The sequence below is a fragment of the Arachis hypogaea genome, chromosome 2 (genome assembly GCF_003086295.3).
Source record: "Arachis hypogaea cultivar Tifrunner chromosome 2, arahy.Tifrunner.gnm2.J5K5, whole genome shotgun sequence".
Lineage (NCBI taxonomy): Eukaryota > Viridiplantae > Streptophyta > Magnoliopsida > Fabales > Fabaceae > Arachis > Arachis hypogaea.
Window position 1 is genome coordinate 8,312,678 of NC_092037.1, and position 132,515 is coordinate 8,445,192.

Below are 132,515 nucleotides of genomic sequence, written 5' to 3' on the forward strand. Positions count from 1 at the left end.
TAATGTGTATGTCGGATTTTAATGTGTATGTCAGATTACGTTAAATTGTATTTGGATTGTGTTACATTATGTTAAATTTTGTTGAATGTTTAATGGATTATACTACCACGTCTTTGCGAATGAGAAGGATTTAAAATTTATTTAAATCTTTTATTTTATGTAAGAATGAGAAAAATGTAAGACTTAAGTTTTGTATTTAGGTTTTGGAGAAAAAAAAAACTCATATGGTAACAGAATTATTATGGAATCTGAAAACATAAAGAAAAGAAAAAATGAATAAATTAAGAAAGGAAAACAAAATCCTTGAATGTAATACATAATCCAAATATTAACGTAATCAAAATAAGGGTGAGTTATAGATTGAGTATAATTTTAAATGGGTCCTAAAAAATTTTGAATCATACATTTTCGTTGCTAAATTTTTTTTATTATATTGAGGTCTTATGGTTTTATAGTGGCTAAAAGAAGGGGGTTGAATTTTAGCCTCTTTTTCACTTAATAACACTTGCTGGTATTTGAAACAACTTTTGGAGACTTTTTGGTTTTTGTCTCGTACCCAGCCACGAGATTTTTTTTTATCTCGTAACCCGACACGAGATATTTTTCAGTTTGATCTCCTGTGCAGCAGAAACAGAAATGGAGTAGAAGAGAGAGAATTACACCAAGATATATTCTAGTTCAGCTGCTAAGTGCAATGCAGCCTACATCTAGTCTTCATCACAACAATGATGGAATTTCACTATAATCATCTTTGATTACATACACCAATTCTCCCTAGGAACTATCCTTCCTATCCAGGACAAGTCCAGAATCTAAACCCAAAACTGAACTTGACTTGGTCACAGCTGCCAAGCTTTCAACTGCTAAGTACTAACCCAACTTGCAAGGGAATTCCCACAGAATCATGAAACACAACACAGATGTACAAATGACCTCTAAGGACATCTATGAATTTTTCTTTTAATTTTGCACTCTCTGCCTTTTTTCGCTCTATGGCTTTTTCATACAAACCTCACAGTTTGCCTTTTTCTATGAGACTCAAGACAGACAAAATTAAACAGAAAAATACAAAATGAAGAACATTGAAGGATAAAAACTTCTGTTAGCTTGGGTAGCTATGTGAATACTGTGCCTTGCACTCTCACTCCTTGCTTCAAGTCCTGACTGTTCTCCCTTATTTATAAAAGGGGAAGCCTCCACGGTTGAAACCAAAAACCAAGCTAAACTTCTTCTTCTTCAAGCAAACTGGTTCGGCCAGAGAGAGAGAAGAGATAACTGAATGCAATAACCAACATGCAATTACCTTTGAGTCTTCCTTGGTCACCAATCTTCATCAATCAGAGCCTTTTATCTTGCTTTGCACTCCAAGATGGATCCCTAGCCCTTGATGAGTTATGATGATGACAGCTTCATCTACCCTAACTTCTGTCTTCTCCATCACGTAGCTACTGTAGCTACCTTCTGTGGTAGTTAAGCAAAGTCAGAAACAAGCCATACCTCCAAGGATCTTTTCCTTGCTGACCGAGATCTTCTCTTCTATTTTTGGTATGAAGAGCTTGAGGTTACTTCACCAAATTTTACCATTCTTGGTGAAGATCTCAGCCACAATATACTTTTTGTTTTCTTTTTCTTACCATCATTACAATGGTCTTGTTGCTTGTTTCTTCTTTCTTTCGGTAGCTAGGCTTAGCTTCCATTCTTTCTCTGTGAGGTAACCGAAGGAGTAGAAGAAGTGATGAGAGAAAAGAGAGAAAAATCAAAGCTATGAGTAATGAGTGTTATCACAAATGAATTAATTAAGATCAACTCCCCATGCTTTGTGTAGTAGCGTGTAAGCCACATTAAAGCCATCAAATCACTTTTCTCTTTCTCTTTATGTTTTCAAGATCTGCATTAACTTCACATAATAAAATTTGAATTCCACCACAAGATAAAGAAAGAAATCCGTTGGAAGCATGCAGCCATGAATCAATGAATTGGGTTTCATTACTTTAAAAGAGTAACTTAACCATAGTGCCCCAATTCCATTTTTTTCGGACAAAGCCTTTTGATTTTGCATTAAAATTTTATTTTGGACTTGTTTGTACTTATTTTGGCCCAATTAACATAATCATAATTCAGCCACTTAATATATCAAAAGTGCACAAAGCTGAAAATATTTTCTTAACATAATTGGGCCTGTTTACCAACATATATATGACCTGCACAACAAAATTATCAATTAATACATATTAATTAAAATTAAATTGACAATTTTATAATTTTAATTAAATTAATAATGTTTGTTCATCATCAAATTAAATTAGAATTTTTCAAACTCATCAAGGTCCCTGAACTTTATAAAAGTAAGATATATAGGTCTTTCTGTCACATTTTTGAGGACCTATTCGTCGAAATGAAAATAACAGAATTAACTAAAATAGAAATTTATATGTCTTATTTTTGTAAAGTTTAAAAATTTCGACGTAATAAAATTTTTTGAGAAATGAATGATGTAACATTTCTTAAAAATCTATTTGAGTATATACTTTAGATTTGTAGTAGAGAGAATATTGTAAAAACTAGAGAAGAGAGAAAAAGAGAAAAAAAAATTATAAGAGACTTCTTTCTCTAACGATTATTATGTTGAAATTAAATTCTTTTCAAAGGCATAAAAAAGATGCCTCGTGGAACACTTGAAGTTATTCTGATCAGTGACAAAGGCATAGACAACAATGATTTTCTGAGTAAGAAATATAAAGGCATCTTTTCTTCAAGATTTTGTGCTCATATCTTGTATATTGTTGGTGGCAACATTTGACATGTTTTATGAATTTGGATATTGTTACGGACTCACATGGTCCAACCCGGTTACCCGACAGGTCGGGAGTTTCGCCTCTGACCCAAGATCCGAGCCACCAGGATAAGGAAGCCCAATGGGTCGGCCCCCCGTGCCCGACCTAAGGACCGCGCGACTTGCCATTACGCGGCTTAAGTCACCAACCAGCAAAACCGGTCAGGTCGATATCCTTAGGGCAACACCCGAAGTTTCGAGTCGGAAACCGGAACGATCAGCTCCTCCCACATGGATTAGGACAGCTCATAGAAGCTTCTTGGTCAATAGGCTAGGTTATTTATGGGCCCGCCCAGCATAGTATATAAGGGGAGAGCTGACCTCTCCCCCAAGGTACGTCACATTTTACCTAATTTGGCTATCACCTCGTACGGAGACTGACTTGATCGTCGGAGTGTCCTTGCAGGTGGCCACTCCCCTCTCGTCCTCTTCTCCTTCGGTATCATCAACTCTCAGCTCGCATCTCCACGCTCGGTCCAGGTCTACCCAGGGTCTCGCCCACTCACCCTTCCATCACCACCCGACCCGACGAGCACCCGAGGTCTCAAGGTAACAAATATATGGCGCCGTCTGTGGGAATCCAGGAGCAAACATGGAGCGACTCCCCATGTCGGAGGAGCTTCACGAAGGATGAGGGGCCCGCCTAAGTAGGGCAGGTTCGACGGCTCGGGCCGCTGAACACCTGCGGTCCTCTGTTCAGCCAAGCCAACCAATCTACACTAAGACTCCCGAAAGACGTCCCTTCGGAGAAACGGGAGCCGATAGCGCCAAGATCATGCAGGAACTCAGACACATAGTGAAAAACCTCGAAAGGAAGCTGGCAGCGAGGAGCCGATCCCACGGAGACGTCAGCCAATTCCGAGGCGTCGCTAGCCGATCCCGCACCCGCACTCGCTCCACCTCCCGAAGACATGAGAGCTGAGAAAGGAGCCCAACAAGACGCGAAGATGAAGCACACACACAAGTGACCTTTCGACCTACCCAAGGTGGGTCCGAGAGCCACGGGGAGTCTCGAAAAGGGAAAGCCAAGAAACGGCTGGAACCCGTCATCATGGGGGCAACCCCTTTCCACCCCTCGATCCTCGAGGTCCGGTTTCTGAGGAATTTTGACAAGCCAACAGACACGACGTACAATGGGACTAAGGACCCCGAAGAGCACCTCACAGCCTTTGAGGCACGAATGAATTTGGAAGGGGTAGGCAACGCAGTTAGGTGCCGAGCATTTCCCGTAACACTGGCCGGTCCAGCAATCCGATGGTTTAACGCACTCTCACAAGGGTCCATCACGACCTTCACGGACATTTTCCAAAGCTTCCTAGCTCGGTTCACAACATGCATAGCCAAGGCCAAACACCCGATTAACTTGCTAGGGGTCGCCCAAAAGCCTGGGGAACCGACCAGAAAGTTTCTGGACAGGTTCAACGATGAATGCTTGGAAATCGACGGCCTCATGAACTCAGTTGCTAGTCTTTGCCTAACAAACGACCTGCTAAACAAGGACTTTAGAAAGCACCTCACAACTAAGCCTGTATGGACCATGCAAGAAATTCAAAGCGTGGCCAAGGAATACATCAATGATGAGGAAGTAAGTCAGGTTGTAGCAGCCAATAAACAGCAGCTCCCGAACCCACCAGCTCGGCAGACTCCCCAGGTCGACAGATATAAGGAAACTCCTAGGGATGGAACAGCAGCCAAGCAACACAAACAACCCCCACGGGTGGGGAGGTTCACAAACTACACGCCACTCACGGCGCCCATAGTGGAAGTCTATCAGCAAATTGCAGACAAAGAAATCCTATCCAAACCCAGACCATTGAAAGAGAGAACAGGAGGCAACAAAAGCCTCTACTGTGATTATCACAAGGGTTTTGGTCACAAGACCCAAGACTATTTCGACCTCAAAGATGCTTTAGAATAGGCTATCCGGGAAAGGAAGTTGAGTGAGTTCCCCCGACTTATCCGAGAACCAAGGAGACGGGAACGGGAGCGCTCAGAAGAAGATCATAGCTGGGTGGTCAAGGCAAGACAAGAGCCTATAGGGAACACCGACAACCCCCCAACTTTTGTGGTTAACGTTGTGGTCGGGCGCGATACCCCCCCCCCAAAAATCCAAGTCAGCAGCAAAGAAGGATACCCGGATCCTCTCTATCTCGATAGGAGGTCCCACCGCCTCGAGCGGAAGACCCCCCATGATATCCTTCGGTCCAAAAGATCAGTGGTTTCACGACCACCCTAAAACCCCCCATAGTAATCACGGCAATGGTTGGGACCAGGTTGGTCAGGCAAATCCTCGTCGATACTGGGGCCGACTCCAATATCATATTCAGGAACGTGTTTGACGCCATGGGACTCAGGGAGTCTGACCTCAAGAGTCACCAGAACGGGGTCATGGGGCTAGGCGATAACTATATAAATCCCGATGGAACGATCTCTCTCCCAATCTGCCTTGGAGCCGGTGACGCTAGGAGGTCGGTTATGGCAGACTTCGTAGTCCTTAGAGACTCCACAGCCTACAACATCATTCTAGGAAAAAAATCATCAACGAATTTTTAGCCGTGATATGTAGCAAATTCCTAACAATGAAATTCGTGACGGACAGAGGAACTGTTGGCTCCATTAAGGGAGACTTAGAAGCGGCAGTCGCCTGCGACAACGCCAGTCTCTCCCTAAGGAAAGAGTCTAAGAAAGCAGCCAGTGTGTTCTTGGCAGACCTGGATGTAAGGATGGAAGACAAGCCAAAACCAGAACCAGAAGGGGACATGGAGAAGTTCCAAATAGGGAAGTCGGTAAAGCAATTTACCTTCATAAACAAAAATCTGCCCCATGAACTCAAGGGCCCCCTCATGGAGGTCGTAAGGGCAAACGGCGACCACTTCACATGGACGCCATCAGACATGCCGGGATTGGATCCCGAAGTCATGTCTCACCGACTAGCCGTCAAAACAGACGCAAAGCCAGTAGCACAACGCCGAAGAAAGATGTCCCAAGAAAGGGCCAATGAGATCGCCAAACAAACAGCCAGGCTACTGGAAGCCAGGTTCATCAAAGAGCTCGAGTACTCGACGTGGCTATCCAACGTCGTCCTGGTCAAAAAAGTTAGCGAAAGATGGAGGATGCGTGTCGACTATTCCGACCTAAACAAAGCATGTCCTAAAGACTCTTTCCCCCTCCCCAACATCGACACCTTGGTAGACTCGGCGGCAGGGTATTGTTTCATCAGCTTCATGGATGCGTATTCCGGCTATAACCAGATCCTGAAGCACCAAGCCGATGAGGACAAAACGACATTCATAACGCCAGGAGGCACTTATTGCTACAAGGTAATGCCGTTTGGATTGAAGAACGCAGGGGCCACCTACCAAATACTAATGAGCAAAGTCTTCTATGACCTCATCGGCAAAACAGTAGAGGTTTACGTCGATGACATTTTGGTAAAAACAGCAGAACCAAGCAGCCTCATAGGCGACCTCCAACCTGTCTTTAAAGCACTAAGAAAATTCAAGATGAGGCTCAATCCACTCAAGTGTGTGTTTGCCATGGAGGTCGGGAAATTCCTAGGCTTCATGATAACGCAACGGGGGGTAGAGGCTAACCCAGACAAGTGCGAAGCCGTCCTCAAGATGACAAGCCCAGGGTGCATCAAAGATATGCAGCGACTCACCGGGAAGCTCACAGCTCTATCCTGGTTTCTCGGAGTCTCGGCAGAAAAGGCCCCCCGTTCTTCAACCTAATGAAGAAAGGAATCGCCTTCGAGTGGACCCCGGCATGCGAAGAAGCATTCAACCATTTCAAAAAAATACTCTCAGAACCACCTGTGCTCAGCAAACCCAGAGAAGGAGAACCTCTAAACCTATACCTGGCAGTGACCACACAGGCCATGGCGGCAGTTCTTGTCCGAGAAGAAGATAAGACTCAACACCTAATATACTTCATCAGCAAGGTACTCCAAGGGGCGGAGTTGAAATACACCAAGCTGGAAAAATTGGCTTATGCCCTACTAACCTCGTCGAGAAGACTCAAACAATACTTCCAAGGGCATGTGATCATCATAAGAACCGATCAGGCCATTCGACAAGTCCTCCAGAAACCCAACCTCGCAGGGAGAATGATGGCATGGGCAATAGAGCTGTCCCAATATGACTTGCAATATGAGCCCAGGCAGGCAATCAAAGCCCAGGCAATGGCAGACTTCCTAGTAGAAATCACAGGAGAAACACCCGACATACCGAACACATGGTGGAAACTCCACGTCGACGGAGCTTCCAACCAAGCGTTCGGAGGGGCTGGGATCATTCACGAGAACTCAGCAGGGGTAGCTTACAAGCAGTCGATCAGATTCGCACAAATTTCAAATCATGAAATGATGGACATTTAATGCCCAGCACAGAAGCCAAGGAGACAGCGTAAAGAGGGAGACGAGGCAACCACGCGTGGGGAACACGAATGATATCAGCGAGCTCTCGAGAAGAGGAATACGTCCCAAATCGGTGAGTAAGTCAAACGCACCCAGCCACGAGTTTCAAACCTCAAGACTGGCGCGTTGGGGGCACTGTTACGGACTCACATGGCCCAACACAGTTACCCGAAGGGTTGGGAGCCCCGCTTCCGACCCAAGACCCGAGCCACAAGGATAAGGAAGCCTGACGGGTTGGCGCCCCGTACCCGACCCAAGGACCGCGCGACTTGCCATTACGCGGCTTAAGTCATGACCAGCAAAACCGGTCGGGCCGATATCCTCGGGGCAATTCCTGAAGCCCCGACCCAGAAATCAAAACGACCAGCTCCTCTCACGTGGATTAGGACAGCTCATAGAAGCTTCTTGGCCAATGGGCTAGGTCATTTATGGGCCCACGCAGCATAGTATATAAGGGGAGAGGTCAGCTCTCCCCCCAAGGTACGTGACATTTTACCTAATTTGGCTATCACATCGTACAGACACTGACTTGATCATCGGAGTATCCTTGCAGGTGGCCACCCCCCCTCTCGTCCTCTTCTCCTCCGGCATCATCAACTCTCAGTTCGCATCTCCACGCCCGGTCCAGGTCTACCCGGGGTCTCGTCCACTCACCCTTCCATCACCACCCGACCCGACAAGCACCCGAGGTTTCAAGGTAACGAACAGATATAATTTCATCAATATATCACTCAATATATCACTCAATTAGTTTTCTGATCAATGATTTTTTAAAGTAGATGACTATATTTTCTTTTATAAAAAATATCTGAATGTTATCATATAAAATTCGATTATTTCGACTCAAGAAAATAAATAGATCAAGACTTGTTTTGAGGGGTAATAGATGGGTATACAAGATCAATATTCGTTTTGATGGTTCTATCGACCGTTATAAAGCACGGTTGGTCGCTCAAGGATGCACGCAAGAGTATTATATTGATTATGAAGAAGTTTTTGCTCCTATTGCTCGTCTCACATCTGTTCATGCTCTCCTTATCATTGCTGCGGTCAGAAAATGGTCTCTTAGTCAGATGGATGTGAAGAATGCATTTCTTAATGAGAATTTGAAAAAGAAGGTCTATATGAAACTACTTCCAAGATATCTTTGTCCTTCCAGCAAGGTCTGTCTCCTTCGCAAGGCATTTTATGGTCTTAAGCAAGCTCTTTGTGAATGGTTTGACAAGTTCAGCACCACTATATGTAATCTCGATTTCACTTGCAGCCTTCATGAGAATGTCCTCTTTATTCGTAAAAGTGAACATGAAGTTGTTCTTCTTCTTTTTTTATTTTTTTAAACAAATTATTAAACCAATAAATATTAAAAAAAAGATATAATTTCACAAATATTTCAACAAATTTAAAATTTCTAAAATCATAAAAAATTATAATTTCTAAATTCACAAACACTAAAGTATTTATAATTTTAAATATCTAATAAATATAATCATCAATCAAATTTTTTAAAATAAAATAATAAAACTAACATTGTATAAATTAAAATAAATATTGTCTAAAATATATATTAAACATTGTCCAAGTTTCTAATCATTAGTCAATCAAACATAGTCCAAATTATAACTTAAAGTAAAATGAACAAACATTCCAAATACAAGTACAAAAGTAACGTTTCAAATTCAATTATCATCTTAAAGCCTAAAGTCAGGCATGCCTGGTCCGCTAAAACCCATCAAAACTCGTGGATTAGGCGGGCTTTTTTTTATAGCGGTCTCAAATTTCTAGTCTAACCCGCCTATTTTGACAAGTTACGTCAGTTAACCTAACAGATTTCGGCCTGTTTGTCACCCGTAGCCATAGCTGCTATTGCATGTTTATGCATGACTAACATATGACATATGAGTTCCATATCAATCCAGTGAAAGGAGAAGAAATGTGGAAAAAGTCTTAGTATTCCACTTCTTACCCCTTGCAAGACCAAAATTCTGTGAAAGAATGCACATAAGGCCCATATTGAAGGCAGCCAAAAGAGAAAGTCCACAAATTTAAAACTAAGATACAATATGAAAAATTCACATGTGGTGATATTAGTCACACTACATAAAGCGTAAAATTGCAAAAAGACTAAGGATAGAGGAGACAGCAACTGGTGGAGACCAAGCTAGTGTTCAACAAAAGAATGAAAATTAAATGGTGATCAAGTTGCTGATCAAGCTAGTGATGGTGCCCCTCAGGGTGAATATGTTGCTACTCAAATTAGAGATGATGTTGCTCAAGTTAGAGATGTTGATGCTCAAACTGAAATTGTTGCTGCCCAATATGTTATTGCTCAAGGTGTTGCTGAAGTCATTTGTATTATTAAGCAATTATAATTTGGTCATTTATATCTGAATTTATTATAGGTGTTGAGTATTATATTATTGATTATTATTAATATGGAAATTTTTAGTATTGTTATTTATTCTAATTCTAATTATTATGATTGATAAACCTTACACAATACTACAAGACAATTGTCAAAGTGGGAGATAACAAAGTGAAATAAATTTCTAATTGTCAGCCTATTTGTTGATGTTGTAAGTTTACCAAAGCCAAATTCTGCCTCTCGAGTTCACCTATGCCAAATGTTGTTGCTGCAAGCCTGGTTTTAAGGGAGACAATTGAAAAAACAAGTGCATGAATATTTGAAAAGATAGAAACCTTGCTAAAATTTGTTCCAATACTTGGTTTAAGACATAAAGAAAACTTGATGATGTGATGATAAATATAATTGTTAGTTTGCTAGTAGAAAACACTTGGTGCCATTATTTTTGCTTTGCCTTATGTTGAAGGTGCAGCAAGGTGATGCAAAAATAACAATTAGATGAGAGAGCAGAGAGAAGAAGATGAGAAATAGAAATGAATTCAATTGAAATAATCATCAAAATCACACTTTACACTAACAGTCACACTTGTTTTATATAGTGGCTGTTACAACAAAATGTGCATAATTAAAAATTATCTAACCTACTACTTAGCAGTAATTTACGCAACTAAATTAGCTTTTACTACTTATCAGTAATTTACGCAACTAAATTAGCTCAATTTGCTTAACTACCTAATTTACTATACTGCATAATAGGAATGTCTATTTTCTAGCTATCAATTAATTTTTTCACTAGATAACACCCTCCTTCAAGTTAGGAGTGTGAAAATTTACCAATCCTAACTTGCCATACAATATATGAAATGTAGCTGGGGCTAATGGCTTCGTTAAAATGTCTGCGACCTGGTTAGTTGTGGAGATTGGCAGCAAATGAATGAGACCCTCTATGAACGTATCTTGAACGAGATGGCAATCAGCCTCAATGTGTTTAGTTCTCTCGTGAAAGACGGTTGGAGGTGATATGAATGGCTGATTGACTATCACAATAGGTGCTGATAAGCCTGGTAAGAGTCATTCCAAGGTCCTTCAAAAGAAAGCTTATCCAAATGGCCTCCTTGGTGGCAACAGCAAAAGCGCGATATTCAGCCTCAGCTAAGCTACATGCCACAGTAACTTGCTTCTTACTTTTCCAAGAGACTAAAGCACTGCCGACATAAAAGCAATAAGCAGAAATAGATCGTCTTGAATCTGGGCATGCAGCCCAGTCAGAGTCAGTAAACCCAATAACACAAAGGTTCATCAACAGGGAAAAATATGCCTGTGGCAGGAGAGCCCTTGATGTATCTTAATACTCTGTGAGCTGCAGTGAGATGAGCATTAGTCGGATGATCCAAATATTGACTTAGTTGCTAATTGCAAAGCTAATGTTTGGCCGTGTATTAGCCAAATAGAGTAATTTGCCAATCAGCGTTCAAAATTCACCAGAGTCAGTCAGTGGGGTGCCATCATCCTTGCTTAGCTTGTTCCTATAATCCATAGGAGTCATGGATGGTTTACAATTCTCAAAACCTGCATCCCGAAGCAAATCTAAAGCATACTTTCTTTGATAAAGCATGATACCTTTCTTGGACTGAGCCATTTTCATACCAATGAAAAACTTCAAGTCCTCTATGTCCTTTATCTTGAACTGATCATCCAAGGTAGCTTTAATAGCATTGATCTCATTTAGATCATTACCAGCTAAGACTAAATCGTCAATACCAAGACTACAGTAAAACCAAAAACAGATCTCTTGCTAAACAAACTATAATCTGACCTGGACTGCACATAACCAACTTCAATCAAAACTGACTTCAACTTTGTATGCCACTGTTTGCTTGCCTGTTTGAGACCATATAAAGACTTCTCAAGCTTACAAACTTGGCCAGGTTTCACATCTAATCCTGGTGGTGGTCGCATGTACACCTCCTCATCCAAATCACCATGTAAAAATATCACATTAACATCAATTTGTTTGAGATACCAACTCTTGGCAGCAGCCATAGCCAGTACAATTCTCAAGCTAGTCAGCTTCATCACTGGACTGAAAGTGTCATGATAGTCAATACCAGGGACTTGAGTAAACCCTTTTGCTACCAAACGGGCCTTGTGCCTCTCTATTGTTCCGTCAGGATGGTATTTGACCTTGAACACCCACTTACACCCAATTGTCTTCTTGTCATATGGAAGGGAAGTGAGCTTCCAAGTTTGGCTCTGCTCAAGTGCGGTAAGTTCATCTTTGATGGCTTTAATCCAGCAAGATTGATTTACGGCGTCACTATAGTGCTTGGGTTCAATATTTGAGGAGATAGCCAAAGAAAATGCAGTATGAGATGCAGAAAATTTTTCATATGACAAATAGTTAGATATTGGATACCTTTCATAGTGTGAAGTTGGAGACTATTCAGTGGTGGTGTTTAAATATTGATAGTCGGTTAAGTGAGACGGAAGCTTTCTGATTCTTCAGGATTTTCTTTGCACATGGTGTTGTTGATGTTGTTACACAGTGTGTGGTGTGGGAGATTGTGTTACATTGTGATTTTTGGAAGGTGGTGTTATTGTGTGTTGATCATGTAGAATATGTGTTGGTTGTATTTCATGTTCATTTTGTGGTGAGATAGTGTTGTGTATCTCGGGTGTGTGTGTGAATTTAGGATCAATGCAACTTATGGTGAATATATATCATAGGTAAAAGGATCAATGCATGAATGAGGAGAGTGAGTTGTTTGATTATTATTATTGTTGGGTGCATTACTGAACGAAAAATAAGGAAAATGAGTTTCATAAAAGGAAGCATTCCTTGAAGTGAATATTTCCCTGGACTTTAAATCAATGAGGAGGTATCCTTTAATACCCTCCCTGTATCCTAGAAACACACACTTTCTGGATCTGGAGTCCAACTTTTATCGATTAGCATGAAGAGTATTTGCATATGCTAAGCATCCGAATACCTTTAAGTGTGAAATGGTCGGCAGTGTGTCATATAAAAGTTGATAAGGGGATAAATTTTTAAGAAAATGTGATGACAATCTATTCAAGATGTGAACAGCATGGCCAACGGCAAAATGCCAAAAAAAATTTGGGTACATTTGATTGAAATAGAATTGCTCTTATAATGGCAAGTATGTGTTAATGTTTTCTCTCAACAATACCATTTTGTTGAGGAGTTTCAACACATCACTTTTGGTGCAAAATTCTAGTTTCATGAAAGAAAGATTGCATTAAAAAATCTGTCCCATTATCTGTTCTTATACACTGAACTTGTTTGCCAAACTGAGTTTTAGTAAAATTCACAAACAATTTGACAAAATGAGCTGTCAGACTTATGCTTTATGAAGAAAATCCAGGTAGATCTGGATTTATCATCTACAACAATTAAAAAATACTTGTGACCACTAATATATGGAATAGACAAAAGGCTCCAAATATCCATATGAATCTATTCAAAAGGAGCTATTGAAATATTATTGCTATTCGAAAAAAGTAATTTTCTTTGCTTAGCCATGTGACATGAATCACAGGGCTCTACATCAGTGTTACAACTAATGAAATCAATTTTTTTCATTTCTTTTAATTTGTATAAAGAAATGTGGCCTAATCTATAGTGCCATAGGTGTGTGTTGAAAATGTTGAGAATAGACGCAATTGTGCAGACCTTTATTGTATCATGTGTAGCTTCACATTTCATTGCCCCTCCCTTCAAGGTATAAAGAACACCACAGACATTAACTGCTCCAATCATCTTCTTCGATTGTAAATGCTGTATCTCACATTTATCATCAGTAAAACTCATTTTACATTGCAAATGATTTGTGGCTTTGGATACTGAAATCAACTTGAAATCAAATGAGAGGAGGTATAATGTGTTTGTGAGATAGAGTTCATTTGAAAATTTGATAGTCCCTGCTATGTTGCTAATGGTTTGGGCACCATTAGGCAACTGAATGATGACGGAAGCTATCTTAAAATGAGTTTGAAAATCGTCAAGAGAGTAAGATGCATAAGTTGTAGCCCCTGTATCTAACACCCAAGAACCATATTTTGATGCATAAATATTTAAGGCCAATATATTGGATTTGAAATACATGATGTGCACTAAGCTACCTGGAAGAGGAGCTTGTTGTATGGCAGTGAGTGGGTTTACATTATTGATCTGCTCTATATCTTGCTTACTGATCAAAGCCAACAAGGCTGATTTTTGCTCGTGAGTAAAGTCAAAGTTCAAAGTTTCATTTCCTTCCATACAACGAGAGTCAACTGAGTGTTCAATAAGACTTCTCTCAGTACCATTTTGGGCTAAATTCACTGCACCTGCTTGTCTAGCACTATATTTTTGTTTCAAATGGAGAGGCAAACTATGTTTTTTGTAACACACATCAACGGTGTAACCACTTTTTTCACAGTAAAAATATTGCATTCTGCCTCACCCGGTTTGTCCCCTTCTACCAGCTTGGAATCTACCACCTCTACCCTTCCCTCTCCCTCTGCTTTGCGAGGCTTTAGCAGTGTTTGAGAAATTGGTAGAGTAGGTAAGAATTTTTTGTTCAGAATTAACTTCCAAGACTTGGCTCTGCCTTTCTTGCTGAGTTAAGAGGGAGAAAAATGTCTTCACTTGAGGTAGGGTTCCATTAACATTATTTGAGATCTAACATTTGCATATTGGACATTCAATTCCCTAAGAAATCTTGTCACATGGTCTTTTGATATGAACTTTCTCATTTTGCCTAGTCCGCATTTGCATCGGTTTCCACACTCGCATGAAGGTATTGGTCTAAGATTGTTCAGTTCTTCCCACAACGCCTTTAATTTTGTGAAATATTGAGTTACATTCGTTTTTTCATATCTAGCTACATACAATTCTTCCTGAACCTCGATTATACGAAATTTATCCCCTTGATAATACCTATACTTCAGGTCATCCCATAGATCATAGGCAATGTTGTTGCAAATTACACTTTGAGAAATTTCAGAGCATAAAGAAAGATTTATCCAAGCCAAAACATAAGTATTGCATCTATCCCACAAAGCAAATAAAGGATCGGCTCTTTAAGGTTTTTCTAAACTTCCATCGATAAACCCTATCTTATTTTTAGATTTCAATGCTAATATCATAGCCTTACTCCAATTATTATAGTTCTTTTCATCAAGAATTATGGAGGTAAGAGAAATACCAGGGTTTTCGGATTGGTGAAGGTAGTAGGAGCTTGACGGATCCTGACTCGGATTGCCATTGTTCTTGTTGAGGTGAGCTTGAATCGACGAGATCTGACTTAAAAAAGTTGTGATTCCTTGAGGATCCAAGCTTTGGAGAGAACTTGCTCGATTTGGATCTGGATTTCCACTGGAATTGGAAGATTGTTGGTGGGGATTCATCATTGAGTTTCGAATCTCGCACTATGGTAGGTTTAAATTCTTGAGCTTTTCTCTTTCTCAATCTCTGCTTTAACTGCAATCACCTCCTTGGTTCCACGCTCACCACACCATGTTGAAGGTGCAGCAAGGTGATGCAAAAAAAAAAAAAAACAATTAGATGAGGGAGCATATAAAAGAAGATGAGAAATGAAAATGAATTCAATTGAAATAATCATCAAAATTACATTTTACACTAACAGTCACACTTGTCTTATATAGTGGCTGTTACAATAAAATTTGCATAATTGAAAATTATCTAATCTACTACTTAGCAGTAATTTATGCAACTAAATTAACTTCTACTACTTATCAATAATTTACGTAACTAAATTAGTTCAATTTGCCTAACTATCTAATTTACTATAATGCATAATAGAAATGTCTATTTTCTATTTTCCCACTAGATAATACCTTGTGATACATTATGACTCAACTTATATTTTATAATTACTTTTGTATGTTGGTGTGGTCCTAACTCTTAATGCTAAATGGCCTAACTTATATTTTGCTCTTGCATTATGTTGTTGTACAATAGATACTATTTTATATTTTTGCACAAACAATACTAATGTAATAGTTATTATCAAGGTTGCAAGAATAGGACCGGTCAATGCACCGATAGAGTGACTGGAATAGAAAGAAAAGAAAGGAAAGAAAAGAAATTAAGTGGATTTTTATTTTGTTTAGATGTGTTTGGATAGAAGAAAAATAAAAAGAAAAGAAATATTACAAAAAGATAATTTTACCCTTATATTATAAAAGATATTTAAAAAAAAGTAAAACAGTAATATTGGAAGTAGAGAAAAAATTAGTTTTCTCTCCATTTTTTTTCTAATGTTGAAGAGAAAAAAAATTGATAGGCATCCCTTTTTCTTTCTCTTTCATTTCTTTCCTCAACCAAACAATAGAAAATCATCATTTTTTTTCTATATTCTTTCTTCTCTTTTCTTTTTTTCTATTTTCCTTTCAAACAAACAGTCAATTTCAAAGATCATTTAAAATATTACCTTTAACTTTTTTTTTACATGTTTTATCTGTTAACTTTGGGAGCTTACTTAGGCTTAGAGGGTGAATGTTAAAATACTCCTATATTGTTTGGAATTTTGAAACTCTTTTAGATTATTAATATTATAATATATATTGGCACAGTATTTTAGAAGGCATTACATTAATGAAGCTTTTAATGCATATTGATAAAATCATTAAGTAATTAATGTATTATTTTTATAAAACTACAAACAAATATTTATATTTAAATTATAAATACTTAATTACATATTTAAATATTTATTATACTATAACAAATATTAAAGAGTACAATAAAATAATTATTTATTAATATTTTTTTTATCAAACTCGTTAATATTTTTATTATACTTTCAACATATATAATATTTTATTCTTCTATTTTATATCATATTTTTATTATACTATAAAAATTATTAATAAGTACAATAAAATATATTAGTAAGTACTATAAAAAATATTATCGAGTAATTATTTTAGTATACTCATTAAAATTTTTTATAGTAACATTTAAATATGGTATAAAAAGGAGGAATAAAAATAAATATAGTATAAAATGAAGGAATAAATATGGTATAGTAATATTTTTTATTTGTTTTGAAAATTAAAAAATTATTTTAATTCATTTAGATACTTTTTGCATTATAGTAGTCTTTTATAATTAAATTTAACTTTTGAATTTTTAATATTAGTAAATAAAATTGATTATAAAAATTATAAAATTTAAATCCAAAAAATTATTTTTAAAATGAAATTTATTTTTATTTTAAAATTTTAACACATTAATAATTTAATATATCTAAATGTATAAGTCTCATATTTTTTAATATTTAAATGTATAAGCCTCATATTTCTCAGAAATACTGTTAATAGAATGTTTATACTTATGGATATCTAAAAAATAATTGATACATACAAAAATATTGTTTAAATTTATCTCATAAAACTTGTCTTATATACTACTTTTTTTTTTCATCCATAGCATCATGATTTTAAAAATTAATTATATTATAACATACTATTTAATTAGGATATATATAAATATATATTAGGAATAAAATTAATATTTTTTAAAGTGTTATTTCAAATTAATTTGTCAAAAGATACTTCGAAAAAAAAGAGATATTAAAAACAAATTTAGATGCCTTTAGGTATTGCATAATTTTTTTAATATTTTATTAAAAATATTTATTTTAGGTTATTAATTGAATGTAATTTTATTCCTTATTGTTAAAACAAAATTTAAAAATAATTTTAAGTAAGTAGTCACAAATTAAGAAGTAGAATAGTGTTACATTGTCACCAAAAAGAATAGTGTTACGTTATGGTCAGAATTCGTAACTAGAGTTAGTTGCTTCTAATGTTTAATCCATAGATTTCTAAAATTACATTCAACTAATAACCTAAAATAAACATTTTCAATAAAATCTTTAAAAAAATTATGCAGTACCTCAATGCATCTAAATTTATTTTTAATATCTGTTTTTTCTTTTGAAGTATCTTTTGACAAATTAATTTGAAATAACACTTTAAAAAATATTAATTTTATTTCTTATATATATCCTAATTAAATAATATGTTATAATATAGTTAATTTTTAAAATCATGATGCTATAGATAAAATATATATATATATATATATATATATAAAAGACAAGTTTTATGAGATAAATTATAATATCAAATAAATAATTAAAATAAATAAAAATAAAAGTTATTAATTAATTAAAATTTATAAACGAATTTAATAATTTTAATAACTTATATACCAATAGAATATGTTAAATTTCTAATAGTAAGTCATTTAAAAAACTCAATAATAATTATAATTGTCATTTTATTGAAAATATATTTTAGAGGATATAATTAATGTGTTTGTACTTTGTAGTTTTACAAAAAAAAATATTAATTACTTGATGATCTTATTAATGTACATTAAAAGCTATAGTAATAAAATATTCTTTCAAATATTGCACCAACGTATATTCAGGGATGGATCCAGAAATGATATTATGGGGGGTCAAAAACATATATAATATTAAAAATTATGTAAAAAAATTATATAATATAAGATGTATTACAAAAATATAACGACAGAGAATATATTTTAAAGTAAAAAAGACATGTGTATACTTTTTATTAACAAAGTGGTCGAATCTTCATATCATAAAATTCACCAATAATAGAATTTGTGTCAATTTTTTCAGTAATTTTCTTTTCAATATAACTAAGAGACAATTAGCAAAAAATCATCTTTTATTTTGTTTCTAAGTTATTTTTCACAATATTCATAATTGAAAAAGATCTCTTAATTATAGCAGTTGAAACAGAGAAAATTAATACCAAATGAATAAAAAAAAACGGCCACAAGAAGAAAAAGAATTCACTTTAATTATGAGATTTGAAAATTTTTATTTAATTAAAAAGTATTAGTAATAATATCTTTTTCAGATTTTTTTAATATTGTTACTTACTTTGTAGATATTAAAAATTATTAATATTTAAATTAGACTGAATTTTTATTTATACTAGACAAAATAATAAATAATTTTTTAAAAAAAATTAAGTTATACATAATAACTTATTACTATTAACAAAAGTTGGGGGCCGAGGCCGCCACTCGCCCCCCTTGTATCCGTCCCTGCGTATATTATAGTATTAATAATATAAAGGAGTTTCAAAACTCCAAACTACACAGGAGTAGGAATCGGGTCCGGCTTAGAGCCCATTTGGGAAGTAGCAGAAACTACTTTTTCTGACTTTTGAATTATGAAAAGTCACAGTAAGCGTATTTGGCATTATTTTAAAAAGAACTTTTAATTTTCTAGAAATTTAATTCATAACTTTTTGAAAAAGTAGAAATACATGACTTTTTCGATAAGTCATTCTATCATTTCCGTAAAAGCAAATGATCTCAAAACAAAAAAAATCTATTTTCACTATTGGCTCTGTAAAAAATACTGGAAACACTGGCCTCCCACTACTATTTTCACCCAAGATTTTATCTGTTAGAAGCATTGGCCTTCCACCATCATTTTCACGTAATGATTTATCTGCTAAAAATATTCATCCTCTACCACCATTTTAAAACAATGTTTGATCTGAATCACCTATTGCATATATTCCTTCCTGCAACAAAATATACATTGACACACATTTTACATTTATTTTTTATTTATATCTACCATATCATACACAATAAAACAACAAACACTAACTACACAATAATTTCTTTAGCATTGCCATCAAGATTAGTGTGAATTAAAATTTTATTACTATTTACCGCATACAAGAACACCGGTATGGGTGAAGATGAAGTAGAAAAACAGTTTCTACCTACAAAATGGAACTAATAAGAGAGCAAATAAAGAATTAATTATCTAAACAATTATAATCTTAGTGATTAGATTATAGAAAATCAACATTTAATATTGAAAAGTATTTGTTATCATTGTTGTTTTAATATCCATTTTTTGTGAAAAAAATTATTTTTTTGAGTTATTTATCCAAACACTACAACTTTAAAATAAGTACTTCTATAACTAAGAGCTTGTTTGGGTGAGTTTCTAAGAATTTTTTTTTTTTGTTAGTTGTCTTTTTTTAAAAGATTTTATGAAAAAGTAAAAGTAATTTTATGTTTAGATATCTTATGCAAAAAGATCTTTTTATCTATCAATTATATTTTGGTATAACAATATAAAAGTACTTTTTGTTTATTTATTACATGAAAAATATTTTTTTTAATGAAAAAAGATCTTTTAAAAAAAAGATATAAATGACAGCTTCTCAAAAAAGGTCTTTTTTTTAATTTTTTTAGTGCTTTTACTTTTACTACTAGAAATTTGCTAAACACGTTAAAAAAAATTTCATTGAAAAAGATCTTTTTTTATCAAAATAATGGCGACCAAACAAGCACTAAAAATCAAAATACAAAATAACTTATTTATAAACTGGTATTAATAAAAGTCCTTATACTTTAAGTTCTTTTTCTAAAAGAGCTTATTTAAGTTGTTTATCCAAACTAGACCTTAGTTTAGTAAAACTTTTACTTTTCAAAAATAGCTTATAAAAACTAATTTTTAAAATATGACTTTTTAAAAGTTGTAACATTTATGTTTGATAAAAAAAATTAAAAATAATTTTTAATAAATACAAATAACAACAATTACCTTTGACAAAATAGTTTTTAAAATTTAAAAATATTATAATAGACATAAATATAAGTATTAAATTTAAAAATTAGTTGGCGTGTATTGTTTAAGTCATTTACAATATATATTCTATAAAAATAACTAATTTAGTGGCTGATTTTTATATACATTTAACATCATTAAAGTTTAAAAACCGCCAATCATCTAAAGAGAAAAGAGAATAAGAATTTTTTTTCACTTACATAACTTAAGAGGCTTTCTTCATGTGATTCATGAAAGCCTGCATCAAGAAGAATACCCTAATAACACGTGCTATTATATTAATATGATAGATATATAATATGAAAGTAAAAAAAAAAAAAAAGAAAATTTATCACATTTTTTCGATCTTACCTTATAAACTCCTCCAAATCCTCCCTTTGCCAATAAGGTTTTTGTTCGGGTTATCTAAAATCGGATATTCGGGTTCAGATTGAAGATCCAAACGCTTGAAGGATAGAGGTTTTTAAATTATTTTTGTTTGGAATCAGCTGTCCGAATTGTGTGTTTTAAGAAATGAGAGGTAGTATTTGTAAAGACATTTCGATACTAAAGTTAGCAAAGGGTTGAGTAGAGTATTAAAATTTGAATTTACTAAGAAATGAATTAATAACCACCGTTGAAGTAGTTTCACTTCTGATGATAGATAACCGTCCCTTTATTTTAGAGTTGTTGACATCTCCCTTCTAAAAATAGGGAAGAAATTCAGGACGATAGTTATTTCTTTATATAAGTATGAGCTGCCTATTTTAGCTGGTTCCGATCTCTTTGTAGAGATCCGAAGTCGAATAAGTAATGAAGGTCAACCTTTAAAATTGGGCCTTTTAACTAAATTTGAACCTAACTTATATTTTAGAACAGAGTATAAACAGTTCTCAAATAAAAAGTTATTTGTAGACACTTTAAGTACGTTCAAATCAAATTGCAAATTTGCAATCCTTCTAAAGTGGTACTTTCATGATCAACTAGACCAATATGTTTAAATCATTTAAAAACAAAGAAAATTTCAAATTTATTGAACATTTAAGATAATTTTTTTCTTCTTTCAATTTTATAGATACTTAAAATTTTCTCTAAGAATAGTTTTAAGTCTCTTTCTTGCTCTTCTTCTTCTTAGCAAATAGCAAAAACAAGTGAAGAGTATCACCACAACAATAGGAACAATAATTAAAATAATTGTTCGTGATTGACTTTTCTTATTTTCTGCATACTTTTCTTATTTTCTTTAATTACTTTTAAACTCAATTCAGAAAATGTTTAATAATAATATATACAAAAGTAATGTATAATATTATTCATATTTTTAATATATATTTTATATTTTAATATATTATATATATATATATATATAATTTATTTAGAGACTAATTTTATATATTATACACTACCTAATTTAACATGATTAGATTTAATTAAAAGTAATGATTTACTTCTATTATTTGAATCAACATATATATGATATTAGTAAAAACTATAATACGATATAAAATTTATTTTGTTTTTTAGTTTTATGTCAAATCATGTCTTACACACTAACAAGTGTTTAATACTGCAGGTTAACTTAAATTAAAGTCTTTTAACACTAACTATGCATCAAAATCTAATCATCTTAATAAAATAAAATAAAACCTTCGAGTTCATGAGATGAATTCCACACTTAATACTCCGAATAAACAAAGTAAGTCAATAATGAAGTTTCTAATAAAAACAAATCAAATTAATTAGCAAGGCCGGCAATCAAACCAAATTAAAGCATGTACACACTCTTGTCTTGACCAATTCAAGAAAACAAATTGAGCGTAAAATAGTCTAAAATTATTTTATTTTATATTTTTAATTATTATTATCTTAATTGTTGTTGAAATAATTAAATAATATTAAACATAATAAATATAAAATTATGAATATTATATATATATTAAATTATATATCCATATGCCAATGATATTTAAGAGGTCGCGGGTTCAAGTCTCCAGTTAAAAAAAATTATATATCCATATTGAATTAAAAATTTAATTTTAATATATTATCAAATAAAATAAATTTATGTGTATAGATCTAATTATATAATATCAGTAAAAATTATTATTTTTTATATTAATCGTATAAATGATTATTAAAAAAATAAATGTGATTGGATAATTATATAAAATATTTAATAATTCACCAAAATTGAATTCTTAAGTTAAATAAAAAAAGTTTAGTTTATCAAAAATACTATTTATACATTAAAATAGCCACTAAAATAAGTCATTATATATTTATGTATAAATATATGTGATGTTTAATTTATTTTTAACCGAAAATGTTTAATAATCAAAATAAATTAGCAAAAAACAACCAAAACTTATCTTATTTAGTAATACGAGTTTGAAATTTGAATACTTAACCATGCACTGGTGGTACCATACAAACTTCAGCACCTATCAGTCTTTGTTTGGCCGTGAAATTTTGAAGCACGCAATATATGAAGAGATATAGTTAGGACCCTGTGCGTTTGTTGATGCAAAATTCTTGAAGCTAAAGATGATGATCATGAATAGGTTGAAGAAGGAGGCCATTCTTGGGTGTTGATCAAGTCTTCGAGATCAATCAATCATTTGAAGCCGCTGTTATTTCACTTTACCGATTTTTTTTTCTTATTTATGTTTATATTAGTATAAGATAATTAGATAAATAGTAAAATTATGTGAATTTTATGTTGTCTTTTATTTATTATCTAACTGTGTCTAATTTATTTTTTATAATAAATTTTAAATATTTAAAAATGATTTATTTTTATTATTTTTAAATTAAATACCATTTTTTAGATATCATAGTAATCATCTTAAAATTAAGAAGTGGATATATATTAAGATTTAAAATTTGATGCGTTAATAGAATAATATTTTATGTAATTATTAAATTATATTATTTTTTTAAATAATTATTTATACAATTAATATAAAAAATAATTATTTTTGCGATATTCATTGCAAAAAGCGTTAGTTTTACCAACAGTATTACCAACGGCTAAGTTGGCACTGGTTATTCTCGGCAAATATTTGCAATGACCCCGAAGTATTGGTAAAATAAAAATATTGTGGATACTCAAAGTTGTTGGTAAATTAATGTGTGGACAAAATAGTAAAATTTATTTTACCAACGACGTCACTGTCGGTCAAATCAAGTGGCGTAAAAAAATTAAAAAATTCGCATATTAATTGGTTTAGTTGAATATGTAACATTACATGATTTGATAACAATGTATTAAAATTAAATTTGTGTATTAATTAATTTAGTTAAATATGTTAAAAAAATTATATATAATTGTTTTTATATAAAATTGTTAGTTTAAAATTATTAGATAATTTAATATGTTTGACTAAATTATTATTTAATAATTTTTAATTATTAACTTAAAAAAAAAGTACATACGAATCTTCATGATAAGTTAAATTATCTTATATCTTATACATTAAAAGTATTTTATTATTGTCAAAAGTATTACTTTTGATAAGATAAAATTTAAATTTAAAATAAGATAAAATCACAATTTTGTTCATTTATCTCTAAATACAATTTTTGTGAGTAAGGATTATTTTTTGCTGAATGCGAATAGCACCTTGGTACTATTTAGAGGAAGAAAAGTTTTTATCGATAATTAAAGGTTTTCAGGTATTTTGTATCTAATTTATATTGTTTGGATAAAAGTCACCAAAAATTTTAGAATTTACTTTATTACTTCTGGTCCATTATGAATACATTGTAATCCTTTCTTCTCATCAATGATCAGTGTTCAAAGTGTGAAAAACGAAAACAGTAAGAATAAAGGACGCCGGAAAGAGCCGCAAGGCAAATAGAAAATCATCCTGGGAAGCAAAGAAAAGCCGGAAATCGGCTAGCGGAATCAGCGGATCGCCCAAGAAGGAAGGCCACGGCGGAAAGTTCACGTGAATCGGCAACCAAGGATACTCACAATGATCCCAACTTCGACGATCCGACACTACCTTATGATCGAACATACTTATGTTCAATTTAGGGAAATACTTATGATCGGACATACTTATATTCAGTTTAAGAGTTGTTAGATGAAAATTTAGTAAATCATTTAAATTATTTAACAAAACTTTATGTAAAGTTGATTTGACTTAAATTTTTTACCAATTTTATAATATGAAAATCAGAGTTTCAATTTTTATTTTCAAAAAGTTAAAAAAATTTAAAAATTAAAATCGAACCTACCAATTTGTATTGTATTTAAATAAAAAAAAAATCGTGTATTAAAATCAAATCTTCCAGTTTCATACTCCTCTTCACCCCTCAACAAATCTGACCATATAATTTACTTAAAAACAATTTATAACACTGTATTAAGAAAACACACCAATCATTCCAATAATACATAACACACCATTTTTATCTGTATAAAAAAAAAATTAGCCAACTGTTGGAACTTCTTATCAGTTTTTCTTTTTTTTTTTTTAGTTTTCCCTGTGCTCATGATTTTGTAAAAAAAAAAAAGAAAAAAATAATAATAACAACAAAATGTTATTTTGTACTTTTTCCTATTTCAAAAACCATGAGAAAGAAAACTATGAATGAAAACATAGAACATAAGAAATGAAGAAAGAAACCAAAAATGTAAGAGAGATAGTTAAAAGCACAATGTCATCAAATAACCACACCAGAAAGAAACAGAGTGATAAAAGTTTATCAAATTGATCCAACACATTATATTCTGTTACAAGAGTAATTAAGAAAAATAAATCCCTCCTTCACTCTAAAAATCCCTGGCTGATTCATTCCATCCACCATAACTCTCCTCCTGTCCACCGTATTCGTCCCGGCCAGCACCACCTCTCTACAGAAGATAATGGTTTCTATATGAATAAAGCATCTTGCATCAAAGCATGATGAAAAGTATTAGAAAATGCAGATTCGAGAATTACCTCAGCAGTAAAAGTAAGAGCAACCTTGATCTCTCCACAGTATTCTTTGTCCTTCACAACATTATAAGAAGTCTCTGGATGGCTACCCTCATCAAATACTGCATCAAGAGTAATCCTGCAGATGCATATATATACACACAAACACTTAGAATATGACAAGTGCAAATGCCGCATTTTGTATACCTTTTGCATCATCAACGTCTAAACTCTTAAATCATGGTATATATTTGAAATCAAAAGAAAGAAAAAATCTATTGATTTCAAGAAAATAATGAAAAATTTGATTGTGCAAGGTATCCATAGCTTGCTCTCGGAGCAAACAAAAGATTTACTCTCTCTAATCAATTTATGCCATATACGCTAAGATGACTTTGTTATAAATATCCACTAATAACTTGTCATTCAACTAATAAATCAGCACAAGAGTTATAATTTGCTCCGAAAACATATAAGAATTTTTCCTAGTAGTGGTAAACCTTTGGCCACAAAGTACACATTGTAAGGGATCAAACAATTGACCGTTAAGAGACATCTGTTTTGATCCCTCAAAATGTGTGATTTGTGATCAGAAATTTACCCTTGTGGAATCAATAACAGCTGCAGCCTGCCACCTCTAGATATAAATTGCCGAAAAGAAAATTGCTATGTTTTATTGGTCCATCTGAGTTTAGATGTCAGACTTAAAGATATATGAATGGAAAACCAATTGACCATTGACATTTGAATGGAAAATCAAAATCTGTTCAAGTCAAAGAAGAATTCAAACTCACGTTGCCTCGCCAAGAAAATCATCTTGACTAAAATTGTCTTTGTCCATGATCTTCAGATTAAGCTCACAAGAACTGTCAGAAACAGTGAAAAGAAAGCTTTCATTCCATTGTGGGTTGGATCCAGCACCTGCAGATTCATAATAACAGTAATCAAATTCACCATAGAGAAAATGTTAAAGTATCAAACATCATCAAATTTGCTAGAGAAGAAAAAAAAAAGAAAAGAAAAATGCACCTTCTGCCACAGTGCTTTTGTGCTCCTGAGAACGGTACGAGAGAATCACATAAGGATCAATGTTCGCTGCTCATTGAGACATAAAATCAAACATTAATAGAGCATGATCATAACCAATCTGAATAATTACCATTTTCTTCATATAAAACCAGAAAAAATAAATAAATACAAAGCCCCATGAATCAGATCAAAGAAAGGATCAATTAAATTGATTCTTTTAACTTGATAATTAACAATATCTAGATCCAATCATCATAACATGAACTTTCTCTACTTTGATCTGATATATTCAAAATCAACAAAGATATGATGAACATCAAAACCTGAGAATCAAGAACTCTTTTAACAAATGCTATCATGTTTCCATGAAAATGGTGGAAATCATTTGAAAGAAACAAATTGAATTTCATCAAACATCATATGTTCATAATAATAATAATAATAATTAACATCATAGCAATTACCGAGGAAATCACTGCCATCAAGGCCTTTGGCACTGACCAAAACAACTTCAAGTGTACCACGAGGCATGTTTTTTGGTCTCTTTGGAAATAGAGTTTTCTGGAATGAACACACACCACTTCAAAGAACACGGATTCTTATAAGAACAAAATCATTTGACTTGGAATACTTAACTTCCATTTATGTACAAACTTTTTAAAGCTGAAGTAAATGCAAGACGTCACTGCACCAGAAAAATCTGAATTAATATAGAATTTAATTTTGATGTTGTCATAGTAAAGTTATATATATATATATATATATATATATATATATATATATATATATATATAATGACATATCAGTATAAATAATTACTTTTTATATTGATGGCATAAATAGTCATTCAAAATAATGGATGTAATTGCACAACGGTATAAAATGTTTTATAAATAATTACTTTTTATATTGATGGCATAAATAGTCATTCAAAATAATGGATGTAATTGCACAACGGTATAAAATGTTTTAGTTTTAGATTTTACATTATTAGTGTATCACAATTAAATTTATTAATATATAGTATCAAAGGAACATCTTATGTGCAATAAGTTAAACTTTGGTGCATGGTGGTCTAAGATAATCCAACGATGTAGATCTGATAAATTTTGTTCATGTTAAATTATGTGAAGCCGCAAGATCTGTTATCTTCGGAGAATGTTTAACTTGGTATATGTTAGCATTGTCATAGTATGAATTGTATTCATTAGAGTTGCATTTTGCTTGGTTTTTTTCTTTTTTTTGTGGTTTCAATAGAATTACTCATATGGAATCCATTAATTACAAGAACTTACTAGAGTAAGTATGCGGGTTTTCTTTTATTTTTTTGAACAAACAATTAATGTATTTTATTGAAAAATCACCTTTCACATTTTTTTTATAAATTTTATAAAATAATAATTTTTTAGTTTTTTATTTGAAAATTCTTAAATAAATTAGTTTCTGATTGAATCAATTTTTTAGAACTTATCCAATTTTTTATAAATAAATTAGGTGGTAAAATTTCCATTATGTTTAGAAAATTATAAATAAATGCACTCTAAATCAACTTGACCACTTGAATTCAAAATCTCTTATTAGACAATCAAAACACTATTTTTTGCACTAATCCATCATGCATTATTAGTATTTTAATTAAAAGATATTTTTACTAACAAAAAAAAAATACTTTAGGTTCATGTATTGTACACTGCCTTTTTAAATTATGCAGATAAATTTTTTTCTTAAAAAAAAGGCAAGCGAGTGGGTGGGGAAATTGGTGTTGTTAATCATACTTGGTACATGTTAAAGTACAACTTTTACTTTTAAGATTTTTTTTTGCCTTGACTTTTAAGACTTATATATAGATTAAATATCTAAGTAAAATAAGATTGGGCCTACGGAAAAAATAATCTAAACCTAACAAAAAAGTTTTGTTAAAAGGACAAGGCACCTTCCCACGACACTCTTGTAAAGGTTACATGCTTTGATTAGATCATGCAGCATGTGCTTTCTCAACAGCCCCATATGCAATGATTCCAGGAGTGAATATAGGAAGGTGGATTTATTGAAATACAATAAAAATGATAGATGTAACCGATATAATTATCGTCTATAGTAACTTATCAAGAATGCATCGTCCCAATATTATTTCTTATTTAATCACGTCAATTGTCTGATTTTTTGTTATATAATTTCTAAAATTTGATTTGATAAAACTTTTTTAAAGAGGTATTTGTGTTTTTTAAAAGTTTAAACTCTTTATTTTGCGTTTGGTAACTCAAAAAAATTATATATTTATGCTTGCGATTTTTAAAAGATTGAGATATTTTTAAAAATACTTAAAATAAAACTTTTTAAAGTTAGCGTGTACTTTTCAAAATTTAAAAGTCTAATATAACCACGTATTTATACACAGATATATAACAACAGATTTGGTATTTAATTTGTTGTGTGCACATAACATCTTTATTATTATTATTTTTACTAAATTTCATTACATTGAGGTAAGTGGAAGTAGATATAAGTAAACAAGAGATGTGTAAATATTTGAGTATTTAACTATAGATTTGGAGACAATGGCAAGATGGAACACCTTTCAACACATTGGATCCAAATCTGAAAGAAAGTTATGATGAGGTGGAAGTCATGAAATGCATTCAAACTGGTTTATTATGTGTTCAAGAGAATATAAATGATAGACCCTCAATGGTGACAGTTATTTCATATCTTAATAATCTTTCACTTGAATTACCATCTCCACATGAACCAGCATTCTTCACTCTTGGTAGATTCATGGATCCTAAAGTCACAAATGAATCAAGTTCTAACCAATCTGCCAAGAGTTCCACATTATTTTCAGTGAATGAAATGTCAATAAGTAAATTTCATCCTCGGTAGCTAGTAACTAAGCTAATTTCTCTTCTATATAATTATTTATTTATTAATGTATTTTCAGTGTCTGAATACATATTTATTTTGCTTAATTTCTAGGAACTTTGACTTGAGTGCAAGTTTTTGGGTACATATATATGCAACTATCCATAATAATATGATATAATCTTATATGTTATTAATATAATTCAGTGTGGTTCCTTGGTACTTCAAATAAATCAGAAAAAAAAACTAATTGAATTTATTTTGATATAATTTAGTTCTAATTGTGGTTATTTGAAGGAAAATTTCCTTTTTCCTTATTGGTTCAAACCCCATTCAAAGTGAGAAATAAAAAAAATATAAAAAATATAAATGAATTTATATTTCATTATTTTACAAATAAGTGAATAACTATTAATTAATAAATTTACTTTTGTTGATTCCAAACAAAAATTAAATTCTTAAATTAATTATTATAATTCTAAAATATAAAGACATTAATTATTTTAGGAAAAAAATCAGCAACATTTATTTCTTATGAAAATAAAATCATGTGGTTTATTATTTCCCATTTTTTCATAATAGAATAAGATCCTATTTGCATAAAATGTTATCATCCAACAAAACAAAATTCATGCTGGTTTAAAGTCTAAGTCACAAAACATGGGGAACATTTTTCTTAATCAATTCAAAATAATTGTCTTGGTAATAGACAATTCAAGATTGAGGGTAAGAAATTCATCTATTAGATTCTAATTCGCCGCAACATCAATTTCCAACTACTCAAGCAAGGTGATTAGCTATCTCCAACTCAGAATCCAATCCTGAGATAAACATGTTGAATCAAATCATTAGTTGCATGGCATTGTGAATCTTAAATGTACTTTGTTTCTAAATGCCACTTCATATGGTTGATGAACTTATAAGTTGCTAAGAAATTTACTCTGATCAATAGTCTAACGAATTCAGATTCGATGAAGGTTTCCTTGGTAGTGACAGAGCAGCTTTCTGCTCGAATCCGGCAACATTTCTTTCTCTGACTTGACTCTCAATCCTTCTAACTGATTTATCAGCCTGCAAAGAGTAAAAGACATAAGAAATATCATATAATCATGATTACGGACACTAAATTTATGAACTATAGCAAAAAATGTTACTAGAAGAAATTTTCACAATGGCCAAACTTACTAGATTGTAGATGCCAACACCATGAGTTTGAGCGAAATTCACATAGCGCATTAGTTCGAAATAGGTAGCAAAGTGCTGCCCTGTAGCAGAACAGTAATAGAACTGCAAAAATCAATGAATAAATAAAATCAAAAGAGTTGCTGAATACATAGATCAATGAAAGAATAGTTGCTGAGATCATTCAAAAAAGTGAGAAAATTGCAACTCCTTTCAATCATGATCACTAATATTACTCATTTGGTGAATTCCCATCTGATCAAATGAAAACAAAATTTTCAATTGAAAAAGAATGCAATAAAAGATTTAGCATATAAACAAAACCAATCACAGAGTTTGCATAAACATAATGAAGTCAATTGAATCAACTCTGCCATATTATCTTAATTGTGCTTGCTACAATTTAATCATTTCACTGAAGAAACCTGAGAGTATGGTGATATTTTTTTGACGTACCAAAATCTTGGAACCATCTTTCTTCACGTAGGTTTCTAAAGTCCATCCGACCGGAATTAGATCTGCTTCACCCTGAGATGCCATATGTGTAGCAGACCTTATCCCGGAGACAAGCTTGAAACACTCCCTTCTTCCTTCTACTTTGCTCAAAAAAGTTTCTGGTGTCAAAGATATATTAGTCATGGGAAATAGTTTTAAAAAGCTAAGATTGTAACAACAAAAGATGACTCAGTTGCATTTGGTCCCATTCTCTGCACTTGCAATTGTCAAACAGATGCATGACCGTTACATGTTTTTTCCCCAAATTTCAGCCTGTAAATCATATGTTTTTTCCCAGGTATGAACTAATGCCAACTCAGGATGATAAAGATTACCAAATTATGTCAAATTACCATTTCTATACACAATTCATCACAAATAACCCATCTAACAGGCATAAGTGAAACCTAGATACTCGTGTATAGCTGGTAACAAGGAAAAATCAGAAGGTAGAAAAAGCCAGTGAGCTCAATTTTTTTTAATAGCAAGCAAAGATAAAAATATAGAAGTAGCAAAATGTTAAGGATATAGGTAGAATCATTCATGCTCCTTTACCCAGCCACATAAGCTTTTGAAGGAAAAATTGTTTTATGATATGGTATTAGAGTCGTTTTGTACTTGTAGCATTATTCAGTTATCTGCGGGTGTTTAATATTGCAAACTTCAAACATTGCTTAGGGATATCATAAAGACGGCCTTTATAGGAACTTAGACCACCTTCCTCCTATGAACTAGCATTTGAAAGAGTTAAGTCCACTTCATTCTAAAATAATTTCAAAATCAAATCAACTAAAATTAGTTGGATTTGGAAGAAGGAAAAAAAATTGCTGCAACAGCATTGCCTGATTGCCATTATTATCAAGTATCATATATGTAGAGAAAATTAACACCCGGAAGGTTGCTAACTGACTATACAATTTGAAAGGATACAGCATAAGATGCAACAAACCATTTAGAAAATGAAATACACAATGTAGGATGGCAAATCCATTTATATCTGATTATAAGAAAGATGGTGGGCGAAGTTCAAATATAGCATGAAAAATAAAATATACAAGGTTGCCAAAGATGCAAATTTTCTTTGGTAGCTAGTTTGGATCAAACTGAATCATCAGATTCATCAGAGTCACTCCTGTCAGGCTCTCCAGCATTTGTGTTTGTTTCCGGAACATCATTTTTAGGTGCAGGTGTTTGTGCAGGTTTTTTCCTGACACCTCGAGCATTCTCATCCCCTTCATCTTGCTCAGCTGCTTCCACATGTGAATCTCAGTCAAGGAAATGATTAGAGCTTCTTTATATACAGAAATCAGCAAACATTAGGGCAATTGAATTAGTAATCATTGTATTTTTACAGTGATAAACAAACATGGTGCATATAATGACTGTGTAAACAAACCTGATCTGAATATGTAACAATTTATTCCAAGTGACAAACAAGATTTCATTGTGTGATGTAATTAACAATCATATATACCCCCGTTAATAACAAAGAAATTGTGATAAGAATAGGCCAAAAGGCTTGAGCAATGACATGGATCACAGCAAGTAACCAACCATCCATCATCCATTTTAAAGTGGAATAATAAATTTGCATGTGTTCTCTAAAGTCCTATGTGAGCAAAACAAGACAGATGTAAGGATATCAAGATTGTCAGCTGTTCCTCTTGCCATAATTTTGAGAAGATCTTTCTCAACACGGGAGACAAGCTCAGGCTGAAAAGAAATATGATAAACATCACACATACATGTTTACGGGAGAGAGATATTTTGAGAATACATGGGCAAAAAGTGGAGAGAATACATTGAGATCAGGTTCTCGGCGAAATCTACGCTTGCGGGCATCTCTCATGGGAGGGGTGAGGCCATGTCTGTACTCAATTACATCAGGAGCTGCGTCACCAGATTCCCTCACCATAATCATCTGTTTATTGGATTCATTAAGCTAAAGCAGTTAGTCAAATGAATATAATAAAGAAATAGTAAAACTATTAAGAATTATTACAACATTGAAGAATAATAAGGATGGAAAGAATAAATGACCTGCCCAATATCTGCAGTCTTAATCAAAGAGTTATCATCATAAGTTTTGTAGGATTCAACGACACAAGGAAGGTCCAACAGAGATGCAGGAAAATGTTCATTCCCAATTACAAAGGTGCCACTTCTACCATCCTCGGAAAATGACAGATCTAATGACTTGTCTTCAGAAGATGAAGAAGCATCATTGCCTTCATTTAAAAGACGCTCTATCCGCTCCGCAATACTAGGAGGAACTCTAAGTATGAATTGCTCCTCCATAACTTAACAACAGGATTAGATTAGGTCAAATTACAATTCAATTTCAATTGAGTAAATGCAAATAATTGTCTTCAATTTGATTTTAGAAGAAACTCTAAAAATGGAAAAGTTACGGCAGAACCAAACATACCTGGATCTGAATATCTGATGATGAGACCTGAAAGAGAAAGAAGAACAAGATGTGAATTGTGAATTTTAAGATAGAAAGAATTTCAAACAAAACAATAGTACTGGAAATAGGCATGTAAGTGGCCTATGGTATATGCACCTATGGCGAAGGCCGAGTCCCGGTAAAATGAGTACAATTACATATGAATCCCCACCAAACCCTACTATTCTCCAATTTATTTCTTTTTCCTTCTTAACTGAGTTCCTCTCTAGTACTTAACTATGTTTGGTAGGTAAAATTGAAATAAAAATTAATCTTGCTCTATGTTGAATTAAGATGTCTGCTGTTTAGGGTAAATGCATGTACATAACTACATATATAGCATTCTTATACACATACATATATGAATGAACATGAGCATATACGTATATATCATGATGAGTCTGTCACTCACCGTCTTTTCTCTTCAAACAATAAGCAAAATGTAAACAAAATCCAAGCACACTGAAAAGCTTGCTTGTAAGTAGTAACTTTACAGAAAGGAAAAAAAGTTAGACATATTATTTCCCTTCAGGATATTTTCCTAAGAATCATGAAAAAATATGTCTAGAAATGAAGATTTCCATGATTGGTAGACATCAACATTTCCAGGAATAACAAACAATTTTGAAAAATATCCCTAACAATTTTAACTAACAACGTAAAATTAAACAAACAATTTAAACTTACAACACCACCAACAATAGCAGAGCAACAAGCAACAATACCAGAGCTCAATTTCAGAACCAATTTCAATAATTTTGACGCCAATCACAAATAAAAAAAAAAACACTAACTATCATAAGTTTGTCAAGTTTCACATTAGTACATATCAAGCAACTGAAAATTTTTAAAACCGAAACCATTGCTGTCCGAAGCAAAACAAAAAAAGATAAATTAAAAAGCAACAGAAAAAGGAGGAGGGAGATCAGAAGACCGACCTGGAGCGAACAAGGAGCGCGACCACGGAAGGAGGGCAACCAGCTGATGGACGAGATTGGATGAACAGAGATGGTCGATGGCGATAGAGGCACTATGAACGGAGCGACGGTGACGGAGGCACAACGAACGGTGGCGACAGCGGTTACTCTCCGGTGGAGATGAACAGCGAACAGAGAGAGAGAGAGGTGCGATCAGCGAATGTAAATAAATAACCCTCGGTGTTTATTTGGGTTTTTTTTTGGGGACTTTATTGGGTTTGGTAATACTGTATTTTAATTAATAATATATTTGTGGATATCAAAATATTTAACGTATGAATAATTTTTTTATAATAATACTATATAATTAGTAAATATTATTATTTTTGGCCAACAGTTAATTATTAATAATTTATATCTATATTTATAAGCACATAATGAAGTATATAATTTATATTATTAAAATTTTACATACATAAATTAATAAAGGTTACATTAATATTTTTTAAAATTTATACATATAAATTAATAAAATTTATTTATAAAAGACAATTTAGTGGTTGTATAGGTCAAATGGCTAAAAATATTAAAAATTACTAACCTTAAGAATTTCTCAATTTTTTATAAGAAAAATACTGAGAGTTATAAGAATTTATTATTTTTATCATCACTTAGTTTTCAATTTTTTTAGTTTAATTTTTTTAGTATAATAATTTACAATATATTTTATTCCATACTTTTAAATATTGATAATAAAAAATAATAAATTCTAATAACTCTCTAGTATTTCTCTTTTTAAATATTGTGAAAAACAAAATTGACCTAGTTAAATTGACAAAATTAAAAAATTAAAAAGTCTCTAATCTCAATTACGATTTAAGTTATATCGAATATAATAAAATAATATATTTATATAAAAAAATATATTTAAAAAAATTTGTGTTTCATTAATTTAAAATAATCACTACAAAATCGAATTTGATCGATTTACAAAATTTTTTAAATTTTTCTAATTTTTAATTAATTTATTAACAATTATTTTTTATTCTAAATCGGACTGATCTAATGATGAGTTATCTATTAATCGAATCATTCACTTTATATTTTAGAATTATGATAAACTTTGGGCTACATAGTATAAATAAATAAAAAAATACAAATATAAATATATAAATATATAAAAATTTAATTTTAATGCACTATTAATATAAATAAATTTTATATTTGCGTTTAATTAAATAGTGTTACGTTAGTAAAAATAATTTATTTTTATATTAATTATGTAAATAATTATTTTAAAAAATAAATGTGATAATTATAAAATTATACACTATTTATGCATTAAAATTAAACTCTAAATATACAAAAAAAAATTATATTAACAAACGTCATAATAAATATAGTTGCTATGAAATTTTGAAAGTATTTGACAACACAAATCTTTGAAAACAAATACAAAAAACTATAACAAAATACCTACTTAACTTTAAAAATTATCTTTAAAATTAGAATAAATGTCCTTTCAGTCCTTAACCATTTGTCCGGTAGGCTTTGCACCCTCTAACAAATATAAAAATCCAAATTAATCCCTATCTACTTTGATATATGTGCGTTCCAGTTTCTACAATCGATTTCGAACAGGTCACTTGCTGATGTGTTAGTAATTTGTTTACGTGAGTTTCTCTCCTTCATAATTGAGACAAATCGCCCCATGAACTTTTGTTGAAACGTTACATTTCATAAAGAGGCGTTATCATTTTGGGTGTTCATAGTTGTTTAGGATTTTTTCTTTATTCTTCATTGTCTTCGTTGCGTGTAGAGTGAAGATAAGGACTTTTCTCTTGAAGAAGAATATGACTACGAAAGTCAAAGACTCTTCTTCATGAATCGTGGAGGAAAGCAGTGAAGATGGGAAGATTTTGTGCTGGAGTCCGACTTTGAGTTCCACTGGGAGTATAAAAAAAAAGGCAAAACAAGACAAGAAAATATTTATAGCACCCAGATGTCATTGTGGCACATATATTATTTGAATCTAATATTGCAGAAAATTCGAACAAGTTTTTTTTATTACTTTTATTTTAAGGTAAAATATTTTTCAATTTTAGTTTTGTTTCAAAATTCGTTGTCATTACTATGGAGTGTTATTTGTTGCAGACTGTAACTCCACATTGCAAATACTTCTTGCCTTGATGAATATGTTGGGTCATATATACATAAAGCTGATGCCAATCAGAATGGAGTGATTGAAAGTTTTAGGAAGATGGAGGAAAGATTGGAAGCATTGGAAGTAATGATGGCGAAGCAGGAAATTGAAAAAATATTTAGAGACAACACTAAATACAGAATCTTAACCACCTTTTTAATTGGAATTGCAGTTATACTTATAATTTCATCAATTTTCAGTGGATTAATTGAGAAAAATGTGAATTTAATTTAGTATGCAAAGTTATGTAAATAGAAAATAACTACTTAATGTATTATGGTTGAAATTCATGACTTTGCTGTGCGGGGGTTTTGGCAGAATTGGGTTCGACTCCCGTTATACGCGATGTGGCGAATCAGACTGATTCAACGGAGATATGCCTGCATTAAGATTTAAAACTTGTCGTCTACTTTCAGGAAATGTTCGGAAGAGAGAACTTACAATAATACAACGCCGCATTCTCCGAAGATTGAGGAACAAGAAGAGATCTATTAAGAGAAAGATTTATCCAAGAGAAAATCTTAACAGTTACATCCAATCACAAACTACATGAAAGTTGCCCCTTATTCATGGGGATTTACCCATCACAGAGATGCACAGAGGGTATGAAGACAACTCATGTTATGGTTATTTACTCTAATTTAGTGATACTTAATTTATTTCATTTCATGTAATTAGTAGAATTTAAAATAGTGTATTGAGATATTATCATATTGTATTATTATGTAATTGTGAAACAAGTGTCTATGAAGATAACAATGTAAATATTCAAATATGTGACACATTTAGAATTGCACTCCAAACTATGAGAGTTTCATAAAAATTGAAACCAATATATAAACCGATTCATTGATTCACAAACCACAGCATGAGTATTTCACAAAAAGCTGACTCTAAAATATGAACAGCTCCAGAGTTTCACTTATAAGACTATGTGTGTTTTTGTAACTTGATACTAAAATAAATACAAAAAAAATGACAGTATCTCTAAATCAACCTTGAGTATTATGTAGACTTTAAATCAGAACTTAATCATAACATTAAAATTAACCAAAATAATTAAGATAGAGTCTCCCCTAAACCAAAATTTTGCATTTTCTAAATAGTAAAATATCCATATAGCAGGTTCTTTCACTGTTTTTTTTTTTTTTGTGGAGGCTTGGTTCCTAGAGTTAGAATGAGCTTGAAGAGTATTGATGAGATCTCAGTGCTAGCTGCTGTCAGAGTTTCATTGGAGATTGCATGAAGAGAGGTTCTTTGCAAGTCTTGTCCTTCTGGTTGGACTTGGACATTGTGAGTAGGTTTGTTGGGTTGGAGGACTTGGGAGCCTTCTGACACTCTGTTTGGACCTAAACCTTAGAATTGTAGAAGGGGGCTGAGCCTTTAGAGTCTGAGTTATGGCCTGATTCATTGGAGCAGTTTGATCAATTTCTGAAACCTGGTAAAACAATAAATCACATATGAACTTCAAAACTGTATCTTTTGTGTTAAAAAAAAAAGCTAAGAATCATGGTGTGTCTATTTACCTCTGCAGTTGGGACAATTTGTAAAATGTTTATCTCATTTGACTCTACATAAGGTCTTTTTGGCATTTTTTTCTTGTTTTTCCTAACCTTATCCTATATCACAGAAACATATTTTACAGCCACATATGTTTACAAAGATTAACTCATTGTGAATACTCAAAGACAACCCAAAATTTACACAACTTATAAATTATTGATCTAAAAAAAAACTTATAAGATAGTCCATATTAATAGATTCAGGTTCAGACAAATACATCCTTTAAGTCCTTTTTAAATCTCGCCATACTCAAAAATTGCATTCCAAGTTCAAACTGAACCTCTCCATATTCATTTTCTTTATTGAAATCAAGTCGTGCATGTTCTTGCCTTGGTTTGCCTTTTTCTCTATACTCCTAGTGGAACTTAGAGTCGGACTCCTGCACAAATTCTTCCCAGCTTCACTGCCTTCCTCTACGGTTTGTGAAGAAGAGTTTCTGACTTCCGTAGCCATATTCTTCTTAAAGAGAAAAGCCTTTATCTTCACTCTACACACAACGAAGACAATGAAGAGTAAAGTAAAAATTCTAAACAATTATGAACACCAGATGATAACGCCTCTTTATGAAACGCAACGTTTCGACAAAGATCCAGGAGGCGATTTGTCTCAATTATTAAAGAGAGAAACCCACGTGGACAAGTTATTGACACATCAGCAAGTAGGGGTGAAGCTTCTTAGGTTGTAGGGGAGGCAGTGCCCTCCCCCAAAAAAAAATTTGTTTACAAGAATAATAAAAAATCAAATAGTGCCCCCTAAAAAAAAGTAGGCCTCCCCCTTTTGGAAAATATATGTTGTCCATAACTCCATTTAAAAAATAGTTTAAAAAGTAGTGTGTTATTTGGGTTATGAATAGTGGGTCATATAATTAGTTAAAAAAAAGCCTCAATCCATATTAAAAGTGAAGAATCTGAAAAGGCAATAACAAGAAGTCAACAAATCACTTCTTTCATTCTTTCCTCTTCTTTCAATTAGAAAACAAAACATCACTCTATATTTTCATTATCATTACAACTTAGAAGATAGCAAGTAGTATTTGGTCTTCCATTATCATCTTTTATTCTTTTTTTTTGTAAGTTATTTATTTTATTTGTTTTTATGAATAATTTATATATTTATTTATTTATTTATTTATCTAGTTTATAATATTGTAATAATAATTTAGGTTTTTGAAAAAAATTGAAGATGATAATCATGTAATTATAATGTTATCCTTGTATTGTTTTTAAATTTTTTTCTCATTATTAATTGTTTGTGACAGTGATATTATTGATTTGCAGACGATTTTCTTGCAAATAATTTAGTCATTTACATTGAAAAAGAAATTTCAGCTACTTTCAATACAAATTCAATAATAGATGACTTTGAATCAAGAAAAAAACGTCGAACTCAATTGTCTATGTAAGTTGTAAATTTTAATTTATTTCAGTTCTAATAATATTGTTACTAATTTTTTTATTGTATAAGTTATGGTTGTGATTTAAATTATTTACATGAAGGTTGAAGCATAATACATTTTTTAATAATTTTGCAGGAAACGTCTAAAAAGAAATTAAATAGTATTTGAAGATTCTAAAAACAAGTATGTAACAATTTATATTTACAATATTTAAAATTAGTTTTGAGATATTTGTATTTAATTATTTTAATATACAATATGTTTAGTTATCTTATAAAAAGTAATTTTAAGTTTTAGTTGTTATTTTTAATTAAAATTATATATAGAGTTATTTTTAACTTTTTTTTGTTAAAATAAAAAACTAAAAAGAATATTGGCTCCTGGTAAATATTGTCTAGCTTCGCCCCTGTCAGCAAGTGACCTGCTCAGAATCGGTTGCAGGAATTAGAACTACATATATCAAAGTAGATATGGACCGATTTGAATTTTTATATTTGTTAGAGAGTGCAAAGTCCATCGAACAAATGGTTAAGTACTAAAAAGAGCATTTACTCTTAAAATTATTATGTGTGTAAAAAATTTTTCTTTAAGAATAGGAAGGAACTCTAATAAATATTAAGTGTAATATTTTTTTTAAGATTTGTACTTCTTGATATGATTAAGCAAATAGTTTTTTTTCTAGTATTTTCCAATTTAGCAAATTAAGAATTAATTTGTCGCAAATCAGAGTTCAATTTAAAGATTTATCGTTTGTCAATATATTACTTCATACATAAGACAGGATTCAAACTTTTTAACACTTATTTAAGTGGATTAGTGAACTAATCACTAAAATATAATTTGGTTATTTAAGCAAATCTAATTAATATCCACTATAACAAATTAATAAACCTTTTTTAAGAATTTTTTTGGACGTGTTTTCGAAGAGTTTGAGGGTCTCCTTGCTCCTTAGATTGCTTAGAAATTCTATTAAATGCAATGAGTTTCTTTTATATTTTTGTACATCAAGAAAAGGAAGTTCCATGAGTTTTCTTTTGTTGGGCCACCAAATCTAACCCAATGCAGAGAAGATGAAATTCATTTTCTTAGGGTCAATTTTCATTAGCTTCACCAAATTGGTTTTGTGAAAAACATTAGTAGTGATTGCAAGCGACAACACAAGCATGTGTAACAGAACAACGTTAACCGTTCCAATGCTACAACCATAAAAACGAAGCAGCGAAAAACTCCAAAAAGTTTGCATTTGGAAGGAAACTCCCCAAAGAGAGAAAGATGGGTAAGAAGAAGCTTCTTGTTGTGGGAGGAACTGGTTACCTTGGTCAGCATCTCTTACAAGCCTATTATGCTTCTTCTTCTTCTTCTGATACCAATGGAAATGGAGTCTCTTCTTTCGATCTGGCATTCACTCATCACTCTACTCCTCCGCCAAAGCTTCTTCTTCATGCCATTCCCGGCTCCATTCCTTTCCAAGTTGATTTGAAAACTGGCGTTGGATTTGAATCCATTTCCAATGCATTTGGTCAGGTTTTGATTCACGCTGCTCTGTTCTCATTACTACTTCCTTTGCTGAATTTTGTTGTGTTAAGGGTTTATTTCAAAGTTGGGTGTAAAATTAGATTTTGTTTTGATTTTGTTCTCCAGTTGGGTGGCATAAAAACATGATTTTGATTTATGAATATAGTTCGTAGGATTGAAGTAGTTGCCAGCTTCAGAAGAAAGAGTGTGTTTGATTCTGCTTTTATGGAAGAAATGATTTTGATATTAAGTGATCTATGTTTCCTAGTGAAAATTCTCCCAAAATCAATTCTAGAGGAGGGGAAAAAATTGTTCTTGTTGATTAAAACAAAACATTATCTCAATTGATCAAATTGGTTTTGGGAGTAGACACTAGAAAATCAAATACTTGTGAACACTTTTTGGTATTTTCAGGCATCTTACATGAATCAAAAAACACTGTTTTGATTTGAAGCACGGTTCTCTAGACTTGTTTATAGCTGATTTATAGCAATGATTTGAGGATATTGGGAAAACAATCAGACGAAAACATAAGGAAGAAGGATCTTTAGCTACCATTTCAAAGTATTTATATAGTGTATTTTGACTCATTTCATTTGGGACTGAAAATTCTGCCACTTCTCGAATTGCAGCCCGATGTTGTTGTTAATTGTGCTGCCATGTCGGTACCTCGTGCTTGTGAAACTGATCCTGATACTGCACATGCTATTAACGTGCCATCAGCTCTTGTAAATTGGTTGCAAAGCTTTAAAGAGAAAATCAGTCTTCTCATTCATCTCTCAACGGATCAAGGTAAGCTGAAACCTTATCATGAAAGATGAAGATGAAAGAGATGAGATATATAACTCTTTGTAACAATTTGTGGTTCTTAACTTAAAACTACTATCATAGTTTTTCAATGTCGGAAATTTTGGCTGCGAACTGGATACAAATGCTTTCTGTTTTTCTTTTATCCTTTTTGCACAAATGAAGTTAATGAATCATTTTTGGCACACAATTTCTTTCTTCATGAACTAGTGCGTTTTCAAGTGTTAGCTAGGTTATATTTATATTTCTTCTCATCAGTTTATGAAGGGGAAAAGTCCTTTTACAAGGAAGAAGACATTGCTATTCCGGTAAATGTTTATGGTAAAACTAAAGTCGCAGCTGAGCAGTTCATTTCCGAAAATTACTCGAATTATGCAATTTTGAGAAGCAGTATCATTTATGGACCACAGACAGTCTCACCTGTTCCAAAATCTCTTCCAATTCAGGTGGATATGCAGTATGTGAACTTTGTATGTTATTAATTAATAATTACTTGATGTTATTAATTAAATCTATCTCTTGATGCAGTGGATGGATGGTGTCCTTGCTAAAGGAGAAGAAGTGCAGTTCTTTCACGATGAATTCCGTTGTCCGATTTTTGTTAAGGATCTTGTAAATATGATACTGGCTTTAACAAGGTTATGGATATCAGGTAATAGGAGTTTTAGAACCAAAGCTTATATATTGATCAAAATGTTTTTTGAGTAAAAGAAGATCTCAATGAGAGATTTAGTATGCCATTCTGAACATCATATTGGAGAAGAGTTACTTCCTATCTATGAAAATTATTCATATATTATAACTGATTTACATATAAATACAGAATTTCATGTAAATATGATTTCCCTTGGCACTTTCATTTTCTTTTAGCCCTTTTCAAATGCTCTCCTTATTCTTTTTAAACTAATTTTGGAGCCATAATTTCTACTTTTCTGGTTTTTTTTTTCCCAGAGGATAAGCAAATACAATTGCTACTCAATGCTGGTGGACCTGATAGGGTATCGCGAGTTCAAATGGCCGAGGCTGTTGCACAGTTTAGAGGCTATGACACCTCAAAAATCAAATCAGTGTCTGCCTCGTCGGTATGTAATCCACTTCATTTTATCACAATTTTCTGATGTAATTAGTAATTGTTTATTGACATTAGCCCTGTGTAGATGAGAAAATATTAACCTCCTTAATGCTAACCGTTAATTTCAGACCAATGTATTCTGATTCTGTTTCATGGACTCTGCTTACTTGTTTTCTGTTTTCACTTTTTCCATCAAAATATCTTTATTTGAAAAAAGAAAAAATGAAAATGAAAATAGGAAACAAAACCAAAAATCAAACTACCAAAGATTGTCCTTGAACTTTTGATGCCATTTGAGAACTTCTTAGCCTGCCATGATATTTTTAACTTCTTTCTCTTTACCATTAAGTCCTCTTCTTGAGATGGCATTGAAATATTCTTATTTTTCAGGTTGATAGAGGTGTGAAGTCCCCATCTGACATATCAATGGATATTACTAGATTGCTTCAAACACTAAAAATTCATCCTGTTTCATTCAAGGATGGTGTCAGATTAACGCTTGAAGCTGAAGCGAAAAATTGAAGCAACAAAGATGTTCAATGATCCCTTGTTAGCATTTTGAGTATTGTTGCCATAAAGTGAAAACTATGCGCTCTCAGCTCTCTGCCTCTCTTACTGCATTCTGAATGTTGTAAACTAAACATAGGTAAATTCTTGATAAATTTAAGCCAAGCAATTTGTTGTTGGGATTGAGGGAATTAGTAAATGAGAAGTATTAATTTGTTTGTCAATGTATTATTTTTCAATTTTTGAAAAATAAGTTGTACTGAAATTTGTTCATGTGTTCTTGCATGTATAAAAATATGTATATTGAACCTGAGTTGCTAAATATATGTCAAGTGAAGACAAATGTTTTTATGGTTCAATTATGCAAGCAAGACTGCCTAATGCTCATTATGCACTGAAAAAATATATAAATAAATAAAAGGGGTTGGAGGGGAGGAATTTCAACTTATGATGATGTTTAGATTTTAGTTTCTACTACAAATTGAATCTTAATTAATTTCAGTATGTAACAAAAGTTATAGTAAGTTATATGTTAACATCACTTTTAGCCTTAAAACTATGACTTTTATACTATAATCCAGACATAATAAACTTTGAGGTCAGAAATAAGTTTGTGGAAGAAGTTTTCTAATGTTATTATTATTCTTTACAAGAAACAAAAAACAAGGATAAGGGCTATCCAATAAGAACCCTTGTGGTTGGAATTAAACCAAGAATCTTTTTCTCTCCCTGACATCATTCAGTTCCCTCTTCCTCATCAAACTGTTAAGAATGTCTTCCACCTTTGTTGCTCTTCATAGTTCTCTTCTTCAATCCCAGTTTCTAGGCCAAGATGGCCTCACTCATCTCTACCATTCCAAATCCACCATTCACACAAAACCAAAAGCATACAAAGTATGTGCCAAATTTGACATGCTGCAAATCATGGGAGGTAGAGGACTATGCAATGGAGAAGAAGGCCTTATACAAGAGCTGAAAAGACAAGTTGAGAATCCACCATCACCATCATCATCAGAACAAGAACAAGAGAATTTAGCACTGGCCAATGTTGCAGCAGAAGATGGTTTTGAGAAAGAGTTGATGGGGCTAACAGGTGGCTTCCCCGGTGGCGAAAAAGGCTTGAAGAAGTTCATCATGGAGAACCCTCCTCCTAAAAAAGGTGATGGAATCCAAAGCTTGAAACTTTCGATGGCGAAGAAGCCAAAGCCACCGGAGCTTCCTCTTCTGCTTCCAGGAATGATCGCTATTGTGAGCAATCCGAATAATCCGTATTACATGTACTGTGGCATTGTTCAAAGGATCACTGATGGAAAAGCAGGGGTTCTGTTTGAAGGAGGGAACTGGGACAGGTTAATCACATTCAGGCTTGAGGAATTGGAGAGAAGAGAAAAGGGTCCTCCAATGAAGAATCCAAAGTCTTGTGTTCTTGAACCGTTTCTTGAGAAGAAATCATGATAGTATCTTCCATCACCTCCTTCTTGTTGTAAAGCATGTTCTCACTTTTGTATAATATATGTATATGTATATGCATATGCTTTTCTTGACAATTTATCTAGAGGGTGTTTGGTACGAGGTAATCTATTTAGATTTCTATATGCGTCACCAACTATTTTGAACTAGAATGAGACCGCGCGGTGCGCGTGACGGTAAATTAATGATAATATATAATAAATATTAAAAATTATTATGCTTTGTAGAAATAAATTAAGGCAAATACTCAAATGAAGATGGTAAAAACATCTTTTTATAAAGATACTTTATTTAAAAGTGTGACTTATTTATTTAGCCACATTTTAAATAAAGATAATACTTTTTAAATATCAAAATCTAACCATACAATCCATCATCTAAAGGTCAAAAAGAAATATTTTCATATGAAGACAATTATAAAATCTTCATTGTAGTATCCACCATAAATTAAATATGTGTAAATTGAAGTTAAATTTAAAATGTATTTTATTTTAAATAATTTGTAGTACAAAAGATTTGGATGGGAGTTGTAAACATTTTAAAACATTTTTATTTGGTGGTTTGATTTTTGCATTTGTTTTAGTTGATGGACTTAGTCATCTTATGTGGCGCTCGTCCTCCTTTTTTTTGTTGGTTGTTAGAGTGTGTGCTTTCTTCTTTTTGTCGTAGGTTCTTGTGAAGATATGTTCTTTATGAATTGTTGAATTTGATGCACTTTCTATTGTGTTATTTGGTTCCATCTTTGTATGTATGTTCTTCTTCCGAAGATGTGTCCTGAATTTGTATGGTTTTCTTTCTCCTTAATCTTTTGATGTGGTGGTGCTTCAATGTCATTATTTTTCTGAAATGTCATTAGATTTAAAGCAGTTGTGCCCAATAAATTTTTTACGTCGCCATCAAATAGTACAAAAGTTGTTGTAACACTTTGATCTAAAACCTTTAATTGAAGTTTGAACCTAAAATAAGTATTGGGCTAACAACTAATAATTTGATAAATGAGATTATGAAAAGTATATAGAGTTACCTTATTGTTGGATATTATGGTGTTTGATTACATGTGCCACAAATGTAGTTGTTTCTTTTTTTATATATACTTTCTTCTGACACTTTTTACATTTAACACAATTTCATCCTAATTTGTCATCAATTTCGTTTATAGTTGCTAAAATTGTGAAGATCTTTTCCTATTCCAATATTCAATTTATGTTATCATTGGGTATATGATATTTGAGGAAGTATGAATGTATGATGCATGTTGTGATTTTTTTTTTGTCATACCTGATCATCAGATTCTCATTGCATGGCCATTAGATCTAATCGTTCTGCTCTGAAAGAATGATGCTCTATTGAGTAAGTTTGAGATATGCAGTTCGAAAATAATTTTTTTGTGCTAAATTTGATGTTATGTGAAGGAATAGTGATAAGAGACTTATATATGTAGTTTAAATGGTATAGAATTTAAATACTTATAATGTAAAATTTATTATGATTAATAATATTATTATGACATTTGTAATATGGATGTTTATTATATATGGTGAGTTATTTATAAAAATTAATAAATTAATTGTTACGGTTATAAATTTATTGTATTGTTTATAACGGTAAGATATAATAAATATAGGAATATGAATTCAATGTATTTGGAAGTTACAAATTTATTGGATTCTATTTTTTAGTTTTTTATTTGTATAGTTTATTTTTTTGATGATTTAAAAATAATAGTTGATTTGGCAAGAATTGAGTGGTTGATTCTAAAGTTGTGCCAAATAATAATTATTCTAAAGTTGACAATGCAATTAACGTAGTCAATGACCTAAACTTATAGAGTTGCGGTCAACATAATTATTGTAATAATTATATATTTAGATTTGTATCCATGCATGATGCATCTTATATGTACAAATATACGCATCAAAAGCTAAAAGTTAAACATTTTTAGTAAAAAAAAGAAAATAGTTAATTAGTGTTTTGAGATAAACATGCATGCATGATGCATCTTATATACTACAAATGTATCTAATATGAAAATGTATGTCTAATATCATATATTTTTTGGTTTTGTTTTGATACTCTTTTAATAAATTTGTTTTTTTTTTTTAGTTTTCAAATATTCTTTTCAAAATTTATATTGGTAAAATAAAATAAAATTTGTTTTTAATAATAAGTAAAAACTACAATAATAGTTCTTTGTACTTAGTATTACTTCTAAAAATTAAAATGAGTATTTTTTTTTTTACTAAAGATATATAGACTCGAACTTGCGACCAATATGGGAGAGGGAGACTATACTATTTGAGGTATAACTCATTGGCAAAAATTAAAATGATTATAATAAACATAATTATAATAATAAAATATAATTTTCATTTTTTAAACTTTTAATTTATAAATTAATTGTTGCGGTTATAAATTTATTGTATTATTTATAACGGTAAGATATAATAAATATAGGAATATGAATTCAATGTATTTGGAGGTTACAAATATATTGGATTCTATTTTTTAGTTTTTTATTTGTATATTTTTTTTTTGCTGATTTGGAAATAGTAGTTAATTTAGCAAAAATTGAGTGGTTAATTCTAAAATTGTGCCAAGTAAGCAATATTGTTGACATGGTATTAATAGGAGGAAAGAAATATTTCAAAAGTAATGTGGTATATGTTTATGTATCTATTTTTATATATTAAGAATAGATCGAAAGGTTGAGTTCTGAATCATCAAGGTTATCTTACATTCATTCTATAAAAAGTCGAACTTCTATGCATAACAAAAGTGAACATGTACATATTGTATTGCACTAATGGTGCTTTCATCTAAAAATCGACCTCCTCCTCGATAAATAAATCACCTTCAATATTAAATACTAAATAGAAGATTCTTTTCTGAACATGTCATTATATGTCTGACATGTTCTAAATATAACACTAAGGGTCCATCTAGTATACAGATGTGTTTTGGTACAGATTTATAGATTTTTGTTTTTTATTGATTTAAAAGTGTATCACTAAAAGTGTTACTTAAAGAAAAAATGTTACCCTTAATCGTTAACTTGACTCTGATACCAATTTTTAATTTCTGGCTTTTCTTTTAATTTCTTTTTCGAAATTTCTATTAATTCTTCATATTTTACTTTGAATAAGTTTATAACTTGTATAGGTGCTTTATTTAAAGTATTGACCATTTCTACTATTTCTCTTGCAGTTATTACTAGTCTTTGATGTTTTGATTCATAACTTTTCAATCTTGTTTTAATTTATAATATTCTTTTTTGCATGGATTATTGTATATAAAATTTTTTATCTGTTTGTCTTTTTCTTTAATATAATTTCTCAAATCTTCAATAACTTCTTTTATTTCTACACTTTTTCCTGTTTCTAAATATCTGTTTAATTTTTCAATTTCATTCTCCATTTTTTCTTTCAACAGCTTTAATTCTTTTAAGTCATAATATGGTTTTCTAGGCATTTATAAATTTTTTAAGTTTAATTCCAACTTGTTTATATTTATTCTTATTTCTATCCTTTTTATTATAAGATCATCAATTTCAATCTGAAGATTGTTTAATTCCCTTTTATACTCCTTTATTTTACCTTTTAATTTTCTCGTCCTATTTCTTTTTATTTTATTTTCTGGTTTTTCAATCTTTTTATGCTTCATTATTTTAAAATTTCTGCAAACTCTATCATTGATTCATCATTATTTTCTAAAGATTCTATTAATTTCTCTAGCTCTTCAACTTCTCTTTTCAACTTGTCATAGATTATTTTTAGGGCTTCAAATGCTCTTTGATTTATTTCAGAAAACTGTAAATAATTCAAACGATTTTTTCTTTCAAATAGCTCTTGTTTCTTGTCTTGATAAGTTACATATATTTCTTCTTTATTTATTGTCATAATTTATAGGGTTTCATTTAATTTTTCGACTTTTTTTGTTAGTTCTTTTATTTCAGAATTTTCTTCTTTAATTTTTAACTTAGGTAAACTTAAAGGGCTATTAATTTTAGATTCTCTTATTTGAAAATTCGATGAAACTAATTTGTCTGATGGTTCTTTTAATAATAGAACTGGGTTTTCAATAGCTTTATATTTTGGTATTTCTGTTTTTACAATTTTCTGAAATAATTCATCAACATAAATTCTTTCTCTGTTTTTAAATATTATACTATGATGGCTATTTGTTAAAGCATAATTTATTGCATATGTAATTGAAAATGGTTCATCATCTTGTTCCATTAGATTCTTTCTGTGAAATTTATAAGCTAAGCTTATAGATCTTCCAAGATTTTCAGTTAATAAAGGTATAGCGTATCCAAGACGAGCATTGAATTTAACATTTACGTTTGCCAAGTTTCCATGAACAATTCCAATTATTTGATCTATTGGGTCATCAGTAATTCTTTTATCACAGATTGCTAAACTTATTGGTGAATTAATTCCTTTCATATATGTAGATTTAATTAAGACTTGTATAGTACTAATATGAATCCATCCAATTTTAGATCTTTTTTGTTGATCCTTAATTTTCTCAATCTGTTTACTTAATTCTTCATCATTTATCAAAGCTATTTCAAGTTCTCCATTGGCGGATTTTATCTTTATAGGGGCTTCAAGTTGAATTTTTCCATAGTATATTATATTTTTTTATTAAAAACTTCTTTTAAAAGATTTTGTTTATTAAAATTTTCATTTGATTTGAGATTTAATTCTGTTTTTAGAACAGCCTATTTTTCATTATCTAATAAGGCAGATAATCTATAATAATCAGATTCTTCCATTAATTCTAAACTTTCTAAATAATTCATAACTAAGAGATTAGGATAAAGGCGTACCTTTCTGGAGAAAAACTTCCTTTATTTAGTATATTTTACATAAGATGTTTTTATCTCCAGAGGGGAGATTATAGGTATTAACTCCAGAGGGGAGTTTAAAACTATTTTTTCCTAAGGGAATTCTTTTTTTAGACTACAGAATCGCCTCGGCAGCTTCCTCCTTACTCTCCTAGCATATGAGTACTCTTAGCCTCCTACTTTTTGTTTTCTGATGCCTTCTACAATTGCCTAAGCAATCTATTTATAATGGTTGGGTCTGATGGACAATTCCCATCCTTACCCTTCTTATGACGTCATTGCTTACGTCATTGTTTATTATCTTGCACCAGCTACATCGTTGGTGCTCTATGACCTAAGCGCTTATGTCATTATGCAATAATGTCGAGAGATGCCTCAGATGCGCTATCCTCTTCTTTTATGTGGGTGGATGAGCTGTCTTCTTCTTTTATCATGTGGGTGGATCCTATTTCATTATTGCTTTCTTCAGATATTTCTGAGACACACAGCTGGCACTTGTGGTCTTCTCTGTTTTTTATCAAATAGCAGAGATTCCTTTTTATCCCTTCAGGGAGTTTTTCTAAGAGTCCGGATAGATTATAGAATGAAGATTCAAACTCTAACAAGAGTCTCATCTCTCTTTCTTCAATTTCATTTCTTTTATTGGACATAAGCAGAGTATTTCTGCTTTTATAATTGATTCTTGTGTGAGATTCCCTTGTTATCTTTTGAGTTCTTTCGAAGACCCTTGCTAGTGTGCTGGCTAGTCTTCCTTCCTGACTGTAAATTGTTAAGTCTTGAATCTGATCAATTGGTTGAAAATTTCCTGGAAAGACGGACATGAATATTACTTGGTGTGCTGGAACCAAGCATTCTTCTTCTTCATTAAAAATAGGTTGACTGTTTGTAAATTTTAGGGATATATCCCTTGGATTTACATTGTCAATCATATTTTTAAATCTCTTTACTGCATCAACAAATCCTGCAGGAAACTCACTAATAATTTTTAGATCATTAAAAATTAAAATTGTATCAATCAATCCATACTGGAAAAACTGATAGGTGTCCGATGGGGAAGCATCTGGAAATATAACCAGTTTTGTTAGCTGTTCTTTGGCAATAGGATAATATCCCAAAATTGTCCTTTTTTCTTCAGTCCAATTCAGGACTATGTTAAGGGTTTCTCTGAGATTTGATCTACAGACCCTTTTCTTTTCCTTGATTTCAGTCCTTGTAGGAATGTTTCTTATTATCCCTGTTCTCTGGGTTTGAATTGGAGCTTTTTCTGCTCTTTTTAGGGTTTGCTCTGGATGGAGAGCTTCATATTCCCTAAAGGATTCCTTTGCCTCTTCCAGTGTTAGAAACCCTCCTTTATGAATTATCCTTGATTGATGTGTGAATGGTGCTGCTTTTTCCCAGGCATCATATACTCCTTTCATGGGGCCATTATAATTTACATAATATTTTTTTATCTTGGGTGGATTTTTTAATGATTTCAGCAATTGTTTTATTTTCTGAAATTTTTTCTTCACCTGATTTGTCCACCACGCTTAGCTGGCTGAACTCTGATGGTTTTGCTTGTTGTGTTGATTTCATTGCTTCAATGGCCTTCTTGAGGGATTGGATCTGTGTCCTTATTTGCTGACAATGCTTGCATTTTTCGAGTTCTTGTTCATATTTTTGAATTTCTTGATCTAATGCGTTGTAGACGAACTCCATTCTCTCGTTAATGTATCTGCAATAACATTTTTGTCACCTTTAATATATTCAATTTTTATTGGATATTGTAACAAAAATAATTGCCATCTTACCAATCATCCATGATTATAATCAACTTTTAAATTATATCGTATAAAACCTGTTAGGTAACTTGAATCTGTCCTTAATGTAAATTCTTTGGGTAGTAAATCAATTTTTCATTTCTTAAGAGATTTAATTGCTGCTAGAGTTTCCTTTTCATGAGTGGTATATATCTGTTCTGTTGGAGTAAAAGTTCCTGAAATATACCTGCAAAGTAATTCATTTGGGGAATATTTAGAATCTAGTGATTCTTTTTCTTGTTCCAAGCTTTTTATAGCTTTCTTAGCTTTTAGACATCCTGACCAGGTTATGTCTGAGGCATCTGTTTCTACTATTAAGTAGTCATTTTCTTCTGGAATATAAAGTTCTGGAAGTTTCTCACATAATTCTTTAATTCTTTGAATTTGCATACTATCTTTTTCATCCCATTTCCATTCTTTTTTAGTACTTATTTTTGGAAATAAGCTTTTAGCGTATTCTGTTATATTCTTTAAAAATCCTTGATCAGAAATATAATTTATACACCCCAAAAATCTTTGTAATTGTTTTCTATCTTCTATTTTATTAGGAAATAAATTTACCTTTTCTAGAACATTTGGTTAAAGTTTTAGCTTTCCTTAGGTGGATAGAATTAATCTAAGAAACTTTATTTCTTGTTTTGCTATTCTTGCTTTCTTTTTGCTAAGAACTAATCCTTTTTCTTTACATCTTTCTAAAACTATTAATAATTTTTGAAGATGATATTCTTTATCTTGTTTTGTAAAAACTAGTATATCATCAATGTAGACTAAAACAAATTCATTTAACTCTTTTAGATTTTCTTCCATAAATCTTTGATAAATACCTGGGACTTGTTTTAATCCGAATGGTAATACATTCCATTCATAGAGCAACACACTTGTTGATTCTTTTGTTGGGCAAGTAAAAGCAGTTAATTTCTTTGTTTCTTCGTCTAAATGAAGTTGCCAATATCCTGATTTTGCATCAAGAGATGAAAACCAAGTTGCTCCTTTGATTTTTTCTAAAATAGAATCTTTTCTTGGAAGTTTATGAGCATCACCAATAATTGCTTCATTCATCTTCTTATAGTTAATAACCATTCTTCGTTTTCCCCTTTTAATTTCATTATTGTTTTCGACATAAAAGGCTGGAGCCGCATGAAGACTTTTACTTAATCTTATAATTCCTTTTTCCAAAAGATCTCTACATTCTAATGAGAACTCTTCTCTATCTCTTGCGGAATAAGGAATTTTATTTGGAACATTTATCTCTTTTGTAGGGTCTTTTAATTTAATGCTTACTAATTCGTTATTTGTATTTTTAATATCTAAAGGATTTTCAGCACAAATTTCATCCAGAAATTCTTCTATCTTTGTTTCAAGATTATTTTTTGGAATTTTTATCTGAAAGTATAAATTTAAATAACATGTCTCTAATATAGAAAATATTTTAAATTTTAGAATCTTATCTATAGTAGTGGTTGGTATTTTTATTCATTTCGATTTTTGATTTATTGAAGAATCGTGTGGAGTTTTTAAAACTATATATGTTAATTCTTGAATGAATGGATGATATAGCTTTAAAAAGTTATTTCCTATGATAAAATCCATTCCAGAATCCAACATATATATAGATGGAACAATGAATCTATAATTTTGAATAAAAATTTCAGCCATCTCTGCTTTTTGGTCAATTTTATGTATTGATTTGTCAGCTATTCTAATTCTTAATGGTTTCTTTAATTTTTTCCAATCAAGTTTTATATTTGAACTAGCAAAGCATTGTGTTGCTCCAGAATCTATGAAAGCATTTATAAACTTTTCTGTTATTTTTATAGTAATAAATGTGGCATTATTACTCAATCTCTGAGTCTGTTTCTGAGACATATTCAAAAATATAGTCTAAGTTATCATCAGATTCCTCTAATGGTTCCATGAAACAAGACTTAGCAATTTCTATTTGTTTAGTAAGATTCTTTTTATCCTTCTTTTTTGGACATTCATTTGCATAGTGTCCTTCTTCTTGGCAATACCAACACTTACAATTTTCTTTTTTATTTGGGCAATAGTTATTTTTTTGTCTTTTATTGTTATTTTCCTTCCTAAAATACCTCTTTTTTCTCCAGTTTGGATAGTATTTTCTTTTTCTAAATTGATATTTTCTTTTTCTTTGAAGGTTTTTATTAAGACCATATTTTTGAGGTATCTCTTCATTATCCTGACAGCAAATTCTAATTATATTTGTAAATCTTTTTTGAGTCGCTTCTTGCATACAACGTTCTTTTATTTCCTCTCTTATTGCAGAGGTTGCTCCACCAAAATTATTTTCAATTGTCCCTCTATTTATTTCTCTTATAAATCTTCCCATTATAAATTCATTAGCAGGATATGGAAGTTTTGTTATATACATACTAAGATAATGATTTTTATCTTCTTCTTTCAATTTGTAATAATGTATTCTATATTCACATATATAAGATTCCACATTACATAGATCATATATCTGAATATTAGCTAAATGGTTTTTTGCTTCTTGATATTCTTTATTATAGACTTCTTGTCTATGATCTATAATATTTTTTCCAAAAAATTCTTTATATAGAATCATCATTATATATAATATCTTATCATAAGCTGTTGTTTTTGTTGCTAAATCTTCTATTATTTGGTTTTCTATTGATGTCATATAATCTCTTATAGTTCCTTTAGTATGAAACCCTATGTAATTCCAAATATCTCTTCCAGACAAATCACTAAGCTTTGGATTAGTAAAAGCTTCTAATAAAAAGGAATTCAACCAATTTTCGAAAATCTCTTTTTCATTCTTTTTACAGTCTAAATCAAGCATTCTTTCTCCTTCCATTTCCTAGATTTTAGGAACGTATTTTAATGGTATTTTTTTATATTTTGAATCTTTATTTATAAACCCTTTTTTAAAAGCATAATTATCAAAACCTGTTTCCCATTTAAATTGAGATTGATTATCTTTAGATGTTCCAGCTTCATTTTTTACTTGTATTGGAATTGCTGGTTCTTCGTCACTTGAATAATCTAGGATGTGTTCTTCATTTTCTATATTTTCAGAATTTACTAATTCTTCTTCTATTTGAAATCCTTGTTCCATAATATTATTTTCTTGATCCATTTTTAATTGTTTAAAAAGCATTGTAACTTCTTCTAATTTTTCTTCAATATTCATAATTTTAGTGGTGGTTTTACTTTTAAATTTGTTATGTTGATTATATTTTAAAAATTTTCTTCTTTGGGATTCTCTTTTTCCTTATTTCTTTGAAATTTTATGGATACTAATATTTCTTCAAGCATATCTACTATAGAATTTAATTGTGGGTTAAAAGTATGATAAAGATGTGGAGAATCATTTTCATGGTAACATTTCTTAGATATTCCGTGTGAAAAATAAGTTTTTTCAGGTTTTTGAAGTCCTTCAATAAAACTTATAGTAAAATAAAGATTTTGAGAAAAATCATTTTGTATTGATTTTAAGAATTCGGTATCATTACAGTTAACATTAGTTAAAATCATTAATTTTGATAACTTAATTATTTCTTCTCTTAAATCTTCTAATTTACTTTTTTCCATTAGGTGACGCTTTTCTTTGTGAAGAGTTACGATTTAAAGTGAAAAGTGTGGCTTTAGAAAGTGTGGTGTAAGCAAATCTTTAAATCTGTATGACTTTTTGCTCTGTATACTAAAATTCACCTAACACTAAATAGCAAATGTATTAGTTGTTTCAAATAATAAAAATGATGAATAAATATTGTTTTCATCAGAAATAGTATGAAATTTGTTTTTTCAACTATTATATAGATAATAAAATTTGATTGTGTAAAAAATTATCAGATCAAATTTGCACTCGGTAAAATACAAATGTTAGTTCTTAGTTAGAACTCCTAAGGACCAATTTTATTAGCTTGTTTGAAATCTCTCTTAAAATTAGAGAATACTATCTAATTCATATAGATGTATTAATCTCCTACTTACAATTTACATAAAAAAAGAATTTTGTTCTTCGAATTTAGCCACAAAATTATATTTATCTATCTTTAGTTTTCGTTCAATTTTTCATGTTTATTACAGTAATTCTATTTATAATTTTGTCACAAAATTGTCTTCCTTATTCGGATTTTTTAAATAAATAATTTAATTATTTTATTTACCAAAATATGTAATTTATAACGTATTTATCAATTTACAGCACATTGATTTATCTTGTTTTCAGTATGTATTTTTTTTAATTCTAGTATAAATGAAATACATTTATAAGTGTAAACGAGATAGATCAATGTGATGTAAATGGATAAATCCACTACAAATTACATATTTCATTAAATAAAATAATTAAATGATTTATTTAAAAAAAAAATTCCTCCTTATCCTGAAACAACCTTATATTTTGTGCCTTGTTTCTGTTTTCAGCCTTGTACTCTCTCCTCCCGCTCCTTGGTTCACCCCATTTATATGAGCAAAAAGATGCGTGAAGAATACTTTGGCTTACCCAATTAAGCTGTTATTCTCTCTCCTTTCAGTGGTTCGATCATGTTTTGTAGAAAGCTTCCATGCCCATCCAGAACTCAGATAGTTGAAATTTGAGGAAGTCAACTGAAAAGTAGTGAGTAATAGAATTCTTAATGGAAGTTTCAATGATGATTAAAACTGGAATAATGGATTAGACAGAACATGGGACACGTGGAATTGGAGCATCATAAAAAATTTCCATAAATACTATGTAGATGGAGTTGAAAAAGGTTGAAAATATGTTTGAGGTACGTTGGCATTGAATTCTTCGCGTTTTGTTTCAGGCTAGAAGCTCATAAAGAAGGATAAAAAACTAAAATAAGTCATGGTTGGTTCAATATTACATGAATAAGCCAATGAAAAAATTGATTCAGTAATCAACTAATATGTATTATTATGTAATTTGAATCACCATATTTCGAATTCAATTTGAATGTAATTCGAATTAGTGCAATTCGAACTATTAACACCTATGCACTCTACATAATTCGAATTTGTGCAACTCGAATTAACTTCTCTTAATTCGCTCCGATAAAAGCTGGAGCAAAGTATTTAGCTGATGGGGGACGATCCAGGTAGACTATATCGATTGGATGGAGTGACTCATATTGCCGGGGTCATCAACGAGGAGGTTAGTTTTTTTTTTTGGTGGTTTAATTTTGTGATGCTGCACGTTGTTTTTTATGGTGGTATTGCATGTGGTTTGTTGGAGCGGTTTTGTTTGTGGTTTGATAGGCGGTTTAATTTAACGGTTTTTGTTACTGGCTTTGCATGTGGTATTGGTAGTGGTTTTGCATGTTGTAGCGGTTTAAGATAGCGGTTTGTGTTAGTGGTTTTTTGTTAGTGGGATTGTCAGCGGTATTGTATGCGGTTTATGTAAGTGGATTTAAATGCGCTGTTGATAGTGGTTTATTATATTACTTTTGTATGTGGTTTATATATGGCTTTTGTATGTGGTTTATTATATTGCTTTTGTAAGTGGTCATTGTTTTGGCAGCCGCAGCGTTGCATCTCGAGCATGCGGCAGCAGCAGGGCATGCCACTCGATGAGAGATACGTTCCGTACCTGCAGATGGCCGGATTATACCATGTTGCGAGGCTGAACGACAGATGGTTCTGAATAGATGAGCCCCTTGTTAGTGCATTCGTCAAGCGGTGGCGTCCGGAGACGCACACCTTCCATATGCCCTTCGGAGAGTGCACGATCACCACTTCAGGATGTGGCATACCAGTTGGGGTTGCCAGTGGACGGACGCTATGTCAGTGGTTGCCTTACAGATTTTCATGTATACATCGAGGGTGGCCGTCCTGCCTGGGTGTGGTTCCAGGAGTTGCTTGGAGTGATTCTTCCTCCGAGCCAAGTTCAGAAGTTCGCTGTAAACTGCACCTGGTTCCAAGAGACTTTCGGGGAGTGCCCCGCGGGAGCTGATGAGGAGACTATGCGGCGCTTTGCTCGTGCATATATCATGATGTTGTTGGGTACTCAACTGTTTGCCGACAAGTCCGGCAACCGCATTCACATCAGATGGCTTCCATACGTTGCTAGGCTTGAGGAGATGGGTACCTACAGCTAGGAGTCTGCAGCACTAGCATGGTTGTACCGGTGCATGTGCCAAGTGGCGAACAGACATGTGGTAAAGTTAGCGGGCCCACTTCAGTTACTTCAGTCCTGGATCTTCTGGCACTTTCCTAGGTTTAGGCCTGCTGGGTATGATACGTGCAGCTGGACCTTGGCCTCGAGGTACCGTACTTAGACCTTTCTATTTCAATTTAAAATAGTTGATTCCGTGTTCGCTTCTTATGTTATACAAATCTGTCACACTCTTAATTAGCTGTAACACCGATGTGAGATGCAGGTGGTCAGGTTACAACCCTCCTGGTGGCGAGAACGGACCTAGAGTGCAGAACTGGCGACTGAGGCTTGCCATGTTACAGGCCACTGATGTGAGTATACTAACCGGCTATCTTTGTTTAATTAATTAAACTAGATGACTGTAGTTCATGTAGTGAACTAAAAAATGTTAGAATCTTTCTGTAGTTTATCTGGATGCCCTATAGCTCCCCCGAGGTTCTGCAGGTTGTGCATCCGGAGGTGTTGGAGCCTCGGCATACGGCGATGTGGCGGTTTGTGACGTCACTAATATACTTTGCCGTGATAGAGTGGCATCAGATAGATAGGGTTTTACCGCAGTTCGGTGGAGTCCAGCCCCGTCCACAGCCTGCCCTGAACATCGACTTTCTGATGTCGAAGGACGGGAGAGGGGGTGATCGTTGGTTCTCGTCGGCTCTTCAGCTTTGGCATCTTCATTGGGAGAGCCGTGCCGACCACGTTCTTCGGTTCGATGTTGTTGCAGACCCTAGACCATCACATGATTTCCTGCAGTGGTGGAGTCAGCATGGAAAGAGGTTTCTGTCACCAGAGATGTATTTGGGGGATCCAAGAGCCATTCCTATTCCTGTGGAGGCGTCGCAGAGGGGTGCTGGGCGAGTTCCCGACATGGATCGTGTTGACGACGTCCCGGATAGGCGTCGGGTCGAGAGGAGAGCTCGTGCGGGGACACATCAGAGCCAGCGCGAGTGGAGGTGGCTGGACCATGCTATGGACGAGGGTGATGGGGACGGCCGCCCTGGAGGAAGACGACGAGGCCACGGAGGCAGACGGAGAGGGAGTGCTGCGGCCGACGATCACGGACACCATGGTCATGACGACGACGTCGATCAGCACGGGCCCATGGGTGGGGACGTTGGAGGGCATGCTGCAGTAAGGGGTGTTAGTCCCCATCATGTAGGGCATGGAGGTGAGTGTTACGGCTCCGGTATGGGTGACGGGACAGATCAGGGTGATGGTGGACTTGGCTCAGGGCCGCTTTCCTATTACTTCGTTGGAGTCGCCGCCAATGATCAGACACTTCAGGAGAGTACGCCCTGGGTTAGCCCGGGTTCGATGTTTTCAGACTTCCTGGCAGGTGATGGGCTTGATGCGGCATACAGCGGTTCACACTTTCTAGATGAGCTTACTGCCATCATGTAGGAGGATGATGCGGCCCGTCGGCGTGGTCAGAGCTCCGGCACGCCTGTACCTTTAGCTGTCGATCTTAACGAGCCTCCTACGATGCCAGCTGCTGTCCCTTTTGCATTGGGTGGTACTCCTCCTTCCGCCTATACTACTGCATCACATTTAGGTGCCTGGCCGTCTGGGGCCTCCGTCCAGCTTAGGCCACCTGCATAGCCTGCCCCGGACAAGGAGGATGATGAGATTGAGGAGGAGGAGCCGCTTATCCGGAGAGGCCAGAGGACACGGGTACCCCGTCGTTGCTTCACCGGTTCGCATCTTTTTAGATGATTGATGTATATTGATATGGCTTTTTTTCAGCTTTATTGTTGTATTTTAGCGAACTTTATTATTGTAGTTTGACTATTTATGTTTCAGTTCGTTAGAACTTTATCATAATATTGTACTTTGAAAATGGCCTTTCATTTCTACTTTTAGTAACTATGTTATTGACCCCCACATGTATTCATTTAATTTATAGAATTTTTTTGTTGCCTTGTTTTTTAAATAGACTACTAGTGTAATTCGAAACACCCCAATTCGAATTACTACTTGTGGCAAAACGTGCATAGTTCAAATCAATGAGATTCGAATTATGTAGGATTGCACTCTCATGCTAATTTGAATCAGCATGATTCGAATTAAGAGAAGCTAATTCGAATTGCACAAATTCGAATTATGTAGAGTGCATGGGTGTTAGTAGTTCGAATTGCACTAATTCGAATTACATTCAAATTGAGTTCGAAACGTGGTGATTCGAATTACATAGTAATACACATTGGTTGATTGTTGAATCAATTTTTCCATTGGCTTATTCATGTAATATTGAACTAACCATGGCTTATTTTGGTTTTCTACCCCAAAATAAAATACAAATATATACTAACATAGATACAGTTATATTTTGAACTCAAAATTGATTTAAAATATTTATTTGTAAAATACTATTACAATATTTATAATTTTTTTATCAAAACTAAAATAACTCTTAACTAGAAACATAATAAAAAAGGGACGACTCAAATAAAAAATTAAAAATACTTCATCTTTTGCTAAAGATGTTTTTGTATTATATTTTAATTGGTTTCTGTATAACTTATTCGGTATTCTTCGTCACATATTATTAAATTCCTTAAAAGATTTTTTTTCAAAAAACAATAAAAAACATTTAGATTGGACTAAAACAAAAAGGTAATAGATTAACTATTAGATTTTTTCTAAAATTGTTTATATAAAAAAATATGACACACTCATCAATATATATATAGTCATGCTACACATTCATGTAATTTTTTATCCAAGTCCATCCAAGCTGGTCCAATGCAGAAAAAACCCAATATCATTAAATAAGGGTGTATTACACGCGCCCCAAACCCCCGAAACGTTAACATTCATTCGCGCCTTAAATATGAAACAACGTTCCATCTTCAACCTTGAAACCGCCACTGGAGAAGTTCGAATCTCTCTCAAAATCTCTCAAATTTCACTCGTATTCTCTGCAGAAATTATTACTGGCTGGAGAAGAACCGTGAGAAGATTTCGCAAGAAAAAAGAAAAAACAAACGAAAACAAGAACAGAGACTACGAAAGGTATGAAAAAAACTACTGTTCATTTAAAATATCGCAATCTCGCATTTCTACTAGTTGCAATTTAGGTTTACTAGATTGAGTTGCTTCGTTTAGTAGATCGGCTTATTTTGATTCCATCTTTTTTTTCCGTAACTACGGCATGCGAATAGAAAATGTGTTGTTATTTTCTTTCTGTAATATATTGATCGGTTCATTGGTGTTGGTGATTTACATTCACTTGAGTGTTAGTGTGTTCAGTTGAGTTCTTTTGAATACAGAAATATTTTTCTTAATGATTGAATGTTTATCACGTTTTATTCAGCACATGAATAGTGTTCAGTTCAGTGGCGTTAGTAATTTTTATTCATTTGATTGTTATATTTTTAGTTGAGTTCTTTTGCATGCATAAATGTTTTTCTAACTGTTTGAATGTTTATCATGTTTTATTCAAAACATCAAGGGAGTTCGATTAAGTGGGGTTGGTCATTTTGATTCACTTGATTGTTAGTGTGTTTAGTTGAGTTCTTTTGCATGCAGAAATGTTTTTCTAGCTGTTTGAATGTTTATCACGTTTTATTCAAAACTTGAATGGTGTTCGGTTCAGTGGAGTTGGTCATTTTGATTTATTTTATTGTTAGTGTGTTCAATTGAGTTCTTTTGCATGCAGAAATATTTTCCTAGTTGTTTGAATATTTATCACGTTTTATTCAGAACATCAAAGGAGTTCGGTTTAGTGGAGTTGGCCATTTTGATTCACTTGATTAAAATATGCATGCTCGTGCTTGTCGGTGTATTGAGTGAAGTATTGACCAAATTTTTTTGTCCTTACAGCAAAAATGAAGAAGACAATGGTGACAAAGAAGGAGAAGCCGCGCTATAACGTAAGCATATGTACACATTAAATATATTTATTGCCTTTCATTTGAATAAACTCTATTTTGTTTTATAAATATATCACGACATTCTGTTTCGAAACCTTGCAGAAAACTCACGATTGCAGATGCCAGACAAAGGCAATAACGACGGTGTTTAAGGCAATAAGTCAGAAAAAGAAAGATATTATTGAAGAAATGAAATTCGGTGCACTGGCACATGTCTCAGAAATGAACGTCTCTCACAGCCTCTTGAGAGAATTGGTTGATATGATGACTATTATGGATGCCTGAACACTCTCCATGGTAAAATATACATAACACCTGACAAGGTGGCAGCTGCGATGGGCATAAATCACGAACGTAATACAGTTCTCACCTTGCGCTTATTTTGATTCATTGCTTGCTTTATTTTCGGTTCATTTGTGTACAGAAAATAAAACTGAGCCTATTTGACTGGTCAAAATATTGTAGGGGATCATTTTTCTGAAAAAGTTGAGTATGGTAGACTAAATGAGGCAGACAAGGAGATAATTGACGGCTTCAAATGTGCTACGTTGGCATCTTTGACGAAATCTGTCCTTGATATGAGTGTTGAAGGGGAGGAGAACCGACAGAAATTTTGGAAGACTTTTGTCGTCTTTGTCCAGAAGTACTTCTTGTTGCCGACGACAGTAAGCACGGCCTCCCCAATCCATAAGCCACCTACCCTTCGTGTGGACAACATTCGACAATGGGATTGGACAAATCATGTCCTGAGCTTCTTGAGGAAGGGGATAGAAAACAGGAGAAAGGGGAAGAAACAGTCTGTTGACGGTTGTGTGTTTGTTTTGATGCTGATTTATTTCTATGAATCCAAGTTCCCTCGCTTTGATGCACCTGAGGCTCCTGGGCCACCGTGGGTGGCCCACTGGACACGGAAGATGATGCTCGACCAGTTTTCTAAGGAAGCAACGGATACAATGGTAAATTAAACAAAAATTTTCCCTGAAATTTTATTTCAGATGCTCATAAAATACTCTACTAACTAAATAAGCGAGGAAAAAACAAAAGGAAAGAATGTGGAGAAGAAAACAGCTTTTCTGAAGGAGAAAGAGAAGGGAAAGAGGAAGAAAGAAGAAAAGAAAATTCTTGTTTTGGAATCTTCTTCGGAAGAAGATAGTTTTTCCGAATCTGAAACTAAATCTGAATTTGAGAAAACACCGCCGACTAAAAGAACACAACAACAAAGGCTGGTGAAAAAACAAAAAATTGTTCCGAAGGATTTGGAAACAACAAATGAATCTAAAATCCAAAGCAGTTTGATGGATTTGGAAAGCACAAGTGAATCCAAAAACTAATAAATTTGGGAAATGGCTATTTTCGGTTCATTTCTATCTTTGTCTGATGTTCATTTGGTCTGGTTTTGCTTGTATTTGGTTAAAAATGTTCTTATGCGCTTGTTCTTATGTATTGCAAAGAAGAAGAAGAAATTGAAAAAAGAGCAACAAAAAAATAAAAGAAAAGAAAACAACCAAAGAAGGTGGTTAAAAAAGAAAACAAAAAAAGGAAGCTTGTCCCGGCAGATTCCGAGAGCACAAGTGAATCTAAAAACTAGTAAGTTTGAAATGGATTATTTTTGGTTCATTGCTATGATAGTATGATGTTCATCTGGTTTAGTTTTGCTTCTATTTGATGAAAATTGTTTGTGTGTGCTTGTTAAATAAATTACACCTGTGATATTTGTCTCCGGTATAAATTGGATGTGTTTGTGTGTGTTGTAGAGAAAAAGAAATCGAAAAAACACTGACAGTTAAAAGAAAACAACCGGAGAGGGTTGCCAAAAAATAAACCAAATCAGACAAACTTGTTCTGAGAGATTTAGAGTGCAAAATTGAATCTGAAAAATAGTAAGTTTCTGGAATCATATTTTCGGTTATTGATGCTTGCATTTTAGGTTCATTGATACTTATTTTATGATTTTTCAGAAGTGAACAAGTAAAGGTCAGTGCTGCCGAGAGAAGAAGAGAGGCGTTGCAGCTGTTAAAAGAAAAGAGATCAAAGAGAAAAAATGATGGAGCCCGAAATATAAATGTTGCTCCTGATGACTTTGACTCGACAGAGACCCGAAATGATTTCTCCGAGACATAAAATTCGGTTTCTTATATTGAGTTCTTTTTCTTTGTTTGCTAACTTTTGCTAAAACCTCTTGTAACTGGATTTACTAAATAATATCTATTTTCTTGCTTAGACTGCCGACTGTAAATTTGGGCAGCGAGCCTTTATACACTCAGACGAGCTCCACACCGTCTGTAAATGCACTGGCAAATGGCAGGTAAATTTGGTTCATTATGGGTTTAAGTGTGGTTTATTGGATTCCAAAAATAAATTTGATGTGCTTTAAATCCTCTGCTTTTAATTTTGGTCGATGATTTTAATTTGGTATCTTTTTTATTAGGAAAAATACCCCAAAAACCCCGGTAAAAGTTTTTAGAAGAAAAAAACTCTATCAAAATAGAGTTTCCAAACTCCACATGTGTAAGTTCAAATATTTATATTGGTTTTTTAGATTTAGGTAATAATTTTTGTTTAATTAATCACACCGAATTTGTGTTTTAGATTTATCACGTTTTATTCAAAATATGAATGTAGTTCGGTTAAGTAGAGTTGATAATTTTGATTCACTTGATTGTTAAGTATTCAATAGAGTTCTTTTGCGTGCAAAAATATTTTTCTTGTTGATTAAATATTTATCACATTTTATTCAAATCATGAATGGTGTTTGGTTCAGTGGAGTTGCTGATTTTGATTCACCTAATTGGTATGTGTTCAGTTGAGTTCTTTTGCATACAGAAATATTTTTCTAGCTGTTTGAATGTTTATCACGTTTTATTCAGAACATCAATAGAGTTTGGTTCAGTGGAGTTGGTCATTTTGATTCACTTGATTAAAATATGTATGCTTGTGCTTGTCGGTGTATTGAGTGAAGTATTGACCAAATTTTTTTCTCCTCGGAGAAAAAATGACCTTTTAGATTTATAAGTTGAAATATTTATGTTGGTCTTTTAGATTTAGGTAAAATTAATCACAAGAAATTTGTTTTTAATTGTCAGTAGCGCTACACCTGATTTTGACCTCCAAATCATTGCGGTTCGAGAAAAAACTCCGGATATGTAAGTTTTTCATGTGTAGATTTCAGTTTCTCAGTACTTATTCTAATTATTCAACATTAACTTCTTCCTTGTTTACATTCCTTAGATTTCCTATTGTGGTGTCTCTTCCGAGTTCTCTTAAGAAAGAGCTAATAAAAGATGCCTTTACCTATGTCCCTTCTGAAAATCAAACACAAGAAACTTCTGTTAATGAGTAAGTTGCACATAAAATTTTTTCAATTAGATTTAATGGTACAGGATAATAATTTCGGGTCATTATTGAACTCTTTTCTGTTTAATGCAGCAACCCTCTGGAACTGCAACAGCAACCGTGCCAAGATGCTCCGGCGGCAGGGCAATCGGAAGAAGAAGCACACATTGATGGGTAAGTTTTATTGCTTGTTCAGATCTGGGTAAATTTTAGTTCATTACATGCGCTATTTATGGTTCATCTGAATCTAAAAATCAATTCTTTTCTGTTTGCGACAGCTGCCCTCTGGAACCCGAAAAACAGGCCGACAAAGAATCTTCTCCGAGGCAGACGGAGCCACAACCTGCGCTGAATCTGTAAGTTTTAATTAATATCCTTTTTATTAGCTTTCGTGTTATATGATAATACTTTTTCATTATTACTTAAAATATTCCTCTGTCTTCTTACAGTTCTTCCCCTCCTTGGAAAGATGGTGTACCTTTGTTCAGCCTTGGGATAAGTCCCCCGACAACTCAACCAAGTTCCCCCTCTCAAATGACAATGATTCAACTAAGTCATCCCTCTCAGCCGACGGTGGCAGAGCTTGAACTCCTGGCAGACGTGGTGATGGATGCTAGGGTGACGGCGGCATTAAAATTTGCTGACGCAACGAGTGCCGAGCCGAGCCTCACAGCCGCTGAAGGGTACAAAACTCCGGAGAAAGAGAAAGAAATCACAGAGGAGTTGAAGGAGAAGTGTTATCATTAGATGACACATGTGAAAGAAACCAAAGATAATGCCAACGAATATGATGCCATATTCGTCTTGAACCATGAAGCGAATTTTGAGGGGTTTAGACATCATTTCTTGTCTCTAATGCCCGAACAACATGTGAAAAGCACGGTAAATTCTTTGCCTATTGCGTTAACATTAATGATTTTTCTAAAGACTCTTATACCATATATCTCATAAATTTTCTTCCTATAGGTAGTCAATGCACATTGCATGATTCTCAACGACATACAATGTCCCCAGTTTCAGGAAGAAAGATAATGTGTGTCGATGGATATTGTGGTAAGCCAAATCTTTTATTCCCTGACTAATTTACTGTTTCTGATAAATAATTCAGTTCATTTGTGATTTAACTGAGGTTCATTTTTCAGATGTTTATTGTAACACTCTCACTATCAGAATGTCACGCTTCCGACTGCGCCATTTTGATAGCTACGGTATTACGACGACTTCTATACTTAATAATAATAAAAATATGAGCCTTTAACTCGAATACTGGATTGCTATTTCTTTGAGAAATCGAAAATTCTTTTTATTTGATAACAAATATACATATACATATATACTAAACTTCTTATACAAGTAACTTACAAATGTTAGATACATACATATCATTACATACAGCTCCTATCCCTCTTACAAAATTATAATGACAAAGGCGAGGGAAAACTATGACGAATATATGTACAAATAAAAACAGTACAGCTAAGGACTTATAAAAAAAATTTCATCAACTTTCTCGTCCGTCCTGAAAAGAGAAGTCTGTAGGGGAGTGAAAAATGGTCCTCAAAAGGTTTTTCAATAAGGGGTTTTTAAGAATTGTCGTAAGAAGATATTTTAAATAAAACTAGAGTAAACTACCATTTCTACCCACGAAAGTTGAAAACGTTGACAGATCTACCCATAAAAATAAAAAATTACCATTTCTACCCATAAAACATGGGTTCTATACAACAAAATTATCCAAACACTACAAAATCACATAAAAACCCCAAATTACCCTTATCATCATCGTTTTTAACTTTTCAATAAACTCAGACAAGAGTGCTACAACCTAATGCCCCTGCAACAAATCAATTGCCAAACTCAAACAGACCATGTGAAAAATAGAATGAATTGTTGAACGAATTGAGCAATCCTCACTTGAGCCAAACTCTGAGAGGCAGGGGTTAGCTTGTTCTGTTTGAGCTCTGTTTTGGCGAGAGAGACGCTAGCTACGACAGTTGCTCAAAAGGTTCGGTGACTGAGAAGCTGATGAAGATGGTGACGTCGCCGGCAGCTCGTTGTAGTAGAAGAGAGGGTGAGAACAGGGGCTGAGTTAGGGTTCGGTGGAGGAGGACGAGACTGGTGAATGGCTCGCTGGCAGTGGTTTGGATTGAGAGAAAGAACGAGTCGGACGGTGAGGGTGGCTCAGGTTCATTGCAGATGGTGGAGACGACGGTGGTTCACGGCGGTTCTGGCGGCTAGAAGTGTGGACGGCGATGATGGCAGGGCTGTGATGGTGGTTCGGAGGTCTCTAGTTCTTGAAGAGAAAAGAAGAAGGGGAAGAAGAGAAGAAGGAAAAGTGAATTAGCGTTCGGTGGTTTAAAATAGATGGCGAAAGAGACAGAGAGAGAGAGAGCTCGCCGCAGCTTTAGTTCGCAAAGGGGACCGCAGTGGTGGCAGCTGGTGAGGAGAAGGTAGCCACGGTAGGTGAGGGTGGTCGGCCGTGAAGAGAGGAGAGACGGGGCACTGCGGCTCTAGGGTTGCTGGCGGTGGCGAAGCAGGGGCTGGTGCAAAGGTCTTCTGGTTGGCGAGGGAGAGACAGGAAAGGAGAGAAGGAGGGATGGCCACGGCGGACGGAGGACGTCAGTGGAAGGAGAGGTTGCTAGTAGGATTGTTTAAAAATCAATTCATTATTGGTAGAGGATGGGGTTAGTGGTGGTGGTGGTGGTAAGGGGGTTAGTGGTGGTGGTGGTGGTGGTGATAAGGTGATGAGCAGATGAGGATGATGGAGTAGTTAGTGGGGAGGAAAAAGATGATGCGAATGATGATAAAGTTAATTTAGGATTTTTATGTTATTTTTTAAGGTTTGGATAATTTTGTTGTATGGAACCCATGTTTTATGGGTATAAATGATAATTTCTTTTTTTATGGGTAGATCTGTCAGCGTTTTCAACTTTCGTGCATAGAAATGGTAGTTTACTCATAAAACTATTTTCAAAACGTAGTGATTATTAGTTTGTTATTCAAATGTAAAATTCATATTTTTCTTACAAAAATTTCATGTAAAATAACATTTTAACCAAAATTTACCACTGATTCAATCATTCATGGCCTTCGGCCCAAACATAACTAATCATGCCCTCTGGCCCAATATATAATCAAATTTTGGCCTCTGGCCCAAATCAAATCACCTTGGCCTCCAGCCCAATTCAAAACAATTCACCATCAAAACTCAATCTTGTAACACCCTTACTTTTAATACCTCATGATCGTACTAAAAGCTCAAGCGTCACTTATCTCTAATCTGTTAATTTAATATTATAATTATTTAATATTGAGCCTTCGTGAATATAAATCGAATACTTAGTTACGAAATCGAAAAGTCTTTACTTTAATTCACTTAACCACATAATTATATCCACATAATAATAGATACATAAACTTATTCAAAAACTTTCCAACTACAAGTCCTACCCCTCTAAAATCTCAAAATAACAATTGACGAGGGGTGAAATCTCAACTAAACCAACAAACAAGAATATACACTTAAATAAATATATACATATATAAAAATCTTTGTAGACCGATCACGGCTACGCGCCCAAAACTTCCTGAACCTGTCACTGAAAAAGAAAATCTGTAGGGGGGTGAGAACATCGTCCTCGAAAGGATTCTCACTAGAGGGTTTAAAAATTGTTATAAGAGGATATTAAAAAAAATATTTTTCGACTATAGTGATCATCGCTCATCTTATGATTCTTTTTAAAAACCAACTATTAATCATTCCAAACCTTTTCAAAGAAACAATATTTGATTTCTCAGAAATCCAATACCCTTCTTTTCTTATAAGAAAATCCCAATCAGTTTCCTAGACTGTATGAATGACCAACCTATCCTAAGCATAGATTCATTAAGTCTATGCTGAACCGGCTTGATTTTTCGTACTTTACTAATACCAGAAACCAATCAGCTTTCAGCCCATCACATAATCAATCAACATAATCATCATCTCATCACCAATAATCTCAAAAGTACCACATCAGAACAAACACAAGCAAAACAGACAAGAAAAACACAGGTATAGATAGCAGTTACAGCAAATAGTTCAGATAGCAGTTAATAATAGTTTAGCAATTAGGCAAACCAAAACAAATTCCAAACTCAAACAAAGCATACAAATGCATATGATGCATGCCTGTCTTATGTTTGATGAGTCGCATATGTCGGTTATATAGCCAACCCGACATGTCCTGGTAGTTAACCATTAGACAGACCCTCTGTGCGCGCATCCCCAAGCTCAAAAATAATATCCATAGAGTCAGACTCCAAACTCAATAATATAATAATATTCCATGGAGTCAAACTCCAAACTCAATAAATTAATGTTCCATGGAGTCAAACTCCAAGCTCAAGAAATTAAGCTCAATAAATTAATGTTCCATCTAAACATTACTCAAACTCCTTTAAATCATTTTCAAAATCAAACAAATTCCAATATCTCAAATCAATTTCAATTCTCAAAAATTATTTTCGATAAATCAACCATCCAAATCTAATGTCTCAAACCCTTTTCAATAACTCAGACCCGTTTCGAATATCAAAATATTTCCAAATCTTAAGAAAACCAATTCGGCAACCGCCAATTTAACAAAAATCATTCAATAACCCAAATTATTCAATCTTTTCAAATAATCAATAATTCAACTACAAACTATTACAATCATCCAAAACAACTCAAACCAATCCATGAGATTTATGAAATTACAAAAATATAAATTTCGCATTAATATCGACTTGTAACAACTCTTGAAAGTAAAATAAGTTTAGGAAAAGTGCCCCAACCTCAATTGCGACTCAACTACGTGACAAAAATCCATTTTCTCTCGGCCTGCAACGCAGCAGCCGCAATCTCAACTCCAAACCACTTTTTTAGCAACCACAGCAACTCTAATCGCAGCATATAATAACCGAGACTCAATCATATAACAAATAACGCTGAGTTTCATCTAAAATAATAGAACAGTGACTAAAGGGGTTTCAAGAACGAAAACGCTTACGCACTTAAGAAGAAACACTGGACTGAAAAGCAGCGGCTCAAGCGGTGTTCCCGGCAGCCATGACACCGTTTTCAGCATCCAGAGATGCGGCGATGCGAATCAAACAGAACTAGGAGGAGTGACAGCAACCCCAAGTGGTTCCAGTGAGCTCCAGTAGCACAGACTTTCTTTGGTGATGGCCCAACAGTGGCGACGGCGACAAGAGCTTCAACAACGGCGACTGTGGCTCGGCAACAAAGGGAACATCCCCTTCCTTCCTTGGTCTTCCTCCCTCCACGCGTCTGTCCCTCATGCGCGTCCTCAGCGGTGTCCCTGATGGGAGATGCGACGGCGGTGGAAGCTGGCAGCGACATGCTCGCGATGAAGACGACGCCGGCAAAGACCTCCGCGAAGACGTCGGTGGAGCAGAACGTGGTGTCTCCTCTTTCATCTCAGCTCTGACCTTCTCAATGGCTTCTCTCTCTTCTTGAACTCTGCGCGACGTGACCGGCAGTTCGGTGGCAGCACGACGGCGACAGCGACGAATTGAACGGCGGCGATGTCTCCTTCTCCCTTCCCTTCTTCTGATCGCAGCCCCTCTCCTCTTTTCCCCCTCCGTTTCTCTCTCTTCGATTTTTCCTTTCTTTTTATTTTCCTTTCCTTCATCACTGCTATGGGTGGGTGTGTTTGTGTGTATTGGGTGCGAAAATGTGGTAGTGGGTGAGTGGCGGTGAGGCGGCGGAGGTTAGGGTTTGTGGGGTTTAATTTGAGACAAAAGTGAAATTAGGAATTTTGGATAAATTGGGGTTTGGTAAATTTTAATAAAATTAGAGTATATTGTATAAATTTAAAATTTAATTTAATTCTTTAAAATTATTTTAAAAAAATATTATTTATTTATCAATTTGGTAATTGACTTTTAATTAAGTATTCTAATTTTAAAATATAAGATAATATAATTAATTTTCTTTGTTTATAAAAATTAAAGTATTAAATTCTGAAATCTCAATTATTTAAACCCAATCATACAAAATTTTTATTATTCGCTAAACTTTATAATTTAAATATAGAAAATAATTCGATAATTATAAAATCAGATAAAACCTTAAATTATTTTTAACTCAATTAATCAAAAAATTTTTTAATAAAATAATTTCTGAGATTAAAACACTTAATGAATAAATAAATCGAAATTAACTCTTAATAAGATTTTCTGAAGTTTCTGGGTCTTACAAATCTCAAACAGAATCAATCACAAATACAAACAAATTCAAGGCAAACACATATAAAAAACAGTTACAGCAAGTATCACAGTTACCAGTTGAACAAAATTCATCAGATAGACAAACCAAAACATTTAAGCACACCTAAACAAAGCACACAAATGCAACATTATGCATGCCTGTCCTATTGGCCGTGAGCTCACGTGTCGGTTACTTTGCCAGAACCCGACACATCCGGCAGCTAACCCGGATATGGTCCTCTTGAAAACTGGTGAGCGGTACAATATCACAATCCTCACCTGGTGAGCGGTAAACCACCTCGATCCCTACCATCTGCGGGCGGTAGACCACCTCGATCCCCACAGACGTTTTCAATTGGAAAACAACACACACGTGGACGGTAAATAACAACGATCCCCACCATCTGCGGGCGGTAAATCACCTCGATCCCCACAAACATTGTGACACTGGATAAGTGGAACACCACCATGATCCTTGCCAGGTCAAAATTCACATTCAAAACCACATCTTTCTTAAAATCTTGACCCGGAGCAAGTGGGACTAAGCCACAACCCTTGCGTACTGCCTATGTGTTTCAAATATCAAAATCTCTCTTTTAAGAACAATTTAGATCCATTTCTTTTTTATAAAACTTCTTTTCACCAAAACAAAAGTCTCAAATCAACCTCATAATTAATCATCTTTTCATAATAAAATCAAAATAAATATTATGATTCTTAAACCAAAGTTTCCTTTAAATAATACTTCAAACAAAGTCTCAGAGTTTTATAAAAATTTCGGCAGCATCTCCTCTAAAACTCAGACTTTGTCACCCTTCTTGGGTCCCATCAAAACCATTTCTCAAACTCTTTTCAAACTATTTCCAATAAATCAAACCAATTCCAACAGCAGAATCATTTCCGATAAATCAACCAAAATCAACTCCAATCTTCTCAAATCATTTTAACATAATTCAGAAACCAAAATCAAGAAATCAGTCCAACAATAACCAGCTCAACAGAACGAAATCAACAAATCAGAATAATCAGTATCCTTAACAATTCAATAATTTGATAAGATAAATAATCACATCCATCCAAAACAGTTCAGTTTAACCATGAAACTCACGTAATCATAAAAGCCATTTCTCCTATTATTATCGACTTATAACAATTCTTAAGAGTAAAAGAAGTTTAAGAAAACTCCCCTACCTCGAGTAATCGAACTATTTTCCCAAACTTCAGCTATTTGTGTCGATTTGTAATGGAGGACACTGGTGATTATGGATTGCCAATGTCCGGGAGAATGCATTCTTTGTACTTGAAGCTGTGAATAAGAAGAAAGATGAAATACCTAAGTTGAGAATTAAACTGAACAAATTTGTTGTAAGTTATTTAAATCATACATATTTTGTTGTAAATTATTCAAACATGAGTAAAATTCGGTTCATTAGACTTGGTGATTTACATTCAGTTCATCTTTAAGTGTTCAGTTGAGTTCTTTTGCATGGAAAAATATTTTCCTTGTTGATTGAATGTTTATCATGTTTTATTCAAACATTAACAGAATTCGGTTCATTGTAGTTAGTGATTTACGTTCATTTCGTCCTTATGTGTTCACTTGGGTTCTTTTGCATACACAAAATATTTCTCTTGTTGATTGAAGGTTTATCACGTTTTATTCAGAACATGAACAGAGTTCAGTTCATTGTAGTTGCTAATTTTCATTCACTTTTTGTATCACTTTCAGGAAATAATCTCCTAGATGAGGGTTTACGTCGAGGCGGAACCCTTAATGGAGGACGGAGAGGGAGAAGACGCAGAGTATATAGGGCTGAATGGCCAACGTACAAGGTAAAAATCTTTCTCTGCTATAATGATATTCTTAATGTGCGTTATTTTGTATACTATTAAACATATTTTACTTAATTCTTGGTTAGCTATGATTGCGCGATATATGTCATGAAATGGCTTGAAACAATTGATCCTCGAAAGATCAAAAAAGGAAAGAGGTATCAATATAAAAATTGGACACAAGTAAGTAGTTTTTAAATCAATGAAATTCTTTCATTTCTTATTTCAGTTGGGTTCATTTCTAAATTAATGAAATTCGATGTGCATTGATCGGTCCGAATGCCTTTTGGTGCCTTTCCTCCCATGCAATGGAGTCAAAATAATTGGATGTTCTCGTTTTTCATCAGGGTGCATCCAAGAAGTGTCGAGTGACCGTGGTGATTCACACCCACAAAAAAACCAAAAACCATATTGTACCTGCAAAAATGAACACTCTCACACAGGTATGAACCAAAATGTGTAGATTCAGTGAACCTAAATACTTAATTTGGGTGAACCGAATACCTGTTTGTGTTGTAGGTGATGTTGAGTAAAACCACGTTTCCGAAATACTCACATGCAACCCTGCTTCTTGCGTCGGCCCAGAATGCATTTTTGATCGAGTGATCGCCTTCGAGGTTGAGTTCGAAAAAGAAATTTTGGTTCTTCTCTTTCATTCTTAATAGGTGCTTTCCGTACTTCCCTTGTGATATAATTTCTCACGTCTTTTTCTATATAACTTTGTTCCCGATGACTATCAGCTGCTGCTACGAATAGTTGGTAAGTTTTGCTCGATCTTCAGCTTTCTCGTTGGTTTCGATGGTGCGATGCACGAACATGCTTAGCTCCCTGTGTTGTTTGAGCATCTCTGCCCGGTCTGGACAGCAGGGGTGTGAATGATTTAGAACAACTTTAAAAATTGTCCAAAGACCGACGTCCTTCAATATGTGTATGTAGATCCTGGTTGGACAGTTTATGCCGGCTGAGGGGTTTGTCTTCAGAGTTGGAGATATCTTGGATTTTCACCTCCCCTTTTTGTTGCATACGATTAGTTGATTCTTAATCTCGTCTCCCTTCCGAGTCGTGTTCCTTATTTTGGTAGAAAAATCGGCAAGTTTCGAATAATTTTTGTAGAACTTTCCAGCTTCTTCTAGTGTCTTGGAAATCATCCCAACCTTTGGGACAAATTATTCATCCACAACACACCTGGTCTAAATAATGAACCGAACATGTTATTAAAGTGAAACAATTGTATAGTACTAAATGAATGGAACATTATCCAGTATATAAATTCAAATTTGAACAGCTGTCTACACAATGAACCGAACACCTTATTAAGGTGAAATAATTGTATAGTATTAAATGAACAGAACATTATCCATGATATAAAATCAAATTAAAAACACCTACATGCATTCAATTCAATTCAATTCAATTTAACAATTGCATTCCATTAAATTCAATTCAAAATTGAATAATCCAAACTTCGTCCGCTTGATAGGATTCAGAAGAATAATCCAAATCGCTCTCATTCAATTGATTTAAAGTTGAATCATTCATTGTTTCGATTCAAAAGATAAATGCTATGTGCATATCGAAGAAGAAAACGAAGAAGAATGGGAAGAAGATAAATGCAACATAAGCAAATCGAAGAAGAAAACGAAGAAGATGGATGCGAGCAGAGAAAAACGACGAAGCTTATTACGTTGAATGCAATGCAAATCGATAAAGAAAATGAAGAAGAAGAACGCGAGCAGAGAAGAACTAGGAGAGCTATATGTTGAGCAGAAGGTTTAGGTTGCAGCAAAGAAGGTTTACGTTAATATGTTAGAGCACGTGTATCACAAATGAGTTGGGGGGTAGGGGAGGCACGTCTAAGAAAAACTGTTTGGATAACTTGGATGTATTTTTTGGAATGTGGAGCATTATTGATATATATATAATTTTTTAACGTAAAATTTATCATACGTGTTACATCAATAACAAGGCTCAAGCTTCACAAAATTTTTGCAAAAAAAAAAAACTAATTTATATTCGTGTGATATATAAAAAATTACTATATCATTATTATATTATAGATTAAAATTAAAGTAATTTAAATTTGTTTTCATTTTTAATATAAGCATTAGAAATAAATAAAGTTTTTATAACTAGATGTCGTGTAACAAAATATATATAATACTTATTAGTTTTTAAAAATTTTAGAAAAATTGTTTCTTTTATTTTAGTCAAATAACTATTTATTAAAGTGGACAAATTAATTAATTTCTTCTCATATACAATTTTGTTTAAGACAATAAAATTAATTGATTGGGCATTGGTTGAGATAATTAAAGTTAGGGTTAAGTACGATTTTGGTCCCTAACGTAGAGGTCAAAAATTTATTTTATCCTCGGCCTTTTTTTCGGTATAAAATGATCCCAAAGGTTTAACTTAATTTTGAAATCGTCATTTTTACTAAATTTTTTAATTTTATTACCAAATTATCCCTAACTAAAAGAATATAAAATAAAATAAAAAAGAGAAAAAAAGAAAACGGGAATGGGGGAAGGGATTCAGGGAAGCTCGTGCTTGGGGGGGTGGTTGTTTCCAGGGAAAAGGGGGAAGGGGGAAGGTCGTTGCTCCACGCCGCCGCCACAACTCTTCGCCGCCACCGCTGCTTCCTCGCCACTGCTCCTTTCTTCCTCAGCACACACTCACACTAACGGCAAGAGAGAAGAGAGTAGAGGGAAAGAGAAAGAGAAGAGAGGAACGGAGCCGTTCTCGTCGCCACACCCCTGCCCTCGTCGTGACTTGCAGCGCCGCCGACCACCAGAGCGCCCTCCTCGTCGCGATTTGCAGCCCGCCACCACCGCATCGCCGTTCTCGTCGCAATTCGCTGCGTTGCCACCACTGCCGCAACCCTTTCCATACGATCCACCACCACCACAGCTCTCTTCCCCTCGCGATTATTCGTTTTTTTTTTAATTTTTCATATTTAAAGGAAGGTGTTTTGCTTCTGTTTATTCCATTGTTGTTGTTGTTGATGCTTCTAGTTGCTTCTATCTATTCCTTTTATTCCATTGTTGTTGTTGATGCTTTGGTTGCTTCTGCTTTTGCCTGCTTCTATTTTTATTTCTACTTCTGGTTCTGCTTTTGTTGTTGCTCTAATTCCATTATCCATTGTTATTGTTGTTCTGTTGATTGTTGTTGTTTGGTTGTTGTTATTCTACTTCTACTTTCTGCTTCTGCCTGCTTCTGTTTCTGCGTTTGCTTGTGCCTTTACGCTTCTACTTCTGATTAATTTTGGGGAAGAAGAGGGGAAGGGTATTTTTGTCCTAAGGACAATTTTAAAACTAAGTTAAACCTTCGGGACCATTTTGTAGTGAAAAAAAGGTCGGGAACGAAATAAATTTTCGGCCTCTACGTTAAAGATCAAAACCGTACTTAACCCTTAAAGTTACTATTCATTAAAATTTCAATTTAAAGAGAAATCTTAGTTAATTTTGGTATAGAAATTTTAAATTTGAAAGCACTGATAAAAACCATGTTGAATTTTGATTTATTTTATTCTCATTTAAATTAATCACCGCATAAGTTAAAGTTTTGTTTTGAAATTATATTCAAACTTCAATCTAATTTTTAAAGTTTCAATTTACTTAGTTTGATCTTCTAACTTGGTATCCGTGACTCACATTAGGATTTTAAGTGTTTTTTTGAAAAAAAAATAAGGTAAAAAAGTTTCAATTATCACATCAAATAGCGCTAGAAAGTACCGTGTAGCCATCGTCAGTCCAGCTCAGCATGCCATGAACGATTCTGTAAGACTGTAATAAAAATAAGATCAGGAACCAATGTGAGTCATAACTACTAAGTTGGAAGACTAAATTGAATAAGTCGAAACTTTCGAAATTAGGTTGAAATATGAACATAACTTCATAAACCAATATAAGTATTATCTATTTGTTAACAATTAAGTTGTTTTAATGATAATTAAGATCTAATAATAGTTTATAATAAAAAAGAAGCATACTTTTGCAACAACGAACCTATAGCAGTAATTAGGGGTGTTTATAGATCGGATATCAAATCTGATATGATAAGTTTAGTGTGGACCACATCGAAATTTTGGTCATATCCGATCTGCGAACACCTCTAACAATAGTAATTAAAATATTTATAATGATTATACTTTTAACTAAGAGGAAGTCTAAAAAAAAGTATTAAATACAAGAACAATTTAATCAAATATTAGTAAAAAATTGTATTTTAAATCAGCTGGACTTTTTTTGCCCATATATATATATATATATATATATATATATATATAATAATGTAATAATAATAATATGGTAATTATTTGGGATAAGTATTGTTTTGGTCCCTAACGTTGAGGGTCAGAATCAAAATCGTCCCCAACGTAATTTTTGTTTTAGAATAATCTTTTAACGTTTTTTATATGCCACATAAATATAAATGTTTTTTTTTAACTTAAATAAATTAAAATTTTAAAAATTAGATTGAAGTTCGAATGTAATTTCAAAATAGAACTTTAACTTATATAGTGAATAATTTAAATGAGAATAAAATAAATCAAAATTCAACATAATTTTTATAAATACTTTTAAATTCAAAATTTCTATACCAAAATTAACTAAGATTTCTCTTTAAATTGAAATTTTAATGAAATAGTAATTTTAATTATCTCAACTAATGCTCCAATCAATTATTTTTATTGTCTTTAAAAAAATTTATATGAGAAGAAATTAATTAGTTTATCCACTTTAATAAATAATTATTTGACTAAAATAAAAGAAATTATTTTTTTAGAATTTTTAAAAACTAATTAATATTATATATATTTTGTTACACGACATCTAGTTATAAAAATTTTATTTATTTCCAATGCTTATATTAAAAATGAAAATAAATTTAAATTAATAAATTTTAATCTATAATGTAATTATAATATAGTTATTGTTTTATATATCACACGAATATAAACTAGTTATTTTTTTTTTTGCAAAAATTTTATGAGACTTGAGTCTTGTTATTTGATATAACCCGTATGATAAATTTTACTTTAAAAAAATTTATATATATATATATTTTGATGAGTGTGACATATTTTTTTATATAAACGATTTCAGAAAAATTTAATAGTTAATCTATTACTTTTTTTGTTTTAGTCCAATCTAAATATTTTTTACTGTTTTTGGAAAGAAAATTTTTTAAAAAATTTAATAATATGTGACGAAGAACATCAAATAAGTCATATAGAAACTAGCCAATGAGTAATAGCTCAAATGGCATAGTCTCCCCATACTCAATTAAGAGGTTGCGGGTTCGAGTCTCCTATCTTTGATAAAAAAAAATCATACAGAAACTAATTAAAATGCAATACAAAAATATTTTTCACAAAACATGAAATAGGCATCTTTATTTAAGTTGTCCCCTAATAAAAATAATGTTAGTCGATAAATACAAAATACTCAAGGGTGAACTAAGTATAAAATGCGATATACAAAAATATTTTTAACAAAAGATGAAATAGGCATCTTTATTTAAGTCATCCCCTAATAAAAATAATGTTAGTCGGTAAATACAAAATACTCAAAAGGGTGAACTAAGAGCAACTCCAATGCTAAGAAATAGAGTTCCTCTTCTGACATATGGGGACTCAATTACCATTGGAGTAAAAAGGGAAGGAGGGTTTTTCACGTGGATCAAGGTTGAGAGTCCCTCTGAGCAGGGACTTGCAACAACCAATAAAATCATGCCATGTGGTAAGTTAATAAAAAAAATAAAAAAATATATTAAATATATATTAAATAATTAAATTATAATTAATTTATTAATAATTATAATAATTTATTATATTAAATACTTATATATTAATTTAATTAATTATTTATATTAATTATTTAATAATTAGTTATATTAAATTATAATTAATATAAATAATTATGTTAAATCAATATCAAATATTATTTATATTGTTATATTAAATCATAATTAATTAAATTTATTTTACATAAAAAATAAATTTAATTTTTACATATTATAAAATAATTTTTAGTTGGATTATTTATTTTTATTTATAAAATTTAAAATACTAACCAAATTTAAGTTATTTATTTTAATATTTTACAATATTAAATTATTTTAAATTTATAAATTTAAATAATATTATTATAAAAAAATAATAATTATATTAATTTTAATTACTTTAATTAATTAATTAAGTGAGACCATAATAGGAATTAAAGTTAGTTCCTTCTAATGGAGAAGAGAGAGATTCTTTGAGTTCTTATTTACTGGTAATGATGCAAAAGCTGATGTGGAGTTACTTTTTTATGACAGGTGGGCCGTAAATAGGGACTAGAATGAGTTACCTACGGAGATGGTCTAAGCATAGAAAGACAACGTAATTAAATTAAATGAGATAATAAACTTGTACTAATATTTTTTGGATTTTGCTATTTTGTGTTTTTAAAATATATTATAAGATCATAAATTTAAATTTTTTTATTAAAAATACAAAAAAATTAAATTTTCAGTATATTTATTTTGTATTTATTAAAAAATATATTTAAAATATTTTATTAATAATAATCTTGTTTAAGGTATATATTAGCTAAATCTCTACTTTTTAAAGGTTTGCAAAGTAGCAAATGTGAAAGACCGACCTACATTGGAGAAAAGTCAGAAAACAAAAAGAAATAGAGTTGATAAGAAGAGAGCATGCCTTGATTGGCTTCACATGTTGTGCCAGCTTTTGTTCTCTTATGTGTTTTTGAAGTGCTTTGCTTTGGTAGTAGCAGAGGAAATTATTCTTGCAGTAGGGAGATGGATATGTTAATAGGGTATGATACACGTCCCCATGAACGGTGCTTTGCTTTATTGTTCCTTCTATGCTTCTGTTTTGGCCTTCACTTACATGCTTAGGATCATATGGCATGTGATATTTTAGTTCGCATGAAACCTCAACGTGATTCCGTTCATCCTTGGAATCGGAAAACACTCTTTTGACAGCACCCTCCTCAATCAGGCGTTGAAGGTCACCCAGAAAGATAGTCAGACACAATTTCCGCCTCTCAGAAATGATGTAGTCACATGAAGAACTGAATTGGTTCATTCCATTGATGACCACTGAATATCTGAACTCACACACTGAACTATGCATGATGTCAATGTATAAAGAAGGTTCTGCAATAAGCAAGACTGTGACCTCTGGAAATCTTTCACGAAACCAAAACGAAACAGATGATCCACTCCCAAAATGGACGTGTTTTTCAGGCAAAACAATGCCGGTTAGTGGATATTCTTGGATGACATTGTAGTCAATCATCGTTATACAATATGCTTTGTCAAAGGGAAGCAAATATCCCTTGTCCACTTCTAAAGAGGGAGATACGAACACTTTTGACATCAGGGCTTCTTCAGCTTTGTGTGGTTCATACAATCGATATCCTCTGCCCTTGTAATCAATCAACACCTCAAGTTTGGGTAATAAACTAATGCTGACTGGAAGTAGGTTGATATTTTTGCATCTCCTCAGGAACAACCGTTCAAGCCCAATCAGACGGTGGATTGAAAATGGCAATTCTTTTATGGCAGTGTGATCCAAATAAACCTCTTTGAGGTTTTCCATTTGTCCTAGTACTTCTGGAAAATTCTCAAGACTTGTGCACCACCTTAGGTCTAGAGTCTCAAGAGATGGCAAATTAATGGCACTTACAAAACTTCGGAGCTTGGAGCATCCTTGAGCACTCAACAAAATTAGTTTCTTAAGAAATCCAACAGAATCATGAACTTTAACTAAGTTGGTGCAATTATCAAGACACAATGCCCTTAAGTTTGGGAGTCCAAAAAGGACGGGTACTTGTCTTAACAATTTACAATCTTCAAAATTCATAAAACTCAAAGAACAAAACACCTGCAGAACAAAAACAAGAATTGTTGAACTAATGTAAACAAATCAAGAGCCATGAAAGACATCACAATAGTATGAAACAATTACTACCTTGAGTGGTTTGTCGAATTTAAGGCAGCTACTAATCATGCTGAGTATGGAGAGCTCAGTAGGATTAAAACCAGATGGTAAATATGTTGATGGATATCCAACCCAATCCAAAACCCGCAAACTATTTGGGAGATGTTTGGGACCTGTAGAAAAGTATGCATCCCCAACAATAAGAACTCTAAGATTCCTCATCTTCTGGAATGCATTCCCATTCCAACACACTTCTTTTTGTCTGCTTGAGTTCAAAATTATGACTTCGACTTTATCGGTTCCCTTCTCAAGCACCAAACATAACCAAATCAGAACATTGTCAGAAAAGAAAAGGAAAACAAAATCAAGAAGAATCCAACATACCGTCTCATTTTGCAAAACATGAAAAATATCCTCATCAAACCACAATCTACTACGTTTGCCAGGCTCAGAAGTAGATTCCTGTCTAACAATTTCTCTACCCATGTCCTGAATCAAGTCATGCATTCTCAGACAATCATTTACATCAATACTCACAAGAGATTTGTCAACCAAAACTCGGATGCCATGTTCTGGGTGGAAACCATGTGCATGTAGCATTCCTCTGACATAGGACATTTTGTATTTGTTGAAGAAACAAGCAATGTCAAGGAAAATATTCTTCTCATCTTCCTCCAAACCATCATAACTTACCTTAAGTATTTCATTAACCTCTTTATTAGGAATTCTTTCATATTTATCTAACGCAGACTTCCATTCATCAATGCCTCTATTATACAAGTTGGAACCAATTACTTGCAGAGCTAAAGGAAGACCACCGGCATACAACAGGACACGGCTTGAAATATTTGCATAACCTGGATCAACTTTGTTGCTTTTGAAGGCATTCCAACTGAACAATTCAAGTGCATCTCTTTTACTTAACTCTTTAACCTCATAAAACTCACTCACCCCATGAGCACTTAACAGATGCTTGTCTCTAGATGTGATAATGATTCGACTACCAAAGCCAAACCAATCATTTCCTCCAGCAATTGCCTTTAACTGTTTAAGATTGTCCACATCATCAAGTACCAATAGGACCTTCTTTCTTTGGAGCCTCCTTTTTATTAGTGGAATCCCTTTATTGACACATCCAATCTTAATATCTTTCTCTCCAAGTATTTCAGAAAGTAGTGTTTCCTGCAGTTGTACAAGGCCATGCTTATCAATCGTCATTTCTCTTATGTCCGCAAGAAAACACAAACCATCAAATTGGTCAGCGAGCAGGTTATACACAGCTCGTGCAATTGTTGTTTTACCTATTCCACCAGTCCCACAAATTCCGATCATCTTAACTCTCTCATTAGAGCCAATTTCCATAATAGATTTCACTTGAAGCACCGGTGATCCCAGCCCAACTGGGTTGTCAGCAACATGTAAAGGAGTGTGATTGAGCTTTTTGGAGACAGTGCTAATGATATTTGTAATAAACTTATATTCTGTTTGAGACCTGCACATTGTAAAACTTCATGCTAAAGCTTATGAAAATGCAAAACACTAAGAAAACACTAAGATTTTTTATATAATAATACATAAATATAAAAGGATAGTGTGATTGCGACTGGTATGGTACCCCTGTATGAAATGCCAACCAGACAAATTAGCTGCTTCAAGCAAAGCATTCCTCCATTTTTTCACTTTGCCCTTGTCATCTTGGTACCTTTCTTCATGTTTTGCTAAAGCCTCTGCATAACTACCCCTCTGATGTCGAACAACGGATGGATCCACATCATAAAAGATAGGCCAAACAAGTCGACCTTCTGCTTTCAAATGCTCAAGAATTGCGACAAGTTCATCCAAACAGTAAGTTGAGGACGCATAGTTTTCCGAGAAAACAACTATGGCGGTCCTAGATTCTTGAATTGCTTTGAGAAGGGATGGCTTAATTTCTTCTCCCTTTCTAAGGTCTTCATCATCGATGAAGGTGTGTATTCCCTTTTGATCCAAAGAATGGTAGAGATTACCAGTGAAATTGTGGCGGGTATCTTTCCCTCTAAAACTGAGGAAAACATCATACTCCCATTCACCGGTGAAGGAAGGGGATGAAATTTCTGCAGGATGTGCCATGGCTAACTACAATAACTGCTAGAACAGGATTAATTCCATTGAATCGGATATAATTAATTAATTAACAAGCAAGTTTAGTTTGAACTTTGAGCTTTAATAGCTGCTATATGGAAGATGAGTAACAGAGAATAATTAATAAACAAAACCTACAATTACAAGCCACTCTTTCTTCTGTTTTTCCTCAAAATAATTTCAACTCAGAAAAGACATCGTTTATATTAAATAAAGGAGAGAGAGAGAGAGAGAGAACAACGATGATGATGAATTGATGACATACCAGGGTGAATGCCATGCAGGTCATTTTAACTGAAATGGAGAGCAAATAATAATTCAGATCAAGATTTAAAGTTGAAAGGTCGAATTTCACTTGCGCCTCAATGCTAAGCAGCAGCTTGCTTGCTTGCTTCTCGGAAACAAGATCCACGACTCATTATTTGAGAAGTTTATCGTTGACGTTGACTCGGAACTCGGAAGACTTGATTAGCATGCTTTTTCTCCCTTGAGTATTCTCTCATCCAGATATTAATAATTTTGGATCGGAACTGCATGTAAAGTGAACTAGTGAAGTTCTCTAACAAGTTTTATTAATGGTACCTGAATAAAAAATAAAAATCAGCCACAAATCAGAAATTATATATTTATATATAAATATAAAATTTTTAAAATTGGTAATTTTAGTTTATATTAATTAATATTTTTAATCAACAATCTAATATTTTTAATTTAATAATTAAATATTATATTTTTAATTAATATTTTTAATATTGTTATTAACCAAAATAATAAGTTATACTAATTTTATATTATTGCTGTATAAATATATCTAATTTATTTTTAATATATATTTTATATTTTAATATATATTAACATGTTTATTATTTTATTATTAATTTATCATTAAATTTTTGTTAACATGTATTTTAAGAATATATTCTAAAAATATAAAAAAATATTTCACTACAAATTATTTGAAAAATAATCTTTTGCATTTTCAATAAATTAAATATATCAATAAGTTAATTTTTTATTATTATATTATTAAAATATATGTTTAAGATATAAGATATCAAAATTCTTACTATTATTTTCATCAAAACTGTTTTTCGTTTTAATGTTTTCATATTTGTTTTCTCTTGAGAAAAAAATTTTAAGTAAAGAGTAAAATTGAGTAAAAAATAATTTTTTTTTATTAAATTTATAAAAATTATGTGTAATGCACCTAATAAAATTTTCTTTTTTATTAAGTATTTTAGTCAATATTAATAAAAAATTTAAAATTAATTTTATTTTAAATTTTAAATTATAAATTTAAATCTTAAATTCCATATAAATTTTAATTTTATACTTTAAATCTTTAAAAAAATTTATATATAATTTTTTTGGTTGTCTAGAGTATTTTTCGATCTAATGCACTAAAGATTAATTCGTTGTGAAAAGCTCCATTTAAAATTTTATCTTTTTTCTTATTGTATAACCTCAGATACTTTTTTTAAGCAGATTAGTAAGTTAATTATTAGACTAATCTAAATTAATTATATATTTATTTTTTTATTAAAGAACAACCATATAATATACGAGAAAATACTCAATTTGGTCCCTAAAGTTACACTCGAACCTCAATTTAGTCCTTGACGTTTCAATTGCCTCCATTTAGTCCCTAAACTTTATAAATTTTAATCACTTTAGTCCCTGCGGTGGTTTCCGCCACAGAGTCATTACCGGAGAGATGACGTGTACAACAAAATGGTACGCTGGACATCTAACGGATATATTATGTGGCATTTGAAACTTTTGCATCAAATTAGTCCCTATGAACTATTTAAATCCCTAATCCCCAAATCCATTTGAAACCCCTTAACTTCTTCGTCGATTCTTACTCCTCTTTTGGGAGACGTTTTTATGAAGTCCATGATGGGTAGCGGCAATAAATTCATTGGGAGTTCCAGCAATCAGAGGTTGGAGAACCACTCGAAGCAGAAAAGAACTATTTTCAGAGTGGTGTGGGTGTGGGTGTAGACCCGTTCTGAGATTGCCAGGAATAGAAGTAAATCCAGAGAGACCCCTTTTTTGGGTGTCCAAACTAAAATGTAAGTGCAAGATTATTCTTAACTTTTTGGGTGTCCAAACTAAAATATAAGTGCAAGATTATTCTTAACTTTTTCTAAAGCTTGTAGTATCTGATTCTTTCTTCATCTCCGCTGAATCTGTTTGCAGAGTGTTGGCAAGAGGTGGTGTGGGTTGTTTATTTGGGCTAATGAATTCCATAAAAAAGGAGAATCAAGAGGCAGAGTAGTACCAAAAAATGAAAATAATGAAGAATGGAGGATGAACTTTGCTTAGAAGATTGGAAGCTTGAAATCTGATGTTAGGGCTTTGAAATTGGGAAGGGCTTTATTGGTTGTAATAAATTTGCTTGTAGTTGCTATGTTATTATGGAAATGGTGAAGATTGGCTTAATATTTTTTGGTAAATAGCCAAATTTTGATGGTTTTGATTTAAATTGCAGGAATATTTTGAAGAAAAATTAACATATGTTGTTATATGTATTGTTGTATCTATTTTTATTTTAAGTCTCAATGAATAAAAATTGCACCTGTGTTAATATGAATCAAATAACCCAAAATAAAATATAACAATTTTAGATAAGAAATATCATCCAAATTCTTTATAATTCATTAATAAAATATATAGATTGATACTGAATTCAAACACAACTAAAAAATTTAGTGTGATGCAACACACAAATAAAACAAAGTAAATTATCCAAAAAGAACCATTCTAAGTATAACTAATACAAAGTTATCCAAACTTAGAGAAACAAGGTAACTAATCCAAAAGATAACTTCATTTCCTCCAAATGCCATGAATATCCTTCATCCGAATCATCATGATATCCATCATAAGCATCATACGCTACGACTACATCATGAATACCAGATCCACCGAAAAAGTAATTATCATTCTCACCGGAATCAGACTCTCCCACCACAAAACCATCATACTCTAACAGAATCTTTCTCTTCTCTTTACTCAGATGGCCCTGTGAAGCATGCTTTGATTTGAATTTCTTTGTTTTAGCAGCTGAAATTTTTTAATGAATCTTCATCTTCACTTAAACTTTTCTCACTCCAGGCTTAAAGAATCTATCTCTATAAGAATTAGCTTTTCTTTAGATGATGATCTTGTTAGAGGCCCCTTGTTTGCTTGCCTTGTCACATGCCTTCTAACATATTCTCCACCCTTGGTCAAATTCTTTTTTCCTCTACTATCATTGGATTCAGTTAATTTGTTGGGCTGGTTTGATTTGTTGAGTTGGGTAGATTTATTGGGTTGGGTTGATTTTTTTACTTCAGTTGATTTCTTGTGTTGTAACTTTGAGTTGCAATTAGGCTTGGATTTGGGCCTAACTTCAGTTGCTGTGTTTGGAGTTTCAGTTCGGGTAGAAGTGAATATTAGGGTAGGAATTAATTTTGGAGAAAAGGTGGGTGTTGGACTTGGGGCAGGGGTGGGTATTAGGATGGGAGTTGGCTTTGGAGTAGAGGTGAGTATTTGTGTGGAAGTTAGATTTGGGTCAGGGGTGGATACATTAGTTCTTGTTCCTTAGATGGTTGTTGTTCCTCAACAAAATCCAGTTCAGAGACTCCATGTTCATAATACATATGAGCAACTCCGTTGTTTCTCCCAGCATAGAAGCACATTTTTAGCATCTCATCATCATTAGTCAAGGTTCTCAAACTAGTTGTCAAGGACATGGTAAGAACCAACCATCTGCATTGCTTGACCTTATCATACCCAAGGTGTTTGTAGTAGTCTCTGACGGAAAAAATATCTAATGTGTTTGTATCTAGCTTAGATAACTCTGAAATTTGTTCTTTGCAGTATGTCAAGCTTCCATCTTTATTTCTGACAAATTATCTTCCATGGTGATATATAAGTTTAATGAATTGATCTCCCATCTGCACACAGAAAAATTAAAAAACATATCAAAAATATCATTCCATCACTATAATTTCAATTGTAAATATAAGAAACTAACAAAATTCACCTCAATGTTTATTCAATGATTCAATTGAATTGAAGAAAGAGAGATGTAATAAGGCAAAATAATATAATTTGACTACTGTTTACCATATCATGACAAGGTTTGTGTTACTTAAATTATTTTTTTTTTAACTTCGCTAGGGAGACAATGGACAATCTTAACAATGTGTACAATGGATTTTAAATTTGGCCCAATACGAAAAAAAATTGAACAGTTATTTCAAAAAATTAACCATCTCAACCTTAATTTACCAATGAAATTTACCCAAACACACTTTTCCCATAACCGTCTGCTACTCCATCCTCATCAATCGTCATTCCACCTCTCTGGCGGAAGTCCACCCCTGTAGCCCCCTCCCCCATTATCGTTATGGGATCGACCATCCACGTAGTTATTAAAATGATCATTCGGCTACCTAGTGAAATGACCATCCAGTATTGTTAATTGTATATACTTAAATTGAATCGAACAAAATAACCATCTAATTAAAAATTAAAATAACCATTTACATACCTAGTAAATTGAACATCCAATTCATTTACAAGGTGAAGAAAGTCGACGACGACGCATGAAAGTAGGAGAGGAGATCCGGCGATGGAGCAACCACGCAACGAGTAATTAAGATGAAATAGGGTTTATGATTGAATATGTAGAGCGGTGCAGGAGAAGACATGGTGGTGGAGAAGAACACGTACAGTGCGTTCAGGAAGAGTGGGTTGGAAGAGAAGCTGGTGGAGATGAAAATTAAGGAAGTGACGGGTGTGATACCAACCTGTGCTGCGAGACCAATGCGCGAGAGGCATTTGTTAAATTGTTAGAGGCTTCGGAGCGTTCTTCTCCTCGGATGCCACTGCCACGTCGGATGAGGAGATTTATGATGCCATTCTCAAGAACATGGCTTATGGTTTCACTTACATGGCTTATGCTCAACTTATGGCAGCCCTCCACAGCAAACAAAATGCGGAGGGGTTAGGCATCGTCGGTGGGAGGCTGGGCGGCGCTGGCGGAAAGAGGGTGGCATCGGTTGGGCGGTGTCGGACTGGATAGTGAGAAACTGCAGCAGCGCGGCATGACTCTATGGACTGAAAATCACAAATGGAGAATGGGAGGTTAACGTGATATTAGGAGTGACTTTATTAACTGTGATTTGATTTAATTGCAAATTCTTATTTTTTAAAATTTAAAATTTAAAATTATTAGAAATTAATTAAATTAATTATTAATTTATTATAATTTTAATTTTATCTCTATTGTACACATTGTACACTAAATTCATTGTCTCCCAATACTTTCTCTTTTTTTATTAGTTTAATATTTATGATAGTTAATTATAATAAGAGTACATACCGAGTATATAACGAGTACATAAGGTTACTCTCAAAATATTTTTTTCTCTCTTCAGTTAGACTTGCTAAAACATAAATTGCATTGTTGTTATGAGACAACAACGGACCAAAACGAGTTTATTTAGAAAATCAGATCAATTACTCCATGTTACAAGATGCAATAAGCAATTGACTTAATGAGATTAAGACTTTGATGATACTGCACATCTCTTCTAAATAAAATAGAGGAATAATCAAATGTAATATATTGCATATGACAATCTGATTCCATCTTTTTATTTCTTAATCCATTGATTATCAGACAAACACACCCATGTTAAAACCTATACTGGATGCCTCTGGTACGGGTTGAGGGATGGATCGGAAACCAGCGGGTCGAGGCGGAAGCCGGATTACTTGAATGGAGCGATGGGGGGAGGTACCTGCAAAGACACTCCGACGCTCAAGTTAGAATGGATCTGAGAGGTACAAGGTGTGAGGAATGAATGAATACCTGGAGGGACCTGGGTCCTCTATTTATAGGCGAAGGTAGCTATCGTATCTTATATTCTCTGGCTAAGATAAGGGAGATGTTCGAATTCAAAAGTTGGTTGAGAGTTCTAGTGGGCCGGTCCGGGCCTTCTAGAGGGTTTCGATGGTTTTACTTTAGATCAGGGAGTCATTTCGGCGATGAAGTCGGCCATGGCTTGTGCTTTGATTGCGTTTTGGGGTTCAAACTTGATTTGGAATTGGGACAACTCGATGGACCATGCTAGCATTCTTTCTGCTAGGTCGGACTTTTGTAGTACCTGTTTGACCGCTTGGTCAGTCCGGACCGTCACGGGATGGACCTGGAAGTATTGCCGTAAGCGCCAGGAGGCCGTGAGGAGCGCGAAAGCGAGTTTTTCTAGACGTGAGTAGCGGGTCTCTGCATCTTGTAGGACCTTGCTTATGAAGTATATGGGTTTTTATTCTTTCTGCTCGTTTTTGCGGATGAGTGCTGCTGCGAGTGCCTCTTCCGTTATGGAGAGGTATAGGTAGAGGGTCTCCCCTGTTTGGAGTTTGGCGAGAACTGGTGGTTTCGCTAGGACTCTTTTGAAGTGTTGGAAGGCTTCTTCGCATTCTGCTTCCCATTTGAAGGGGGCTCCTTTCTTCATCAGTTTGAAGAAGGGGATTGCTTTTTGTGCCGATGTTCCGAGGAAGCAGGATAGCGCTGTGAGCCGGCCGGCGAGCTTTTGGATGTCGTTGAGCTTTTTTGGGCTTGTCATGTCAAGGATGGCACGACATTTCTCTGGGTTAGCTTTGACTCCGCGTTGCGTGATCATGAAGCCGAGAAATTTCCTGTCTCCATTCCGAAGGCGCATTTTGTCGGGTTGAGTCGCATTCGATGCTTTCGTAGGGTGTTCATTATGAGCCTGAGGTCGCTGATGAGTTGTTCGCCCGATTCCGTTTTGGCGAGCATGTCGTCTATGTAGACTTCTACTTTGGTTCCGGACAGATTTTGAAATATCTTATTGACGAGCCTTTGGTAGGTTGCTCCGACGTTCTTTAGGTCGAAAGGCATGATCGTGTAGCATTATGTTCCGTCGGGGGTGATAAATGCTGTTTTTTCCTCGTCGGGTCGGTGCATCGGTATTTGATTATAACCGGAGTATGCATCCATGAAGCTCAGGTATCGATGGCCGGATGCGGCGTCTACCAATCCATCGATGTTGGGTAGGGAGAAGGCGTCTTTTGGACAAGCTTTGTTAAGGTTCGTATAATCGATGCATATTCGCCATTTCTCGTTGGACTTCTTTACTAATACGACGTTTACCAACCACGTCGTGTATGGTAGTTCTCTGATGAAGTTTGCCTCGAGTAGGGCTTTTACTTGTCTCCTGACCTCGGCTGCCCGGTCCTGGGACATTTTTCGTCTTCTTTGTGCCACGGGTTTGGCTTTGGGATCTATGGCTAGTCGGTGGGACATTAGGTTGGGGTCTATCCCGGGCATGTCGGCTGGTGTGAAAGCGAATAGGTCTCTGTTTTGTTTCAAAAATTGAGAAAGGTTTTCTTTAAGGTCGTATGGGAGGTTCCTGTTGATGAAAGTGTATTCGTCTTTGGTTCGTCCTATTTGTAGTTTTTCCATGTCGCCTTCTGGTTCTGGCCTGGGCTGGCCGTCTTGTCGGGCGTCCAAGTCGGCTAGGAATATCCCAGTCGCGTCATGAGACTTCTTTCGTAAAGCTAGACTGGTGTTGTCGCATTCTGCTGCGACCTTGCGGTCTCCGTGAATAGTGGCTATGGAGCCGTCGTCCGCTATGAATTTCATAAGGAGATATTTGGTAAAAATGATGGCGGAGAAGTCATTGATCGTTTTCCTTCCGAGGATGACGTTGTAGGCGGTGGAATCTTTTAGGACCACAAATTCGGATAGAATTGTCTTCCTTTGCTTGCCTGTCCCTATGGTGAGGGGTAGGGTGATGGAGCCGTCCGGTTTGAGGAAATTGTCCCCAAGTCCTGTAATGCCATTGCGGTGTGTTTGGAGATTTTCGTTGCGGAGCTCGAGCTTATCGAAGGCTCCTCGGAAGAGGATGTTGGAGTCTGCACCGCTGTCCACCAGTATCCTTCGAACTAGTCCCATTTTGATTCTTGCCGAGATGACGAAACGTGCGTCTTCGGCCGAGGTGCCGTGCTGGCAGTCCTCGGGTAGGAAGTTTATCGTTTGGTCGGGAGTGGTAGATGGGGCTTGATTTCTGACGGCCAAGACCTTGAGGTCCTTTTTTTGCGTCGATTTTGATTTGCCTGATATGTCTTTGCCTGTGATAACATTTACCATTATGGTCGGGTCGTCTTCTAGACTTTCCTTGGGAGGTTGTTTTTGTGTTCTCGGGTTGCGTTCTTCTCTTTCAACTGACCTGTCCCTTTCTACGCGTCTTGGTTCTCTGATAATTTTGGCGAACTCTGGGAGGTTGCCGTCTCTTATGGCTTGTTCGAGGGCGTCTTTGAGGTCGAAATAGTCTTGTGTCTTGTGCCCATAACCTCGGTGGTAGTCGCAGTAGAGGGTTTTGTTGCCGCCTGTTTTTTCTTTGAGTTGCCGGGCTTTTGGGATGATGCCTCGATCTGCTATCTGGTGGTATATCTCGGTAATTGGGGCCGTTAGGGGTGTGTAACTAGAGAATTTGCCGATCCTGGGTGGTCGGTTTGTGTTTGTTGGTTTGGGGTGTTCCCTTAGGCCTTCTCTGGGTGGGTTGTGCCGAGGGGTTGGGTTGCCGTGTTGGGCGTTGTTGTGTTGCCGTTTGTTGGCGGCGACGACCTGGCTAAGCTCTTCGTCGTTTATATAATCTTTGACGACGTTTTGGATTTCGTGCATAGACCATATTGGTTTGGTGGTAAGATGTTTGCAGAAGTCTTCATTCATGAGTCCGTTCGTAAGGCAGAGACTTGCGACCGAGTCTGTGAGCCCGTCGATTGTTAGGCATTCGTCGTTGAATCGGTCAAAATACTTTCTTGTGGATTCGTCGAGCCTTTGTGTGACCCTCAATAGGCTGATGGGGTGTTTGGCCTTGGTGATTCTGGTGGTGAATTGGGCGATGAACCTTCGTGATATGTCGCGAAAGCCGGTTATGGATTCGTTAGGGAGGGTATTGAACCATTTGATCATTGGTTCGGACAAGGTCACGGGGAAGGCTTTGCATCGGACGGCGTCGGTGGCACCTTCTAGGTTCATTCTGGCTTCGAATGCTGTTAAGTGTTCTTGGGGGTCTTTGGTTTCGTCGTATTTCATGTCCGTGGGTTTATCAAATCCTTTGGGGAGCTTTGCTTTTAAAATTCTTTCTGTGAAGGGGGTGGCTCCCATTATCACATAGTCGTTTCTTGTGCGTTTGGTTTCTCGGTATCATCGGTCATCGTCCGTGTGGGCGGGATCACGAGATATGCTGCGGTTGTATCTTTTGCTGTGTCTTCGTTCTGGAGATCTATTACGTGAGGTGCTTCTATCATGCCTTTTGGCGTGTCGCCATTCTGGCGATCTGCCGTGGCGGGACCTGGATCTGGAGGTTGCGTGACTTCCGTGTTCGGCGTTGTGCCTTTCTTTGTTGGCAACCCGACCTTCAAGTTCCTGTACTTTGTGGCAGAGTTCTCGGATTATTTGCGCTGACTTGTCTTTCGGGTTCCTGGGATTCTGAGTCTTGGCGGGGTTGTTTTCTTTGTTATGGATGGTGCTTGCTATCCTTCCTTGGAGTATGGGTTCTTGGTTTTCAGGAGTAGGGTTTCGTGTTCGGGAGTTATCTTGGCGACTTATGGAATGTTCTTCCGGTTCGTCTGCCATTCTGACTAAACCGGCGTAAGTTCCCTACAGACGGCGCCAATGTACTGGATGCCTCGGGTACGGGTTGAGGGATGGATCGGGAACCAGCGGGTCGAGGCGGAAGTCGGATTACTTGAATGGAGCGATGGGGGGAGGTACCTGCAAAGACACTCCGACGCTCAAGTCAGAATGGATCTGAGAGGTACAAGGGTGTGAGGAATGAATGAATACCTGGAGTGACTTGGGTCCTCTATTTATAGGCGAAAGTAGCTATCGTATCTTATCTTCTCTGGCTAAGATAAGGGAGATGTTCGAATTCGAAAGTTGGTTGGGAGTTCTAGTGGGCCGATTCGGGCCTTCTAGAGGGTTTCGATGGTTTTACTTTAGATCAGGGATCCGTGGGCTGGATCCGTAACAAAACCCTAACCCAAAAAAATTCTCCTAAAATATTTAAAATCAAATTAATGGTACAGAAACAGGGAATGATCGAACATCTAACCAATAAGCCAAGAAATTAAATGATAATTCACTGAAAACATAAACCCTAACATAGAATAAGCACAAAAACTAACATATACTAACATGCAAAACAAGATGCATTTAGCTAGAATGCATAAAAAAAGAGGAAGAACCAAAAGTGAAGCAAAAAAACAAAGCATCATCATGGGTATAGAAGTTTTTTTATTCAATATTTTGCTTATCTCGAACTTAATCAACGTAGGTAAAGAGAACGACCAGTGCAGTGTGAAGTGGTTGAATAGAAGAGAATCGCGACTTCAACGAATCTCATAAGTCAGACTCACAGCGCCATTGAAGAGAAGAGAAAGAAGAAGAACAATCCTATTATGGAGGAGAATATAGTGTTTCTTGTTTAACTAAAACGTTTTCAATCTCTTATAACATGATACGACATTGTTTTGGGCTGTTTGAGCGCTAAACAAAAACGACGCCGTTTTAGTGGAGTCCAGCGTGGCATTCTGTTGTACACATCATCTCTCCGATAATGACTCTGTGGCGAAAACCACCGTAGAGACTAAGGTGATTAAAATTTATAAAGTATAGGGACTAAATAGAGGCAACTGAAACGTCAAGGACTAAATTGAGACTCGAGTGTAACTTTAAGGACCAAATTGAATATTTTCTCTATAATATACATTGTAACAAACTGATAAAGTATAGCTCAAATAACAGTCTTTCTTAAGTTCGAGTCTCTCTCCTAAAAAAATATACACCGTAACATCATGGTGTTTTTTTACCCTTTGAGTGTGTGTGGTTTAAGTATTACTTTATTACAAACATTTCATTTCCATGGAAATCAAATATATGATATATCTAAGGAAAATGTGAGAATTGAAATGATGATATTTTGATTCCCTAAAATCAAACTTACTTAAAAATATCTTTTCAAACTTTGAACCAAATATAAGAATATAATATTCCATATTAAAATTTATAGGAATTATTTATAATTTTTCCAACCACACACACCTTTCTATGTCAAAAACATCATGCTTATTTTGGTCTCGGACTATTGGACGGGAAATGGATCCTCTCCAGTTTTTTCAACACTTGACAAAATACAGTGTAATCTCTTACCTTTGATTTTAATAGTGGGACTAGAAATAAATAAGAGAGAGAGTATGGTGAATGGTTAGATTAAACACTGCACACCATCCAGTTTTTTATTCACTGGAGAGGATCTACTCGCCTACTGGACGACTGATGTGTCTAATTTGAAATTATTACTTACTGAGCTGGGCCTTGGCCCAAATTAAGGCCTACAAAGGCAAACTTCGAAGCCGGTATCACGGTTCGGGTTTTTCTGTTTTCGCCATGGAAGCAGCTACAGCAACTACTACTTCCTCTCAGTCTCGCCAGAGAAAGCTGAAGAGAAAGCGCGCCGCCGCGTTGGCGAGTGACCCCCATCTCGAGCGACTTAACTCGCTGCCCTGGAACCCTTCGTTTCCACGAAACAATGACGAAGATGATAACAACAACGAAAACGATCCCTTTGCTATGCTCGCTACTGGCTCAAACGAGCTCGAAGGAGGTTTCCTCTCGCTCGAGGAGATCGACGAGGCTGATTACGGTTTTTCCATTCCTGAACCTCAAATTAACGAGAAGAAGAACCAGAAGAAGAATCATAAACTCGACGAGAATGTGATAGAAGAGAAGAAGAAGAAGGAAGAAGAAGAAGGAGATGATGGAGTTGGCGGTGGCGGCGGCGGCGGTGGTGGTAGCGGTGAGGTTGAAGTGAAGAAGGAAAAGAAAAAAGACAAGAAGAAGAAGAAAAAAAAGAAGACAAAGAAGAATAAGAAGAAGAAGGAGGAGGAAAAGGAAAAGGAAGAGGAAGCGGTTACCGAAAACCAGAATGTTGAGAAGCCAGATACTGGTAGTTACTTGTTTAATTCTAAACTTCCAATGATACAAATTCATATAAGTTTACGTGCTTTAGCTCCCTGAAATGTGAAATATCTTTATGTTTATGTAAAATGTTAATAGTTGAAGATGATAAATCCTCACTATGTCGATGCAAGGTGATAATTAATGATGAGAAGTCCATGTGCTGGTAAATACTTGTTCATACTTATGTAGTAATTATATAGTTCATGAAACAATAAGTGTGTATGTAGACTCCTGAAATTCGAGACGTTTATGTCTATGCGTAGTGAATAGTTGAAGATGAGAAATGCTGATACTTATAGTTATTTGTTTATTATATATATATATATTCTAAGTTTTAAATTTTCTGTATATATGTTTGTGTGTGTATGTGCATAAGTGTTTGGAGGTTCCTGAAATATGATGTCTTTATGTTAATGCCCTGTGAATGAATAATTTAAGATGAGAAAGCCAGATACTAGTAGTTGCTATTTTATTTATACATATCAGCATACGTACTTTAGTATGTATGTGGATACGGATTCCTGAAATGTGGGATGTTTATGCAATGTTGTGATGAATGAAGGTTTTGGAGACGTATTCATCTTACTGCTATATTTTCTTTTAGGTCTAGATACTGATGTGAAGGATGATGATGATGTTGGGGAAGACTTTGATGAAACTGAATTTTATGCATGGAATGAGTTGAGGCTTCATCCTTTGCTGATGAAAGCAATTTACAAGCTTGGTTTCAAGGAACCAACGCCAATTCAGAAAGCTTGTATTCCTGCTGCTGCTCATCAAGGGAAGGTTGTTTGAAGTTTTCCTTCTTCAGTGGTTTTGCTGGTTTGATTAGCTAGATTAGCTTTTTGACCCTTGTTCTTGTGTGTTTTTCGGCAGGATGTTGTTGGGGCTGCTGAGACAGGATCTGGTAAAACACTTGCATTTGGTTTGCCCATTTTGCAACGTATTTTGGAGGAACGGGAGAAGGCTACAAAGATGGAGGAAGAAAGGGGTAAAGAGCCAGAAAAATATGCTCCTACAGGAATTTTGAGGGCTCTAATTGTTGCCCCAACCAGAGAGCTTGCTATTCAGGTATTTGTAAAGGCTTTTAATTCATTTGCATGTTTGTTAGTTACTCAATTTAAATTATATGAGTATATACTTGTTTTAGAAATTAGGAGTCATGCTACAAGCTGACTGGAATCCATTTTCAGGTAACTGATCATCTGAAAGCAGTAGCTAAGTATATTAATGTTAGGGTGACCCCTATTGTTGGGGGAATTTTAGCCGAAAAGCAGGAGAGACTTTTAAAATCAAGACCTGAGATTGTTGTTGGAACTCCAGGGAGGTTGTGGGAACTTATGTCAAGTGGAGAAAAGCATCTAGTTGAGGTAACTTCTAGCAATATGCATTATGAAGATTGAGTATCAATTTATGTTTATAAATATTAAGTTATTGTTTTCATGAATGCTAATCCAGTAGATAAGTGTGAGGGGGAATCTGAAATATAGTGGAAAACTACAAGTGTTTAATAAGACAGAGTATGTAAATTGTAGCCTCCTGGTAATTCTTAATCCTTATTGTTCAACATGTATGGGCCACAATTAAGCACGACTTATTGGAAGAGTCATACAATGGCACCCTTGCTAAATATTTGATATAGACAACATTTGTACACTATATAAGACATCTATCATTTTGGTTAGATTTCATCTTAACTTTTAGCAGCAATAATTCACACATTAAACATTAATGTTCTAGTTTTTGTGTAGACTTGACGTATTGCTTTCATTGAAAGTCATTTTTGACATGGCCATGTTGTTTTTGCAGTTACATTCATTGTCTTTCTTTGTGCTTGATGAGGCTGATCGAATGGTACAAAACGGTCATTTTAAGGAGTTGCAATCAATAATTGACATGCTTCCCATGTCAAATATCTCCGCTGAAGATAATTCTCAACATGCACAAAATTGTGTTACAGTTTCAAGCTACCAAAGAAAGAAAAGACAAACTCTTGTGTTTTCAGCTACTGTTGCACTTTCTGCTGATTTTCGCAAGAAGCTTAAGCGCGGTTTAGTAAAACAAAAACAATCATTCACAGAGGAACTGAATTCTATTGAAACTCTTTCTGAACGAGCTGGAATGAGATCCAATGCTGCAATTATTGATCTTACCAACCCGTCAATATTGGCAACCAAGCTTGAGGAATCATTTATTGAGTACGTAAACTCATGCTGGATAGGACACTGATTTTATTAAATATTGATATATATTCTTTTTACTCTTAGATTCATGATTTCATGTTGATTTGAATTGGCTTGAATTTAATGTTACATTATTTTTTCCCGTTTGAGTATTTTGTTGGGTCACATATCCTCCCCCGAGACAATCGTTATCTTAATTATCATTCCTTGTGCAAATAGAGATTTTGCATCTTTGTCAGCTGTTTTTCTCAATTTTAAAACATACTCCGTCATAGGCATAGCCACTTTTTGCCTTATTTCACCATCTAAGATAAAGGGACTGAATAGTTTCTTAGAATTAAATGCACACATATGTTACCTTCATCATCTTCCTGATTTTGTTATTGAATGTCATTGGTTGCAGATGCAGGGAAGAAGATAAAGATGCCTACTTGTATTATATTTTGACTGTCCATGGACAAGGTCGCACCATAGTTTTCTGTACATCAATTGCAGCTTTGCGCCATATTTCTTCCATACTGCGGATTCTTGGCATTGATGTTTGGACTCTGCATGCACAAATGCAGCAGCGAGCACGTTTAAAGGTAGCTTCCTTTGTTTGTCTCAACCTTTTCTTGCTTTCTTCCAGTTGTGTTTCTCGTCTTTCTGCTGAAAGATCTGCATAACAAAATAGCTCACCATCAAAAGGTCATAGTGTAGATCTACTTTGCCCTCCTTTTTTTTTTCCTTTTTATAGGGGATTGGACTTGGATAGTGGACATTGTGGTTAACCTGAATACATCTTAATACTGAGTTGTCTTTTATTTTAAATGGATATTGTATTTTGTTTCCATCATCATATTTTTCGAGTTTCTTTCATTCTTCAATGCAGGCCATGGATCGTTTTCGTGAAAGTGAAAATGGCATACTAGTTGCTACGGATGTTGCTGCAAGGGGTCTTGATATTCCTGGTGTTAGAACTGTTGTCCACTATCAGCTTCCGCATTCAGCAGAGGTAAATTAATATTTTGCTTCTTTTATCCATATTATATATTACATCTAACATTCTAACATTTATTTCTTCTTTTTAGGTTTATGTGCATAGAAGTGGAAGAACAGCTAGAGCTTCTGCTGAAGGTTGTAGCATTGCTTTAGTCTCACCAAAAGAAACGGCAAAGTTTGCTTCGCTGCTCAAATCATTTTCTAAGGTTGTTTCCTGAACAGCATTTTTCCTTTTAAATTTAAGCATATAGGTTAGAGATATTAAAGTTGGTTGCTTACTTCATTGAAGTTGGGAAAAAATTCTTCGCATGAAGATAAGAGGTGTAGTCAATAAGAACACGACATGTCGAGTTGTGTATCATACATCCATTGATATGTTGTTCCCTGTAAACATGTTTTAAAGAGAGTTGAATGAACTAAATAATAGATGTTTGAAATAAGTTACCATCACTTACCTCGTGATCGAGAACAATATAGTGATTTACATTTTTGTCATTATCTTGTTTTATGTACAGGACAATTTTCAGCGGTTTCCTTTACAGAACTCATACATGCCAGAGATTTTAAAACGATTGTCTCTTGCACGCCAAATTGACAAAATAACACGAAAGAATTCGCAGGTATTAGGATTCACCTGTACAGTATATTGAATTATATAACATTTTTGCATTTTTTTCATGCAACCAGTGTTAGTGTCAAGTGTGCTTGGAATTTATCATTTTTCTGTTTACGATTTGAAATGGTTTTGAATGTAATTTGCTTGAGGTAACCTCCATATTCGAGAGGTTTTCCTTATTGCATCTTTACAAACGTACACAGAATAATTTCTAGTTACAGACTTCCAGTCTCATGTATTTTCTTGCTTTTCAGGTTTGACTTAAAATTCTGTTTTGCTTTGTTGCTCCTTTGTGCTGACTGGATATGGATAATTGTGTTTTCAAATTCTATTTCTCTTTGCTATTTTAGGTGAAAGCTGAGAAAAACTGGTTTGATCGAAATGCTAACTCAGTTGAATTAGTTACTGAAAATGACGACAGTGAGGAGGAACAAGTGAACAAACACAAGCAAATGAAAGCCAGTTCTAAACAGTTGAAGACATTGCAACAGGTCTGATGCCTTCATATATATACCTGAAACGATATATAGATATTATTTCCAGTTTATTTAATTCTTCTCAAATGTTTCATATTGCAGGAGCTCAAAATGTTGATTTCACGTCCTTTACAATCAAAGACATTTTCACATCGATATTTAGCAGGGGTATTAATCTTATGATTTTCTTTCATTTTCACGCTTAATATTTATTTACCACATTTGGAATGCCTCTTGCCCATTGCTAGTCATTTGTTATTATTGCAATTCTAATTTTTAATGTTTTTCTTCAGAAGTTTCAGAGGAATTGCAAGGCATGATGTACATATACTAGCACATAGGTGTTTTAATTATCCACAATAATGTGTTTGGGAACGCTAAAAATTTATACTTTTCGAAATAATCAATTATGTGACGATCAATTTATGTTTGGATACTTTAGCTGAAAAATGGTTTTAGAATAATTTATTGTGTTTGAAATGTATGAAATCTTAAGTGGTGTTATTACTATATAACGAAAATGGGTATAGAATGATTGCCTATATTATTTAATATTTGGTGCTTTAGGTCAAATTAGGAAAATCATTACAATTAAAAAATATAAGCTTTTGCTTATATTCCATAAGTTTCAAAATATTGCTTTTGCTTATAAGCTGGTTTTAGCTTAAAATTATTAGTTTCAATTATGATCTATTTTCAAGTTTTTACCCAAACGTGATTATTTTTCTTAATTTGACTTTTTTGAGAGGTTCTCAAACCATGCTCCTAGTATCTTTTTACTATGCAAACATATGTACTATGTTATTAGGACATAACTCTGAAACATAATACTCTTTTGTAGGCTGGTGTCACACCTGTCATGCAGGAACAATTGCTACAATTAGCAAAGCAAAAACTAAATGATCGCCCGGGCTCAGGAGTAGGCAAGAAGGGAAAATTGGTTGTGATTGGTCAAGATTGTGTTGAAGCACTTCAGGCACTCCGGAATGCTGGTGAAGAGGTAGAATGTTCCACCCTTTTCATATTCCAGCGGGCATAATTTTGTATTGATCCTGTCAAATATGAAATCGTCTATTTTACAACGTAATTTGCCGCATTAACAAACTTTTAGATTTTGAAAAGTAGAATAAGGTTTATTTTGCAGGAAAGTTAGGAATTTCTCGTTATCTAAATATTCAGCTTGAGTAGTAGATTGGAGCTTATGTTTTTTGTTTGTTTTGTTGTTCTTGCTTTTGCTCCTTTTTCTCCCCACAGGTGCGCATGGATGTCAAGGATTTTGCTGGAAAACAGAGAAATATAGAAAATCGGAAAAGAAAAAGAAAAGAGGAGAAGAAACGTAATCTTCAGTCTGAAAATATATGATATCCTTTCTTCTTTTCTAGTTATTTATTAATTAGATCTTGGCTCTAGCATGTTCTAAATTTTCGGAATGTTCTTGCTTCAGGTTTGCGTGATCAGCGAAGAAAGCAGAAGAAAAAGCTAAAACAGGACAATCAATAGAATTGCAATACATATGATATATAAAGTTGGGCAAATTTTGCACCAACCGAAGTTTTGTCATTTGTTGCTGGGTAATTTTAAGGCTGGGACTATGTCCCATAGTTTTATCGTGATTATCCATAGAGCTTTGATTTCTTGTATGAATAGAATATATCATGAAAATTTCAATTGAGAAGTAGAGAATATAACTATGTCAGAGGAAGCTTATGTCAACTTTGGCCGTTATCAGCGGCAATCAAGCTTCAAATTCAGTGGTTCTGGATTCACACATAGACCAGCCTTGACTGATCGAAAATAGTTCTTTTTTCTTTTTGATGTTATACGGAATTTTATCTAGTCATGTTTCATTCAAAAGCAAGCTTATTCTAATGAAATCCTACAAGTTTAGGCTCTGTTCTCTCTCTCTCTCTCACTATCATTGTTGCAGAATCATTAGCAGTTTTTATGGTGTTGGTTTGGTGTTTTTGATTTTGGAGAGTATAAATTATAACATTGGAAAGTATCTCAATGTTTTCTACAGGAAAATTTCTTCTTTTTTGCTTTTCACGAACTGGAAGAACTCACTCAGAGCTACCTCAAATTCCGCACCAATTATGAAAAAAATCAGGGATTGTAAAATGCAAATTGTCCAAAATTTTTATTATTAATGGACAATTATAACAATTGTGTGATCAAGTGAGAATAAAATTATTTCATTTCATGTCACATAGGTTAAGTATACCATGTCTTTTGTCACTTGTCATTTGGCTCACCAATATCAATTGATTTTCCCATTTGAGTTGGAGAACAAATTAAAGGATTGGGTTTTAGAAGATTTCAATCAAGCACATGCAGTTGAAGGTTTTGAACAATTTTAAACTATAGAATCAGTGTTTAGGTGATTTAATTAATTTCTCCATTAGGTGGAGTTCTTTTTATTTTCGAAACAAAGTTGGGTCCTCTTAGGTGGAGTTTGTTAAAGAGGTGCAATATAAAGAATATGCAATAGAATGTTACACAATTTTTGTGAAATTAGAGAACTTTTCTTAGTTTAATATTATTTATTATTTTCATATTTCAATAAAAGGTTACACAATAGATTCTTTATCTTCACACATAATCTACAATGATTGGATATTTAATTATTTATCCTATTTTAGATATTCAATAAAGAAATTTATAATTAATTATTGATTTTGGACTCCTTAGTCCTTATTTAACGTGCAAATAACTTAATAAATCAACAGATATTGTAATTCGAAGGAAATATAATTTGAATTGTTGTACAATGCCCGAAAAGGCATGCAGTTTTTATGGCAACAAGGAAAAGGTGGTAATATTTCTACTAAATATTGAATAGTATTACCAACAATTTGGAAAATGGCACTCTTATTAGGCAATGTGTCTAACTCTACTTGATATATAAAGCATAGGCTAGAATTAATGTGCTTTAAAGATAGAAGAAACTAGAAAGAATTGCCAAAATTGCACACTAAATTGTAGTTGGATTGAACCGTCTACTTAGTATTTCAATTGCATTTATGCTATGAAATTGAATTCTTTTGTTTCAAAGCCTAATTAAGTACTCCCTCTAGTTTCAATTACTTTCTACATCAACGATGTGAAGGAATCGGTGTTTTTTTTGAAGGCCTTATCCCAGTATGTCAAATATTAATCTATCGTGAATCAGTTTACTTTAAAGATTTATTATTAGTTAATAGATTATTATATGCACAAAATAGAATTTGAACTTTTAACACTTACTAAACTGATGAATAGGCTTTTTACTAATCCAAACTGATTAGATTGTGATCAATTTAATCATTATTGTGGTTTCAAATTCAAGTTTTTTTTTTTTTTTAGAAAAACACTATGATAGAAACGGCAACAACAATTTCTCGAGACAACTTTGTCAATTTTTCTTTTTATATATAATAGAATTTAGATGTCAGTAACAAGAGTAGAAGAAAAGTATTACCGTAAGTTTAAAGGTTAAGTTATTAGATTTGGATCCTTTAAATTTTGAATTTTATTTTTAAAAAATAAAATATGATCTATCACTATTTATTTCATAGGTAGGATAAAAAAAAATATAAAAAAATATTTAATGGTGAAAAATTTTACTTTATCCTCTAAAATAAAAATCTAAAATTTAGAGAACTTGAAAAGTTATTTATACTTTGTGTCTTGTAAGCCATCTCATACTTTTAAACATTAATCTATAAACAAAAAAGTCATAAAATATTAATGTGTTATTAAATGTGAAAAAGATCAATGAAATGTAAGGCATTAAACTGTTGGTGAGATGGCCACTGCTTAATGGAGCTGAAAACCCTAAAGAAGCAAACTAACATATATGATTCTCAATTTCTCATTTTCTCACTGCTATTGCAACCCTCAAATGATCTCGCTTCATTCCAATAATATATTGCGTTCGTTATTTTAAAATTTGACTAAAAAGAGAGATCGACAAATTTTAAGTTTATTTTTGTTTTCAAACATGTTTTTGTTCTTAATGTCTTTATTTTCTTTATCGTGAAGACAATAACCAAATGTCACTTTAAATGTCTAAAAACCTTGTTATTTGTCTAGTCACCCAAAAAAAAAAAAAACTTATTATTTGTCAATGGTGCTTAGGGGTGCACAGACCCGGCCCGGCCCGAAGGCCCGGCCCGGGTCCGAACACTTTAGGGACTAATTTGGTGTAATTTCATCGGGTTTAGGGCCGGGTTAGGGTCTCAAAAATAGACCCGGTCATTATTTCGGGTCGGGTCCGGGCCATAGCTCGGGTCACCCGAAGTCGGCCCGGTGGCCCGGTCATCATACATAATTAATATTTTGTGTTATTAGTGATGGATCATGACTATTTTTATGTAGAATTTAAGTATTGTAAACCTTAATATTTTGTGTTATTAGTCATTATAAGACTATAAGTTAATGTTTTATGTTTAGAATGCATAAGACTTTAGACTAATGCATAATATTGTGTTATTTGTATTGATTTAAATATTTGATATTATTAGACAATATTAGTATTGATTGTGATTTTGCTTTAGTATTGATTGTGGTTATGCTTTAATTTTAAATAATGATTGATTCTTGTTATATTTTTCTAAGTAAATTTTACCATGTTAAATAATGGTTGGAGTATTGGAAATTTGGATATTTTTACATGCTAGCTTACAAGAAGATATCAACGTAATGTAATGTTAATGGCCCGGTTTTCACCCGGTATAATTATGGCCCGAAAGTGTACTGGTTTCATCGGGTCTAGGATCGGGTTCGGATCTAATAAATAGACCCGGTGTATATTTCGGGTCGAGTCTGGATCCCATCAAACCCGGCTTCACCCGGCCCATGTGCACCCCTAATGGTGCTTTTGGTGGAGATCTAGTTATTCTTCCCAGCATTCATTGCATAACTTAGCAGAAAGTCACAACATGAAGACATTTTGTTCCACCGCATAAAAGTAATAATCTTATAATCTCAATTTCTTTAATGTTACATTATATAATTGAAAGAAGCACCTAATCTGAAAATTTGAAAAAAGAAATGCATTATCAGGCAATAACATAATATAACACAAACTATTTCCATAATTAAATTAATGACCTGCATTATGAATAATCCTAGTTTTTATGTATTTCTAAAACATCCTAAGTACTTTAATAAATATACAAAAATATTATGTGTATACTAAAAATTAATCACTACACTAGACATTATATATTTATGTATAAATATATATAGTATTTAATTTATTTTTAATATATAATTTATATGAATGGCTGATTTTTATCTACATATTGATAAATATATTTAGTGAAGCTAACAAAACAACATTTCTATTTTAATATTTGTGAAGGTACAATTAGTTGAAGCTAATAAAACTATGCATGTGTGTGCCAATTGCTCTTTGCAACGGTTTGTTTCATTCCAAACCAAAATTCACGCCACATTGGAAGTTTCCTCCGGAGCTTCCTCCATCACCAATCATCTAATATAATAGAATTTCGTTAACTAATTTGAGTTCAATTCATTTATTTACTTAAAGTTTTAAACAAGTCTTAGAGATTCGAGTCTCGTATTGTGTATACAATAATTTATTGGTCAGTGATATACAATTTTAAATAAAATTTAAATTTGTAAAAAATTAGTTATTAACTTATCAGATTAAAGAATATTATAGACAATTCAAAACGAATATAATACTATTTTGTTACTATTTTATTTAATTAATGAGTTCAAATAATATTTCATATATGATCGAAGAAGCACATTGAAGGTATAAAATCAAATAGAGCTAAAAATTTTGGTTAGGGAAAGGAGAGGTGTAAAATGCTTTAAAATGGTCTATTCAGATAAACTAATGATTTATAGGCTCAAATCTTTTTGTAAGTTACAAAAAGAATTTTTATATTTTTTGTTTTAATTTTTATTTTCCACAAGTTGCGGATTTTTCTATTTAATTAAATGTTTTGCTTTTTGAAATTTTTGAAAATAACTTATTTATTTTAAAAAATTTTAATATTACTTTTTACAAGTTACAAAAAATATATTATGAAATAACAAAAAATCAAACATGCGACACCTTCTTTTTTATAGCTTATGAAAATTATATATCAATTTTTATCGGGTTGCGAAAAGCAAAAGCAACTTATAACTTTTATATTTACATTACATTTTATTCTTTTGAATAATCACATCACTTATGTCCCATTTAAAAATGAAATTTTGTAAAACACATAGCACTACAAATTCTTTTATTTTTTTTGAACAATATAAAATTTTCTAGCTTAATATTATGCATACTTTTAATGAATAAATAATTCATTTAAGATAATATGTTATATTACATTTAGTGAATAATAGAGAAAAGTTTAAAGACCACCAAAATTTATTATTTTTTGTTAATATTTTTAATTATTAATTTAATATCTTTAGTCTAATAGTCTAATAACATATTTTTAACTCGTAATTTTAGATATTACTAATTAATTACTGACCAAAAATAATAAATTATATCGATTGATATTTTTTTTTTTATGAATTATATGTGTAATGTGTGATGTAAAATTTCAGTATTGCCTTTGATATTTTATTTTTGTTAGACAAACTTGCCTTATATTTTTTTTTGTTATACAGTTAAGGGAATAATATATATATAATTTATTTTTGTTATATTGCATAATAAAATTTAAGTGTATATATTTGTATATGTATACAAATTTCTTTTATCATTTGACTGCTTCTAATAATCACATACATAGAATTTTGTGTAAAGTGAATATCTTTTTTTAAAAAATATGATAAAAAAGATACATTATAATTTTTGATTGTGTATTGAATTTATTTTGAACATTAACTCTCAAAAAAGTTGTCTACACTCTTAAGAATTTACAAAAATAGTATAGATGTAATTTTAAAATATTTTGTTTTAATTTTTTTTAAAAATTATAACATAAAGAGAATAGCTAATATGTATTTATGTTAAACTTATTTATTAGAAAAGACTTAAAGTTTAAGATATATAGAAAACATTTGTTGTGTATTTATTAAAATAAAAATTTCAAAACTTTCTATAGTAATAACTAATAAATTTATTATGTGTTTAATGGTCAACACATGTTAATTAAACCTTAAAATAAAAAAATAAGTAAATTACTAAAAATGTATACGAATAATTTTGTCGCTAATAAAAATTCATTCAAATTTTGTTATTAACAAAAATGTCCTCAAATAATTTTAAATGCGATAAAAATATTTAATATTAAATATGTATTTCTCAAAAATATTTTAGAGATTGAATTTTGATGCGATTTTTTATAAGCATGATTAGAAAAATGAGATATTATTCTTCTTAAAATTCAATGATTTTTCGTTAAGTATATATTAAAAAAATCACAAAAAATATATATTTAACAAAAAATTACTAAATTTTAAAGATAAAAATATCTTATTTTTTTAATTATATTTATAAAAAATTACATTAAAATTTAATGTTTAAAATATTTTTTGAAAATAATATTTAATATTAAATACTTTTATTATAATTTTAAATTATTTAAAAATATTTTTATCAATAATAAAATTCGAATACAAATACAAAATTATTGGAGTGTATTTTTTATGGTTTATAAAAAAAAAATTAGAAACACCAACCAAAGATGTCTGTTGTAATGTCAAAGACTTTGACTAAAAAAAAAGTTCATTGCTGTAATGTAATTTAAAATCAGCCAATGATTACTCATTCTTGAAGTTGAATCTATATATACTCTTTGATGTTACCACTCCAACACTTCCCAAGTTCCCATCCTTTTCCATTAATTAATTATAATTAATTTCCCATTTTCTCGGGAAAATTGTTTTTTCACCAGTAAAACCAAAACTCACGCACCAGCTCAATTTTCCTGAGAAAATTTAGACGCTTGCTACCATTTTTAACTTTATACAGAGCTTAAAGTTCAGCTCAGTAGTATAGTAGCTGAGTTGAATTTCCCGACAGCGATGTGGAACCTGGCACGAGTCGCCGCCACCGCCGTTGCCAGATCGAGCCGGCGGTTATCGACGGCGATTCCCGGCCCTTTCATTGTTCACAAGCGCGGTGCTGATATCCTCCACGATCCTTGGTTCAACAAGGTTGGTTTTTTTGTTCAAACTTCAATTTTTCTTTCTTCAACTTCCTCACTTTTTTTGTTTTGGTTTGGGAATCTGAAGTTTTAGTTTAAGATTTTCAGAAAGGAAATAACTTTCGTTTAGTTTTTATCCTTAGTTTGTCTATTTATAGTTTATAAAGCTTCTGTTGAATGTTGTGAATTGCTGTTCGCTTGAAAGTCAATATTTTCAAAAAAAGAAATTGGGTTGATCCATGTTGAAAATGTTCCACAAAATTTTGATGAAGTTTTCGTGGTTGTTTTTCTTTCTGAAGACTTGAATGGCTGAGAATTTTTAGTTTTTTTTTTTTAATTAATAAATGCTATGTAGGTTACTACAAACATGTAGTTTTGTGGAATTACACTACTCTTGTAATGGATTTGAATATGGTGGTTATATGAAAGTGGAGGCTTGTTTTTGGATTGGCTTAAAATAGGCCACACACTAAAAACTTTTGAAAGTAAAATGTTTATTTCCCCAAATTTAACCAAATCCAAACAAACAAAAAAGAAAACAATTCAAAATAGCCTGCACACTAGAGAGGAAAAAGTGATTGCTTGATCATTAATGTCATCTACTTTTTACTTGTTAGTGGTGTTTATGTGTTTTAAAGTTTGGTTAAATGCTGAACATGAGTTCATGTATTACACATACAATTTGACATTAGAATAAAAATGTGAGCTTCTCATAGAATGTTTTACATAACTTTGGGATCATGTCAAATTGTTCATGAAACCTTTTCTCATCATGTCATCACGGTTTTGGATCTAAAACTCAAGTTTTTCTCCAACTCTGTTTCCAAATTCTTGAATGCAGGATACTGGGTTTCCTTTGACTGAACGGGACCGATTGGGGCTTAGGGGCCTCCTTCCTCCTCGTGTCATTTCATTTGAGCAGCAATATGATCGCTTCAGTAAGTTTAAGCCTACCTGTATCATATTTTGTCTTTAGAATTTTGGATGTTTTACTCTCAGTCATTTTTCCTTTCTTCTGAAAATTACATTATAGCTTTTACTTATTTGTAAATTTCCTTTTTTGTTCAGTAATAATTTGATAGCAATATATTGTTTTAGTGAATTCATACCGGTCTTTGGAGAAGAACACTCAGGGACAACCAGATAAAGTTGTTGCCCTAGCCAAATGGAGAATCTTGAACAGACTGCATGACAGGAACGAGACATTGTACTACAGAGTGAGTTGATGATGGAGTTTTCTTCTTAACATGAGAGTATATATTATTATCATGTTGATTTCTTCCATTTCGCTACAGGTGCTTATTGATAATATTAAAGAGTTTGCCCCTATAATATATACTCCTACAGTTGGATTAGTTTGCCAAAATTATTCTGGGTTATTTAGACGTCCACGTGGAATGTATTTTAGTGCCAAAGATAAAGGAGAGATGATGTCGATGATCTATAACTGGCCAGCTCCTGAGGTATTGCTTTAATCTTGTTTATGGCAGTATCCTTTTCTTTTGTTTACTAAAGGGAAAACTCTTTTCCTTGATGTTTCTTGGTATATTGAGTAGCAAAAGTTGTTTGCATTTATTCATTTAATGTGTTCGGTTCTTGTCATCTTACACCTTTTTGCAGGTAGATATGATTGTCTTGACAGACGGTAGTCGAATCCTTGGCTTAGGTGACCTTGGAGTTCAGGGCATTGGAATACCAATAGGAAAACTTGACATTTATGTTGCTGCTGCTGGTATCAGCCCGCAAAGAGTATGCTTTCTTTTCTCCGTTTATCTATTTGCTTTCTACCTCTTTTCTCTAGCTCACATCTGCTGATGGTGGGAGTTAACTTCAGTTTTGTTTCACGGTGGCCCATGCTTGGAACTAAAATTATTATCAACGTATACTAGTGGATAGGATTACTACCCATGCTAAGATACCTTAGGACATATAATTTATTAATATGCTTTCTTTAATTATTTCAGTTTTATTACCTTCTGTGATAGGTGTCATTTACAAAGGGGCTTGACTATCTTAATTTCGTTTTGACTTCATTAAGATCATCTACTAGGTAAAAACCAGTAATTTTTTCTAAGTTGTTATATGTTGAATTTCTTAATGTGGCAGATACTTCCAGTTATGCTAGATGTTGGAACCAACAATCAAAAGCTACTTGAAGATCGTCTTTGTGAGTAAAATGTTTCCTGCCAGATCTTTGTTTTCTTGTTTAAAGCTTTCGTTTGTTAATTAGTTTATCCTTACTTTGCAATTATATTTAGAAACTGCTAAGACCATACCAAAAGCTAGCATGTGAATTAATCTTAGTTGATCTTGTGAAAGGTATTGGTGACTGTTCTGATGTCATTTTCATGTGATAGATTTAGGACTTCGACAACCAAGGTTGGAAGGTGAAGAGTATCTATCAATTGTGGATGAATTCATGGAAGCTGTTCATGCTCGATGGCCTAAGGCCATTGTGCAGGTTTCTTCTTTCTTTCTTTCTTTCTTTTTATTCTTTTGGGCACATAGCTGTTATCAATTGTATAATTAGATGGTTGTGATAATTTCTTCAGTTTGAGGATTTCCAAATGAAGTGGGCTTTTGAAACTTTGGAACGATATCATAAAAGGTTTTGCATGTTTAATGATGATATACAGGTGAGAAAATGATTTAAGACTTTATTAATCAAGAAAATCTTGAAGGTTGTTATCTACTGGACTGTTTTATTGAAGTAGCTACCAAAACTCATTTTTTCCTTCATGTCCTTCAGGGCACTGCTGGTGTTGCTCTTGCTGGAATATTGGGATCTGTAAGAGCCCAAGGTCGGCCATTGTCTGATTTTGTAAACCAAAAGATAGTTGTAGTTGGAGCTGGAAGGTAATTGCAGAACTTATTATGATCAACCTTAATATTGGGTGTCTGATTTCATTTTGTTGTTTCATCACATTCATTATAGATTAGCTACTTTTGTGTCAAGAACATTTCTTCCCTGGCTTGCAGTGCAGGGCTTGGTGTTCTGAAAATGGCCATCCAGGCAGTTTCAAAGATGGCAGGGTGCAGTGAAACAGCTGCCAAAAGTCAATTCTTTTTGATTGATAAAGATGTATGCTTTCACATATTTACTAGCTTTGTCAGTTCTTTAAGTTGTAATGCTTGAAACTATAACTGTTTATGATCGTAACTATACTAAGATATCCAATTCTGATTTTGATTGATCTTCTTGTAATGCTAGTATTATTTTTACTCTCTTTTTCCATCATATTGTTTGTCTTGATATGACTTAATATAAAATGCTGGAATTATAAAATAAATAAATTTGTGCAATCAAGTGTTGGATGCTGCTGTTTTGTATTTGTATTTAGTTGCATTAATCCTGATGACAATGCCATTTCTGTATGCAGGGTCTTGTCACAACTGATAGGAATAATCTAGATCCAGCTGCAGCTCCATTTGCTAAAAACCCAAGAGACCTAGAAGGGCTCACTGAGGGTGCTAGTATAATTGAAGTGGTAAATTTAAAGGATTCATTGAGCAAAACTCTTTTGTGTCAAGGGTTATGTTATGATATTGAAAACAATTATTTTGGTATAAGATAACTTAACCATCTACCTATGGTGATGCTGATCTTGAGGGTCACGCATAGTCATATTCATACATCAAAATTGATTGTTGAACATATTGATGTTTAGGTGAAGAAGGTTAGACCACATGTTCTCCTTGGTTTGTCTGGGGTTGGTGGCATTTTCAATGAGGAGGTAATTATCTTGTACAATTCCACTTATATCATGTCCTATCCATGAGTGAACTATATTAATAATATTTTTTTTATTGATATGTTAGAATGCTTGGTGTTCTGTATGTGTGTGTTATTCAGCAATTTCTTATTTTAATAATTGTGATTAAGCTCAGGTGCTTAAGGCAATGAAAGAATCTGTTTCAACAAAACCTGCCATCTTTGCCATGTCTAACCCTACAATGAATGGTTTGTCTGCACAAGGCTTAATAAACTCTCACAATTTCTTAATGTAATGACTGTTTTTAATTTTGACATTGTCATTGGTGTACCTGGACAGCTGAGTGCACTGCTATTGATGCTTTTAAGCATGCCGGAGGAGATATCGTATTTGGAAGTGGAAGCCCTTTCGAAAATGTAGATCTTGGTAATTAGCTCTCATTGGTTGAGTTGAGGCTTCTTGTCTACTTTACATTTTTCCTTAGCTGTGAAGAAACGTCTGATTAAAATTTTATGCAGGTAATGGAAAAGTGGGTCATGTAAATCAAGCCAACAACATGTATCTGTTCCCAGGGTAGGACATGCTTTCAGCTTTCTTGTGTCTTATAAAATTTCATGATCATTCTTATGATTGGAAATATTGATTTAGTCTTTTATTTTAAACTTTCCATTTTAGAATCGGTCTAGGATCACTTTTGTCAGGTGCTCGGCTAATAACAGATGGAATGTTGCAGGCTGCTGCTGAATGGTATGCACATGTTAATGTGGACTACTTTTATTAGCATTCATGGAAGTTTGGCAAAATCTGTTTATTTGATATTTATAGTGTTGCATTTTAGAATTCACTAAGCTGCTAAAACCTAAAGCGATTAAGCATATTTTCCTTGTTTTACATGCTCAAACATTTATCTGTTCGCATTTCTTTGATGGATCAAACAACACCATATTTCTATGCTGTAGATCATATCTGTGTTTTACCCGTGATAATTTGTGGCATCTTCTTGCATTCATGATGACATGATATTCAATCTTTTAAAATAAAATACTAACAATACTGTCTTTCTCACAGCCTTGCTTCATACATGTTAGAGGAAGATATCTCAAAAGGAATCTTGTATCCATCCATTGATAGGTAATATTTTCGTCACTTGGTATATTTGATTTTCCGTTTTTGCTTTGTTGATTGATTGTTCTTATAGCTGATATTATTGACATTCTCTGATCAATACTTGTGGTTGCTGTAGCATTCGAAATGTAACAGCAGAGGTTGGTGCTGCTGTTCTTCGAGCAGCAGTTGAAGACAACTTGGCAGAAGGGCATGGTGATGTAGGGCCCAAGGAACTTGCAAAGATGTCAAAAGTAAGTGAAATCTTCATTTACACGCTTTATATGATACTAGTTGATATGTTATAGTCTGCAAATTAAATTATTAAATATTATTATTTTATTATGAAAATTAGTTATATGATTAGTAGTAGAATGTTTAAGTAGTGGGTAGTTTTAAGTTATTATGTGTATAGAGAAGTTATTAGAGGTTAGGGACACGAGCCACTTTTAGCATCAGAAATTGGACACCAAATCTTAATCCCCTTTATATATGTAATACATAATACATGATAGTTTTGCATATACTATCTATGTTGAATGAGTTGCCTAAGATTAACGGTTAAAGTTTACATCCAAATATGGCAAATTAAGTTGTTTGTGATAAAAGAGATAACATACCTCGTGTCACACAGTATCTTATTTTGTATAAAATGTTTTTCCAAACTTGGCAAGGTGTTAAAGTTCTAACAAAACTTGATAGTTTGTACTATTAGTCTTTTAATACCCTATTTTATATTATCAAGCCTTATCTTATCAGATGTGGTTTACGCTGGTTGCAGGAGGAGACGGTGGAGTACGTCGCAAGAAATATGTGGTACCCTGTGTATTCTCCTCTTGTTCATGAAAAATAGAAGTCCTGAAGACCCTGTGCAAGTGCTCTCTATTTTTTGCTGAGAAATGTTTTTGGTATTCATTTTGCTTTGTATGGAGTCAACACACTTACACACAACTTTCTATTATTGGATTGGATATGAGACTTATGTCATGTGTTATGTGTATCACATATTTCATCCAATAATAGAATATATATCAGTTTTGTGTGTGACACAGATGAGCAAGAATAACACATTCACATCTTTCCATTTTCCAAGTTTAATGTGTATACCATATTTTGTGGTGTTGTATACTACGTAACAAAGAAATTATATATCAAAATTTAGGCTGAAATACAATCCCTTTTCTGGAGAGATATATCAGTAATTTAAAATCTTTTATTGGTATTATTGCGATGTAAAAGAAGATGTAAAAGAAAATGTTCATTATCATCGACAGTTTCAAGTAATGGTAACAATATCAATGCTATATGTTGGTAAATATTCTTGAAGGAAAAAGTTAAAAGAATGATTTTAGGATGCGGAAATTTTAGAGTCTTTCCATCCATTTCATGTTCTGTGTCGGTTTCAGATTAATATCACTATCAGTAAATATTCTGTCAGCGATGAACTTAAAACTTGAGTGCATTTTCAATTCAGAGTCAAATTTTCTTGGAAATATCCTATGACAGAAAGGGCTTACAAGTATAAACAACTTTTTGAATCATATGATTATAAAAAGTAAGGCTGTACACGGGTACAAAGAGAGATTTACAAAGACTTGTTTTTCCATTCTGCTTTGAGATTCTACGAAGAAACCTACTAAATGCTGCAGAAAAGTTCCAACAGTCCAAAATTATGTTGCCTATTATAATGTAGTTTTTCAATTGGTCACTTTTTTCTTTCTTTCTCCTTAAAAAAAAATCGAAACTGATATTATAATTTCAGAAGTTAAATGAAAATTTAAAACAACACGCATACTTTCAAAATTGATGGTCTTATTGATAATTGTATAATACATAGAATGTTACATTATACATTGGAAGTTAGAGTTGTCAGATGAAGCTAGGTCTAATTACTCAATGGGGCTATTAAATCTCTATTTCTGAATAGTTTTGGCATCTCTCTTTCTTTTGAAATTCAGCAATATTGGTATCCCTTAGAACTAGAATCCGGATCATATTATTGACTCTCTTCTTTTAAGTTTTTCTTGATTCTTGAACATAGCTTTTATTTCTTTTGGTGCTTTGCACCTTTGAGCCTAGCCGTGACTCTAAGTGTTTTGTTTTCAAGTATTATCACCTGATACATAAACACCACAAGCACTTAACTGGGGGAACCCTTTGGATTCGAATTTAGCTTTGCTCAAATTCCCAGACAGTGGTGCTCAGAGCCTTAAGCGTACTCTTTAATAGCTTTGGGTCACGACTTTAAATGTTCAGTCTCAAGAATTACTTGACACTTTCACACCACAAGCATATAGTTAGGAAGAACAACTCTTTTGAGCTTTTTAGGCCAATTTTGACCCTCCTAACCATTGATGCTCAAAGCCTTGGACTTTTTATTTTATTTTATTTTACTGTTTCTTTTGCTTCAAGAATCAATAATACTTCTCTAAATTCTTGTACCTCAAGAACCAATATGCCCAACCCCAACATCAAGTATGCTCAGTTAATTCATACATTCAGAGAATAAAGATAAGGTCACCACATTAAAATAATTAGAATAACTCATCATGTAACTCAAGATCTTATGTATTTTCCTATGTTGGCACCTTAGGCTCTTCTAACCATTTCCACACATTTAGCAAACCAGTCCCATCTCCAGTGAAGAAGAGTCCGCCAGGGCCTATCCCAAAGGATCGAACTTCTTGTCTTGTAAATAGTCGACCTCTCTCTAGAAACCTGTAGAAGCAGGCACAGTAAGTAGCTACAACACTAAAAAAAAAAACACGCCCAGTAAAAGTAGCAAGACAAGTAGATGAAAGATTTATCATCACTCACGTCGGCAATTCATACATACGAACTGAATTATCTTTGCACGAGCAGAACAATATTGGTTTGGCCTCTGCATCAGTCATCCCATACAGTCCAAGAACAGCCTATAATAACAAATAAAATAAAATAAATGAATTGGACAAACCAATCACCTCCTTCTTAAACAAAATCAAAATATCAGTTTAAAGACATATTTGTGAACAAACGTTAGTGGTTGAACAACTTACATTTTCGTGAGTGTGAGTGTATGTCACTTCTAGAGTTCCCTCCTCGGTGCACACCCAAACATTGACTGTGCAATCAGATGAAGCCGATAACAAGAAATTGTCCCAGCAAATAAGTGATGTGACAACGTCGGTATGGCCGTTAAGTGTCATTGTGCACTGTAATGTATCAAGGTCCCAAACCTGTAGATAGCAGGGTAAGAAATTGCTTAGCTAAAGGGGAATAGTGTGCAAATTACATGAAGCATATAAATAAATAAATAAATACCTTAATGGTATGGTCCATGGATCCAGAATAAAGCATCTTGTGACATCCAATAGCAAGAGAAACCACAGGTTTACTATGACCACTTAGTGTTGCAACCATTTTGAAAGGAGACTCAAAGCTGCATCTCCAAGCATAAATAACACCATCCTGCAATTTAAATAAATTATTTAAATATCATAATTCTAATCAGTAGCAACTGGCTAACTATAAACAAATCTTAATTTACCTCTGCTCCAGCAAGGAGGATATCATTGCCAACATTCAAGGAAAGGACTTGCCCTTTAGGTCCATCAAGAGTAACATCTGCACCCGTCTGAATATTCCATGCCTTCACAGCATTTTTCACACCGGCAAAAATCCATGGGCCCTCAGATATGAGTGAGGTAACTTGAGAATTAAGATGGATCATGTGAACACAACGGCCAGTGTTGCAGTCCCATGCCCGAACTGTGCCGTCAGTGCTACCAGAAATAAGTTTGTTTGAACCAGCCGGCAGTGCAATCCCAGTGATTGCCTGTCAACAAAATTTGAATATTAGTTTAAATAACTTATTTCAATTGCAATATTCACTTAACTTTCAAATTAAACCAAGACATGTATATACCTTGTTGTGTTCATGAAGCTTTGCAAGTGTAGAAAACCCATCGCCATAAAACCATGAATGCAAATTCTGACACAAGTCACCATGCACACAATTGTCAGTCATCCAATCTTTGCAAATATTGCGTGATTTACCCACAGAAGCCTTAGCAACAGTGGTCACATCTTCTACGTCTGCAGTCTTTTCAATCAATACAACCTTTTGTTCACACTTAGCAACAGTGGCCACATCTTCCACATCTGCAACAGCCTTTTGTTCACACTTAGTTGGCTTCTCAACAGACATAGCTTCTGGTCTATACTCAACAGCCCTTAGTGCACAATTTTCTGGCTTCTTGAAGGCCTTCTTAGCAGAGGAACTGGCCATCTTCGAATGCTTATATGTCGAATTGGCATTATAGTATACATTGGACGGCGAGGTTGGTAAGCTATGTGAAAATTGACAAGGATTTCTGTTGCATCTCCCAGCTTGCCAATACTTGCATGTTGGTGGTGTTGTACGACGGAACCGTTCACTCCTCTTTGTTGTTGTTATAATAGCCATGATACTACGAAATAAAACACAGTTTTCCCATCAATAACACCCTTTATTGCTCATTAATCTCTTCCAAAACTTAAAACAACAATCCAATTACAAGAAGCTGCCGAATCCATTCCCTCATCAAAACCCACTTCTCCATCAACCCAACTTAACACCACCACTTAAGTAAAATACAATATGAACACTAAGGAAGAAAATAAAGAAATTCCAAAGAAGGTAACGTGCTAAGAAGCAAACCTGAATTAAGAGTAGAATTGAGTTCGGAAAGTGCAATCAAACTGATAACAATTAGAATCACTGAATCAGCGAAGAAGAGAGTGTAACAGAGTGTTTGTACAATAGTGTAAAGGAAAATTGGAAACCATATGATGATATGAGGTCCTTTATTTATAGGTTTCGTTGACGGTGGGAAGAAAAGTATTTCATAAGATCAGAAATTAAATTAAACCGAGAAAAATCAATCATCAATAAATATTAAATAGTGTCATTATGAAATTCATTTATAGCTCAAAACTGATTCTGTTACATTTTTTGTTTTCTAACTGTTTTTTCGATACACAATTACTGTAAAATTTAATTTTGTAAATATAATAAAAATATCTTGGTTCAATCATTTTATAATACTTTAATTTTAGCATTTTTTTTCTTTATTTGTGTCATTTTTACACCGATAAAAATTAGTTTATATTAAAAAAATTTTAAATCTAAACTAAACATTCTCTTTTTAAATCTAAACTATCCAATCCTAACAAAATTCAAGTGTACTTAATTAGTTAATTTACTCGTGATCAAAATCCTATTCTAAAAACAATAATTGACAATTTGATAATGAAGTAACTAAAGTTTTTTTTTTCGTTTTCAATCTAAAAAGATTTTTTATTTTATATATTCTCTTTATTATAGTCCTATTTAATTATTTAAATTTCATACAAGTTAGCAATTATTTAATATTTCATGATACAAATATAAAAAATAAAGTATTGTATGCTTTTTATTTTAGAACAAAAGTTTTTAACCACTTTTATTACTTTTATTATTATTGATATTTTTTTGAACGTGTTACTCTTTCTCTATTCATACTAGCAATTTACTCTTCCCTTTACACGGGTAAAGAAGGATTATTATAAGATAAATTTAAACTATATTTAAATTATTAATTGGTGTAAAAATAAAAAATATCATTAGTATTTAAAAAAGTAATATAATGTAATTTAATATAAAATAAAATATTATTTTAATTTTTAACATTTAGATTAAATAACAAGAATTTAGTATATTATTTATATTTTTACAACATCACTTATGAATAATAATATAATATAATACTCTATAACATATTTTTTTAATAGCAATTTTTTTTACTTGCTTAAATTTTTTTATATATTTTTAAACAATATTAATATATATTTTTTTAAATTAGGAGTGAGATTCGAACCTATAATTTTTAGATGAATATAAAAAGATTATGTCATTTAAATTATGGTTTGTTGACAATATCAATATGCTTTTATTTTTTATCCAAATAATATTTTAAATATGCTTTATATTTACGTCGTTGTAGTCTTTATCTTTATTTTGCTAGTTGGCAAGAATAGTCATGAAGAAAGGAGTTTTGCCCAAAAAATAACAATAATAAAGTGAGTAAAAAAAGTGGAAACTGAAAATAAAGTGTGTATGTAGTTAGATCTTTGTAGAACAAATTCTCACTTCATGACTAATAGCACACAATTTTCGGTGAAGTTTTAATTTAATGGTAAATTTCATTAATAGATAATTAACTTTGTCACTTTTATTTAATATATAGTAGGCAGATATTCATGACAAGTGTGTCGAATGACATATGTTTTAGCAGTATCTATTTGATATGATTTTCTAAATGTGGATTGAGACTTTTAATTAATTACAACTTTTGAGTCGGATGAAAATAGTAATTCTAGGAGATTTTAACTGTCATATCCATTTAGTGTAACATCCTACTACACAGAGTTTTACGTTTAAGTCGTAAAACAGAGGTAGTGTGGTGTTACAGACCTCTAAACAGCAAAATATATACATAATAGAGAGGATGATAATATACTAGGAGTCTTGAAACAAGACGGTAAACAAAAATTATGAAAATTAATAGCGCAATGCTCAACGGAAAGGATTACTGGCGTGCTAAGAAACCTAATAGGAACATGATGACGGTAAGCAAAAGAAGAAAGGAAAGCCAAGAAAACAGCATAATTAGCCCCTGACTCAACCTGCGAAGCTAAGGCTGGCCAAAGGATACATATATACATATAAACATATATAAGTGTCCCCAAAATACACCAAAATACCAAACAAGACTCCTATCTCTCCCTTAACCTCTAAGAGGAGCAGCGTACATAAGTTACTTGGAGAGTAAGCTAAATATACATATACATATATACAAACAAAAACCAAAATACACCCAAGGACTACTTCGCTTTCCAAGATCTAGACGCCTAGCGAGGAGCCTCTCGACCTGCATCGAAAAAACAACAATACAATATGGAATGAGAACCGGAGGTTTTCAACATGGTAAAAGTGTCACGCGTATAATAAATAAGGTCCTAAGAATGCCATAAGCAATCCTAGAACTCCGTTATTCAGTTATCCAACTTAGGTACTAAACATAAGCCATAAACAGAGGTAGGTGTTCTAAATCTACCTAACTTACTCAAGTTCCATCCTAACCTAACACTAAACCGTTTTTCCATTTCCTCCATTTCTTCCATCATTCATAATGCAACAGAAACAAGCAACCAAACAAGTTCTCGCATATGTAACGAGCAGATAGTACAAGTAGCAAGTATAACAGGTAGCAGGTGATATATATCAATTAAGCAAACCCAGGAAGTGCATATCAATCAAAACAAACAAATGCATATGATGCATGCCTATCTTATGGCTGATGGGATCCATCTGTCGGTAATCCAGCCAACCCGACAAGTCCAAAAACCTTAAACTGTCCCCCGTCGCGCATCCCCAAGAGTCTATGCATAGAGTTCACATTCATTCATCATATAATCACTCAATGGGGGCTATCCATACCCGGGAATTTATACGTGCCCAGTCACCCTTATGACGTAGGGTCAACAGAGTATCGAGATTCAACATGGAACATGTGGTGACGAGCCACGGTTTTTACCCAGAAAAACTTGTATCTCAGATATCATTATTCATAAGCCATAGCAATTATCATCAATACATCATCAAATATCAAGCCTTAGCGTTAAACTTCGTCAACATTCTTATTTTCTTCATAAAAGCCACCATTTACAACTTTCTTCACCCTCAAGTTATCTTGTTTTCCTAACTTCTTTTATCTACTAGACCTAGAACCATACTTTAAGCCTTAAAGGGAAGAAAATGGAGGTTTAGAAGTGGTAAATTGGTTTAAAAATAGTCAAAACCGGTTTTTGCAGCAGGCAGCATCCACGTGTACGCGTAGGCCACGCGCAAGCGTGGAGCGTACGTCAAGTCACGCGTACGCGTGAATATGCACACACGCGTAGCATACCTCTCGCGCATGCGTCGCCAAAATTCCACGCCACGCGTACGCGTGCCACGCGTACACGTGGGTGGGCGTTTTTCAAAAATGGGCAGAATGCCCAAAAAGCTTGCAGCAAACCTGTTTTGGCCATCCTGAACACAGATTTAAACACTAAACCTGCAACATCCATAACTTTCTCCACAAAGGGCCGAATCGGTTGAATTGGGGCTCAAACCGTGCCCGTAGGTCCAACCGGACCCAAATATTAAAACAAAACAGCGGCTCTCCTTCTTTCCCATTGCATGCAATGAACAGAAACAGAATTGGGGAAGGGAGGAGGAGCTCTCAACCCTCACAACCTTTGATCCACCATAACTCCTCCGTCCGGACTCCGATCGCCGCACCGTTTGTGGTCACGCATCCAGCGCGTTGAGCTCTACCTTTCTATCCGAATAATTTCACTGGTAAGCCTCACATTTGGTTCAGAATCTCTATCCCTCTTTCTTTGGTGAAATTGAAAACCTATAGTGAATCTTGTCCAATTTTTGTGTTCTAGGTTCAAGTTAGCTTCCAGGACTTGTGGACTCAAGCTAAGAGCACCCTAACCCTAGCTCAATCTTGTATGTATAATGAGAAAACTGAAATTGGAATATGTATATGTATTAGGTGTAGATTAAGTGGGTATATAAGCATTGGAATTGAATTGGGAGTAATTGTAGGCTTGTTGATGATCAAAGCTTGGTTTGGAGCTATTTTAATTGAGCTTGGAGGGGCTGTATTTTGTGTTGTGAGGCTGCCTTGGGTGAACTACGTGATCGTCGGCCAAGGTATGGCTTAAGTTTTGCACGTTTAATATTTACGGTGTTGTGTAAACTTAGGTTAGAGGAACCTTTGGATAAGTTGAATTGTTAATTGCATTTAGGGTTAACCACAAAAAACACCCCTGAATTATTCAAACGCTGGTAAAAATACACCCGAAATTTACTATCGACAAAAATGCCTTCAAATAATTTAAAAACACAACAACAATACCCAACAGTAAATATATATTTTCAAAAAATATCCTAGAGATTGAATTTTGATGCAATTTTTTGCAAGAATGATTATAAAAATAATATATTATTATACATAAAAATTGGTAATTTTTTGTTAAGTATATAATTTTTTATAATTATTTTTGTTAATAACCAATAATACTTTAAAAAAATCACAAAATAATATATACTTAACAAAAAATCACCAAATTTTAAGAGTAATAATATCTTATTTTTCTAATTATTCTTGCAAAAAATTGCATCAAAATTCAATCTCTAATGTATTTTTTGAGAAATACATATTTAATGTTAGTTTTTTTGCAAGATTATCTAACATTAAATATGTATTTCTCAAAAAATATATTAGAGATTGAATTTTAATACAATTTTTTGTAAATATGATTAAAAAAATGAGATATTAACATCCTTAAAATTTGGTAGTTTTTCGTTGAGTATATATTTTTTTGTAATTTTTTTATTAACAACTAATAATACTTTTAAAAAATCACAAAAAAATATATACTTAGAAAAAAAATTATCAAATTTTAAGAATAATAATATCTCATTTTTTAATTATTCTTGTAAAAAATCTCATCAAAATTCAATCTCTAAGACATTTTTTGAAAATATATATTTACTGTTGGGTATTGTTGTTATGTTTTTAAATTATTTAAAGATATTTTTGTCGATAGTAAAATTCGGTGCATTTCTGTCAAGTGTTTGAATAATTCGAGGGCGTTTATAGTGGTTAACCCTTGCATTTAATGAGTAGTTTGTATGTTGTTGGAATAAAATGTTGATGAACATAAATTGGAATTATGAGGTATTAAGGTTATTAATTTCATACTTTTGGACTTGCTTATAATGGGTTGTGTTGATGTTGATATAAATCAAAAGCTCTTAAAACCATCTTCTATTTGCAACAAATCTCAATTCAATCCAAAATTTGTGGAGTAAATGTGAGGCTTACCAGTGAAATTGTTCGAATAAAAAGGTAGAGCTCGACACGCTGGACGCATGGCGGCAAACAGTGCGGCGATCGGAGCCCGGACGGAGGAGTTATGGTGGATCAAAGGTTGTGAGGGTTGAGAGCTCCTCCTCCCTTCCCCAATTTTGTTTCTGTTCGTTGCATGCAATGGGAAAGAAGAAGAGCTGCTGTTTTGTTTTAATATTTGGGTCCGGTTAGACCCACGTGCCTGGTTTGGGCCTCGGTTCAGTCGGTTCGATCCTTCCGGTCCGATTTTGGGCTAAATTTTCAAGATTGCTATCAAAATTCTCGTTTCGACGAGCTCTATCATATTTTGATATTAGTTTTGTATTTTTAGTTTTCTTAATAAAAATTTAATTTATTGACTAATTATTTACCGATTTTAGCGGGGTTTACATCTAGATTCAAGAAATATAAAAATTATAATTAGATAACATATTTTAAAGTCATGTATTTATAGATATGAGATATGAAGACAAAAATATAGAAATATAAAATTATATTTAATAGATAAGATATGAATAGATATATTATAGTTAGAAATATTAAAAAAATATATAAATACTATTATAATTATATTCTAGAAAAAATTACATAAACACTAATAATAAAAAATATAATTTACTTTTTATTTTTATTAATATTTTATAATTATATTTTTTTGCTATTTTATTTTTTAATTTTTTAAATTAAAAAATAAGAATAAATTAATTTTTTATAATGTATTTTGATTTATTATTAAATAAAATATAAAAATATTAATTTTTATATTACCATTTTTTGTATCATTTATATATACCATTATCAGACCAAGTTAGCATGCCAAGTAGCATTAACGGTTGACAATAATCTCTATTCAGCATCCTATTAGTAGTAATTCATACTAAGAAATAATTTATGATAAAAATTTAATTACAATCAACTTTAACGGTTAAATAATTGATTTAACTAAATTTTTATTTAATAATTTTTAATTATTTATTTTATATAAAATTGACTGAACTTGAGTTTTTAGTTGATTCTCTAATTCTAAATTAAAACAAATTAATCATTTTTTTTAATTGCATGATAAAATTGATCATTTTAGAAAAGAATATACTTCACGGGTTCTCTTTGACGAAATAAATAAATTGAAGCATAAAGCCATTGAAAAATCTGAAGCCACAAGACTATACAAGCCAGCTTCATAAATCAATCCATCACAAAAACAAATTTATCAAATCTCATAGATTTCAATCAAATTCAAATCCTTAATCATCAACACTGGTTTCCTTAATCAAATTCATAACTACATTATTCTCTCAATCAAATCTTGTCGACTACATTCGATTGAAAAAATCATCCAACTCGTCCTGATTCAATGTAATCGAACTTGCATAATCAAACTCGCTCTGATTCAATGCACTCAAACTTGCATCATACATTATTGTACCTCAATGTTTTATCAAAAACGAAACAACGATAAAAAAAAATGTAAAGAAGAAGAATAAAAAATCTGCAAACGCTGAGAAAAAGAGAAGAAAATTGCTTGGTTGGATAATTTTTTTGTTATTATGGGTGTTTATATCAGATTTTTTATTTAATTATTAAATTTTGTCTAAGTTTAGTATTAGATTGAATTAGATTTAATATCTGATCAATTCCAAACAATTTATAAAATCTTCGCTATATCAAAAAATAAAAATAAAAACTCATCTTCTGTATTAGATAGTTATAAAACATAATTAAAATTGAATTCATAGTTCAAATAACGTATTGAAGGCTGAATTATCGTAATTACACTATATAAATTAACTAAAATAATTTCATGATCTTACTAATTAATTAAATCAAAATATCAAGTCTTTAGTATTAGTTAGTTATAAAACATAATTAAAATTAAATTCATAGCTCAAATAATGTATTTTTGGGAGGGAATGTAAGTCAACATAAAAATAAAAAAGATTAATCTAGCTCAGTTTCTAGGGAGTTTAGGTTTGAATATAACCAATTTGTCTAGCTTAAATATAATATACAAACTCCATATCAATATGACAAGATGAGAATTACAGGTTGTTTGCAACAAAAAGTTACTTTATTTCAATGACTTCAATACACAACTTGCAGTGTTTGTTGACATGCCATCCATCTCAATTCTAATTTCTGAACTTCATCCTAAGACTTCAAAGTCCCTGAACCCAACATTTAGCAACTGTAACCACCACCATGTGCCAATGCAGAAAATTTTAGCAGATAATGATAATGGTGTTTGAAGAGAAAATTAATTCAGGGAAAACGAAAAGTTCTAACTAGGGGTAAAAAGATTCCCATACTAAATGTCCACGAACTTATGAAATACCAACTGACATAAATAGTTAGCCTAAATAGTTAATTTACAAACAAACCCGTGATTGATTTCAACCGCGGCCAATATTGCTGGTGAAATAAAATAAATCTTAAGCACTGCTCCAAATTATTGGCTACTTCTCTGTATGTATCAAATATTGTTCCAAGTATTATTTAGCCAAGCAGGTGCAACTTTTGGAATGGCTCATGTCTCAATGTGAACACTGAAGTGAACAAAGAAGTCACTTGCTGAAGCTAAAATTCTTTATTTGTTTGCAGCATGGCATTCTTTCATCCTATACAAGGTCAAACAAAGAGACTATTAAAACAACTTCTCTTCAGATCAGCTGCAACAACCCTGCACAGAAAAATAAACAAAGCAAAGTACTTATAAAACTAAAATAAAGCCATTGTGAATGAATACTTGTACAACGAGAAGAGATGTTGGCCCTGTAAGTAAGTTGAATACACAAAATACTTTTGTCTGTAATTCTGAACTTGTGAGGATCATTTCTTGCAATACAAAGTTTCCTCAATCCTCCTAACTACTATACTCAGATTGGCACCACTTTCCAACACTTTAATGGCAGCTTAGTGCACAGCTCTGTGCCACTTGGGCAAATGATAAGATTGTAAAACCGACCATCTTTCTTGATTAGACATCTTCTCGAGGCAAGAAAGTTAAGGCTGAAATTTCAGTATCATGTATGAACATATACCATCAGAACAAGGGCGTCGGTTGTGCACTATGGAGATACCTCAGTTAAAGATAATGGGGGCTCCAAAAGAAGACAGATGTTTCTGAATAGATTTTCATCATTCCCCCCCCCCTCCCCCCCTCTGCCTCACCATAAACAAGAGCTTCAGCTGCAATGCCTGCAAAAAGTACCATGCAGTACCTAAACCACGAGTTACATACTACATTAGTAACACATGAATGCTCAGTGAAAAAGAGAAACTCTAGAAAATAGAAAATGTGCATAACGGGAAAGGATTAGCTCAAAAGGTTCCAGACAATCAAACTTTTCTGCTTAGTATCTTGTCAAAACAGAGCCAGTTCTGGCGAAGGAAAATTTGTACTTCGACACACAGAAATTGACCAGAACTGGAATCATAAGAGTGAACATTTTAACAACTGTGTGTACGCCTATAGCATATATAACAGGTTGATAACTAAATCCAGAGTTACCAACAAAATCAACTTAACTTTCTTATTACAGTTTGAGAACCAAAAATGCTCTTTGAACTCCAAAAATCAGTCACTATATATTTGTATATATGTTATTTCACCGGTTTTGTCGATGGGTATTGCATGTTCACTGTTTTTGTATTTGCCATAGGATTCAATGCCACATGTCACACAATGAACCTACACACTTGTCGAGCAATGAACCTGTAATTAAAAGATTTTATTACATGTTTACATATTTTGTATATTGATTAGCTTGATATTCTTGTTAATAATAAAATATTATGTATTTATTACCTTAATTGTTTTCACCTATAAATAAGTTATGATGTGTATCATATACTTATCAGCACAGTAATATACAAAAACCTTTTTTTATTTTCCAATCTTCCCTCTTGGTTTCTAATAGTTTGTTTGCTTAATTGTTTCTTCTTAGTTACCACCAGTTGTTCTTGTTCTCTTCTTTCTGCAATTGCCACCCTTCTAATATGAGTTTGATTTTGGAATAAGACAATTGGGGGACAAAAATTAAGAAAATAATTTCAAATTATAAGTGAAAATTGAAGGAGAAAAAATAATAGAATGAGAAGAAAATTAACAGAGTAAAAAAATTTTACCTCATTTTCAATTATGATTTTCATGTCTGTTCATTTGTGACATTTTTATTGGAATCTAACTCCCACCAAGAACCTCAATCTTCCTTATAGTCATCATCAACATCGTCACAAACACCTTCAATATTATCATCTTCTGATTCTTCAATAACCACATTAGCCGGATCATATTTCCTTTTATCCACCTCTGGGTTGTATTTCCACTCTAACCTTTTCAAAATATCATGATCCTTCCAGTTCTCAACAACTAATACAACCTCCTTTCTAAGTAGTAAAAAAAATACTAAATATAAATTATGAGCTGATTCTGAAAAATTTAGATGTATGTACGACAGAAAAACACTATTTATAGACCTTAATAAAACAAAAATAAATAGGTAAATTAATTACTATTAAGGCAATTTGTTATTATGTACAGTAATTACGCATTATAATTGATAAGTAGTTTAATAGTGCATTAAATATTGATTTGATATAATTATAATAAAGATATGTTCTTAAATTAGTATAATTATATATTATTCATTAAATATTAAATATAATATAATAATATAATTATAATAAATAATTTAGAATAGATGAAAAATTTTATTCGTTTTAGAGGGAAAACAGACTCACGAGAGAATGACACGTCACCCTTATTAGCTGGGGGAAAACCCAGTTTTAGTATATATATAATTACAAACGGTATGAATTTTTAATGCAGATACTAATTGCTACTAATAGAAAAAAATTATATAAATAGAAATTATTCAATCAATTTCGTATGACAAAACAATGGTTAACAAAAAGTATGGAATCTTTTTTTGACATACGTATTATGCCATACGTATAAATTATACGGGTTATTTTATAACTTCATATATATATGTATAACAAAGCAGTTTAATATTATATTTTATCTATATTAATTATATGTCAAAATTCTGAAAAAAGAGATAAAAGTGGAGATATATAAATATGTATAATATTATTGTTATATATGAAGCAGTTTTATATTACTATAATTATAGAGACTTACTATAATTATATCAAATTTAATTATGACTGTAAATAAATAAAATAGGAAACAATCAATACTAATTTTTTTTTTTTATAGTCAAAATTTACTGTAAATATTAAAAATAAAATCACTAATGATTAAAAATTTGAGTAGAAAATAAAACTCCATAAGCTAAATTCAATTTGTTAACTAACTAATTTGATGTCCATATATTATTATTATTATTATTATTATTATTATTATTATTATTATTATTATTATTATTATATAGGTCACCATTAAAATAATAACTTGTCACTAATAAAATTTTAGGATAATGAATAAAAAATAGAATTATATTAATATAATTAAAATCAATATAATTAAAATACTTAAAAATATTTTTGATTGATAATTAGGTTAATAATGCATTAATTATTGATTTTATATAATTATAATAGAGATATTTTTTAAATTAATATAATTATGAATTATTCATTAAATGCTAAGTATAATATTGTTATATAATTATAATTAAGATAATTTTCTGAAATAAATTTAAAAGAGATTAGTATAATTATAATAAAGAGAATATCTTAAATTAGTATAATTATGTATCATTCATTACATACTAATTATAATATAATTATATCAATTAAAGATAATTTTTAAAAATAAATTTAAAAGAGAGAAACAGTGTAATCATTTTGGAAAAAAATGGGTTCACAAGAAAGTGACACCTCACTTTCATTAGTTGGAGAAAAACACAATTTTAGTATATTAAATAGAAGTAGATTGGTATAAATTATGATAGATTACATAACATTTGAAAAGAAAATAAAATGAATAAGAAGAAAATAAAAATAAATAGAATAGATAGAAGACTATAATAAAATAAATTAAATGTGAGTTTTTTTGGTACATTTCATATCACATTCGTTTCAATAATAATAATAAAAATACGTCAACTTGATATCTAAGAAAAAATGACGAGATAAAATCATAATACAGTTCTAAAGTAAAAGCTTAAATTAGAACATAATATCATTACATAACACATATTGAAAGTAATTTCACACTACAATATATCACAAACAGGTAAATGACTTAAATTTAAATACAAAACAGTTTTTATTTATACATACATGATCTATAAATACTTCATAGATAACATATCTTATAGAGCTCCAAATGATAAGCACGAAAGTTGGAGAGAGTTTCTATCCACGATAGTTATCTTCTTGCAACGATGCCTCATAGGAAGAAAAAGAATTGTTGTAAAAGCTATCAAATGAAAGAGTAATTGGTAAACGAATAATATTTTCTTCTAGCATACATGGTCTTTTATAGTGGTAAAATAAAAATGGAAGGAATCAAATTTTATATTTTTATATTAGGAATAGAATTTGATATTTATCCTAATAAAATTATTATCATTATCAATATAAATGGGTTAACAACTTGCCACTAATAAAATTATTGGATAATGAATAAGAATTAGAAGGATATGAATATAATTAAAATATTTAAAAATATTTTTGATTGATAATTAGTTTAATGATGCATTAAATATTGATTTTATATAATTATAATAAAGATATTTTCTTAAATGAGTATAATTATGTATTATTCATTAAAATAATAAAAAATATTTCTAATTAATTAAGTAGTTTAATAATAATTAAATATTGATTTTATATAATTAAAATAAAAATATTTTCCTAAATTAGTATAATTATGCATTATTCATTAAATACATTTATTTTGGAGGGAAAATGGGTTCACGAGAAAGTGACACTCACTTTCATTAGTCGGGAAAAAACCCAGTTTCAGTGAAGACAACTCGATGAGGTATTTCATGGATGTGATGCATTGTAAATGATTGTGGCAAAAGACAATCGAACTGGAACATTAGACGATAAGAATAACTTAGAGTAACAACAAATAAAAAATTATTAAAAGAATAATATAATAGAATGAGTATATGAAAAATATTATAAAAAATTATAAATTGTACCTTAAAAGGATCAACTTCAATAAAAAACGAAGAATACATTCTTATTCTATGAAGTAGTAAAAAAGAAAAAATACTAAATATAAAATTATGAATTGACTCTCAAATTTAAATTCATGTACCACAGAAAAACACTATATATAGACTTTAGTAAAACAAAAATAAATATGTAAATTACCTATTATTAAGGTAATTTTTTAATAATGCATTAAATATTGATTTGATACAATTATAATGAATATATGTTCCTAAATTAGTATAATTATATATTAATTTCATCATATCACTGGTAACAAAGATTTTTTATTATTAGTATTACTATTACTGATATTATTATTATCATTAAAATGAATAAAAGTATTTTTAATTGATAATTGATAAGTAGTTTAATAGTGCATTAAATTTTGATTTGATACAATTATAATGAAGATATGTTTCTAAATTAGTATAATTATATATTATTCATTAAATATTAATTACAATATAATTATATTAAAGATATTTTTTATAAAATAATTTAAAAAAATTATTTGATATACGTGAATCGGGTAACAAAGATTATTTATTATTATTATTACTATTATTGATATTATTATTATCATTAAAATTATTAAAAGTATTTTTAATTGATAATTGATAAATAGTTTAATAGTGCATTAAATATTGATTTGATATAATTATAATGAAGATATGTTGCTAAATTAGTATAATTATATATTATTCATTTAGTATTAATTATAATATAATTATAATAAAATAATTTAGAATAGAAAAACAAAATTTATTCGTTTTGGAGGGAAAACGGAGGCATGAGAGATCGACACGTCACCTTTAGTAGCTGAGGGAAAACCCAGTTTTAGTATATTAAGTAGAAATATATATATATAATTACAAACGGTATGAATTTTTAATGCAAATACTAATTGCTACTAATAGAAAAAAATTATATAAATAGAAATTATTCAATCAATTTCGTATAACAAAACAATGGTTAACAAAAAGTATGGAATCTTTTTTTGACATACGTATTATGCCATACGTATAAATTATACGGGTTATTTTATAACTTCATATATATATGTATAACAAAGCAGTTTAATATTATATTTTATCTATATTAATTATATGTCAAAATTCTGAAAAAAGAGATAAAAGTGGAGATATATAAATATGTATAATATTATTGTTATATATGAAGCAGTTTTATATTACTAATTATAGAGACTTACTATAATTATATCAAATTTAATTATGACTGTAAATAAATAAAATAGGAAACAATCAATACTAATTTTTTCTTTTTATAGTCAAAATTTACTGTAAATATTAAAAATAAAATCACTAATGATTAAAAATTTGAGTAGAAAATAAAACTCCATAAGCTAAATTCAATTTGTTAACTAATTAATTTGATGTCCATATATTATTATTATTATTATTATTATTATTATTATTATATATTGACTAAAACTGTGAATACATACTAATAAAATTATTACATACGAATGAGAATTAGAATTTTACCAATTATATAAATTCAAAATTATTATTATTATTATTGAATAATGATGATAATTCATGTGATAATGAATATTACTTATAAAATATCTAAAATTAAATAATATTCAACAGTAATTATGTAACAATTATAATTCAAAAATTACTGTATATGAAGTCACGTGAATGGTTATTATAATTGATATAATAATTGCTATAATTGCTACATATTCTCAATCTTATAGGTTGTATCAATTTAACTATATCAATTATATTCAAATTAGTAGTCAATTATTTTTATGAAAATTCTTGCTATAATCAGGTTATACTTATGAGATTATCTTGTATTAATCGTTATAATTAATTTAATAAAGATATTTATTAAGTATATATGTTATCTATATTAATTATATGCCAATATATATTTGTAAGAATGAGTTTAAAAAAGTGATATATAAATATATATAATATTATTGTTATATAAAAATTAGATTTAAATAATATATTAAATATTAATTTGATATAATTATAATAAAAATATTTTTCTAAAATAATATAATCATACATTATTCATGAGCTAATTATAATGCAATTAAATATATAATAATATTCTATATTATTTATTTACCGTCATGATTTGATTTGATTGTTTTCTAATTTATTTACTTACATAAATGATTAAAATATATAACATAACTATCGTAATTATTATAATTTTATGATATAATTATAATTAACATATTGTATCATAATTAAATATTGATTTGATATAATTATAATGAAATTTTTTTCTAAAATAATATAATCATATATTATTTATGAGACAATTATAATGCAATTAAAGATATTATTATATCATAATGTCTACTTACTATATTAATATAATATCAAAAGATACATGTTTCATTATTTTTTATAGATAAAATCAATTTTTATTGACAACTAAATTGTGCTTAGGACAACGAAAAACTATATATTTAGGTAGAGTTTTTTTTGTCAAATATAATGAAAATACCAATAAAAAAATAAAGAATAAAAATAAACTTAAATAATATACTTGACACCACTTTATTTTATTAATTATTAAATTATTTAAAAATAGTACATCCACGAAAAATAATCATAATATATAAATTGAGGCAATAATTTAAAATTCTCTAATTATAATTTAATCAAATACTAATATTAAAACCAAAATTACTTAAACAATATTGAATCTATTCTAGTCTTTAGTCACGTATAGTATAAAATCATTCTCGTAACGACAACCAACTGAAATAATATCGTAAGTATCAACATTTAAAATTCGTACAAATTTAAAATTAATAGTACATCAACAGAGTTAAAAACACAATGAAAAGGATGACAAAAGTATTGAGAGTTTGAGACATTTATTTTGCAGCTCACAATAAAAATCTGAGGACACTTGCTGCAATAAGAGCAATTAAAAAAAAGAAAAAAAATCTGAATTTGAACCAAATTGACCAATTTAGGATGGTGAATCTAATGAGAAATTATGCAACCGAATAATTATAATAATTTGATAAAAAAGGAGGATGAGTAAATTATAAATGTTAGATAATTAAAATTATTGATAAGTAGTTTAATAACGATCTATTTAATTTTAATTATTTTAATTATAAAAATAAATTACAAATGTTAGATAATTAAAATTATTGATAAGTAGTCTAATAATGCATTAATAATTAAAATATCACACCTGATATTATAATTTTAATCGAATAATTAAAATTATAATAATTTACTCATCCTCCTTTAACCACATTCCATTAGGTTGGTCATAATAGGTGAGTAGATCCAACAATCATTCGGTAAAGTAGAAATTATTGCCCCTTCTTTGAACGCTTACATCCATGTAGTTGGAATCCGAATC

The 132,515-nt window shown here is 32.5% G+C and overlaps 11 protein-coding genes and 1 long non-coding RNA gene across 19 annotated transcripts; 5 read left to right on the forward strand and 7 right to left on the reverse strand.

Annotated features, from left to right (window-relative positions):
* Positions 1-3,884: 3,884 nt before the first annotated feature.
* LOC112721276 (uncharacterized) lies at positions 3,885-4,751 on the forward strand. The gene has a single exon (XM_025772349.1). It carries the CDS (start codon positions 3,885-3,887, stop codon positions 4,749-4,751), a length of 867 nt encoding a protein of 288 aa, XP_025628134.1.
* A 20,158-nt stretch (positions 4,752-24,909) lies between these two features.
* On the reverse strand, positions 24,910-26,948 carry LOC112736297 (elicitor-responsive protein 3). The gene is made up of 5 exons (XM_025785689.3): positions 26,677-26,948; positions 26,213-26,278; positions 25,978-26,104; positions 25,208-25,322; positions 24,910-25,119 (listed from the first exon to the last, which is right to left on the reverse strand). Exons 1-5 carry the CDS (start codon positions 26,741-26,743, stop codon positions 25,039-25,041), a joined length of 456 nt encoding a protein of 151 aa, XP_025641474.1. The 5' UTR covers positions 26,744-26,948; the 3' UTR covers positions 24,910-25,038.
* A 2,624-nt stretch (positions 26,949-29,572) lies between these two features.
* LOC112736315 (uncharacterized) lies at positions 29,573-31,056 on the reverse strand. Its single transcript, XM_025785711.3, has 4 exons — positions 30,710-31,056; positions 30,257-30,358; positions 30,012-30,142; positions 29,573-29,892 (listed from the first exon to the last, which is right to left on the reverse strand). Exons 1-3 carry the CDS (start codon positions 30,890-30,892, stop codon positions 30,017-30,019), a joined length of 411 nt encoding a protein of 136 aa, XP_025641496.1. The 5' UTR covers positions 30,893-31,056; the 3' UTR covers positions 29,573-29,892; positions 30,012-30,016.
* A 516-nt stretch (positions 31,057-31,572) lies between these two features.
* Positions 31,573-34,417, reverse strand: LOC112736306 (transcription initiation factor TFIID subunit 7). Its single transcript, XM_025785700.3, has 6 exons — positions 34,136-34,417; positions 33,177-33,203; positions 32,789-33,048; positions 32,550-32,669; positions 32,392-32,461; positions 31,573-32,007 (listed from the first exon to the last, which is right to left on the reverse strand). Exons 3-6 carry the CDS (start codon positions 33,044-33,046, stop codon positions 31,847-31,849), a joined length of 609 nt encoding a protein of 202 aa, XP_025641485.1. The 5' UTR covers positions 33,047-33,048; positions 33,177-33,203; positions 34,136-34,417; the 3' UTR covers positions 31,573-31,846.
* A 5,836-nt stretch (positions 34,418-40,253) lies between these two features.
* Positions 40,254-44,746, forward strand: LOC112736330 (uncharacterized). Its single transcript, XM_025785732.3, has 6 exons — positions 40,254-40,800; positions 41,424-41,583; positions 41,857-42,044; positions 42,127-42,250; positions 42,550-42,680; positions 43,061-44,746. The coding sequence occupies exons 1-6, from the start codon at positions 40,549-40,551 to the stop codon at positions 43,190-43,192; spliced, it is 987 nt and encodes a 328-aa protein (XP_025641517.1). The 5' UTR covers positions 40,254-40,548; the 3' UTR covers positions 43,193-44,746.
* On the forward strand, positions 43,232-44,746 carry LOC112736339 (NAD(P)H-quinone oxidoreductase subunit S, chloroplastic). Its single transcript, XM_025785744.3, has one exon. It carries the CDS (start codon positions 43,949-43,951, stop codon positions 44,630-44,632), a length of 684 nt encoding a protein of 227 aa, XP_025641529.1. The 5' UTR covers positions 43,232-43,948; the 3' UTR covers positions 44,633-44,746.
* Positions 44,747-55,295: 10,549 nt separating this feature from the next.
* LOC112736348 (disease resistance protein Roq1) lies at positions 55,296-83,369 on the reverse strand. Of its 8 annotated transcripts, none has more exons than XR_011870993.1 (9): positions 83,074-83,356; positions 82,303-82,811; positions 81,072-82,179; positions 80,718-80,990; positions 79,440-80,630; positions 76,468-76,518; positions 73,238-73,918; positions 72,092-72,206; positions 67,989-68,258 (listed from the first exon to the last, which is right to left on the reverse strand). XR_011870993.1 is itself a non-coding variant. In XM_025785764.2 (8 exons), the coding sequence occupies exons 2-8, from the start codon at positions 82,794-82,796 to the stop codon at positions 68,242-68,244; spliced, it is 3,249 nt and encodes a 1,082-aa protein (XP_025641549.1). In that variant the 5' UTR covers positions 82,797-82,811; positions 83,074-83,369; the 3' UTR covers positions 67,989-68,241. The 8 variants fall into 8 exon arrangements, 4 of the variants coding, with proteins under 4 accessions (XP_072070348.1, XP_025641549.1, XP_025641559.1 ...); XR_011870992.1 differs by having other exon boundaries at positions 73,238-73,923; XM_025785764.2 differs by lacking the exon at positions 73,238-73,918 and having other exon boundaries at positions 83,074-83,369.
* Positions 83,370-89,739: 6,370 nt separating this feature from the next.
* LOC140176544 (uncharacterized) lies at positions 89,740-91,998 on the reverse strand. Its single transcript, XM_072208069.1, has one exon. The coding sequence runs from the start codon at positions 91,996-91,998 to the stop codon at positions 89,740-89,742; it is 2,259 nt and encodes a 752-aa protein (XP_072064170.1).
* Positions 91,999-94,227: 2,229 nt separating this feature from the next.
* LOC112736374 (DEAD-box ATP-dependent RNA helicase 13) lies at positions 94,228-101,002 on the forward strand. Its single transcript, XM_025785802.2, has 14 exons — positions 94,228-94,840; positions 95,459-95,640; positions 95,731-95,925; positions 96,048-96,224; positions 96,664-97,052; positions 97,441-97,621; positions 97,909-98,031; positions 98,108-98,224; positions 98,534-98,638; positions 98,985-99,125; positions 99,213-99,278; positions 99,952-100,110; positions 100,365-100,446; positions 100,555-101,002. Exons 1-14 carry the CDS (start codon positions 94,282-94,284, stop codon positions 100,608-100,610), a joined length of 2,532 nt encoding a protein of 843 aa, XP_025641587.1. The 5' UTR covers positions 94,228-94,281; the 3' UTR covers positions 100,611-101,002.
* A 5,753-nt stretch (positions 101,003-106,755) lies between these two features.
* LOC112736379 (NAD-dependent malic enzyme 2, mitochondrial) lies at positions 106,756-113,204 on the forward strand. The gene is made up of 19 exons (XM_025785815.3): positions 106,756-107,228; positions 108,060-108,156; positions 108,317-108,435; positions 108,514-108,681; positions 108,839-108,967; positions 109,325-109,385; positions 109,576-109,679; positions 109,771-109,854; positions 109,968-110,074; positions 110,198-110,300; positions 110,599-110,706; positions 110,887-110,952; positions 111,107-111,179; positions 111,271-111,357; positions 111,450-111,504; positions 111,607-111,678; positions 112,000-112,062; positions 112,175-112,289; positions 112,817-113,204. Exons 1-19 carry the CDS (start codon positions 107,097-107,099, stop codon positions 112,886-112,888), a joined length of 1,815 nt encoding a protein of 604 aa, XP_025641600.1. The 5' UTR covers positions 106,756-107,096; the 3' UTR covers positions 112,889-113,204.
* Positions 113,205-114,511: 1,307 nt separating this feature from the next.
* LOC112736388 (zinc finger CCCH domain-containing protein 48-like) lies at positions 114,512-116,834 on the reverse strand. Its single transcript, XM_025785827.3, has 7 exons — positions 116,717-116,834; positions 115,943-116,486; positions 115,565-115,852; positions 115,339-115,485; positions 115,074-115,253; positions 114,853-114,950; positions 114,512-114,753 (listed from the first exon to the last, which is right to left on the reverse strand). The coding sequence occupies exons 2-7, from the start codon at positions 116,480-116,482 to the stop codon at positions 114,612-114,614; spliced, it is 1,395 nt and encodes a 464-aa protein (XP_025641612.1). The 5' UTR covers positions 116,483-116,486; positions 116,717-116,834; the 3' UTR covers positions 114,512-114,611.
* Positions 116,835-118,687: 1,853 nt separating this feature from the next.
* Positions 118,688-122,149, reverse strand: LOC140177805 (uncharacterized). Its single transcript, XR_011869278.1, has 2 exons — positions 121,983-122,149; positions 118,688-118,967 (listed from the first exon to the last, which is right to left on the reverse strand). It is a non-coding gene; the product is annotated as an uncharacterized lncRNA (long non-coding RNA).
* Between the last annotated feature and the right edge of the window lie 10,366 nt (positions 122,150-132,515).

Excerpts from the sequence above, each read along its gene's own strand:
- LOC112721276 (XM_025772349.1), top strand. The coding sequence starts at position 3,885 with ATGGGGGCAACCCCTTTCCACCCCTCGATCCTCGAGGTCCGGTTTCTG.
- LOC112736297 (XM_025785689.3), bottom strand. The coding sequence starts at position 26,743 with ATGCCTCGTGGTACACTTGAAGTTGTTTTGGTCAGTGCCAAAGGCCTT. Across the intron at positions 26,105-26,212 it reads CAAAAGCACTGTGGCAGAAG|GTGCTGGATCCAACCCACAA; the intron begins GTGCATTTTTCT and ends ATGAATCTGCAG. Across the intron at positions 25,323-25,977 it reads GATTTTCTTGGCGAGGCAAC|GATTACTCTTGATGCAGTAT; the intron begins GTGAGTTTGAAT and ends ATGCATCTGCAG.
- LOC112736315 (XM_025785711.3), bottom strand. The coding sequence starts at position 30,892 with ATGACTAATATATCTTTGACACCAGAAACTTTTTTGAGCAAAGTAGAA. Across the intron at positions 30,359-30,709 it reads AAGATGGTTCCAAGATTTTG|TTCTATTACTGTTCTGCTAC; the intron begins GTACGTCAAAAA and ends TGATTTTTGCAG. Across the intron at positions 30,143-30,256 it reads GTGTTGGCATCTACAATCTA|GCTGATAAATCAGTTAGAAG; the intron begins GTAAGTTTGGCC and ends TACTCTTTGCAG.
- LOC112736306 (XM_025785700.3), bottom strand. The coding sequence starts at position 33,046 with ATGGAGGAGCAATTCATACTTAGAGTTCCTCCTAGTATTGCGGAGCGG. Across the intron at positions 32,462-32,549 it reads GCCGAGAACCTGATCTCAAT|CCTGAGCTTGTCTCCCGTGT; the intron begins GTATTCTCTCCA and ends ATTTCTTTTCAG. Across the intron at positions 32,008-32,391 it reads AGGAACAGCTGACAATCTTG|ATGTGGAAGCAGCTGAGCAA; the intron begins ATATCCTTACAT and ends ACTGAGATTCAC.
- LOC112736330 (XM_025785732.3), top strand. The coding sequence starts at position 40,549 with ATGGGTAAGAAGAAGCTTCTTGTTGTGGGAGGAACTGGTTACCTTGGT. Across the intron at positions 41,584-41,856 it reads TCATCTCTCAACGGATCAAG|TTTATGAAGGGGAAAAGTCC; the intron begins GTAAGCTGAAAC and ends TCTTCTCATCAG. Across the intron at positions 42,045-42,126 it reads CAAAATCTCTTCCAATTCAG|TGGATGGATGGTGTCCTTGC; the intron begins GTGGATATGCAG and ends CTCTTGATGCAG.
- LOC112736339 (XM_025785744.3), top strand. The coding sequence starts at position 43,949 with ATGTCTTCCACCTTTGTTGCTCTTCATAGTTCTCTTCTTCAATCCCAG.
- LOC112736348 (XM_025785764.2), bottom strand. The coding sequence starts at position 82,796 with ATGGCACATCCTGCAGAAATTTCATCCCCTTCCTTCACCGGTGAATGG. Across the intron at positions 76,519-79,439 it reads AACATGTGAAGCCAATCAAG|TCTTACAGAATCGTTCATGG; the intron begins GCATGCTCTCTT and ends TTTTTATTACAG. Across the intron at positions 72,207-76,467 it reads GGACTGACGATGGCTACACG|CTTCAAGTACAAAGAATGCA; the intron begins GTACTTTCTAGC and ends TCTTATTCACAG.
- LOC140176544 (XM_072208069.1), bottom strand. The coding sequence starts at position 91,998 with ATGGGAGCCACCCCCTTCACAGAAAGAATTTTAAAAGCAAAGCTCCCC.
- LOC112736374 (XM_025785802.2), top strand. The coding sequence starts at position 94,282 with ATGGAAGCAGCTACAGCAACTACTACTTCCTCTCAGTCTCGCCAGAGA. Across the intron at positions 98,639-98,984 it reads TAACACGAAAGAATTCGCAG|GTGAAAGCTGAGAAAAACTG; the intron begins GTATTAGGATTC and ends TTGCTATTTTAG. Across the intron at positions 100,111-100,364 it reads TCCGGAATGCTGGTGAAGAG|GTGCGCATGGATGTCAAGGA; the intron begins GTAGAATGTTCC and ends TTCTCCCCACAG.
- LOC112736379 (XM_025785815.3), top strand. The coding sequence starts at position 107,097 with ATGTGGAACCTGGCACGAGTCGCCGCCACCGCCGTTGCCAGATCGAGC. Across the intron at positions 111,180-111,270 it reads GTCTAACCCTACAATGAATG|CTGAGTGCACTGCTATTGAT; the intron begins GTTTGTCTGCAC and ends GTACCTGGACAG. Across the intron at positions 111,679-111,999 it reads TTGCAGGCTGCTGCTGAATG|CCTTGCTTCATACATGTTAG; the intron begins GTATGCACATGT and ends TCTTTCTCACAG.
- LOC112736388 (XM_025785827.3), bottom strand. The coding sequence starts at position 116,482 with ATGGCTATTATAACAACAACAAAGAGGAGTGAACGGTTCCGTCGTACA. Across the intron at positions 115,254-115,338 it reads CCATGGACCATACCATTAAG|GTTTGGGACCTTGATACATT; the intron begins GTATTTATTTAT and ends TGCTATCTACAG. Across the intron at positions 114,754-114,852 it reads CGTATGTATGAATTGCCGAC|GTTTCTAGAGAGAGGTCGAC; the intron begins GTGAGTGATGAT and ends CTGCTTCTACAG.